The sequence below is a fragment of the Theobroma cacao genome, chromosome 1, assembly GCF_000208745.1.
Source record: "Theobroma cacao cultivar B97-61/B2 chromosome 1, Criollo_cocoa_genome_V2, whole genome shotgun sequence".
Taxonomy (NCBI): domain Eukaryota; kingdom Viridiplantae; phylum Streptophyta; class Magnoliopsida; order Malvales; family Malvaceae; genus Theobroma; species Theobroma cacao.
In genome coordinates this window covers 31,024,387-31,146,386 of record NC_030850.1, presented here as the reverse complement: position 1 = coordinate 31,146,386, position 122,000 = coordinate 31,024,387, and the positions used below count along the sequence as shown (strand labels likewise).

Here is a 122,000-nt window from a genome sequence, read left to right as displayed (position 1 = left end):
ATCACCTCTTTCACTTTCATGTATCCTTAATTTATCAACACTCATAATTCATCTTAGTTGGTAAAATATCTACATTAAATTAACATATCAGGTATGGATGGGATGTTACAAATTATGACATTCTAACACTTAAGAATTGGATTGAAGAAACTTATATCAAAACCTAATTGATGTTGATAAATGGTCGGCAATTATCATTTTCAATCAATGCATTGTCTTGACAGGATGTATTAGAATAATATTTCCGATTCCTTTTTTTTTAATAAATAATATATTAAATAATTAAATTGTAAATTTATATTTGTTGGATTGACATAATATAAATTATACACACTATATATTAATGAATAATAAACTGTCACATATAATTATTATGTAAATACAAAAGTTAAGAAATCTTTATTAATAATATTTATTTATTTTATTTGTTAGCTTAAGCAAAAAGGGGAATCTCTTTCTTTTATTTTTTTTAATAAAAACTTAATAACTGAGCATTTCTTTAAATTTCCAAGACCTTTTTCCTGAACTCTTGAATGCTATGTTTTCATTTTTTATCGAGAATTAGAAAAAGTAAGAATCGGAAGTAATAATAAGGAAAAAGGCTTTCTGTCTATGATTCGAAATCCAAAGCCGGGAAGTTCTCCCAACACTGTGACGCAAGTGAAGTTGTCAACCATAATCCACACTCCAACCACCATGAACGCAGTAAGCAGCAAGACGCCTTGCGCCTGTGTCCCATCCTGCCCTCCCAGCAGCAGGAGCCTTCCATGACTACGAAATTATCCCCATCACTTAACGGGCAACAAACACGAGCAATATCTTCGATTGGTGTTGTAGGCTTCATCTTCACATTTAACCCATCATCTCCTTCCCTCCCACTTCAGCCTTTTCAATTTTTTTTTTCTCTTTTCTCTAAATTTTAAACGGAGAATAAGAAAGAACGATCATTAGTAAAAATTTTAAGCCAATATTTTTAGTCAGTTGTTTTTTTTAATAAAAAATATATATTTATTTTAAATTACTGAATGATGAGGTAATAACTTATTATTCATTGATAGTGTATAAATTATTTATATATCATCGATACGTTAAATATAAACTTTTAATTATAGCATATTTTTTGTCGCATGCTAACATGTGAAATTTAAAAGTTGACCATGATGTCATCCTGTATTGTTCCTTTTATATATGTTAGTAATACTTAAAAGCTAATACAAAATCTGTTACTACTTTATAAACATTAAATTTTTGGCTATGTGATTAAGTTTTTCTATAAGTAGTGTTTAATTTCTAATACAGAAAATATTTGAAGAGTTTAGAACATTGATGAAATGCATTTGACCATTATACAAACTTTACATCCATTCACAAAATTCTAACTTGAGAATTAAAATGTGAAGGAGGAACAGTATTAATCATTACAATGGCTTTTGGAAGCTCTCACTTTCTTAATATTATTAATATAAAAGTTGTTGTTGTACTTTGAGTTTGAGTTTTTATTCCTAGTTCATTTTGTAATAAATCATGTGACCCATGCCTGAAGGAGCTCGACCCTATACGATGAAGACAACTAAATTTAAGTAGAATAAAAGTACTTAGAAGAGGTTATATGAGGCCAATCGTAGAGGCTTTCGTCTTTCTAAAAGCAATTCAAGCAAATGTTTAACAAAGATACTTAAAAATACTACCAGACAAGCAAAAGATTCTGGAACGGTGAGGACATAATTGACTGGCATGTTTGAAAGAAAAAGTGATCCCTACAGCACCAGGACAATTAGGAAATGCTTAATTAAATCTAAACTGTAATCTATTTAATTGTTCCATATGAACAAAGACCAAGGTCGATGTAAGCAAGCGAACCACGCTTCCAAAATTTGTGAAGAAATCTCCTATCCGATTTGGTCACGGAAAATGGTTTCTAACTTGTGGTGATTACTTTTTTTGTTGGTCAATGCTTCGATTTCCCAAATAGTTGAACTATCATCATTAAAAGGCATCATGCCAATTTGATCTGATTAAGCTTTTTAGATTTAGTGTTTAATTATCATTGATTAACCCAATTCAATTTTCATTCCATGCCTCAAACATTATTAAAGCTGTGCCGCAGGTGATTAAGATTAACCATTGTGCTGGCCAAAAAAAGAGAGGAGAGGAGGGTGCCGAACCAGCTACAGATTAGTTAAGGCATATTTTAATTTTGGTAGGTCCTGGGATGCCTAACAAGCTACAGCAATAGTCATAGACTCCGACGTATCATGAATGTCCTACCAAAAGCAATCGTCGACAGCTCTCTTACGGCCTAGGGGCCCCCCTCGCGGCCTTCTGTAAAAAACATCATCTCAGTTTTACATCTGAACTGCCCTTTCCCGGAATAATACCAAGAAATTAGATTAGTACTAGTTGTGCTGCACTGGATTCTGCCATGGGTTGTCTGGGCTTTCCTGGCAGATGGCATTACATCTCTCACCCCACCCAACTTATCGCCAAACGAGTGGCTCATTTGATTTTTGTTATTTTTTTTTTGGGAACTGGTCTATTGGAAATTGGAATAATTTTTCTGTTTTTTTTTTTGGAGAATCAAATAATGTTGCCAGGTTGTGTAGACCGTCGGTAGTCGTACACTCACAATTAATGATATAGCTGGTCAGCTCCTAGGTCCTGGCCGAGCCCTTAGCACAAAACGTAGTTTTAGTGGGCCTCGTCCTTGCGTTTGCAACCCTGGGCTGGGGTAAGGGTTTGTTCCTTTCCCAGACTTGGCACCTGGTGTGGGGATCCGCTGCTGGTTTTTGCAAATAGGACTATCTAGACAGGTCCTTTTTCATCTAGAAACTAGGAGTGAGCATTAGTCGATTTCGATTTCGAGGAGACTAAAATCGACCAAATCGATTTTTCTTAATAACCGACCGAAACTGATTGAGAAAGATTGAAAACTAGTTAAATCGAAACTGACCACGGTTCGGTCAGTTTTGATCAGTTATTAAGTTTAAATTACTTGGGCTTAAATGACCCAAGCTGAAAAAAACCACTCAACCCATATTTTAATTTTTATAAGGGCTTGCACCGTAATTTTTATAAGGGTTTGCATTTAATTGGACCAATCATCACAACATTAATCCCTATCCATTACATATTTGAGCATTAATGGTTAATTATCACATCAACCATTAATACCCATTACAACCGATTGGCATTAATCCTGATTCACAAAGTCATCATAAAGTCACAGACAACAATAGCATTAATACTATAACACCCCCGACTATGATATGAAATATGTGTAATGTTGGCTAAGTTATTTAATGAGTTGAGTTAAACCTTGATGTATATGCTTGAACACTTATGAATATGTATATGTTTATAGAGTATGACTTTAAATCTTGGCATGATTGAGGACATTTGATGAACGTGGTGTGTATGCTAAGTTTATGAAGTAGGAACTATGATACTTAGGGAAAATATTGAAATGTGATTAATAAATTGTATGGTTTGGAGTTTGATTGAAGCTTTGAGTTATGTTCTGAACATATACATTGAAAAGTGTGGAACATATGGTTAAATTTAATGTATGGTTTGAACTTTGATCGAAGCTTTGAGTTATGTTCTAAACATATACATTGAAAAGTGTGGAATATATGGTTAAATTTAAGGTATGATTTAAGCAGGAAATGGTTGGAGAGTTTGGATTTGAATTTAGAAAGCTAGAAGTGTTGAAAGGTTGCATTCTAGAGAAAATGTCTCGATACATTCATAAATGTATCGATACATTCTTAACAAGAAAAATAAGGAGGCATTTTGTAGAATTTTTATCGATACATAAAAGAATGTATTGATAGATTTAAGTTGAAAAACATTTTGTAAAATTTTTATCGATACATTTAACAAATATATTGATAGATTTGTGAAAGGGGACATTTCGTAAAATTTGTATTGATATATTTCCTCAATTTATCAATACATTTGAGGCATAAAACCTTCTATTAAATTTGTATCGATACATTGACATATGTATCGATAAATTTGAGAGAAATTCGTGAAAATATATCAGTACATCACTATAGGTTAGCAAAAATAAAAAGGGTTTTGGGCATTCCTCCCATTTAGAAAACAAAGGAAAGAAACTCTCCTCCGCTGCCATTAAAATCCCATGTCCCCCATGGATTGAAGGAAGCCTATTTGAGGTAGATAGGAGATTAGAAAAACCACACATGAGGTAAAGTTTAGCTCACTAAAGACTTAAACTTTCTTTTAAACGGTTTATAATTTGAAATTTGTGATGCTCCAATCTAGTTGCCATTCTTTCTTGAATTTGTTGGAGATTTGGACTTTAAGTTGAGTTGATTTAGCACTCAAGCTAAGGGCTTGAAGTATTTTAATCCTAGAACTAGAAACTAGGATTGTAACCGATGAATGGTTGAAAGTTGAACTAGTTCAGAAATGCTGGAAATTAGTTGGAAGCTAAGAGTTTAGCTCTTGAATTCTATTTAGGAGAAGTTTAAGGTTTAGGAATTCATGTTGAGTTGGCATCCAACAAGAGTTAAGGACTTTAAGCCATTGGTGGGCTACAAGTTTGGTGAATTTCAGGTGAGTGAGGCAATTTACCTAGATATTGAAGATTGCTATATACATATTACCATAAATGTATGTGTGTGTGTGCTGCCTTGGGGTATTTGTCGTTGATAGAATGCTTAGATAAATTTTTTTGCCTAGGTCGATGGTTTAATATGAGGTATAATATAGCTATGTTTAATAATAATAATAATAAATTATGTTGGCACTGAATGAGCCACATAGTGGTGATTGTGCTTGGCTGAATTTGTTTTGAGGCTAAGGTCTATTGATTGTGCCATTGTGCTTGCTCAAGCTATGCCTTGAAATCTTGTACGGTGATTGCATATGAGCATTGCTAATTTTACGAAATGAATATTACTTGTTAACTATGGAAATGAACTGTGAGAGCTTATCAAACTGCATATAATGGTTATGCATGTATGATGTTAAATGGCCATGAAAATTATTACTGCATGTGTGATGGCAACAAATGTTGGCGTTGATATGGTTCCATCTAATAAATGTATTCCAAATGATGATATGGGCTAGTTAGAAGGTGTCGCGATTCCGGTGGTCTGGTTTACCATCAGTGGCCTCAGTCCTAGATGTGTCTTACTACCCGGGAGGACCCTTCTCTCGTTACCATCTTAAGGATAGCTTATGTTTACTAGAAAGTACTGGTAATACACCACACACTCTTGTGTACTTTAAGGAGTCTTGATGAATGTGGTAAGTATGAGAAATTACTGGATTATGCTTAGCAGAGGGTACGCCGGTTAAATGTGCACTTATGTACTCTAAGAAGTCTTGATTAAATCTTGTACTTATGCATATTTATATTGGTATATCTTGTATTATTGGATTTGAACAATATACCTCTATTGTGCTTGTTTATTTTCCAACCACTCATTAAGTTAGTAAAAGACTAACCCCAATGTTAGTTGCCATGTGTAGATAAATAGTTTGTGGGGATTCTTGTACAAAGAAGCAAGTGGTTTGCGTTTTTTGGATAAATCAACACTTTTTGGCATTTGATAAGAAACTTTTATCTACGAATCCATTTCGCTGGTTTTGGTACAAATGTTGGTTGTTTAGTTGATGGCATTTTTATTGCCTCTGTGATGTATAAAGTATAGTTTATCTTATATGGGCTTAGACCCACCATAATAATCAGTGTATGGCTCTTGTGAATAGTACATGGTTGTACTTTTGTTGGTTGAAATGCTATGGGTAGTATGTTATGGATATATTTGGACTTATATTATAAAATGTACTGTTTAGGCTTCATGAATTATTGGTATTGTCTACTTGGTTGTCCAATCTATATGAGGCTTGCTTGGGAATCATGGATTTTCTCTATGTGACTTGTGCACGGGTCACAGCCCTTGGGTTTGGGCTGTGACAAACACCCCAACAATAATACTCTTTTATAGGAACTCAGTCAAAGTCAAATACCCATTGCATAAATGATGATAAATGCTCATTTTTTGCCTTGCAAAGAAATGGGTTAGGAAGGTTAAAATTGAGGCACGACGATGGCAAAGTAACGATGGGGGCGACAGTGAAGTGAAAGGCTTTTAAGGTTTAGAAGTGTTTTGAAAAATTTGTGAAGTGAAGAGTATACCAATCAGGGGAGGGGATGGAAGAAAAAGGGGAAATTAATGAAGGTTGAAAGGGTAATTCCCTCCCCCATATATTAAAAATAAAAAAATAATTTCCATTTTTTGGTCGATTCAAAAAGGTTGGGGAAAACTCTCCTCCGATGACCGAACCAATCAATTGAGAAAACCGACCGTCGCTACTTATGTTGCAACCGACACGTCTAGGGTCAAAATTGATGGTTTTGGTCAAATGTGTGGTTACAACTGAATGGTGCTGAATCCTTTTAGAAAGTACAACTCTAACAATGGGCCTAAAAGGGGTTAAAGACTTGCTTGTTGCTCAATTTTGTAGAATAGTACCTAAGCATCTGCCAACGAGGTCATAGTAATATGGATTTAAGGCCCAATGTTCTCTTTCACCTATCCGTCCAGCTTAGTTAAAAAAGTCATCCACAATGACAATCTTCCATAAGAACCACGGGCCCAAGTGGTTGAGCTTAGTTTCACTAGTGGGCCAATGAACTGGTCATAGAGTCGAACAAAGAATGCCCATTTTGATGATCATGGTTTTGAACCGTCCGATCACATTCGTTCAAATATCAAGAAACCAAACGGCGCTGATACGAATAATGATAATAGAACTTTCCACACAATAGCATTTAAAAATCTAAAAAAGAAAGTACTAGAAGGAAAAGCCCCTCGATTTACCCACACTATAAAAGCCAGAGGGCAAAGGCTGTCCGTTTGCAGTTTACTTATTGGTACTCGTTGGCTGGCCCTAGGGTTTTACATTTTGTAGTTCCTCTCCTCTATACTTTCTACTAACAATGAGGTAAGCTTAACAACCTTTCCGTTTCTCTTTGTTTATTTAGATTTGAACTTTTCCTGTCGATTTCGAATCTTTGCTTCCCTGTTAATTGATTTGATTGATATTACGCTTTTGCCACTTTTGTCCTTGTTCTTTGTCTGTTTCAACATGTGCTTTTGATCTGTTCTTTGAGTAACTCTGTGTAATAATGATCGTTGTTTAATTTTCTTTGTTTTAGTACTTCTTTGTCTTATAATATGTTTTAAAGGAAGGAAATGGCACTTTATGGGTGTGTGAATAATTTTTTAATAAAAATGTTTTGAAGTCGTTAATCAGTTAATTTACTATTGATAAAAATGTATATACTGTAGTGGGGTTTTGATAAGGATGCCTATCTGGGATTGTTGCATTCGTAGTTGTTTCTTGTTGGGTATATTTTGTTTTGAATTATGTCATGTTAAATATGGTTAAAATTCTTAATTCTTTTTTTCAGTCGTCATCCCGAGGTGAAGTGGGCTCAAAGAAGTGACAAGGTTTTCATTACGGTGCTATTACCCGATTCTAAGAATGCAAAGGTCAATCTTGAACCAGAGGGAGTGTTTACTTTCTCTGCTAATGCTGGAGCTGACAATAACCTATATGAGTTGAAGTTGGAACTTCATGATAAGGTCAATGTGGAGGTAAGATACTTTTCTTGTAATTACTGGAATTCAACAGAACATTTGTCTCATTTTTAAATGGATATCGGGAAGTCTAGGGTATCAATGATAATAATCAGCGGACGGTAGTATTATGCTGCTAATTGGTTGCAGTTGAATGAATTCTGAATATTAGCTAGCTTGCCACTAGCCCTCAATGTCATGTTTCAGGGCTTGCTTCTCTCCAAAACTGCTAATTTTGTAAACTTAATCTTCAGGTGTATACTTTCTATTAGATTATATAGGTTTCAACGATCTTTACATTTTTCATGCGCTTTCATGGTTGTCGCTTCTAACTATATATTCTTCCAGGAGCTTTTCAGAGTGTTGCCTATTCATATTTGGTGTTTACCATGGAATTTATGCTTGAGTTAGGATAAACATACTACGTTCCTAGCACTGGTTAATTTTGACATTGATTTCGCAAATTATCTTCTGAAATTTTTTCTTACAGTGTGTTAACAGTTTCTTTTTTTTTTTTTTTTGGAAAAAAGGAAAGCAAAATTAATATAGGGGTTAGGAGCATATTCTGCATCTTGGAGAAGGCTGAGAAAGTGTGGTGGAATAAATTATTGCGCGGTGATGGCAAGACCCCCCATTATGTCAAAGTGGACTGGGACAAATGGGTGGATGAAGATGAAGAGAATGGTTAGTATTGCGATTACTGATGTTTTTCTGTTCAAATTGAATTGATGTAAAGGCTGATACATTTTAAACTGGAAATTTATTAAATTTTCACTTCTATTTTTGATTAGGTATTGGTGATCTCGACTTGGGAGGAATGGACTTCTCGGTATGGTTATAGTATCTTATCTACAATTTTCATTTTCAGTATTAACCTATAAACATTTCCTTTCTGACCAAACAATTATGGTGTTATGCAGAACTTTGGTAATATGGGAGGAATGGGTGATGGTGGCATGGGTGACTTTGAAGACAGTGATGATGAAGGTAAGAATGCTGTGAGGCTTTCTGAGCAATATTATGCTTGTGATTACCTATTCTTTCCTTTGATTCATTGGTTTGGTAATTTTGGTTTGTGGGTAAACTGATTTTCATCCATTGTAGAGCAAGAAGTGACAAAGCCAGAAGGAGATGCAAAGCCAGAGGAGGTAGTTGCTGGAACTTCGGAGAAAAAAGAAGCTGCACCAAGCACATGATATCATGTTAGCTGAAGATATCAAATTGTGTTAACTTATAGTTGTACGTTATATTTTAGGTCTCTTTGATGGGATCAAAGCGTGCTGGTTTCCTAACTGCGTGAGATTAAAGTTTGGGTAATCCGGGAAGATATATGTGTCTGTCTAATGGACAGGCAATTATCTCTTTGACTCGAATTATGGTGTTGGACTTGTACCTTTAAATCATTTGTTGTTTTATGGAGATAATTAGAAATGAGAATTTGGATTTCATCATTGATTGTGTCTAGTATTTGTTATCTTCTACAATCTTATTGTTCCTGTTATTTACTTCGTGGGGGTAAGGAATACCAATTTTTAGTACCAAGGTGTAGCAGTATAATCCTACGGTAGCTGTTGGCTGGGCCTTGATGGTATTTACCTATTTCATTTTGGTGTTTAAATTATAGTTGGAATTTGGAGCTAGGTTCACTTCCAAATTTAGGCGTTAATAACACAATAAATTGGCGAAAATGTTAAAAATCCTCGCAGGAATATATAAATTCCATGGTGGGAGGATATTTACCAGGTTATATAACAAGTCATAGATCGCCGAAACAAAAGGTCTTAACGAGTAAAACGAAATACTTCACTGCTTCTAGTACGTACAGTGCTACAATTTCCTCAGGGATTTTAAAAAGAGTAAATTACATAAAAGCTCCTTGAGATTTGGAGTAGAACCTATTTAGCTCTTGATGTTTAAAACGTGACAGTTTTTTCCGTTACTCTACCAGTTAACACCGTCAACTAAATTTTGTCTTGTCGGCTAACCAAGGACTTAGTGAACCCAAATAAACAATCACAGAAAATGAAAGTATAGAGAGGAGTGCAGGCGCAGCAATGAGAGGCCAAGTCATGCTAGGACGCGGTCCATAATGGCCATAAGCGTAGGAGGAAGAGGGAGTCGATGATGAAGCGTTTGCATTGCAGCTGGTTTTGAGGTGGAGAAAGAAAGAAAAACGAAAATGAAAAATATGAAAGTCCACGTGGCAAATAAGCTATCTTTGCGCATTTGATAATTGGTAGTGCTTGGTTTTAATTTAGTGGTTCATGCACAAGTTTTTTACTAACAAAAATGGAGGTGGCAAAATATGATTGGTTGATAAAGCCAGTTAAACTGAACCTCACCGTTTGGAATCGACCCTCTAAAACCCTGAATTCGTTGTGCCTATGCGCCCCTCCCCTGCTTTGCCTTGGGTTTTTTCAATTGCAAAGGCTCAAAGCAGCGCAAACATTGAAACGAGAGAGATGGAGGAAGCTTCGGAGATGGAAGTAGAGGAACAGAAACAACCTGTTCAGAATAATCAAAGCTCAACCAAGAGATTCGGTCTCAAAAACTCGATTCAAACCAACTTCGGCGACGACTACGTTTTCCAAATCGTCCCCAAGTACGCTTTCTCTCAGAAAAGCAATTCTAATTATTGAAAAATGGAAAATTTTTAAGTTTTGCTGTCTAAAGTTATAGCTGATAAGTTATTTTTTGTCTGCGTGATAAAAAAAAAATTGAAAGGGATGATTGGGCGTCCATGGCGGTGTCATTGTCAACTAACGCAGTGAAACTGTACTCGCCAATGACGGGTCAGTACTTTGGAGAGTGTAAAGGACACACTTCTACTATCAATCATATCTCTTTCTCTGGTCCTTCCACTCCTCATACTTTGCACTCTTCCTCCTCTGATGGAACCATCCGGGCCTGGGATACCAGAACTTTTCACCAGGTAATTCATAGACCAGCCCGTAATTTTTTGTCTTTTTATTCTTATATACCAATTTTAGAGTGAACCCCTTTTTTGATGTTATTTGTTTGATGATTTATGTTATAGGTTTCGTGTATAACTGCTGGTTCTTCTCAAGAGGTCTTTAGCTTCTCGTTTGGAGGGTCAGATGACAACCTTTTGGCTGCAGGATGTCAATCACAGGTTTGTTGATCTATCTATAGTGCTTTTATCAGATTTTGTGTTATAAAGTTGTTGATTTCCCAGTTTAGATTGGTGTCTGCTAGTTTTGGTCTGGTTTTGACTTAAGACAATAGATGTTCCTGCATTACTATAGTCAATATGCTTTTCCTTTGCGGGAAAAGTCGTTGGGTAGTACTGTTTCTGACAATGTCTCAATTGTTCATGATGGTTTCTTCTTGCTTGTTGGTTATTTCAACAACACAGATATTTTTCTGGGACTGGAGGAACAAGAAGCAAGTTGCATGCTTGGAGGAATCCCATGTGGAGGATGTTACCCAGGTAAGTCTTGGTTCCAGTCCGATGTGTCTGCCCAATTTGAAGTCAACCAATTTCTATGATTTTTATTACATACCAATTTCTATTGCATGCTTGGCTGACTGAAATTTAATGTAGACTAAACAACTATATTTTACTAGCGTCAGTGATAAACTAGTAAGCTTGGGATTTTATTGGTTGAATCATGGCTGTTGTCGTTGTTGGTGTGACAGGTTCATTTCATCCCTGGCCATCAAAACAAACTAGCTTCTGCTTCTGCTGATGGATTGATATGCACATTTGATACCAATGGAGATATCAATGATGATGATCATCTTGAGTCTGTAAGTGCAGGGATATGGTTTTTATTTTATTCTGTTCAATGACTGGTCTACATACTAGTGGATATCCATCCCTCATCCTATAAGAACAGTGAAGGTAGGTTTCTTCTCAGGTCCTTGTTCCAACCATGAAAAACACTTAGCAGCTAAGCTAGATGGCAATTTTATTGATGTATTCTTATCAATAAATAATTGAAGCTTTTTGCTTGGTGGAGTTGTGGAAGAGTAATGTAAAATTGCAAAGTCATCCTGTATTTGAGCACAGAAAGGGTGGACTATTATTGCATACAGCTGATTCGACCATTAAGCAGTCATTGTAGTGTTATAATACTTCTTTTAGACGATTTCCTAGTAACTACCTCTTCTGTTCCTTTTCAAACTAGTCTCTTTTACATCTCTGGTTGCTTTTTTACCAAAAGAAAAATCTAGCCCTGGTTCATATAATCCTAGAATTTTAAAATTTTTAGCTTGACTTATTAGTTTAGAGAATGCATAGTTTCGTTGCACTGGTTTGGCAAACTTCTTATCAGAATCTAATTTAATTTTTATCACATTATTTCAGGTGATCAATGTAGGAACTTCAATTGGGAAAGTTGGGTTTTTTGGTGAGTCTTATGAGAAGCTCTGGTGTTTGACCAACATTGAGACCTTAAGGTATCTTCATACTTGATTCATTAATTTTGAGGATTTGTTTTCTGAAATTTGCAAAATATTGGGAGATGGAATCTGCTCTGTTCTCTTTGGTTACAATGGGTGAATTATGACCCACTTTTACTTCCGTAGAATACATGAAACAAATAATTGAGAATCCACCCTCAAAATGACATTACATGCAGATTGTCCTCACTTACATTCCATCCAAATCTACTGTGCATTTAGTAGTTAAAGCTTTGACAACCCAACTCAAAAATGTATTACATTAACAAATTTTATCCTGGACTAGTGCTTAAACTCTATCCTACTACCCCTTGCAGTGTATGGAATTGGAAGGATGGATCAAATGAAGCTAACTTTGAGGATGCTCGTTCACTAGCATCAGACAGTTGGACATTGGATCATGTAAGTTCAAAACATAATTGAATTCTTTTACCAGCTTCTGTTACAACACATTTTAGAAGTTCAAATTGGAGCTTGTGCTCTTAGCCCCAAGAAACTCATTTCCAAAGGTTAGTAAAGCTAAAAGCTCCCCCCCGATTCAGTCTTTCTAGAGTAAAGCCACTCTGGAAATTGGATAAAACAGGCATTAAGTTCTGTTCTAGATCTTGTACCAAAAGTCCCATTGGAAAGTTTCCTTTCCTGTTTTTGCAGGTTGATTACTTTGTTGATTGTCACTGCTTTGGAGGAGAAAATTTGTGGGTGATTGGTGGCACTAATGCTGGCTCTTTAGGTTATTTCCCAGTAATTTATAAAGGAGCAGCCGCGATAGGACCCCCAGAAGCGGTTCTTGGGGGTGGCCATATGGGTGTTGTTAGGAGTATATTGCCTATGTCAAGCATGAGGAGTGGGCCTGCTCAAAGCCAAGGCATTTTTGGTTGGACAGGTGGTGAGGATGGTCGCTTGTGTTGTTGGATGGCTGATGATTCCTCAGAGATCAATCGATCCTGGATCTCGAGTGCTTTGGTCATGAAGTCACCACGAAATCGCAAAAGAAGTAGGCATAATCCCTACTAAATATCCACTGTTCAGCTCATGCTTTGTCATCTGATAGCTTTCTTGTAACCTTTCCATCAAAATTTTCCCAGTTAGCAACAAGTTTGGAGTTATCGGTACTGTTATATTATAAAGTACTCGAAAATGAAAAGCTTCTACTGTTTAAGGAAATCGTTACATTCGTTTTTGAGCAGATTAGCTTCTGTGACGGGTAACTTACCACCCTTTGCGACCTACTCTTTTACCAATTCCCATCTCTCTCTTCCCCTCATGTGAGGAGGAACATGTAACATGTGTGCTATCACAGATTTGGAGCTCTATAAATAACTTGACTATCTATTAGACAATTAAATAACTTCATTCCACTAGTAGGCAGGTAAGTCTGAAGCAGGTACCCAACACAAAAGGCAGAGAGATAATCATTTAACTTGAACGCATGAACTTAACAGAGAAATTGTCTTACAAACTACAACCTCAATACACGAAAAGGGCAATAAGGTAAAATGATAAACCACAATACAAGATCCTCAACTGAATTCTGCAATGCTACCTATATTTGGCACTTTTGAGACAATCACTGATAGAATCAACCCAACAGAAGAACCCAACTTGAGTCATTTGGATGCAACATGCTTCTAAAAATAGCAAAGTCACCCCACAACAAAGCAGCATCACATCAACCTCGACCTCGGCCACCACCTGTTGCCGGAAGGAAAAGGGCAGTCTGTTAGTATGAATGTGCCAAATATTATGCCAGATATGACAGATAATTCAATAATATGCCGAGCTACAAATCCATTTTGCACAAACACAAACACACACACACACACACACACACACGCACTTGTGCAGCTGTTTTTTCAGCATTTTACCTCTATTTCCACTGGTCTTTCCACCTGCACCACCCCTGCCTCGGCCTCCACCTGCACCCTTAGCACCGTCATCTAGCCCACGGCCAACTCCCTTTGGTTGCCTTCCACCAGGACCATCTTCTCTACCTCTACCTCTGCCACGGCCTACACCAGGAGGCTTCCTATCTGCAAAGTCAGCAAAACCAAACAGTTTAGAGCTCCAGTTTTCAAATGCATAAATCTCAAATGTAATTAACATTATCATCTTCAAGAGAAAAGTTTTGATTTGCACATACAGTCACAGTTGGTACCAAATTCTAAGTGCAGTTTTCTAGATGCACAGGATACACAAAATAAAAGAAGACAAAGGAAAAAGCAGGAAGAAGATTTCTATGAAGCAGACAAAAACAACAAATATGGAAACACAATGGACCATGAATATAGGAAATTACATTACTTTCAGCATACAATTTGCCAAACACAATTCAACTGCAACATACACTATAGAACATGTAGTATATATTGTTGCAATGCAACTCTTCAGAGAAATATACTATTTGTACCCAAATGTTTCTATTTAATTTGAATACTAAGATGATTATCCATCCCTATTAATAGTTAGCAAGAGAATTGAATCATACCTGCACGACTCTTTGTTTCTTCCTGAACTTTATCAATTACCTGACATCCAATGGTAAAGTCACTAAAAACGGTAAGGGCACAGCACATGAAAACTATAATAAAAACCAAGCAACAATATTTGAAAGTGCATTAAGACCTAAAATTTCGGCAAGTGGAACCCAAAGCTGATCAAGTAAGATCTAGAATTTGTCCTTTAGAGATTACAGATATTTTCATAAATAACCAACCCAGTTAACTCCAGATAAAAGGATACTCCTTTAAACACCAAAAAGGCAAAGAAAGCTAAAAATCCAATCTATGCTTTCATGCTGAAGACAACTAAGCATGAAGCATTTATAAAATACAACAGGGTGGATGAAGTTAATAATTTGATGAATACTCCTACATTTGCCAAATAAGAAACATCACAATAGCATATAGGAGTAAAGGGTACCTCATCAGGAACTCGAAGATACTTGATAGTATTTCCACGGATATAGCATTCAGGCATTCGCCAAAACCGGTCTCCATCCTACATTATATTTTCAATTAAACCCCAACCATAATCTTAAAAAAAAAAAAGAAAACAAGACAGCATTCTTACTTTTATTTATTTATTTATTTTGCTAAGCATTTTACTTTTATTCCTAGAAAGAAAAATAAAATAAGAAACATTTAAATGAATTCATATTTGTACCTTAGAAGTACAGATAACTTCACGAAGATGGATGTTCATCCAAGTATCGCAATTGACCAAATGCCCATTATAGGTCTCCCCATTTTTCAGTTCTACCAGCTGTTAGTGAATAGGAAAAACACAAGTTGTTTCAAAATTAATAACTAGAGCAAACTTTCTGCACGGTAATTTGGGAAGAGCATGCAAGGGAAAATAATGCGCTTACCATAGGATGCCCCTGTGCAGTTTTTAGAAGAGAAAGAGGAAGCTGCCCAAGATTCACATATAGAAATTGGGTTAGCCAACGAAAGACGATATAATAGTCAAAAACACCGTAAACGGAAACCAAAATTAACCCCAAAACACTTTGACAGCATTTAAAAAGATGTTCTTTTTTTAATTTTTCGATTTCTCCCAGTTTTCCTGGGGTTTCTAAGCAACCAAACAGACAAATAAGGTAAGTTAAAAAGAGAGTAACATACCATCTTCTGTTTTCTGAATGAAGTAGAAACCTAGCGAATCAAGAAAAAGAAATCTGCAAGAAAAAGGAAATAAAAAAAAGTCAAGAACAATGTTAAAAAGGGTAAGAGAGAGCAAAGGATTTACGTGAGAACAATTTTACGCTTTAGTCTAGAACCCTAGCCTGTGCTAATTTGAAATATACAAATCGGAGATGCAGAATTACAAGTATTTAAAGCTTTTGCTACAATACAAAAAAAGAGGGAAAAAGGTTATCGGCTTACAACCCTAACAAAAAAGGGCAAAAGAAATCGAAAATACCACAAGAGAAGAAGAGGGCTGAGGAGAGAGATGCACAGCTAGGCTTGTATTCGATCTTACTGTTTTTTCTTTCGGTTTTGGGTTAATTCGATGTCGATCTCACTGTTTTAATATAGAGTACGCTTCGAGTGTCCAGGCGGGCTTCGGCCAATGCTTTTTCTTGTATATTTGACTGCCTTCATTTTTTATTTTTTTAACCTATGTGATGTGAGTGAGCCAGCTCCAGAGCTTCTTTTTTCTTTTTTTTTTTTAATTTTTATTAAACTGGTAATGTTATAAAATCAAATTAATTGATATTTTAATTAAAGATTTTCAAATCAAATCACTATAAACAGTAAAATTTTCAAACTTCTACCAGACTCAGTCACAACCTTTAGTAATAATTTTTTTTGAGATCAACCAAAATCAAATCTAACTTTTCCTATCCTGAATTAGAACCTATAAAACCCATCAAGCTAACTTAACCTTGATTAATCCCCTAGAGTGACTTGCATATTTATTAATGGGATTTAATTTCAAAATTGGTCTCTAAAACAATTAGAAGCAAAAGCTAAGAAATGGGCTATTTGAGGCAACATACCTTTAATAGCCCTAAGCAACTGCTCCTTTTCTTGTTCTCTTTGAAATCCAGCCACCAACGGCGAAACAAGTAACCATTCTTCCCTCCCTTTCTCTTTCCTTTTTTCCTGTGTGTAAATAAGGATGAGGCAACTAAAGTTTCATGAGAAGAAGCTGTTGAAGAAAGTAATTTTTTTGGAATGGAAAAAAGAAGGTGGCCACCGAGAGAATCTTGTTATGCACCGTTATCATGTAACTGGTCGTGACGATTACAAGAAGTGAGTTATTTTTCAACTTACTTCTCTTGATTCTTGAATCGAGGTTTGTTTTAACTTTTGCGTATTATTTGGTTTTTCTTTTTTATTAATTATGGTGGGTTAAATTGAAAATAGATATTTGAGTTTGTACCAATGGTGCAGAAGTTGGTCAACATATTGAAGCAGATGGACCCCAAAGACCCTTTTCGTATCGAGATGATTGATTTGCTTTTAGAGAAGTTGTGAGTTTCTTCGCTGATAATATATGATTAAATCATAATAATTTAAGTTTAAGCTAGTAATGGGTAGTTTTTGTTGGGTCGCTCGAGTTTTATTTTTCTTTCTTCAAATAATTTGTTTTAGGTAACAAAGAAAGCTCCCCACTGCTATTGGAGAGGAATTATATTGTAGATGTTCTCAAAGATTATTTTATGTTTTTACTAGAAATACAGAAAAGAACATGCGAAATGGGCTTATTAAAAGGTAGTGTTTGTTAATGTTTTTCATTTGTTGCATGCTTTTCTGATAAGGATACCTAAAGTGTGAGTTGTTGTAATCCTAGTTTTAATTAACAAGATTTTCTAGAATTAGTCTTCAACATATGGAAAAAATCCTATTAATGCCCTAAATCTATGATGCCTCTTCTCTTCTTTGGCCAAAAAATAAAAATAAAATCTTTATTATGGTCACAATTCAGATCTTTGTGCTTTGTTATCATTATTACCTAAAGACTGATGCTATTTATTGATAGATATTACTACTTGAGTTCTATATTCATGTTTGTAATGAAATCATTCGAGGGAAGAGATCAAGAAGTGAGATTTCAAAATATTTGACTTGAGATTTTCTTTAAATGCGTAAGTTTGCTTATCTTAAACAAAAGACTAGAGTCATCTGTTGTTTCCCTATCACTGGCAGATACAATATGGGCGTAATCCCAACCAAGAAAAGCTTGGCTCTATGTGATCGGTTATCAGTATCGTCCTTTCGTAGGTAAATGAATGCTTCAACCATTGAATAATTATTGACTTAAACTGAAATGTTGCTCATAATGAATGCACATAATAGCTGAGAAAAACTATAATGTTTAGTGGCTTTTGTTTGACCAAAAATTTCTTCTATTGAAAAAATTGTAGTTGAGGTTCTTTTTCTTTCATCTAGTAACCTTTTGTGTTATTTTTTTGTTTATAGACGTAGGCTTTCAATTATCTTGGTGCACTTAAAGTTTGCAAGATCAATACCAACCCCAACCCATAAACCCATCGATTTGCACTCTTACCTGGCTTGGCACCATCTCACCTTTCCCATTCCCTTTCCTATTGTTGCCACAAGCCCTCTCCCAACCCTAACTATTTCAAACGTTGCACAATAATAATCCCTCTCACCTTATGCAACAAACACTGCTTCCTATCATATCTAGAGCTGTAAATATGGATTGGCCCAACCCAACCCAAGCTTTTGTGGATTAAAAAAAATGAGTTAAGCAAAACCAACTCATTTTTTATATGAGCTATCAAAACCTTAATCCAACTCATCAGTCTATTTCTTTATTTTGTAAAAAAAAAAAATTTAATAATTTTACTTAATAAATTTTTTATTAATAAAATTATTTTATGATTTAATTCATACATTAAAATTATTAATTTGATAAGTACAGATTAAACATATTGAAATACATAAAATAAATAATATTATTAATAATTAAATTATTAATTTTATATAATTAATTATATAAAATTAATAAATTAATTAAAATTATTAATTTTTTTAACCTATAAAACTGACCCGTCTCAGCCCACTAATTTGGTGAGTTGACACATCTAGACTTGATTTTAATACGAACCTAAATTTTCAAGTCCAATTTACCTCATATTCAATAAAAATTAAGTCAACTCAATGGGCCAAGCCCATTTTAACAAGTATAATCATATTATATGAATAAAGCCAAAGTTCCGAGAAAATTTTTAAATGCATTGAAGAACTCCTTCCCCCAACTACAGAATCAACATATAACACAACAAAACCCTCAATCACCTTCTGAGTCACAACTGAGAATATAGAAAACAAAATGAAAAGTAGAAACCTATATCATATTAGGATCTCAAAAGTCTCTCACTTCACGGCACCATGGAATCCAACTTCATCAAGTATTCCATCACTCACACCTTTTATCAGTGTACATCTTTGCGAAGAATGCCAATGAAATAAGTTATATAAGTTAAACTCAGGTGTATTTTTTCAGTTCATTGCATCATAATCATCTAACTTCTCATTATATTCCAGCACCTTCCTCCGTATCTTAGATGTGTCTACCCACGTAATGAAGTCTTCCATGTTCCTTGTTACAAGGAATGCTGGGTTCGTCATGGTCTCTGGACCCACTCGAATATGGCCCTGCTCAATATATGTGACTGCTTCTTTTAAGTGCTCTGCAAACTTTAGGTGCACCAAGACAGTTGAAAGCCTACGTCTGTAAGCAAAAAAATAACACAAAGGGTTACTAGATGAAAGAAGAAGAACCTCAACTACAATTCTTGCAGCAGAAGAAATTTCTGGTCAAACAAAAGCCACTGAACATCATGGTTTTTCTCAACTGTTATGTGCATTCATTATGAGCAACATTCCAGTCTAGGTCAATAATTATTCAATGGTTGAAGCATTCACTTACCTACAAAAGGACGATACTGATAACCGATCACACAGAGCCAAGCTTTTCCTGGTTGGGATTACGCCCATATTGTATCTGCCAATGATAGGGAAACAACAGATGACTCTAGTCTTTTGTTTAAGATAAGCAAACTCATGCATTTAAAGAAAATCTCAAGTCAAATATTTTGAAATCCCACTTCTTGATCTCTTCCCTCTAATGATTTCATGACAAACATGAAATATAAAACTCAAGTAGTAATATCTATCAATGAATAGTATCAGTCTTCAGATAATAATGACAACATAGCCCAAAGATCTGAATTATGACCATAATAAAGATTTTCTTTTTATTTTTTGACCAAAGAAGAGAAGAGGCATCATAGATTTAGGACATTAATAGGATTTTTTTATATGTCGAGGACTAATTCTAGAAAATCCTGTTAATTAAAACTAGGATTACAACAACTCAAACTTTAGGTATCCCTATCAGAAAAGCATGCAGCAAATGAAAAACATTGACAAACACTACCTTATAATGAGCCCATTCTGCATGTTCTTTTATGTATTTCTAGTAAGAATATAAAATAATCTTTGAGAACATCTACAATATAATTCCTTTTCGAATACTTAATTAATCTGCATAGGTAAACAAACACCATGGACTATAATTTACATTCATTCTTGTCTCCCTTGCAATCATTACAATCCAAGATTTGTATGTTAGAATAAGCTATAATTTACTTCACTTTCATCATCAATTTTTAAATTAATTCCACTTATATTTGATCTTCTTAATCTCATGTTCAATAATCAATGCATATTTCCTTGTATTTCATCCTTCGGAAAAGCATTTCATTGTGGGACTAACAGGAACAGAATGCAGCAAACATCTAGTACACTGTATATGTATCAGAAAACAGCGAGATAAAGAAACCTAGCAAAGTGGCTTTGGGGGGGGGGGGGGCGCGCTCATTGCCCAAGCCAGATATGGATTGAAAGCTTTGTGGGGAGCGTACCACTGACCTCAAAAAGAAATAGAGACTAAAATGGTCCACATCACTCACTTTTGAGTTTTATGGTCCAGATTTGTAAGGAGAAAGATCAGTCTTCAAATGCAAATCCTTGCTTTTGGGGATTTCCATTTTGTTAAAAACCCTGCCCTCTCCATGCTTTCTTACGTGAAAAAGGGAGACATTCCCAGAACTGTGAGGATGCAATGTTCCCTTTCTAACAAAACTAAGAACACTATAGATGTTATGCTTTATTTTTTTTTTTTATAATTGGAAAAAGGGGATTAAAATTCCTCTCCAATAGCAGTGGGGAGCTTTCCTTTGTTACCTAAAACAAATTATTTGAAGAAAGAAAAATAAAACACGAGCGACACAGCAAAAACTACCCACTACTAGCTTAAACCTGAACTACTATGATTTAATCAAATATCATCAGCGAAGAAACTCACAGCTTCTCTAAGAGCAAATCAGTCATCTCGATACGAAAAGGGTCTCTGGGGTCCATCTGCTTCAATATGTTGACCAACTTCTGCACCATCCGGCACAAACTCGAATATCTGTTTTCAATTTAACCCACCATAATTAATAAAAAAGAAAAACCAAATAATACCCAAAAGCTAAAACAAACCCCGATTCAAGAATCAAGAGAAGGAAGTTGAAAAATTACTCACTTCTTGTAATCGTCACGACCAGTGACATGATAACGGTGCATAACGAGATTCTCTCGGTGGCCACCTTCTCTTTTCCATTCCAAAAAATTTACTTTCTTCAACAGCTTCTTCTCATGAAACTTTAGCCGCCTCATCCTTGTTTACACACAGGAAAAAAGGGAAGAGAAAGGGAGGGAAGAACGGTGACCTGTGCCGCCGTTGGTGGCTGGATTTCAAAGAGAACAAGAAAAGGAGCAGTTGCTTAGGGCTATTAAAGGTATGTTGCCTCAAAAAGCCCGTGTCTTAGCTTTTGCTTCTAATTGTTTTAGAGACCAATTTTGAAGCCCATTTAGCCCATTAATAAATGTATATTTACAAGATTAATAAAATAATGTGAATAGTATGTTTGATTGCCTTTCATTTTTTATTTTTAACCAATGTGATGTGAGTATTAGCTCCGAAGGTTTTTGCAAAAAAATTTTATTAAAATGGTAGTGTTTAATAGTTGTACCAGATTTTAAATATCTTTTTTTTGGGCCCAAAATAATATATAAAGGATATTTGTTAATGTCTTTCTTTTGATTACTCAAAATAACTACGCCTTTGTTGAGGGTTAATGTGACAAGATAAAACTGAAGAAAAGAGCAGAAGAAAAGCCAATAAGAGAGAGATTTGGAATCCAATGTTCCCAATCCGGGTGAGATATGATCTGAAGTGTTGTCCGTTAAGAGGCAGGCAAATCTGCATTGCAATTGCAAAATAGCTCACCTCGTTGATGAGTACTTTCCCAGTAGGCAGCAAGTCAAGAAAATCTTTTGTTAACACGCGTCGATTTTTGTCATCTTGATGCTTAGACGCTAGTTTTGAGTAATTTCAACCCTCAAGATCAGACTTTAGTCTTGTGTTCATCTCTGGCTGTGTTGCGTAGTATGTACATTACTTTAACAAAATGAAAACAATCAAAATATACAAGGAACCCAACAAACCGCCATTCCTGCTATGCAGTATGTACGTTCCAGCGCTTCTCACCACTCACTAGCGGACATCTAAAGTTGACACAAAATACCAGAACCAAGAAGAGGAATAAATTGAAACTGTATACAGAATAAGTTAAGAGAAAACCATGCAGGAGAACCACATGGAAGGTCAATCAAGACCTTGTCTCATTTACATCTGCTCCTTTGCTTAAGGCTGTCAGGTCTACCAAATGTCGCATCGTTGGCCGGCCATGCGGACAATTCCAAGGAGACTTCAGGTCTGCCAAACGCTCAATTATCTGAAGAAATCACGTAAAACTTGTAACCTTGTAACTAAACCAAGGAATTTTCAACAAACATACATCATTTGAGAACCTTGACATCAGAAAATTTGTAATAGGCTTCAACAATAGAGAAGTTGCTGACAAATAATCAAGGCCCATCCCTAGTTCTAGAAATTGGCTAAAACACCGAGTGCAAACACACCCAACACGTGTATTTAAAACCCTATATATGCTAGGTAACAGCATATATGCATTTATAAAATACCATGCTTCACCATGAGAAAAGTCCAGGTCAATGCAGGCTAAGATGGTTATTACCTTCTGCATTTCATTTCGTCCAAGTGGATCTCCAATCATAACAGACGATCTGCAAGCACGAGATGCCAACATTGCACGAACTCTAGTTGGGCAAACAGAATCAGATGTGTCCATTTTGTAACTACTGATTATTGAGCATTCTCCTTGACTATCAGCAAGAGTAGAAATCAAATCCTTGACATCTGTTTACATAGATATCAAATAATCAATATGTTGTGCAGACAATCTCTAAACTTCAACATGCCTTTACTTTTGAGAAATACATCATTACATTGCATGGAACAACAATAGTCTGTCAGCAAATATTATTCAGGTGCATATGCTAATGACAAGTCAAATTTCAGAACATGTCTATAAAAGGACAATAATTTTTTTCAGAACTTATCCAAGAAAATTAGTGCCCCTATACTGCATGCCTTTCTTTTTCAGATGCACAGGTTTTTTTCATGTGTCTGTGTGTGGTGAGCTCCAAAAATTGCGATACTTAGTCATATGTTTATTATTCTGTTTCCGACCATCTTGATATCCATTTTCCTTAAATTTGCCAAGTTCACATTTACATCTTATATCATGTCTGTTTCCAAATAAATTAGTGGCAATTCAAATACTGTGAATAATAAATTCTAATCTCATATATGAAGTACTTAAAACTGTATACTGTAAAGTAGTAAATTTGCTTGAATAAAGATCATTGATCACTTAAAGACATAAGAACACTGCAAACAAGGACTACCTTCAACTCCAAAAGTAATGTTTTTACTGAAGGGAACAGCTCTGAGCTTAAAACGATGCCCTGGTGAGGCATGCGGATCCTCTTCCAAAAGAAACCCATTTTTCCTAAAAATATGAGATAAAAAATTAATAAAGCACCATCAGTAGATTTTCATCAAAGCTGCTTTACTTCAGAGATGTCATTTGTAAACTGAAGTTCCAAAGGATTCAGAAAGAATAGAACATACAAATGATAAATGACTAGAGACACCACAAACAATAGAAGATTGAACCTGATTATGTCCATATGCATTGAAGCAACTACTTCTTCTTCAGGAGATAGCTCCAATCTCAGTGGCCTGTATACAATTGGAAGTCAAGTTCAGAATACAACTCCTATTGGAAATAAAAATGATCTTCATAAGCAGAAAAACATCAGGAAAATAAATGGAAACAGATAAGCTGCAAGTCTTGGACTACCAATCCGAAACAACATATGTTATATGGTTGAACACCTTGCTACTTTTGCATTCTGTTACTTCCTAATCACTTAAATCTACTAGTCTAAACGATGCTTCAGAGCAATAAAAAGAATATTATCATAGTCATTCCAGTTCCCAGCCCTTAATGAAAAACTTGAAAGCTGAAAATATTCAAATTTCTAGCAGATGATGAACATTATCACTGTATTATTATACAATTGTTATACCTATAAACACCAAAATAACACCATTATACCATGTGCCAGATGTTTTGCTAAAGATGTAGAAGGAGATGCTCATGACAAGGGCATAGTACACTTTTCTTTTCTTTGACATCACTTTTCCACGACTAAGCAAAAGTATACCAAGCATCTCAAATTTGAGAAAACCATCATTTCAATAAGTAATTAAATAAAGATTATTAATTCCTCACCGAAGCAAAGGCTGCTGGTTCAAGATGGTCGATTGAGCCAGACGCTCAAAATTGTATTTCTCATCAGCAGCATGCTGAAAATACAGAGATCTTAATTTTTTTCTATTTACTTATTAACAAAAAGGAAAAGGAAAGAAATACTTCCATATGAAAGTGGAAATCAGGCAAGCATGAGAAAATACAGTCAGCTCAGATATTACCTGATCCACCATAAATAAATCTTGGTCTAACTTGCCAATAATGAATCCAAGATTAAATTGCCCAATCACCTATGAAGAAGAAACTATTAGTCATTACAAATTAATATGATAGTAGCTCATGCATGCCGAAATTCAGCCACCATGTCCACAGTTTCAGATTTGCACAGCTTCTGATAGGTCAGAAAAAAAAAGCAGCCTAGTAATCAATGTTATTAACAATTCACAAGAGCCATTAAGTTGAGTTCATGTTTTTCATAATTGCAGCCTAAAACCAACTCAGTAGCATCAAGTAAAGCACACTCCCATATATTCAATCCAATCAACTGGACCAAACTTGTATGAATTTAGCTTTCAAGAAATTCATGCATGCCTGCAAAAAGCATAAGCTAGGCAGCTGAGTGTTTTCCACAAGAATCTAGAGCCACCAGAACAAAAGAAAAAAATTGATTAAAAAAATGGTGTGATAAGAAAAGGTTTTTATAGCATAAAAACCTTCATTCTGCCAAAGTCTTCTTTCTTGAAAAGTTTTTCCAACTCTTTAGTAGCTGCAGCTAAAGCTTGTATCTTTAGCTCCTCGTTCTCTGGCTGAGAGAGCTCAAGTGTCGCAGCAGTATAACACCTATTGGCAATAATGAAAAATCAAATCGGTTGAAAAAGATCTGGATAACTACTTTTGCAACATGGATATGAAGCTTTTATTTCATAGACCTTTTCTTCTTCATGTTCTGAAATCTGGAACCACTGTACAGTCTTGACATCCTCTGCTGCCTTTTTGTCAATAGGTCTTGAAAACTAAACTGCAAGGTGGAACATATCTTTTGACCAGATGAAGGTATGGAAACATCTACAACCAAAGCAGAAGATGAAGATTTTGACGTTTTAACTATGGATGCTTTTTCAGGCATATCCTCAGGATCCTTGCGAAATGAATCAATTAATTCTATATCAGCAGAAGGCACTGCTTTTTCTTGATCCTCTAATTCCTGTAAAAGAACTAGCCGAAATCAGAAGATAGAAAGATTGACAACAATTAGACTTTTGGGGACAATCTTCATGATTATGAAGGATTTCACCCTAACAAGGATTTCTACCAAGGTTGCTCGAACAAAGGCAGAGGCGTTGCAGATACCTATGTCTGATACAGATTTTTTGTATCGTTATAATCAAATACTCATCTTTTTTTGAGGCATCTGATATATGTTTGACATGGTTATGATAGGAAAATAGAAGAGTCAGAGAGCATAGATTAAAGAATTTGTTTTAAAAGGAAAAAGCCACCTTCTCTACTATGGTTTTACAAATTTTTCCTAAATTTAGTTGCACTGACTTTCATTCTCAGTAACTAATGTATTGAGCTTTACGTTTTCTCTGTTTGTTTCTTGACTGGTGAAGCAGACAGACCAAGTTAAGAACAGATAATAGATCCATGTACCTTTCCAGGTTTTCCATCATTAGTGTTGCCTCTAGTAGAGCAAGGATTTTCAATTTCATCCAAGATGCTATCTGCTCTGAGAAACTTGCCTGGCTCATTCTCATTCACCTCTGAAGAATCATCAACTTGATCTCTTGGGCCCGAAGCATGCATTTCCGAATGGCTGCTCTTTAATTGGCAATGAAGAACTTGATTTCTTAAGACAGGAACTTCAGATAATACAGTACTAATGCTTTCATGCTTCCTCTTACTTACAGTTACAAATTTGCTCAGTGATGATTGAACACTGCCTGAACAACTACTATAATATTTACTTACGGCAATACCTTTCCCAATTGCAGTTGAAGGGGATGAAGAATCCTTGTCAGGTATATTTTTCATTTGAGTTGTCAATCCTTCATCATTAGACTCTGTAAGACCATCGACCTTATTAGTTCCATGTACCCTTAAAGTGAAGTCCTTCCTCAATGAATTCTCACAATGGCTATGGATTGTTCCTCCTGATAAATCTTTGCTAGCTGCACCATCCATATCAGTTGTCAATTGCCCACCATTAAACTCTACAATACCATCAACCTTCTTTGTTCCCTGTACTCTTAAAGTGAAGTCCTTCCTTAATGAGTTCTCTTCATCACTAGCAATTGATCCTTCCGATAAAGGCAAACTCTGAGTGCTTATTTTAACTGTTCTAAGAGAGGTGTTGTCCTCTGCAGAATGCTCCCTCATGGAAACTTTTGAATTGATTCCAACTGGAGATAACCGTTCTGGAAGGATATTAGATTTTTCCAGTATAGACTCGGGGAAATGAGCTTCCTTAGAGCTCTCCTCAACTTTATTAACAAAGAAATTGGCATTGCTTGAGGAATATACCTGCTGCAAACCCTCTCTCAAAGATTGCAAAATCAAGCTTTCATCAGAAAAAAATACTTTTCTTTTATCAGGAGTCACGTTGACATCACATGCTCCAGTTGGTACGGTAAAATTCATTATGGCTATGGGATACTGCCGAGAGTTTGCGCCTTTATATAACTCATTCACAAGCTTGCTGACTTTAGGCATATCTACTGGTCGACCATTTACAAAGAAGTACTGTCTGTCTCCCAGATTGCGGCCACTACCCTGTCCAGACTTGGAAAGAAACCCTTCAACTTTGCAGCCATCTGATATACATATAGACACAGGCTCTAAGCAGCTAAACATGTTCGTGCCAAACACTTGTATGATGTTATCTTTGAGGGAACCACTTCCTTGTGTTTTAATTACCAGAGATTTTGCATTCTTTCCAGTTGTGTTGCTGCAGACTAACCGAACTCCTTTTGCTGTAAGTGCATAGGCCTGCACATACACAACAGGAGAATAATATCCTTTTATGCACAAAATTTAAAAAGAAATGAAAAGATAAGTGATAAGCAACTTGGTGAAGACATACAAAGTAGCTATGTTTAAGGGGTTCCTAACTCTTAATAAAGACAGGAGATGAATAGTCACCACAGTTAAAGACATTACACTCTTCATAACTCAATATTCTACAGCATCATTATGCATCTAAGTACGGTGAGGATGACACCATAAATCATGTGCAAGAGACTACAAGGAATGCAAACAACATCTGAACAATAAGCAATACAAAGTCTCCAATCATAAGCATTATTTTTTAAACGCTTTGCCAAGAATGAATGAAACTGAATTACAAGTCTTAAGATAAACAGGTTCACAGATGAGCAGTCCATTTAAATCAATGACAAAGCACATGAACATATAAAATCCACAAATTCAACGGACTTTGTCTTAACACAGGTATAGCATTTCAGATTAACACATTATTTAAAACCAAATACACAATCTCCAATAGGCATAACAAAGCGAGCATGATCCAACGTTGTTTAGTCCATGCATAAAAAATGAACCTAGATAACAAGTAATAAACAAATTTTTTAAACCTTTTGACATGCATGGATACACTCACATTCATCAAGGAAATAAGTTTGCCATACTCCTTGCGTATGTTGCGACGAAATTCCTTGCTTCGCACTGGTAGATTCGAGAACAGCTTCTTCACAGTGACAGTAGTACCAATTTGTCGAGCTGTTTTCTTCTCAGCTATCAACAAACCTGAATGATCAAAAGTCAAATGCGTTGCAACGGATTCGTTTGCCGTTCTCGTTTCAACAGTCAGATTGCCCAATGCGCAAAGCGAACTCAACGCCTCCCCTCTAAATCCAAACGTAGTCAAAGACTGAAGATCTGAAAAATCTGCAAGCTTAGATGTATGATGCTTAATCGCCACGACCTAAAAAATACAATAAATAAACAATTTAAAATTATCAAGATGAAGCCAAAGAAATGGTGACAAATTTGTGTTGCTAACGTATATTATTTACCTTAAAATTATTGGGTGAAATACCGCAGCCATTATCGATGACCTGAAACGATTCTTCTCCGTACTCTTTGAGAGCGACTTCGATGCCGGTGGCACCGGCGTCGAGGCTGTTCTCGACGAGTTCCTTGACGGCGGAGGAGAGGTCTAGGATGACTTGACCGGCGCAGATTCTGTGGACGACGCCTTTGTGTATGGGCTTAATTACAGGGGAATTAGACGGTGCCGGTCCTTCCATGGAAGGAGAGTTAATAATTCAATGAATCGAGCATCTAAGAGCAACTCTAACGACAAAACCCTGGAAACGGAATGACGGGAGTGATTAATTACGTAATTCGAGGGGAACGTTAGGGTTTAGGGTTTAGCGCCCAGAGAGAGAAGGAGAAAGACTAAACCCTTTTTGGCTAAAATTTTGCCGCCAAAACGGAAGGGATGCAAAGAGCTAGTTACTAGGCGCCGGTAAAAATTAACAAATTCTCCCACATAAAAAATTTTATGCTTTAATTGTAATAAAATGAATATCCGGTTAGAGTTAAATATATCTTTTTTAGAAAATTCGGTATACGGACCAGCTTTTTTCTTTCTTGTCTATGTGCATTTTTGCTTTTGTTTGCAACGTCAAACTTAGTGGACGTTTTTTGTCCATGATTCCCTAATTAGAGGAGTTTTTTTGGTTTAAGTTTTAAAACAAATCTTCTTACTTTTTCTAGTTGATGTCATTTTCAAGTTACAATCTTCTTCTAATCTAAATGTTCAAACAACAATTTTCTGTCGGCATACAAAAGGGTAATTTGGATCAAAACAAAAAAAAAAAAACCAAGGATCCGTGAAATCAAGGAGAGGATCAAGAAAACTAAGGATGAGAAGAAGGCAAAGAAAGCAGTAACTGATGGCCAGAACACAGAAGACACAGGGCAAGGTTGCTGCTCCAAAGGGCCCCAAATCGGGTAAGGTGAAGGTAGAAAGTTGTATTACTGAAGGCTTTGTTTTGTTCTGATTATTTTGTTCCTAAATTTTTAAGTGAATGGAGCTGTTTCAGTTGTTTCATGGTTTTAAGTTGGTCTTGTTTCATGGATTTAAAGAATTGTTTGCTTCATTTGCAAAAAAGAAAAAAACCATTGCAGCAAGCAATTCATGATCGCTCCACCACCATCAACGACTTCTCAGTTTAACAACCCTTTATTACCTAACTGAATGAGATACCAAATACATCCCATTACAATTTGAACTTATCCGAGCTGAAAATTTAAAAGGATTTTGGAACGGAACAGTAAATTTCCTCTTCCATTACACTAGTAGTAGCAGCATTACAAATAAGTGCAGCATGATATGCCAGACCCTGGATATAAATCTTCAACCATATTTTGAAATTCAAAATTGGACGTGTAAATTTACAATGGTAAGGAAAAACATTGATAAAAAAAAATCAGAATGGACCATAATGATCTTGGTTTCGAGAAAGTGAAATCTGCAACTTGAGCAACTCATCCCAATAGCAATAGCCGCTACAACTTCTTAATGGAAATGGTCCAAAGAAGATCAGAATCAGATCGCACCGTCACTTTCTCTCCTGTAACTATATTTGATGTGCTTATTAAACCACCAAATCTCATTTCTGTTTCATCTGGAATGAGAAAAAAATAATAACAATAAGCCACAGCCATCTCTAAGAGCATAGGGGAGATCCACGGACAACAGGAAATATGAAGTACACACAGAGTTAGGACACTAATGCAATAGTAATTGAAGATTTTCTCTCTACCTCATGTGGGTTCTTATCAGGCTTTTCATTAATATAGGGGACATGCATGTGTGCGTTCTGCTCATATTAGCTGTCAAAAGGTGTCTGAATAGATAGATAGATAGATAGGAGAGAAGAGAAAGACAAAAACAGTAACTGGAAAGGTGAAGCTGTTTTAAGTAAAATTCAATATCCCTCTCCCTTAAAAAAAGACAATCAATTTCTCTTTAGTAGTTTGGATCATACTGACATGACACAAAAAAGATAAGATGATTCTACACTACAATAAGATTTAGCCATGTTTTACTTTTTCATGCAAAGGACAAGTTCATTAAATCATATAGAATCGATTAGTTCCCTTTCTCTACATATACCTCGATTGCTCAAGAGCTACAAAAAGTATGCTAGAGGAACTTTTATCTTATATACTCTTCAGGAGTTCTGACTCTGTATATACCCTTCAGGCTCCTGACAATGTTTGCTATCTAAACAAGTGTAATCTTCAAGTGAAGTGCAAAGCAAAGCAGCATAGCAAGGCATGATAAACAGATGGCATGATATCATTAAATTATGTCCATTGAGTTCAATAGCCTAGTGAACTGAAAGCAAGCACCAGAACAATGTAAATGTAATCATATACTTACTCAGATCCCACTGAAGCCCAGTTGTAGTACTACTACTTGATGGCATCCCAATGGGCATGAGTCCACAGTGCGGGCCCTCAATAGAAGATAGAATATGTATCTCATGATGGTGAGTCCTTGGAAGAAGATGGATGAGACTATCATCAGATAAAAGGACTATTCGAAGGGATGAGAATCGACATAAGACATTTAAATTTCCCATCTCATGGTCAAATCGCCCACCGAGTGCTCCAGCAACAAGAATGCAAAGCTGTCGTTAAATCAGGAAAGAAAAATGATAAAATACCAATCGAAGCACACACTACATGTAAAATTTATACTATCTGGTGCAGATTCTTCTCCCTAACTTGTAAGTAATACCTGCTTCCAAACCAATATTCAAGTACTAATGCCATTCAACATAAAATAAAAGAAAAATGAAAGTTGCACAAAGTGTAACTATTACAACAACATTTAAGTTTAACTTACATTAGACTTATCCAAATCTGGAGCAAAGTCACGAATGTATGTTACACATTTATGTAAATCTGTGGTGTCTTGATCATGAGATTTATCAATAATCTCTGTTCCCTACAACAAAGAAGCAAGTGAAAACAACTCAGCAATAAAAATATATGAACCAGAGAGATGTAACACCTCAAATACAAGGAAGAAGAAACTAATGCTCATAAAAACAGAGCAGCAGAGGCCACAAACATAGGACACGACATTGGCAAGACAAGAATGGATGGGAAACACGCTTTAGAACCTTAAGCATAAAAATCATTGATATTATCGGTTAAATGGTTCTAACCAAAAAAAAAAATCGCAAACTTACTAGGCTCGTATAAAAATCAAGCACTTCTGTTCGTATTGAATCCATATCTCCTTTAATTACATCCGGCTTGTATCTGCTATCAATCAAAGCGCCCTATGTTATGACATAGCTTAAAAAGAACAACAAACAAATCATTTCGTCCGATCACTTAGAACAACGACATCAATTAAAAAAAAAAATCAACAAAACGATTCTCAAAACTACGATGCGGCGGAGAAGCTATGTTCTGTAACGATTCCACAATTTTTGGACCGGATTTTGACCAAATTCGTATAGTTTTAACTAATAAAAATTCAAACCACATGAGGAAGAAAAAGAGGGGGGAAAGGCGAAGAAACCTGCGTCGAACATCGGAGGCATCTTCCTGGGGAAACAACCGAGGCATTTCATCGTACACTCGGTTGGCGCCACCGTCAGCACAGAGGCGAAGCTGAGCTGCTCTAAACAAAAACACGCAACGATTAATCCTCAGAGAGACAAAAATAGTCAGCAATAAAATAAGTGAGGATGCAGGAAAAATACCGTGCTTCCAGAGAAGAGGAGTAAATCTCGGGAGGTTTTGGTTAAGAACGACTAGAGCATACGTTAGAGAAGGGCGGTGGTCTGAGGGAATCGTCGGCAGAAGAAAAGTCGAAGAATGGTGCATCAGGTCCATCGCTAACGGGCGTCTCGGAAAAAAACTAAAGCCGAAGAGAAAGGAAAGAGAAGAGATCGTAATTTTCCTTTTTCTTTGCGATGGTAGCATCGTTCATCAGTGAAAGCCTGACTTAAATAAATGGGTGATTGAAGAAGAAAGAGCGCTCGTCAAGTAATTGACTTTTTTCGCCCTTTTTGTTATTTTTTCATTCTTTCTACTTAATATTAAATATATGCCGGATTCTGCGTAACAACGGTTCATGGCGTTCAAGGAGGGCCCAGAATTTGTTGGCGTCAACGAAGAATCGTGTGTGGGTTCAGATACTAACTACTCCTCCGTGTAACCTGAAACCTATTCGAACCTGATAATAAAATATCCGAGCTCAGATTATCAAATACTCTACCTCATTGGTGAAATTAAAATTTTAAACTTAAAAGGTTAAAAATAAAAAATTAAATATTTAGTAGTCAAATAATAAAATTGGTTAAAAAATAAATATAAAATTTTAAATATTTATTTAACAAGGGAAGGGGAATGAATAGTTCATGGTTGGTTACCGGCTCATGCAACATACTCTTCCATCAAAAAAGGCTTAAGGCAAAAAGTCAACGTTTGTCCCCTTTGATGCACTTGACAGACAGACAGACAGACAGAGTAAATGGGGAATGAAAGCGAAGCACATTTTAAACGTGGCCTGTGATGGTCCGCACAAATTGCATCCAGTTGTCCAATCACACAACGGATACCCCAACTTCGCGCCATCAAATCTTAGGAAAGTCATATCCGCAACCTCCATCGATATTTGATTCCAATATTAGATGATGATGATGATACTGTATTCCTTTACCTTTTTCCGTTACTAGTACTACTACTTCTATTTGTCAACAATGGACCCTTCTTCGTTGTTGTAATTAGTTAATTGCAAATTGATAATAATAAAAAGAAATATACATATACATATACATATATATATATATATATATGTGTTGTAATTATCAACAGAATCACCTCTAAATCCCAACGCATCCACGCGTGCATAGTCAAGATGACAATCTCAAGGATCAAAGGCGAGGAAGAATAATACACGACACAAGAGGATAATGTGATGTCTCATTTTGCAAGCTACTATGACAACAGTTAACGAGCATTCCTTACAAACCTCCTTATCCCCATCCCATTCCATCCCCCAAAGGAAAATAAATTTTATGATGGTGAAGAAAATTACAATGTATGTACAGGCAAAGAGGAAATAGGCAAGGAATGAGGGGGCAAGAAGATGCTTTTAATAAAGTTAACCTGCTTGATAAATATTTGTAAAATTTTGCTAACAGAGGTTGTGAAAATTTTGAAAAACCTATATACTATAATACAAGGAAGCCGGGACCTGTAATGGAATTCCACAAACAGGTCTCTCAACTTGGCCACCTTTTATGGTGACAACCAAGAATGAAATTAAAAAGGAACGCTATACACAAAGATGCCTCCTCTACATGAAGTAGCTTAGAGGTTTTTTCTTTCTTGATCCACCTTCTCCATATAACTCATTCCATTGATGAAGCTCGCTCATATTTGTAGACTCTGATGACACACTTGCACAAACCTGCATTACAACCATCCAAATATAATAAAAATCAAAAATCAATGGATAATCAAAAATCAAAAGCTCTAAATATACAATGACTGGGACCAAGTGTGGTACCTGCTCATGTGCATATTTAAAATCATCCATCTTCAGAGAACGAATGTCTGCACTGCTATACAAGGAAGGTAACGGTCTATTCTCGGTCACAGCTGCAGCTCTCTCCTGAAATTGCATGATATATCAGTGTGTACTCTCGTACAAATAGTAAACTTTCATGTTGAAAAGCATGCAGTAGATCATAGAAGGGGTACTACATTTATCCATCCAAAACCCACCAAAGATTTATTTATTTAAATCCTTCCAAATCATGAGGATATAAATAGGGGTAAGATTCCTCATTTAATATTTCTCGTATCAATATTGTATGATATAACTGAGTTCATTTCATTCCCTTACCATCCCTTAAGCAACAAAGTTGGTTACAAGGTAGTCAAGCACCCATTACACACAATTGCATAGAACAAGACTGGTCAAAATATGTAACCTCTAGTCACAATCAATACTGTGCCCATAGAGCATCTACATGAACTTTCTAAAAAAAAAAAAAGCATCTACATGATGGATTCACTATTTTTTAGCAACATTTGCAAAACCAACATGGTTTATATGCTGCTAACTTGTCATAGAACATTTAAATTTAAAATATCTAACTGACCTTCTTTTCCTTCTCCAAAATTTCTCGAATGGGACAATGTGCAGCACTCACACAAAGGTTCTGCAATCATATAAACTTTATTAGGGAACCCATTAAAAAGATTCAATTTAGCGTTAAATAAAATTTACAAGATAACTCAGTTAAAAAAAATCGAGAAGCCTTGCTAATAAACTTTGATGAGTAAAACTTTTTTATAGAGAAAAAAAAAATTCACTAGTTTATGGAAAAATTAGTGCCACTCTTGTACAGAACTACACATAAAAAATTGTTAAGAATCAGTATTTAGACTACAACAGAAAATGACCAAGTCAATTTAGTATTAGCATGTGATTCGCAGTTAACCTACTTCTATCATCTTTGGTTCACGAACACCCCTTCACATTTTCAAACAAGACAACTAAATCAAGTAAAAAGGTGGAAAAATCAACCTTCAGGTCACTTCCAGAATACCCATCAGTCATATTTGCAATAGCTTCCAAATCAACATCAGGTGACAATTCCTCTTTGGCTAATATAACTCTTAGAATCTTTTCTCTATTTGGAGCATCTGGCAAATTAACCATCAATCTGCACAACATTCAACAGAAAAGTCAATATGCTTATCATAGGTCAGATTACAGCAATTCAAAGACATGACAAACGAAAGTTACCTTCGAGGGAGCCTCCGGATGACTGCCTCATCAAGATCAAATGGCCGGTTTGTAGCAGCAAGAACCAACACCCGTTCTTTATCCTTCGTACGAAGACCATCCCAATTTACCATGAATTCATTCTTCATTTTACGCATAGCCTCATGTTCACCTGGATTCTCCCGTCTTCCTAACATGCTATCAACCTATAATAACAACACAAGTCAAGTCAATACAACTACATATCCTATTTAAGAAACAGGAGGAAGAACATGAATACAATGAGGGAAAGACTGTGAAATACCAGCAATCATCTTCAGCAAGAACAGAAAAAACACAAAAAAAAATGAAAAAAAAGGAGAAATTTACATATAAGTTAAACAAACCTCATCAACAAAAACAACACTAGGTGCAATTTTACTGGCCAGAGAGAAAACAGCTTTAACATACTTTTCTCCTTCACCAAACCACTGCAAGCCATACAAATATGTCATATACATATATCAAAAGGAGAATCTAACAAAAAAGGTACATAGCCACAGTTTCCATGCACTTAAAAAATACCTTTGAAGTAATGCTGGACATTGATATGTTAATAAAGTTTGCACCAGCTTCAGTTGCAACAGCCTTGGCAAGCATTGTTTTTCCAGTACCAGGAGGCCCAAACAGCAATATTCCTTTACAGGGCTGCAAAAGCAATAACAAAGAAAAGAAGAAAACAACAGGATTTACTTTGAAAATTCAACATTCCAAGTAAAATATGATAGAGCAAAACTACATTTTGAGAAATATGTACAATTGAGTCAACCTTTGTCAACTGTCCCTTGCAAAACAATTCAGGCCTTTGAAGGGGAAGCATCACCAATTCCTTCAAGGTGTCCTTGACATTCTCAAGGGCTCCAATATCATCAAAACTAACCCCAATATCACTTGGTGGAATAACATCCGCAAGAAGTTTCTTCTCAAATTCATTCTCAGTGACCACATCCTAAAAATAAGTAAAACTACATTTCAATAGCATAATAAAATTTCTAAGTAGATAGATCATGGACAACTGTAGAGGCGATATGCCTAGACATAAAACCAATAAACAAGACAACTGTACCTTAAGTGATTTCTTCAAGCTTTTGCTTTCACTTTGAATGCCTTGCAAAATGTTCAGCCCATATTTGATGCTGCAACAGAAAAGTCACTGAAAAATTACCACAAGAGTAAAATGGAGAAACATTTCATTCATATGTTACTGCATTCCCCTTTAACATTTCGGAGTTGTAGATTAAAATTTTACAGTAAGTGAAGGGAATATAAAACCTTTCAGTTGAAACTACAAGTTTAGCATCGTTCACCAAAGCTTCTGAAGAATGCATGAAGTGGTGACTAAGTGCCCAGCCTACCACTTTCTCCACACCTATAATAATAGAAAAGGTACAAAATTAGTAATATTAAAGTAAAAAATACTATAATATTTACTATTACCTCCATGTTAAGCATATAATTCTGCTTTTGAATTTTAGAGGGAAGAGTTTTTCATATTTGACAACCTTTGACATAAATATTCAATTAAATTTTCAAAAAAAAAAATAGTCCAGAAAATCTTTTTATATATGAGATGGTAAAAATGTTAAACATTAAGAAAAAGGAATATAGGAATATACACGTGGACGGCATGAGTATATACGAAGGAGCTCAAGAATACTAACTCTCATTTGTAAGGGTTTGATCTTTAATACAAAGAGTTTCCAGATCAGGGCAATCCAAGCCATTTCGATTGAGAACCTGAGAGCATAAAACTGTTATAAATCTCCAAAACAAACTTGTATCTCAAATTTTCAAATAAATTGCCCATTGATTAATTTCTAAATATAACAAGGACACAAAAGGCAACTTCTGTCAGCTTGAGAGAGGAAGGACAGGTTAGGAGGAGAGGTGTAGGTTTATCATAACCTTCTTCAGCTTTCTTGTAGTTTCTCATCATACTAGGTTAGTTTATCCTATACTTAAAGGAGGTTTTACCACGGACAGGAAGGAGGCCACTCTCAGGCAATGTACTTTATCGACAGAAGCTCCTACTGGCATGCAGAAAGAGAAAACTGGAAGACAACAAAGCAAGATTATAGCTGTACTCACTGATCGAATGCTAACAATGTTTGACTGTGCTTTAAGTGTTTCAATGTCTCGTTCCAACTGCTGCTTCCAGTCCAAAAGTAAAGCTTCATCCTGCCATGATTCAGGAATATTAATTTAAATATTTCAGTATTCGTAATTTGTAACAGGACTGACGCAGAATCTAATTGAAACACACCTGAGGTAACTGGATTGTCACTTTGTTAGGGAAAAGCCTAGTAACTTGTTTCATTGTTTTAGGTGTTTCTTTGCTCCTGTCATGAAGTCTGCCAAAATTATCCTGCACAAGGAATGATACTCACATCAGGTGTGTTATCGAAATGAGAAAGTGAGGAAGAGAGAAAAAAAAGGAGAATAATAGATTACTAATCAACCATTCAAAGGCTAATACAATAAGGATGTTATTGCAACATATGCGAGGACACTCTAGGAACATAGTCAATTAAGAGAAGTAATACAACTGGAAATGCTACCCAAAAAAACCGCTAAGAATGCATCCCACACGTTAAATTCAGGTGAGGGGCATATCTAAACATTTTTAGATGGTAATCACGTCTCAATTCCAGAAAAGATCAAAGCATTCCATTTCAAGCAATATACCTTGAAACATTAGCATAAAATCACACATGCTCCCTCAAAAGGTCAACACAAGTAGACTTAGAAAGCACTAAAACGGTCAAGTATATAAATAAATTTAGACAGTGGTCATACAAAAATATGAGAGCAGTTACTCCAAAATATTTCAAGTAAAAGAAAAAGGGCGATGCTTGACATACTGGAAAAGCGAGATCAAGTAAAGCAGTCTGGTTGGCTCCAAACTTTGTGAACAAAAGGCCACCAGGATGAGACTGCAGAAGTGCAAAGTTTCCAACACCAAACAGTTAAACATACATCATACAGCATAAAAGAAAGAAACAAAAATAAACCAAAAAAAAGTAAGTTGCTTACTTTCTCCTTACGATTATCCATCTGGGTATGAGAACCAATTACAACAACATTTGCTGGCAACTTCTCAACCTTACACTTCAAGGCACTATACACATCTGTATTTCCAGCCATAGACTTCTCTATGTCTTTCACAAACAATATCAAGGGACTGCCTTTGCTTTCACTCAATGCAACCTATAAAAGTGAGACAATTCAGAGCTAAATACTTCAAAACAAGAACATGGTAAAGCAATACGTCTAATGTATTAATCAATCAATGTACCTCAAAAAGTTCATTAACAGCAAGCTTGTCAACATCATCACCTCCAGAACTATCCAAGCGAAGTGAGCTTGCTGTAGAGTGAAATAGAAATTGTAAGTGAAGTGAGCTAGACATAGAATGAAAACATAATGGGTAAGATTGGATAACAGTCCACAATAAATCATCAAAGACACATAAGTCAATGCAAGAAATGGGATGAAAATTCACCAGCACAGAAAAAACCATGATCTTCTTCACAAAGCCCCCCAAGATCGTTGCCCTCTGGGATAGATCTGTCAAACCTGACCCCAATTTTTGAGGAACCATTTTCTTCAAAAGCAAGGACTACTTTTCCCCGAAAACCAATTGTGGGCCCCCTGCAGAACACAAAAATTAGTCGACCTATTGCAAAACATAATGAACACAGTAATAAGATTTGTCCCATAATAAATTTACATATTCTAACCACCATGCCAACACTAGCAGCAAACTTTTGAAAGAAAAACACATACAAACATCTCAAATGGGTATGGTATCAAGGACTGCAGTTAAATCAGGACAACAATCCATGGCATGTAATCATAGCATCACATGCTTGCAAGGACAGCGCCAGTAAAAGATAACGTCTAAATTAAAATTTGAAGTAAAGAGAAAACAGACCAATGGTTAATCCAAGAATATAAAACATAATGCAAGAAAGTACCTTAAAGCAGGTTGTAGAGAGGAAAGTCCAGAAGGTGCTGTGGCACCTACAAACTTAACCCTATCACCTGAAAGTTTTAAAATAACTTAATTCAGGTAGAAGTTGATAATGGTTCATCAACAAGTTAACCGTTTAGAAAGCCACAGCACTACTAAACAACAAAGCCAACTCTCTTATGTTATTGCAAAGAACTGATATACCTTTCTTAAATGTATAGTTTTTAGATGTTGCAGTGGATACTTCCTGCTTTGGCAAAGCTTGGGAGCTCAGTGAAGAACCACCTGTTATATCAGCTTCGACACTAGAAGTTGGTCTCTTCTGCTGCAAAGCAGCAGCAGCAGAAGCCTGTGCAGCTCTTTTGGCATATATAGATGCCCTTTCAGCTCTTGAAGTTTCTTTCACACCATCAGCTTCTTTTGATGTTGATCCCTGAACATATTTGAAAGGAAAAAATAGAAGATAAGATGCCACCAAAACATCCAGACAATTAGAAACACAGACGGCAAACAATACAGAACTTTGTGCAACCACAACATCTAGCTTACGAAACAGTTAAAACACAATTTTCATAGGGAACTTCCAACCAGAGTTCCGACACATTTTTGTTTCAAATTAAAAAGAACTCTAGTCATTTACATGCTTGGTAAGCCAGAATTATAACCGACAACAAGAACAATAACCACAGACTACCAACAAATTTCCCCTGATCTTGTAGAAGATCAAACAATAACCGTCTAGAAACGAAGGAGGAAGCACACAAACTGCAATTTCAACCCAATCTTGATTTCATAAAATGCAATTGGCAAAGAATCAAAACAAAATGAGAAGTGAAAGAAGCATACTCCAGGCAAGAGAAGAGAGTCAACAATTAGCAATCTAGCACCAAAATGTTTCGCAAGTGCCTTTGCTAAAGTCTCCTGATATATTTCTGAACCTATACAAATCAAAAGACAATTAAGAATTCTCAGCAGGCATCAAAAAGAGCAAAAAGAAAGAAATAAGCATAGTTCACATGGCAAATTAACAGAAAACATCAGTCATACCTGCAGGACCAGATAATAATATACGAGGACTCATTGTAGGAAGATCTGAGGCATACTTCGCAAATTTATTACACTTCAAATGCACATAGGTTGAGGCTATCAATACATTCTTTGTCGTATCACTGTCATAATGGAAATTTTCACATAAATTAACCCAAATTTCCCAATGCTCCAAATCTGAGAAACAGTAACAAAAACAAAAGACACCAAAAGGAATTTCTATTGTCCATCACATGCCATATTGGGTGGTTGGCAGCCACCGCATAAATACTGTACGGACTTGCAAATATGCAGAAAAGGGGATATGCAAAATACGTAAAAGCATGACCAAATTTGGTTTCCCCGATAATACAGAAGTGCAAGACCCAAACAAGTGCAGTAAGCACACAATTTACCTCAAGTAATATGGGAAAGTTTCAAATGAGACATCTATATTGTCCGGATTGAGAATGCCTTCCTGTAAACTGTCTTTAAATGCTTGCCGCTTAGTTGATATCAAAACCATAGGAGGGTCAAATTCCTTGAGCATCTCTCTAAATTCTCTTTGCTCATCAAGAATTTTGGCAATGCTGCCACTCAAATCAAAGTCAGTAGAAGATGTACCAGCAAGGATACGCAATAATGGCCTTAAAGGGTAACCTGCCCCTGGGACCTTTGAATTGTCAGCATCCATAGTATCATCCAATCCAAGTCTATCAAGATTCGGGTTTTCATTGGCAGCTTCAGGCGGGGGAGCAACAGTTTTCTCCCTTGAAGAAACAGTTGCTGGATCATTATTACTAGCACTGTCCTTCATATCCACTTCTGGAACACGGTCATCTGACACATCACAACCAGAAGGTAGAGTGGACATATCCGAATTTTCTTTTGTTGACAAAGACGCCAATATTGTTGCTGCCCCAGCAACAGCTGACGGGTCCCCTGATCGTGCCTCAATAATACCTTTTATAGGAGCAGCCTGGGCTTCTAAAATGCTTACAGAAGAAGGTATTCCTGGAGCAGCTAAGTTATCATTTGTGAGCTGCTGAAAAATCTAAGTTTCCATTAAGGAATTAAAACAGTAATAAGATGCAACAAATATCATAATAACATCAAAGTTGAAAAACGAAGCATGCAGGCAGACGATACCACACAGATTTTTATTTGGGAGGGGCAGAAATATGAATATTTGTTTAAGAACAGGACATATTAAATAAAAAGGATACATAAGCATGGTTTCCAGTACTAGTGAAAATCAATTCATCGCCTGCATTTAGAATTAAACTATTACTTTTACGATAAATCCTCCCATTAACCTGGACAGAGCCTTTTCCTCCTGAAATTTCTAGTAAGGCAATAGAAGTGCCATCACTCTACATTTAAAAAAAAAAAGATCAGCACTTTCATAGACACACAATAAAAACAAAAATTACAAGAAAAAGCTTTTCGAATAAGTACTGCAAAGATCAATACCTCTATGTGCTTCACTTTGCACAAAACAGTGCTAACATTGGGATCTTTAAGGCATAGGTTACACTGACGGCTTTGGCCAACAGTGAATAGCGTGCCACACATGACCAAGTGAGGATTCTGGGATGAATTGAACATTAATAAGAATCAGAAACAATCAGTAGTTTAGCATGAAAACGACCATAAAGCATCAAAATCCATCTAAAGAGGCCAATCAGTTTGTGACTAGGTGGTACATCCTTCATTAAGGAAGTTTGGAGTTGAGGGTTGGCGTCTAAGCATTGGAGCAAAATGAGTAAAGAGATGAAAAAGGATTACCTCCCTATAACTAAGCCAGCCAATGGATTAAAATAATAGTAATAGCAAGCTGACAAGATTCACCTTTGGAAGATACCAAAAAGCGAAGAAAAATTCTAAACAAAAAAAAAAAACATTTTCCTTAAGTCTTTTGGCTAGAAAAAGGAGAGGAAACAAAACTACCTAGTTCATCCACACCATAGTTGAGAAGGAAATGACCAATCAACGAGATTAAACCTCACTAAGACAAAACAAAACTGACTTAACAAGACAGCCTACAAGTAATTTTCCTGCGAATTTGCTAAGTGCATAAATGGCATTTTTAACATGTGTCTTTCTAGTCATGAAAGAGAGGGATTCCGCCAACAACTCATGCTTAAGTAATATCTTCCAACCAGGTACAAATAATAAAGTTTCCTAACCTAACAATAAAAACCTACTCTACAAATTCCCAATCTTTTCTCTGAAGAAAACTTCCGTGGCATTCAGTAAGACTAAATTAATGGAATTTCCAATGGAATTAGTAGACCTAGAGGAAACGAACTGCGAGGTTAAACTGTTTGTCTTCAGGACCCAAGCATATCATTGCCAAAACGACAGATTGTTTTGTAACATTTTAAGATATCTAGAATTGACATCTACAAATTCTAAACATCAAGAGTGGCTTTTGCCAAATAGACCAACAAGGGAGCACTAATAAACCCCATTCACACTAAATAATTCGAGATCATTTCTCTAATGGAAAACTTCCAGTGCATTCAAGTTCAAGTCTCTAACTTAAAATAGGATTTCCAATTCACATATACGATTATGAATTCCAAGTTTCCAGGCAATGATTGGAACTAAAGCATATCATTGCTCTAATCGCAAATTATGTAGTAAGATTTCATTGACATCCAAAATTCAAAGTCTACAAATTTTCAAAACAAGTCCGCCATTAACAGTTTTAGGATAAAAAAAAAACCTTCTTTTCACGTTTCACCATTTTGCTAAAAGACCAAGAATTCCGATATAAATTTTTAACACTTACCCAATTAACCCTAGAGATCAGAAACCAAAATCCAGCCCAAAACTAAAAAAAGAAGGAAATTTCAGAAAACATACCTGGGAGTGCTGGGAAAGAAGCTTTCCCCACGGGACTTTAGAACCTGATTTCGCTGGTTTCGTTGGTCTCTTCTTAACCCGACCGGTAAACCCTGCTCCAACCGCCTTCGCTTTCTCCACATCCATGGCAGCTTCACCTACTTAACCAAAAAAACCCCCCAAGTCAAAAGCCCATAAACAAACCCAAACCAACCCCATTAAAAGAAAGAAACCAACATTTAGAACCCCAAACCCAAATGACAAATCAATCGAGGATCGCACCTAAGGACCCCGGAGACACCAAAGTACCATTCTCCACATCAGCATCAGCAGACTTATCGGTGACAGACGCATCAACGGCCTTAGCCGAATCAGATACCCGCAGATCAGAAGAACGGAGCTCCGTTACCCGTGAGTCCGACCCGGATTCTTTAGGCGGGCCTAGGGCTTCGTTAAGCGGCCCAGAAACCACAGCTCCATTGGTTGAAGACGACGCCGGCTCAGATGCCTAAAGAAAAAAATATCAGTCTCAGATTCAAATCTAATGAAGAAATAGAAAAGATTTTGCCACGCATGCAAATTAAAAACCCTAAAGGGAAAAAAAAGATTGGATTGTTGGAATGAAAAGCAAAGAAATGGAGTAAAGACAAGACCTTGGATCGTTTACTAGAAGTAGGAGGGGACGTAACTGGAGAGGAAAGGGAGCGTTTGGAAGAGGAAGAGCTCCGTCGCGTTTCGACCATCTTCTTGTTGAAGAGGAAGGGTTTGGAGGGGGAGAGGTTTCGGTCTGGGTTTTCTCTGATCCGAAAAAAGAACGAACTTTGGGTCTTGGGAAGAAAAAGAAGAGAAAGAGAGAATCAGAAAGAGAGCAGGGGAGAGGGAAAGGAAAAGAGAAAAGGGGTGAATGATTGCGGGGAGATCAGTTATCAAGGTTCCTGTGCACCTATTATTTATATAAAATATATAAAATATTAAAAATATGGAATAAATAGGGGGTTTATTTATTTTATTTTACTAGTACGATTATGGTAGGTTTATTTTGTTTTATTTGGATTTAAGTTTTGGAGGTTATGATTCTTAGGAAGCGGTGAAATGGGTTGTTTGGTTTTCAGGGCGTTCTGGCAGTGTTAATAAAAAGGCACATGGGTTAATTTGTTTGGAGGATGTTTCATTACTGGACATTTATTGCGGTTTTGGTTTATGACTTTTGGTTGGGTTTTCTTCACTGTACTGTCCGGAAATGAGTGTGAATCAAGGTTTTCTCAGATTTTGTCAACCCACTTAGGATTTCTAGCCGAAATAAGAAAAAGATTTGTTGAATCTTTTGGCTGACCACAGCTTGATAAGAAAAGGGAATTTTTAGAGGATTATGTCTCGCATGCTTTTGTTTCAATTCAATATACATGAACCAAATGTTGAATGGGTTCTCGTGAAAGTTACATTCCTTTTGTATTCATCAAATGGTCATAATTTCACACCTATCTAAATAATATAAATCACTTTTATTTTTAATTCCCTTCGTCTTCAATAATACAGTAAACTTCAAACAATCAAATAAATTAATTATTGCAGTGTTAATGGTTATTGTTATAAACATGAAATACGAGTTGACATGATCTCTGTTTTAAATCCTTTATTAAAGTATTTAAGTATGGCTCTTATCGGCTCTTTTATTTTTTCAAGGAATACTCATATAATAGAATTAATAAATTACAATCATCATTATAAATGATAACCGCTACGAAATACACTGACGATAATAAATGGAATGTGATCTAAACATACCAATTTAATTTTTTTTATTTTTTAGATATTTTTCTTGAGACAATTTTGACATTTGATTTTATCAATAAAGAGTTGATTATCTTCATTTTATAAATTTCACTTATAATCTATCTTAAGTTTCCACCAAAACCTCAAAAATTTAAATTTAAATTTTAAAATGTGAGGTATCGGTATTCCCTAAATGTTAAAATCAAGTACTAAGCTTTTTGTGATATGATTTATTATTATTATTATTATTATTTTGAGGATTGAGCTTGTCTGGATTTTTTTTACTCGAAATTTGATTAATTATTTAAAAATGTATTATTAGCATTTAAAAAGAGTAACAAAAGTAGAAGAAAAAAAGAAAACAGACAAAAGAGTTGTTTGATTTGATTTAATAATGCTAAAATCGTGGTGATTTACAGTTATTATCATATGCATGACAAATGAAACCACCAATGTAATTAATTTAAGTGATTTGTAATTTATTTGGCAGCCAACCATGGGAGTGCAGAAATATCCAGCTATGTTTCATACGAAGTGGAAATTAGGCTGATAGGATGGGGAGCAGAGCTTCGAATAATGTGGCCCGTCACTGGAAATTAAAGACCCAAACTAGAAACAAGTCAAATTCAAGTTGCGAGCTGCAGTCCTCCACAGTTTGCAACAGCTTTCCAACAATTAATTCTCCCTAACCAATTGCATAAACATGCCAATTGATAACCACGGCCTCGCCCCTTCTCACCCAGCATACGTAGCTATCCCAATCGAATCATCACTTTCACTTCCGTGCAACATTCATCTCAATCTACCACTCATTATTTTATTTTTTATTTTTTTTTCCAAGTTTTCATTAAAAAAACCATACAACATGTGCTTTTGTTCTGATTTCGACCATTCAATTCATGGGCAGAAAAGTACTTTGTTAAGTTTTCTTATAAATTTAAAGTGTGTACTTATATTATTTATTTTTGTATTTTATCAAAATCAGTTTAAGTTAATTTGATTTTAATAAAAATACAATACATATTATACTTCATAATATGATTTAATAAAATAGTTTAAACTCCAATGTTAAATGTAGGCTTAAAACTATAAGTTTGTGCATAAAACCTTAAATCATATGATGAGTGAAATTAGGAATTCATTATATAAAAATACAGTTAGGTCTCTCTTTTGTGTATACGAGATATCAACATCTCATATATTAGAGGGTTATTATAACATGAGGAAAAAGATCTTACTACACTAAATCCTAGTAATTATTAGTTTAATCAATATTATTTCTGCAGTCAAATTATGTATAAGGAATTGGACAAGTTTTTGTGCTCTAAATTTATATTATGATAGATATTAGATTAATATAAATTAATTATTCATAAAGTTAAACATAAACAACTTATCATCTTAGATTTAAGAGTGTATCAAAAAATTAAGTAATAAAAAAGTATATAAACAAAAAGTGCAATGTTAACAAGGATTCAAAAATTTCGAAGCTATCAATGAAATTATTTTTTTAACACAAAATTAGTATCATGCCAAGTGTTATGACGTATATCTGTACATTTACAAGTTGCACGTTTGCAGCCAAGAAAATAAAAGAATAAAAAGAAAGAAAGAAAGCAGGAGAGAGTTTGCTTCTGAACCAAGCGTTGCAGACTGCAACAGTAGTTCAAAAAAAAGAAGGTTGGACTGGAAAAGTCGGACTTTTACTTGTGACCATAGAAAACAGAGACATATTAGTTTTGTTTATTGCAAATAAAAAATAAATATAGGGAGCAACTTGGAAGTCGGAACTCCCAAGTTGTGAAAGTTCTGGGAAGCTCATAATGAGTTGGTGTTGTGTACATTCTCGTTTGGCAGCTTTGATTTGGGAGATGCTTCGCAGTAACGCAAAGGTATTTAACCCAAATCAGCTTATTCCTAGCAGACTATTATTTTAGACTATGGTGAAAACTCTACACTAATAATATAGTATTTGTCATTAGCTTATTATGTGAGTCCAGTAGTAGCCTACCAACCGGGAACGTCGTCGATTAAGGAATGGATAATTTAAGCCTATGTTTTTGTTTTTAGTTTTCTATATAATTTTGGGTTTATTAAGTGTGAAAAGGAGGGGGGTGATCACATGGACCCTGGAAAGTGGAGTGAAGGAATCAGTCACGCGGGCTTAATCATGCATGGATTGATTAGCGTTTAATCATTGGCATGTTTACGTGGATCTAACATTCTGCAAAAAGGAAATAAAAACCAAAACTCAGTAGAAATTAAACTAACACTGATTAAACAGAAGTCAAATCTCTGACCAGATGGGTTTTAACCCTGCAAAAATGACAGATGGAATTTGAAAACCATGCTTGGGCTTAACTTGCTTTCCGTGTCAGGATGTGTTGGCAAAATGATTTCAAGGTTATTTTAAAAAGGAGATTTAAAAGGGGCTCAATTGAAACTTAGGCAAAGATATTTTTGCTACCCAGATTCTAAACCATGGGATGCCACTGAAACAATAGAAATGGTTCAAGTGTTTGAATGCTCCAGACAGGAGTTGGGTTTGTTAACTGTCGATGAGATGAAAGATTACTACTTGCCACATGGGGATAAAACAATACTGTCTGTCAACTTTTAATATATGGACGTGAGGCTCAAAAATCAATAGCTTTGCATTGGTTAGACTTTACTTAGACAGACAGCCGCAAATCAAGTGTACCCTGCATTTGAGATTAAGCAAAATTGAATCCCAGCAACGATTTGGGCTGTGGGCTGTGGTCCCAATATAAGTTGCAATTATCGGGGAATTAACTTGGAAGAAAATTGAATTCACATCTTTTCTCACTTTGTTCATTCAACTTTAAATTTTCTTCATTGCTCCATTAAAGAAGTTTCATGCAAGCACTATTCTCTTGGCAGATTTTCAACCATGAGTCTCCTACATGTTATCGCATTACTCATTTACCTGTTTTTAAATTAAATTTAATTAAAAAATATCTCATTTAAAAAGTTTAAAATACTGAATAAACTCTTAAATTATTTCAAATTTCTCATAAAATTATATCCTTTGATTGTACCCCAAGGAGCTCATATTATGTAATTTTTGCTTTGACTTGAATAAATCAATATGTTGATGAAAATATGTTATCTGACCATTAGTATCCCAATCATCGTTAAATTCAAAGTTATTTGGTAAAATAAAAATTATCAATATATTCTGCACGATTTTTCTAACGTGATAAAAATGACTAATTAAAAAGATTATTTCTTAGGACACAAAATTTTCATTAAAAAAATCACTTTAACATTTACATGATAAAAATTATATATATTTGTAAAAAAAAAAAACTTATTTTGATACAAATTATAAAATTGAAACTTATTTAAATATATAATAAAAATAAAAAAATTATTTAAATTAAAGAATTTAAGAGATTATTTTGTATTTAACCGATTTTTTATAAAAAAAAAGGTACGGAAAATTAAAGTGTCCACAACGGAGTCCATATCTCCATCTAATGTGACCCTTTATATACTAAACCCAAAAATGCAAATCCAAAAAGGAAGAAATGAAACCACTTCAACAAAATATCATCAATCCCAAAAACCCTACCCCCAATTTCACTGCGTCGGAGTTGAGTCCCCATTATTCGAAGCGGCGAGCCGTGTTCCACGCTCCTCGAAAACCTTTGCGATTTTATCAATCGGAATCAACGGCAGATACGACGCCAACGCATACCCTTTCTCCCCAGAGTAATAAACCACCTGATTGTACTTCTCCGACCAGTAAGCAGCCACGGGGACCACGATTTGAGCCACTTGAGGGAAAAGCGGGAGGCAGTTAAGCGTCCGCCAAGCTGAAACAGCATACTGTTCTACTACCGGCTCGTACTTGCAGTACAGCTCCTTAATTGTCGGTCCATACTTGGTGTAAACGGTCCTCGTGATGATCTTAGCCGTGTCTACAACGCCTGCTCGTTGGACCTCCGAAGCCATGGCTTGAGCCTGGCTTGAAGCCTGCTTTACAAAAGACGGCATGCGGCTGTCCATCTCACTGAGGGACTCGTCCACCTGCATACAACATGAACACCAAGAATCTCATCAAATTGCTATGTCTCCTAAGAAATCAAAGAATTTGATTGCTTAACAGAAAGGGCCCAAAAAGTCCAATTCTGATGATTTTTATCTTTAATTAAGTTCAATAAACTTAAAAAAGAGAGGGAAAAATTAAAAAATTTTTAGGGTGCTGACCTTGCGATCAACAAACTTTAGGATTTCGAACAGAACATCGTGAAACTTGTCGTAAACGGGGCCAATAACGGTCTTTACAGTTCCTTCGACCGTTTGGACCCCCGGTTTAAGTGGACCGGAGTTTTCCTTGGCATACTCGTAGATGCTTAATAAGCATACAACTGCATAGATCACCGCCACATGAACAAAATCTAGATACTTAAGTTTCTTCTCATTTTCTTCATTCTTCGTCAAAAAAAAAATCAAATGAAATGTAGAATCAATTCGTTATCCATCAAAAAAAAAAAAGAAAATCAATCTCATCGATCTAATATTAAGAATCATAAAATAACAATTAGCATAGTACTAACTCAGAGATGAACGGCTTACTGTCTCTATGGGCTGATTGGGATCAGATTCGGCCATTAATTTCACCGTTCTGAGACTCCTGCTTGAAAAAAGTTAGAAAGAGAGACGAGATAAATGCAGACGAGCTTCTTCGAATATAACGGAAGGGACGAGAGAGAGCGTTGCAACAACTCCCGTTTTATAGCAAGTCCCCTACCTCACCCGCTGATCCCCACTAACGACTCTACGGCATTGATATATCACTTTGCCACGTGGCGCGTGATAAAAATGGTCATTATAGTCAAAACGGAGAAAACTAAAAGACTTGATAATTTGGAGGCTGTATTTAACTTCAATAATATAGTTCAACTGGGCAAGGCAAAGGGGATTATACACCTGACGGCCCATTAAGAAGGTTGAGAATTTTTACCCGCGGCGTTGTACTCGAGACGTGCGTGTTGTGGCCTAATGGGATAGGATTCTTACGTGTCAAGATAACATTTTCCACATGGGCACGGATGGCTATGCTCTTGATTGGCACAAACATCAAGGAGATGCAACTTTTTGACCCTTTTCATCTTTATTACAAGGGATCATTTGCAACAACGAAGATGGTAGGAAAATTAACTTGTTAGTCTATGTAATTCCAATGTTGTAATTTGAAATGATTTTTTTTAATATTGTGCTTAGTGTTTTAATTAGTAATACGTGTTTTACATGACAAACACGTGTAAATTATGTGTAAAAAAACCCTATTTAAGGTTTTTTTTTTTAATTTCATCTCTCTTTCTCTCTTCCGTTTGCTAAGAGTCGGTCCACAGGCAAGAGAGGGCCGAATTTGGCTCAGTCGACACTGCAACACGGTCAGATCTAGCTTTTTATCGTCTTTGACTGGTCCCTAGTATGTAGGGAAAAGAAAGGGAACAAAAATGAAAAAAAAGAGTTATAAAGAAAAAAATGGACATTTTTTATTTTTTAAATATATCAATAAATAGATCTATATTTTTCTGCTTTATAATAAATACTTTTTATTTTTAAAATTACAAATCTAAGACAATTTCAAAGATATCAGTAATACAATATACATATAAGCTTACACATGTCTATAGTCACTCTTCACACAAACTTACAAGACATTATCCATTTTGGCACTTTGGTTGATTGGGTCTCACAATTTTGTTTTCTAAAAAGCATTTGAAATCACTCTGATTGTAAAGTATTGTCTATTCTAATTTATTGAATTTTATGATTTTATACATCATTTTGACACAGTAGATCTCATGGTTTTGCTTCCCATACAAGACCTCGTACCATTTTGGCTCAATGGACATCAATGTTTTGCTTCATAAAAAAGATCTCATAAGTTGAAAATGATGTAAACACTTGAGTCCTATTTGGTAATGTATATGTTTACTATTTTTTTAATTTTTGTTTGTAGAATTACAAAAATACTAATAAAAAACGTTTTGGTAATCTTGTTTTTGTTTTTTTTTTATTCGAAATCGGTTTTGAAATTGATGGAAAAAACACAAACACAAATTTTTTTTATTTTATTTTTGTTTTCAAAACAAAAAAAAACATGCTGAACCACCTCATCCCCAGTTAGACCAACACCAAATCACCTCTCTCTCATTTTTTTTCCTTGTGTCTCTCTCTTTTCCAACTACCACACCTTAAATCTTTTTTTTTTTCTGTGTAATTCATTTGCTTTTTCATCCAAGTTTCTTCATATCTAATCCACTTCATACTAGTGTCTTTTTTCTTTTCTTTTTGTCTTTTTTTCTTTTTGATTTATTGTTTCTGGACACTTTGAGCATCTAGATAAAATAATGTTTCTTTTTTTTTTTCATGTTATTTTCTCTGTGAGTTATGATAGCTATATTAATGTTTCCATTTTAGGTCTAAGCATTTAAGACAAAGATGAAACTGAAAATTTATTAAATAATTTCATATTTTTATTTTTTAAAGTTTCTTATAACAGAAATATTACCAAACTTGTTTTATTTTTGTTTTTTAAGAAAAAAAATGAAAACAATATTTATGTTTTTACTTGGAAAAAAAAAACAAATTAAGTTACCAAACGTCATCTTAAATATCCAATATCACTTTATTACATAACTAACATAAACTTCATGACTCTCTAGTGGGAGCATGATATTTTACTTCATTTCAACAAGGGTCCATTATCTGAAGTGATACATTGTTAGCAGTTTATAGTTTATGATACCAACTATCACGGTCCATACTAACGTGTAAAGTTGGTCAATTGAGCTAATTTTGTCCCACAAAAAATGCTTTATAAGTTAAAAATAGTGTAAATACTTAATCTCACTCTCTTACATAATCGATATAATTCTTTTTTGGGACCATGACATCTATCACGTGTTTGACACATGTTGCAATTAACACTTAAAATTAAATTTATTGAAATATTGATAGAAAGATTATTTCAATACAAACTTGGAAGTTTAAAATTAAAAAAAAAAACTTTTTAAACTATACAAACCAAATTATATTTGATTCCAAATTTTAGTAATTACAATTATAGTTTACTCAAAAATTTGTTATTATCTTTATTATTATGAAACATTGTCACTCCCATTTTGTTTTATTTCACGATGTAAGACCAAATGAATGTTGATAACAATTCATTGTAGTAGACGTTCTAAATTGATTTCTTGGTTCTTATTGCCCATTTTGATGATTGAAATTTCATGTTTGTTGTTGATAAATAGATAGAGTTGTATCTTTAAGGGAACTGCCAAATGAGTGGGTTTTAGTTATATTTTTACTTTGTATGTCTAATGTCCTAAAATAAAACCTTCTGTATGGTATAAGAGATAATAGAGGGAGGATTGCCACCAAATTTTTTAACCGGGATATACTGGCATGGTTTTTAGATGACATTGCTAAGATCATAAAATTATGGTTATGCTAAGATAATTAAGTCTCAAGAAAAAGAGGATCAAAGGATTGGAATTCTATGTCCATGGAAATTTACCAATTATAAGATTATATAATTGGGTCAGGTTAATGATCACTTATCAATATTTATTAAGGTTTGTCAAATTTATAATTAAAAATTTATTTAATATAGTTTTTCTCATTTTAAGAAGAAATAATACGTTAATTTTAACACTAATTAACATTTTCCAATATAAATATAGAAAACTTTTGCCTTCTTGACTTTGTGAGGGCTTCTCCTTGTAATCTGGGCCTGTTTTGGCTTTTTTGCGATGGCCCAATGTTAATGTTTCCAACGTCAATATGGGTAGCGGACGCAAATCAAGCCCATAAGAGCTATCAAGGGCGGCCACGAAGCTCGGTTATCGACGACGATGTTGAAGATGGAGAATCACGATGAACTTTTGAGGGAAGTCTTCGGTGAATCATCAGACAGCGAAGACGATGATCCACAACATAAGCATATCGGAGACCCAATTCCTTCATGGGAACAGATCAAGGAAATTAACGGATTATGGCTATGCAGAGACTTCCTTTCTCCTCAACACCAATCTTCTCTGATCTCCGCTGTGTTAAACGGTGCGTTTCTTTCTCCCTCCCCCCTGTTTTTTTTTTGTACATTTCTTGACCAATAAACACAAACTTATTGAAGATGTATGACGGGTTTTGTTGCAGAAGGATGGTTCACTGAAGATTCTCACAATCAGGTCCTTGGTCGTTTTCTATATAAAGAAAACCTTTTATTCAGCAGCTAGCATGTATTTTTTCTTGGAATCTAATGTCTGAATTTTTAGCACCTTTCGGCGTTAGAATTTGAAGTTACCGCCGTTGAATATTAAACTAATTCATGACTTTTGGTTTTCGGGGCGGTAATTACATGATCAGTCTGCAGAATTTGGTGGATTCTAGGATGGTCTTTGATTCAGTATTGAAATAGATAATTTGAAAATATTTCTCTTACTAGGAGATTTGTCTTTGTATTAAATGTGTTAAACTATTTTGACTGGTTTATCTTAGTCCAATGCCTGGCGTGCTAAATCTTCAAACATTGTGCTTTTACCTTTGCCTTCCGAATTTATGTTTTAATTATGTTTTCTTCAGGCCATGAGGTTTGGAGATCTCCCAGCATGGGCGACTGAACTTTCTAACTCTATACGTGAAGCAGTGCTTCTTGGTCATCATGTCTCTAAATCTACAGACTTGGCTACCTCTAATGGGGCCACGGGAGACTGCCTATTACCATTAAATTTATTGTGGAGAGAACCTCTATTTGATCAACTAATTGTAAATGTATACCACCCAGGTGAGGTGCGACTTCGCATTTTGGAGTTGCTTATGTTGTTCCAGAATCAAGGAATATCATCTACATGAGATTTTGGACTGTTTGATGTGTAGGGAATCTGTGCACATGTTGACCTCATGCGTTTTGAAGATGGAATTGCCATTGTCTCCTTGGAGTCATCATGTGTCATGCATTTCACCCGAGTTGAAGCAGGTTCAAACATTGTTGAGCAAGGTGAAATGCATCTACGTGTAGGAAAGATTCCTGTTCACTTGACTCCAGGATCTCTAGTTCTGATGTCAGGAGAAGCTCGCTACCTTTGGAAACATGAGATAAACCGCAACCCAGGGTTTCAGATGTGGGGAGGGCAGGAATTAATTCAGGAGAAGAGAATCTCTATAACCTTGAGAAAGCTGCGCCAGGTGGAGTAGCTTGCCGTAACATGTTTTCTTGGATAGTCAATTTGCTTTTCCAATTTGCCAATACATTAGGGGCTGTAGCATTCATTTGTTTCTCATTTTTTTTTTGCACTATTTGCCAACTTTGAATGTGGGACAATGGGAGGTAATATGCCCAGTATTAAATGTTGTCGCCTCGTGGCAATTGCACTTAGTAACCCGGGTTTCAAGAGCTTGACTCCTATCATTAAATTTTCTATTTAGATGTCGTGCAATTATTTTAGATATAGACACCCTCAGGGTTATTGCCTGCTTGGGCTAAGCAAATATGGGAACTTTTAGTTGTCAGCTGGGGCTCTCTGTCTCTGTTATTGTCTAGTGGTGATGTTGATAAACACTTAATCAGTCGGTAAGAGAGGAAGCAAGAAATATTATTTATCAAGGTGTCTCAGTAAATTGCTTTGGTAAGAGTAAATAATGAACAGCATTAGAAGAGTTGCTCCTTAGGCTCTCCAGATCAGTATGAAAGGAATTTCTTATGGTAAACTTCTCTTGCCAAGCACTTTGGCGACTGTACTGGCTCCGGGTGCCAGTATTTTATTCGAACAATACTGGACATACAGGTGTGCACCGAAGGGGAAAAAAAAGCCTCACAAAGTAAAATTAAGAAAGAAGAACCAAGTGTCTACTAAGACAGTTGTCATACTCTCTGAATCACCTCTCAGCCATGTTTCTATGACTCATGAGTTGCAAGGAAAGCCGTCTCCCACATTATGGGTTGTCAAGCCCGAAGCTCCAGATGGCTGCTGCCTGGATGGCTACAAGCCCAACCTTGGAGAATAACCCACTGAGTCAGTCATGTTTGCGTGTTTTTTTGGTGAACAGAAGGGCTCAGAGAGAAAGTCTCTAGGCCGGGGCTCAAATTTTGGTCGGACAGAAAGAAACGGCACCGAATAAATTAGACTCTTTAATTGGGTGAACAATCTAAGACGCATCATTTTTAGCATTTGATTGTAGAAACTTTAACGATTGATTATTGGTGTACAATCATGGCTTGCATCTTTTTAATTATGAATTCTATAGTGTGCAAACAAAGGGGGGTTCACGTGTAAAACACACATTATGCTCAAGTTAGATCATTAGTTATTAATTTAGTATATTCTCCCATAATTATATAAAAAATGTTTAAAGTTTTGGTCCAATGGTTAATTTTGTCTTCAATATTACACTTTTGCACAAGAGGAGGAGTTCGGTAGGATGAATGGGTGAAATTGTTCAGGTTCATGAAAAGATTTTAGTTTTATTAAATACCGAAACATTAATGTTAATAACGTAAAAAAAAGTAAAACAAACCATATTTCAGCTGGTTATTTTTTTGGCCAAAAAAAAAAGCAAGTAAGCGATATGCTATTCACAATGAAAGGATGAGATATTGCTTTTTTTCGGTTTTTTGCCTCTGAAAAATAAAACAATGTTTATTTATTATAAGTATGTGTAACCGTTTATTACATTCTTTTAGCGACGACCATTTTGGATTAGGAAATGTGAAAACTACATTTTGAAAATCACGGGGGTTGTAAAAAAACATAAGAAGACAAGGAACCCTCCCCGACACGTCTCATCCCACAGTTTTTCAATTCATCGCGGCGGGTCCAGCCATCTTCCTTCCAACAGCTGTCTTCAAATTTCGTGTCGGAAAACAAATCACGCCCTTAGCTTAAACTTAAGCTCTGTAATATGCTTTGGATCACAGAAAAACGCGCTTTTCGTCCTTGAAAAAAACCTCTGAACCCCTCTCAAAACCTTCCAAATCCAAATCCCAGAGTTCTCAATTCTCCGATTCGGCATTGTTTTGGGTTGAACCGAGAGCGAATCGGGCTCAGAACCGGAAAATGATAGACAAGTGTTTGGGAGCTCAAAGATCTAGAAAGATCCAGAGAGCTCTCCGTCACTGCAAGGTCACCATCCTCTGCCTCGTCCTCACTCTTGTCGTCCTACGTGGCACTATCGGCGCTGGTAAATTCGGAACTCCAGAGCAAGACTTCATCGAGATCCGCGACCACTTCTATTCACGGAAACGAGCCGAGCCGCATCGCGTCCTTGAAGAAGTCCAAACGACGTCTTCGAATAACCACGCCGCCACCGCCACCGACACCGACACCGACGCCGGCACCAATAATTACAACGAATTCGACATAAATAAGATCTTGGTCGACGAGGAATCCGACGACTCGAAACTCGACCGCAACAGGCCCTATTCTCTGGGTCCCAAAATCTCCGATTGGGACAAACAACGATCTGAATGGCTGAAAGAAAACCCTGATTACCCTAATTTCATCGGTCCAAACAAACCAAGGGTTCTCTTAGTCACTGGTTCATCTCCTAAACCGTGTGAGAACCCGGTCGGTGATCATTACTTATTGAAATCGATCAAGAACAAGATCGATTACTGTAGATTACACGGGATCGAGATATTTTATAACATGGCGCTTTTAGATGCGGAAATGGCAGGGTTTTGGGCCAAATTACCGTTGATTCGAAAGCTTTTGCTTTCGCATCCAGAGGTGGAGTTTCTTTGGTGGATGGATAGTGACGCAATGTTTACCGATATGGCATTTGAGGTTCCTTGGGAAAGGTATAAAGACTCGAACTTGGTTATGCACGGTTGGAATGAGATGGTTTATGATCAAAAGAATTGGATTGGGTTAAATACTGGGAGTTTTTTGTTGAGGAATGGGCAATGGGCACTTGATATTCTTGATGCTTGGGCTCCTATGGGTCCTAAAGGGAAGATTAGGGAAGAAGCCGGGAAGGTTTTGACTCGGGAACTTAAGGATCGGCCGGTTTTCGAAGCGGATGATCAGTCTGCTATGGTTTACTTGTTGGCTACTCAAAGGGTGAAGTGGGGTGATAAGGTTTATTTAGAGAGTGCTTATTATTTGCATGGTTATTGGGGAATTTTGGTTGATAGGTATGAGGAAATGATTGAGAATTATCATCCAGGTTTAGGTGATCATCGTTGGCCATTGGTGACTCACTTTGTGGGATGTAAGCCTTGTGGGAAGTTCGGGGATTACCCAGTTGAGAGGTGCTTGAAGCAGATGGATAGAGCATTCAATTTTGGGGATAATCAGATTCTTCAGATTTATGGGTTTACTCATAAGTCTTTGGCTAGTAGAAGGGTTAAGAGAGTTCGAAACGAGACTGGTCATCCGCTTGAGGTGAAAGATGAACTTGGACTGCTTCATCCAGCATTTAAAGCGGTTAAGGTATCCTCTTCTTGATGATATAGGCTGTCTATGAGATCTTATGCTGCTAAATGATAAGTTACAATGTTCAAATGTTGTGTATGCAGTGGGAATTTTATGGTTTAGGTCTGGAGAAATAGTATTCTTTTGTTCCTTATATGTGTTTAAATTATATGTTCTTAATGCTTTCCAAAGGAAAACAGAGCCCATTATTTTGTCTGCATCTATTCAGTTTTGTAGTATATGAGCAAATCGGTTCTGTCAATATTTTAACCTGGTGATACATTATCGCTTGATTTGTCAGCCATAAAGTTGCTGCATTGTAATTCAATCAATTAGATAAATACTAATACTATTATAATAGTGATGCATCATGGATCAGTGATGTTTATTGTTGTCAGTAGCTGGAATAGTTATTTATTGATAGGGTATTTAAGTGGAAAATGGTGGCTCCTGATATTCTTTAGAACCAGCTGGATGAATAGTTTGGTTTAAATTTAAACTTTTCTGATTAATTGCCTGTTTACCTGGTTCCTAAGAAAGAAACATTCACTGAATTATGTATCGTAACCAATATCATTAGTCTCTCTCTCTCTCTGTAGTCTTTCTCGGTTTTGGACTACTTAGATCCCGGTGGAGGAAAATGAGATTAAGAATGAAGAAGAAAAAAGGATGGAAGATGATGATGAGTCCTGCAAGAATTAAGCTGAGGGGAGCTGCTGGGGTACTGCAATTCCCCACTTTTATCTTTTTGACCGCTGATACTCAAGGACTGCATAATTATAGTAAGAATATAAAGGAGGGTAGTTCATAAGTATTGACAATTAAAAAGATAGAAGTTGGGGAACTGCAGTCGGCAAGCATCTGTACTCATCTTGTTACTCAATGGACTATCACCATTTTTTTGTTCCTCGTTCTCATGTCCTCTTTCTTAAGGATCTTAACCTTAACATGATCATAACAGCACTAGCCCCTCTGGACATGTCCCTTGCAATGTTTTTATCTGCCTCCCTTGTTCTCATTCAATTCATCAATCCATTTATATTGAGCAAGCTCCTTTATTATCAAAAGTTAATATACCATGTCATGTGCTTGCTTTGTAGTAATTTTCTGCTAGATATCATGCATTTGGAACTCAATCAAAACCCAAAAGGTGCCAGACAAGATTATGAATTTCCGATACTCATGAGTCATGATTCAGAGTTGTTTCCAATTGTTATTATTTAAATTTGATCCGCATATCACATATACAGGATTTGTTACATAGGGAAATCAAGACTCAGAGCCTAAGTCCTAGCTACATCATAGCTCATTTTAATGGAGCCTTGCATGAAAATGAAGGGTAATTATCTAATGGAATAAAATTTTTTGATGATATTGCTAGCAGAAATTGCCGTATATTTGCAAAATACGAAGAACTTTGGTTTATCTCTGTTCTGCGGGGTCATAGAGTCGTCTTATATGTTTGCTGTTCAGGATTATATATACAAGTTGTTTGGTGGAAAATTATATGGTTTCTGTCAAAAAAATGAAGAATTTTAATTGCAAATATTCTGCTAGAACACCACGCCAAATTATACTTAGAGCATGTCAGGGAATGATAAGACAGTTCAATTCCAGTCCAAGTTTTCTTCAGATTTGTGGAACCAACGAGATAGAGAAAAATAGTCGCGAAATCCTTTTATTGGTCGAGCCTAGTAGTTGCAACATCCTTCAAAGACATGGTTGATAATGGAGAAAATTGCGGCAGGGAACATTTCCCTGCTCAGGGAAGATTATGTTAAAACATAGTAGGCACTCTCCATGGATGACAAGCCCAACCTTGTTGCATTAATGTTATTGATGATACTTAAGAAAACAGTTAGAACGAAGAAAAAGCTACAGGAGCTGGAAACAATGAAAAAGCAAAAAGTTCAACTACAAAGCGTGTCATTGGAGACCTGGTAAAATTCTCAAAATATATCAAAAGCATTAACTTGGAAGGAGTAACAGAACAATCATCTGGATATGTTTATTATTTTTGGCCAATCTACAAAACAAATGACAAACTTGATAATAATAAAATAAAAAAACCCCAAAATCCTAATTTTCGCAGGGTGTAAAACACTAGTACTAGACAACAGCAAAAATGGTGCTATGCTTCAAAGGAAAACAAGCTTTAGATTTACGATGGCCAAGAACGCAGCCCATGCCAAACAAGGCTTAACCAAGTCACCAGCAATCGGATTCACCTCTCTAAAGTCCCGAGAACACCCAACCAGAGCCCCAAACACCGCCAACCGCACAACCAAACCGACCCAACTAGCTCCCACCCAAAACACAATCGGAAGCCAAGCCAAGCTCAACCCTAGTTGAGCCATGAAAAGAGACAAAGCCCTTGGTCTGGCGTGGAACCCACCTTCAGCCCAAACAAGCCAAGCCGAAAGACCCATCAAGAAGCTCGAAGCCATGCACGTTATATGTATAAGCCACAAGGGGGGGAACCAGAACGGTTTTGGCAGAGCGCCATAACCATGACCTGAACCAAACAAGTAGATGTTTAATAGGGTGAGAGACAGAGGGAGCGAAACTGCTACGGCTAGCGATCTTAGCCCGCGTTTGGCCATACCCATCCTCTTTTCTCGCCTGCTTGTTCTATTTTTTTCGTTTTTGTTGTTGTCCTTGTCATTGGTGGTGGTGGTAATGCGAGGATCATCATCTCTAAAACGTTGTTTGAGGGTTTGGGATTCCATGAGATAGAGGTAAGTTAAAAAAAAAAGAAGCTTAATTTACGACAACGGAGGAATTTCAGGTGAGGCTTTATATAGAGGAGAGCGTGTTTCGGAGCTAAATAAATTTGGGAGGTAGGAAAAGGCGTGACAGGTGGACGGAGGAAGTGGCGAGGTGTGGACATTGGACAGGGAGTGTCACACGTGGATGTGAAAGGTGGCTTTCTGAGGCGGCCTTGTTCTCAATCTGCGCATTCTAGTGCTTTCAAGGAGAGACCAGATTTGATCATTTAACATTTTGTAACTGGATAATATCTGTTTTAACGCAAGTATTAAAAAACCTGGATAACTAACTTCGGCAGTTTTGGACTTTGGTTTGGTCTGGAAAGCTCCTACGTGTGTTATGCAACACTAGTTCAACTGTATAAGTTATTTTATTTTGATAGTGTTATGTGTTACCTTATTGTTGATTTTTGTTTGTTTGCTACATATAGATATTTGATTTTGGATAATATTTATTCTTTAAAGAATTATTTTATAACATAATATTGTACAAAGAATAATAAGAACAACAATTACAAGTGAAACACTATTGTACGTAAAACAACTAAAACAAGTGAAATACTACTTCACATAAAATAACTAAATAAGTGAAGCACTATTTCACTTAGAACTAGAGCAAGTGAAGTACTACTTCACGTGGATAGTAGTAGAAGCAACCTGGAATAAGTGGTAGGATTCACGGATTACTTTCATCTTGGGATATTCTAGAGAGTTTGGTTTGGTCGCTCAAGTATGGAGGTAGTTAGGAGGTATTCCTTTTAACTTTTTCTTGAAGTATAAGTGTTTCACCATTCTACCTTGTTCTTGTCTACCAGTTCACATACCCCTTCTTTTCTTGTACCTATTCACGTACTGCTTCTTCTCTTGTACCTATTCACATGCAACTTTTTCTCTTGTATCTTTCACGTATACCTCTTCTCTATTACCTTATTCTCGAGGACAAGTTTTATTACACCCAATTACTTCAATGGTCACTCACATTATGTCATAAAATCACCACCTTAATATCCATATAATGTGTTATAGTAATAGTTACTCACATTAAAACTCTTCATAATAATCTTATTCATTCAGTGCATTAAAACCTATTCTTAAGTAACCGCTACTTTTAACACTATATACAAAGCCTCACAATTTATTTAGAAGGGATTCTCTCCCTCATAGCTAACACATTTACTTCTAAAGCTTCTCTCTCTAATTCTCTTCTACTCCTTAATTCTTTTCTTATTTTATTCCACTTTCTACGACGCTCAGTACTTTAGGAATTGCTTTGATCTTCCTCTTTGTCGCTTTCGACATATCCTTTTACTTGTTTGCAACACTTCTTCTCCTTATCACAGGAAACCTTTTACATTTTGGTGACTCCACTAGAGAGGAGTGATTGCAGGTAAAAGCTTACTAGAAAGAAAAAAAACCTTTGTCTTACCAGAAGAGATGGACAATTCCACTATCACTTTTTGAATATAGTGGTTTACGTAGAATATTTCATAAGAAGACGCAAGCAGGAGAATTACTAATTAAGAACAATATTGTTCAAAACAACCTACTTCTTGCTCATGTATGATATTTCCATGACTTTGACTCTACATTGTTTTATGAATTGGAATTTGACATTTGAAAAAAAAAAATTATATTCAGCAGCTAGCTTTATCGCTTATATTTTGACTGTAATTATATTATACTATTGGTTGCAAGCTTTATCGCCCATTCTTTGACCATAGTTCATCACTCTTACTTCAGCCGCAAGCTTTACCGCTCATATTTTAGTTGTAAGGATATTTTCTATTGGTCGCAAGCTTTGTTGTTCATTCTTTAACCATAATTTATCATTCATATTTTAGCCGCTAGCTTTATCTCTTATAATTTAGCTATAATGATGTAATGTTATTGGTCACAAACTTTATCGCTCATTTCTTGGCCATAGCCTATAACTCCCAAATTAATCGCAGCTCTTATGCTTACTTATTTTAAGGGTTGAATTAATCTCCTTCATGTCAGGTTAGAGTTAATCTCCTTGATGTAAAGTTGAGAGTTCTTTTTTGGCCACATAAAATAATGTGAAATGTGAATAAGTATGCAATACGTGTATGATATTATTATTATTCTTGCAAAAGAAAAAAAGATACGATGTATCAATAGCAAAGTACTTGCTTAAGCGAGTTTTCAAAAAAGTAAAGAAGAAGCAAAAGCCTAGCCAACTACATACTCCATAGAGAAGAGTTATTATTCTTAATATTGACAATGACATCTAATTGTTCTTGCACTTCAGCTTCACTCTTTCTCAATGAAGCTATCTTTGTTGCAATATCTTTTAACTCTTTTTCCAAGGAAGACTTGTTGAGAAACGCTTTGGCTCTAGATCTATAATCACCGAGGCATTCAAGTTTGAATCCAATGTTACAGGTATCATTGAAATCCTGTAACATCAGTTGTAATGTTTTTGTTAAAGTTTTCATTAATGGAGCATGGGAAATCATTAAAGCTTTACCCAACATCTCCATCATTAAACAAATGACATCTACATTCTTAAAAAATGTGGTACTCCAAAATTCTTTCTTTATATTGAAAATATGCTTTAAGTATTCTATGTACTTTGATGAAATTTGAAAAACATGAAAGTTGACTTTCCTACCACTTTGTTCATTACATGCTACTTGAGTGTTAAAAACACTATTGGCATCTTTGTGTTTTGGCATTAGGGAGGAAGAAGCACGAGAATTAATCGGAGTAACTCTAGCATCATCAGTAACAACTTCAACATCATGAACAACCTCAATATTTGGAGTTGTTCCGACATTATCGATGACAACATTAGGAATTGCTTTAATCTTTCTTTTCGTTGCCTCTGATGCATGCTTTAACTTATTTACAACACTTCTTCTCCTTATTACAAGAATCTCGTTTACATTTTGGAGAGCTATAATTAAATAATCTGTGAGCTCCCAAAATAAAAAAGCTTACAGAATACTACAAGCTTCAATATTAGGAAAAACATCAATTAAAAAAAAAATCATCAAAGCTCTAGTGTTGAGAAACTTTAATGTATGTTTCTCTTCTCTGATGAATTAAAAGGCTCTCATCAAAAGATGCTAAGTTTCCTTTATTTTTCTCTTCTCTTACGTATTAAAAGGCTCCCATCAAAAGATATACATACAAATGCTTTTCTTAATAGCTTTTATTTGATAGATACTACTTTTTGGATTTAGAATATCCTTGAGACAAATATAAACAAAAAATTAAATAGTGCAACACAATTAAGATTTATACAAAATTCTTGATCTAAAGCCATACTATATATCTGAAATCAAACAATTTGTTTGTTTGAAAATCTCTTTCAATCAAAAAGCCTCATCTCATGCGTGGAAAATTTCTTTTCTCACATTTTAATTTTTAAAAAAATATTTCATGCAGGGGGCAAAAAGTAAGAGAAATTCAATTTTTTTAAAAGTAAGAAAAGAAAACAAGAAATTACAAGAAGAAGTAGAACTTACTTGCTCAAAAAAAAGTTTGCAAAAGATACAACCTTACTTTGAAATTTGTTTTGCTTTACTTTGAATCTGAATGAAGAAAATCATTCATAGTAGCTTCATAGTTATAGGCCACATAGAATCGACGTTTTTATGAAAATGATTAGCTTTCCTTTTATAATTTGTATATTGAAAATCTTATTCTATGAAAATATATTGTTATATAATCAATCAAATATTATACTAGACAGTAATATGTTATTACCTAATGCATTACTGCTTAAGATGTTACTATTTAAGGTGGTACTACCCGAGGTGTTACTGTCTGAGGTGTTACAATACAATACGTTATAGTACAAAATAATTTTTTTTTCTAAATTAATGCATAATAATTATTTTTACGTAAGAATTCTTCTGCAAGAGGTAAAATGTAGATATTTGATTTTGGTTAATACCTATTCTCTAAATAATTATTTTACAATATAATATTATACAAAGAACAATGAGAACAACCATTATAAGTGAAACACTATTGCACGTAGAACAACTAAAATAAGTGAAGTACTACTTCACGCAAAACAACTAAAAAAATTGAAGCACTATTTTACTTAGAATAACTAGAGCAAGTGAAGCATTACTTCACATGGATAATAGTGGAAGAAACTTGGAATAAGTGGCAGGATTCACGGATTACTTTAATCTTGGGATGTTCTGGAGAGTTTGGTTTAGTGGCTCAGATATGTAGGTAGTCAAGAAGTCTTCCTTCTAACTTTTTCCTGAAGTACAAGTGTTTCACCATTTTGCCTTGTTCTCGTATACCTATTTACATACACTTTATTCTCTTATACTTATTCACGTACAACTTCTTTTCTTGTACCTATTTATGTATAGTTTTTTTTCTTGTAACTTTTCACGTATACTTTTTCTTTATTACCTTTTACTCAAGAATAAAGCTTATTACACCCAATTACTTCTATGGTCACTCACATTATATGTCATAAATCACCACCTTAATATCCACATAATGTGTCACAGTAACGGTTACTCACATTAAAGTTTTTCATAATAATGTCATTCATTAGGCGCATTAAAGCTTATTCTTGAGTAACTGCCACTTTTGAGACTATATATAGAGTTTCACAATTTGTTTAGAGGGGTTTCTCTCCCTCATAGAGCTAACACATTTTCCTCTAAAGCTTCTATCTCTAATTCTCTTATACTCCCTAATTGTCTTCTTATTCTCTTTCACTTGTTATGACATTCAGTATTTTAGGAATTGCCACGATCTTTCTCTCCGTAGCCTCCAATGCATCCTTTTACTTGTTTGCAATACTTCCTCCTTATTACAAGAACTCCCTTTACACTACACAATTCTCAAATTGTGGGCAAATTGTTACACCATGAAATATAATTTTTTTAAGAAAGGGATTTGAACCCATATTCTTTAAGCAGAGAGATCATGAATTAATCAATTAATGAGCCAAATACTCGAATGCATGAAATATAACATTAATCATTATCTAATTAAGACATAATATTGACAAGATTCAAAACATTTAAATTGACCATGAAGGCCTCATATCACAACTTTAAAGAGTTAAGGAATTTATTAAAGTTCTGAGTTTGAACATGGCTATATAAACATAAAACTTAAGAGTTCTCAACACAATAAAGTTGTAACTGGAATTAAACAAGCTCAAACACTTATCATACTATATGGCCTATATAATTAGATCATATATATATATATATATATATATATATATATATACTTATATNATACTATATGCTATATAATTAGATCATATATATATATATATATATATATATATATACATACTTTATATAAGATTTTTATTAATTTACAACAAAACAAGTTGTTACAGTTGAAGTTATATCTCAGAGCAGCATTATAAATCCAAATTGAGTTCTGTGTCCACACAAAAACACTTCCATCAAAATCTTCTCAGAGAACCCTTATTTCTAGAGTCTTACTTTTGGAAAAAATGAACAATTTAATAAGTCACAAAATTCGATAAGTAATTTAACCATATGTAAGGAAAAAACATCCAAATGAGTTTGGATTAATGGATTGAAAATCAAATTTTGGGTATTCTTGACATTTTAGTACTTGTATGTTCAAAGGGTTCTCAACAAGTCATATTAGATTATTTTGAGAATGTATGTCGAAATAATGGTTCAGATACTCATAATGCATTGAACATATGATGGTTTTAAAATTCACTTTAAAAGCTTATTCAAAATTCAAAACTTATATCATTCATGTTTATATAACATAAATGAGTACTTTCAAAACTTATTCAAATATAATTCATAATTCAAATACTTCATTTGATGAGCTAGTAATTCAAATAAATTAAAAATTCATCATCAATTTCTATTCAAAACAGCTCAGTGAAGTTAAAACTCTCGTTGATGCACTTAAATGGGTCAATCTCCCATAATAAAACACTTTTAACTTTCCAGAGGTCTATATAACATATTCTCCACTTGTGCAATGGATGGGTCTAACCTTCTGCTGATGAATCGAGCATTTCAAACTCCCATTGGTCAAATTCAATGGTAAGAAACCTTAAACATATGATTTACTCTATAGAAACTTCACATGATGTAAGTAGACAAGTTTAAATAGTGAACATAAATTAGAACAGATTCTCATTATTAGATGATCAAAACATGCTAAAATGATAAAATTGATGTACTATACTGTTTTGTATAATTGAAGACAAATATTTAAGGATGGAATGACAAATTTAATGTTCGATCGTTAGCTATTTTATAAGATATATGTGGATCAATTTTTATAAAATGTAAGTAACTCAAACTATTGTCGTGACGTGCGGGTTCGAGAACCCGACCGCTAGACATGGGCAAAAATTAAATATTTTGGGAGTCGCCACCAATCTTTTTTTTCTAGGTGTGATTGGCCACCCTATTTTGTCCTACTCAACGAAATCTTAAATTAATTTTAGGTCTGTCGAAAGAACGATAAACTGGTCTACATATCTTTTAGATTTGGGTTCGGGAGTACAGTTACGCACGGGGAAGGATTAACACCCCCGTGACGCTTGTTCCACGAACGGTACCATTTAATCATATATTATCCTAACCCATTAGTTTTATTCTTATGTTTTCTTAATTGTTATTTATTTGTTTCACCTTTTATTAGAATATTTTATTTCATTTTTTACGGGTTTAACATGCACATGATGCAATTATGAAATGCGTGGCATAAAATCGGGATAATGCCAAACGAAAATCCTTTATTGAGTGTACTTTTCGAATCCGCCCATCGTACTGGTGGGATCCGGAAGTATTCTCTCACCTAGGAAAATACCTTATCAACTCACCTTCGTAAGTTTACTTGGTAAATCCCATCATCAGGATAGTCGTTTGTGAGTAAAAAACAGTGCTTTCATGAATGCAAATCCTAATACGGGTAAAAGCCTTTTATTAAAGATATTTCTTCGGACCCTCCCATCGTACTGGTGGAGTTCGGAGGTATCTTTTCACCTAGGGAGTTTACCGATGAAACTTGCCTTCGCAAGTTTTCTCGAAAAGTCCCATCATCGGGGTTTAGACCCGTATACAGAATATATCTGTATGCCATGACATTTAACAATACGACCATGATATGTGATGCACTCGTAGGTTCTATGTTCGTTTCTTATTTTTCACGAAATTTACTACTTTTTCTTCGTGTGCGTGTTTATTATAAACAAATAATTTTCATTTATTGATTGTTTTTGTATAACCATTTTTATGTCGATATATATTTTACTATGTAAGTACTTATTTATTATACGAAACTCCAAAATCAAATTTTTAGACTAAGTATTTTTTTATTATCCGTAATTATTGTTATTTATGTATATGTGTTTTCTACTTTTGTATTATTGTGATTAACAAATTTATTGTTATCATTAATTTCTTATTTATCTTGTTTTGTATATTTTGATTAATTGGTGATTGAATATATAATTTTTATTTCATTTAAAATTAGGAACATTGGAATTCCAAATTAAGACCCTCCCATCGTACTGGTAGAGTCTTAATCGAAAACCCTAACCTAGGGAAGTTTACTCAGAATTACGACTTCTCGCGCTCTGAATGGACATCCCATCATCAGTATTGATTTCAAATCAAATATTATATTTTCTTACTTAATAATTTTAAACTAAGTCTTATTATTTTTTCTATTTTCTATTTTATTTTATTTTTATTTATTTATTGATTATTTTTTTAGACCAAACCTCGAATCTTTCCCAACTATAAATATTGATCCAAAATATATACTTTATTATTATTTTTGTCATTCCCCTACGCATGTTATTATTATATATATATATATTTTTAAAAAATGAACTAAACTTTCCTTTATAAAAAATATTTTATTATTATTATTTTTATTTATCTAAATTTATGTTCTTTATAACTATGCATTTTTGCTATTTTTTATTATTACAATTACTTTTTGATTGATTTTTTTGTTTGTTTTGATTTTTTTTAACACTAAAATAGACATTCATATTTTATATATATTCCTTTCCTAAAAAAATAAATGCTTTTTAATTAAGTAAGATGGGTTAGATCTAATATCAACTAAAACAAACCCAAGCAAAAGAGAAGAGTTATACCTTATTGGGTTGAGATTGGCCCAATTCGGAGACCCACAAAAAGCCCAAGTCTGCTGCACTGGATCTGACTTCCAAGGTCCACTAAACTGAGCCCAAAATGCACCGTTTGGAGTGTTTGTTTGGCAGCTTGTAATCCTCCAAAACGGCGTCGTGTTGAAGACCTTAAACCTAAGTATTTAAGCTTTCTTTTTTTCTTCTCTTCTCATTTTCTGCCCTCTTTTCTCTCTCTAGCCGCAACCCTCTATACCTTCTCTCTAAAATTTTCCCTCTCTCTCTTTTTCTCTTTTTCTCTTATGATCGACAGAAGCTTTTCTCATTCTCTTCCTGTCGCCCGACGTCTCTCTTTTCCCTCTCTTTTCTTTTTTTTTTCTTCTTGCTTTCTTCCTTTTGGCTTCTCCCCCTTCTCTCTTCGTCGGCCTCTCACCGCCGACCAGATCTGGCCGAGCGGATCTCCCCTTTTTATTTTTTTGCTCTTTTTTTTTTTGTGTTGTGGTTTTGTGGATCAGGTTGCTAGAAAACTTAGAATTTTTTTTTATTTTTGATTTGTAGGTTTTGGTTGTTTGAAGAAAAATGAGATTTTTTTTGTTGTTGTTGGATCTGACTTTTTTTGTTTTTTTGAAAGGTTCAGTCCTTTTTTTTTATCTGGTTTTTTTTGTTCCTACCCCCAAATTGTTTTCCCCCTCTTTCTTTTTAAGAACTGGATTATCCAAAAATTTGGATAATCCAGAAGTGAAATCATGCTCATGTCTCTGGCAACCAGGAAGGGTTGGTAGTCGGAGGTGACCAATCCTCCCCAAATTCGGCTACCTTTCAGGGGCATTAATACCCTGTAATGATGGACTGAAGAAGGGGCTGAGCACACGCTCAGTCCCTTCCTGTTCATCATCATTCATTTTTTTTATTTTTTGGTTTTTTTTAATTATTTATTTTTATTATTATTATTTTTTTTTAAAAACAAGTGTCTATAGTTGCCCTTCTTTGTACATTCTTGAAAATCAAGAAAAGTGCAAAGACGTAGACACCGTATTCAATTCATCTTGGGCAAGTTTGATTCTAGCAATTTGATTTAGGCTTGACCTATCTCAAAACAAGTTTGATTAAAAACATGTCCCTAGGCTTGACCTGGGTTCGTAAAAGAATGAAATTTTTAGGTTTGATTCAAGCACGACCCATCTCAAAATAGGTTCATTTTAAAAACGAAAATTTTTAGACTCGATCTAGGCTCGACTTATCTTAGAACAAGTTCGATTTTGAAAATTAATATTCCTAAACTTGATCTAGGTTCGACCTATCTTAAAACAGGTTTGATTTTAAAAATTGAAATTTTTAGACTTAATCTAGGCCCGACCTATCTCACAACAAGTTCAATTTTAAAAATTAAAATTCCTAAACTTAATTTAGGTTCGACCTATCTCACAATAGGTTTGATTTGATTGAAATTTCTAAACTTGATTTAGGCTCGACCTATCTTCAAAACAAGTTTGATTCTAAAGGTTGAATTTCCTAAACTTGATATAGGCTCGACCTATCTTAAAATAGGTTCAATTTGAAAAATTGAAGTTCCTCAACTTGATATAGGCTAGACCTATCTTAAAATAGGTTCGATTTGAAAAATTAAAGTTCTTAAACTTGATCTAGGCTCGACCTATCTCAAAACAGGTTCAATTTAATTCACCGATGCCAACTTAATTGGATTAACATCACAATGAGAGACTCAAATCCTTCCATCAAAGTTTTACAACCTCACCACTTTAGGTCAGGTGGATTCCTACTTTCGAAGTTTGGGACATGAGTTAATTTTAATTCTTGTTTTGAAAATGATCATGTGTATGGCTTGGCATGTATGCATGATATAATGCTTTCATGTTTATGATTCATTAAGGTTCCAAGACCCTTCTCTTGCTTCATCTAATTTTTCACTGTAACTTTTGATCTTCTTTGCTTGTTTACTTTCCTTCTAGAGACTTTTAGGTAACTCCGGATTTTCCCTAAGCACCTTCTCTTTTGACATTTGACTTTGCCCCAGGCTTAAGGCTCTGCCATTCTTTTTCCTCATCATTAAGTCTTTTGTTGAACAATGAGTGTAATTTCTTGCTTAATTAGTTTATTTCTTTTACTAGTCATCATTCATTTTCATGACAATCATTATGTGAATCATGGGATGGTAAATAACGAAAGGGTTAAAATAAAAAGGCGAAGGAAAATTTCATATATGAGAAGTCAAATAATTCAAGGCAAAGAGAATTTACAGAGCAAACATTAGATCTTTAAGTAACGGACACTCAGACCATTCAGAGAAAATAATTTGATATTCGACTTCAAGAATTGTCCTTGATTGATGTTTTGAGCAAATCTATAGGTTGTAGACTCCCTAACTTCCCATGTTGTGCGAAATTGTGGAGCTTCATTCATAATGTATTTCTACCTCAATCTTGTGTTCCATTTGGGCTGACATCTTTAAATTTCATTCTAACTTCCTGCTTTTCGGCCTCAAGCCGCTCTTTTCGAGTTTTCAGCATGAGCCTCATCCTTTAGGTACGAGCTGCCCTTTTCGGGTTTTCAGCCATGAATCCCCTCTGCGTTTTTTTTTAAGTATAGTATTTCTTCATCGCATCTGCGTTTATCGGGTTAGGCAAATCCTCCCCATCCATGTCAGCCAAAATCAAAGCTCCTCCTCAAAAAGCCTTCTTTACCACATATGGTCCTTTCCAATTTGGCATCCACTTTCCCCAGAAATCGATCTGATTAGGGAGTATTCTCTTGAGAACCAACTCTCCTTCTTGAAACTATCTGGGATGAACTTTTTTCTCATATGCTTGCATCATTCTTCGTTGGTACATCTGGCTGTGACAAAGAGCCTCGAGCCTTTTCTCTTCAATCAAATTCAATTGCTCGTAGCGGGAGCGGACCCACTCAGCATCTTTTAATTCTGTTTCCATCAACACCCTCAATGATGGGATTTCTACTTCAACAGGTAGAACTGCTTCTGTACCATATACTAATGAGTACAGAGTTACCCTGGTGGAGGTACGCACAGAAGTTCGATATGCATGCAAGGCAAAAGGAAGTTTCTCATGCTAGTCTTTATAAACTTCAATCATCTTTTCGACAATCTTTTTGATATTTTTGTTGGCTGCCTCTACCGCTCCGTTCATCTTCAGACGGTAAGTTGTTGAATTATGATGCTTGATCTTGAATTTAGCGCAAACCTCATTCACCATCGCACTATTCAAATTGCTTACATTATTAGTAATGATCCTTTTCGGCAGCCCATACCGACATATGATCTCCCTTTGGATGAACCTGCACACCGCATTTTGTGTCACATTGAAATAAGAAGCTGCTTCTACCCATTTCGTGAAATAATCAATGGCCACCAATATGAATCCATGTCCATTAGAGGCTTTTGGCGTAATAAGCCTAATCACATCCATTCCCTACATTGAAAATGGCCAAGGTGCTTTGAAAACGTGCAATGGGACTGGTGGAGCATGGATTCTATCTGCATAAACTTGACACTTGTGGTATTTTTGAGCAAAGTTTATGCAGTCTGATTCTAACGTCAACCAATAATAACCAGCTCTCATAATTTGTCTAGCCAACATATGTCCATTAGCATGAGCTTCACAAGTTCCTTCGTGGGCTTCTTTCATTATTTTGTTGGCTTTTGTAACATCCACACATCTCAAAAGTACTTGATCTCGACTTCTTTTGTAGAGCACTTCTCCGCTAAGGAAGAAACCCATTGCTAATCTTCTAAGAGTTCGCTTGTCATTGTCCGTGGCATTCTCAAGATATGCCTGGTGCTTGATGTATTGCATGATATCATGATATCATGATACCATGGCTTACCATCAACCTCTTCCTCTACATTCAAGCAGTGTGCGGAGACTTCACGGACTTTTAAATCAAAAGGGCGTACATCAGCTGCTTCTTTTATTTTGAACATTGCTGCGAGAGTGGCCAAAGCATCAGCAATCTGATTTTCTTCTCGAGGCAAATGGTTGAAGCTGATTTCCTTGAACTGTTTGCTTAATTCTGTAATCAGCTTTTTATATGGAACTAGTTTAGAATCTATAGTTTTCCATTCACCTCTCATTTGACATATCACCAAAGTCGAATCTCCTTAAACCTCTATCGCGTTGACCTTCATCTCAATTGCTGCTTGTAATCCTATTACCAACGCCTCATACTCTGTTATGTTATTAGTACAATTGAAATTCAATCTCGCAGTGGCTGGATAGTACTTTTCATTTGGAGAAATCAACACTGCCTCAATTCCGTGCCCCAAAGCATTGGATGCTCCATCAAAATACATCTTCCATGGATTAAGTTCATTTGAGATTGTCCTTTTCTATATGCAAGATGGCCATCAAATCTTCATCTGAAAAATCGAAACTTACAGATTCATAATCCTCATTAGCTCGATCTGCGAGAAAATTAACGATGATGCTCCCTTTGATTGATTTTTCAGACACATACACAATATCATACTCAGACAATAGCACTTGCCATCGAGCTATTCTCCCAGACAAGAAGGGTTTTTCAAAAATATACTTGATGAGATCTAATTTCGCCATCAACCATGTTGTATGATACAACATATATGGTCGGAGCTTTTGAGAGGTTCATGTTAGCGCACAACACATCTTTTCGAAGGTAGAGTATTTGGACTCATACTCCATGAATTTCTTGCTCAAGTAATATATAGCCTGTTCTTTCTTCCCAATTTCATCATGTTGTCCAAGTACACATCCCATAGAATTCTTGTTCACAGTTAAATACAAAATAAGAGGTTTTTCAGCCGTCGGTGGCACCAACACCAGTGGATTTGTGAGATATTCTTTGATTTTATCAAAGACTATTTGACATTCTTCATTCCACTCTCCTGGGTCTCGTTTTCGAAGCAGCTTGAAGATTGGATCACATTTGCAGGTGAGCTGGGATATAAATCGAGCAACGTAATTTAACCTCCCTAAAAATCCTCTCACCTATTTTTGCATTTTGGGAGGTGGCAGTTCTTGAATAGCTCGTATCTTAACTGAGTCTACTTTAATTCCCTTTTCACTTGCTATGAACCCCAACAATTTCTCAGAAGTTACACTAAAAGTACATTTTGCAGGATTCAACTTGAGCTGAAACTTTCGCAATCTCTTAAACAGCTTCTTGAGATTGACAGTATGATCCCCTTTCTGTATGATATTTTGCAATCATGTCATCCACATATACCTCTATCTCTTTATGCATCATATCATGAAACAAAACTACCATTGCCCTTTGGTAGGTGCAACCTGCATTCTTCAATCCAAATGGCATTACTTTGTAACAAAAAGTTCCCCACATGGTTACGAATGTTATTTTTTCCATATCTTCGGGTGCCATCTTAATCTAATTGTAACCAGAAAAACCATCCATAAATGAGAATAAAACATGCTTTGCTGTGTTGTCCACAAGAGTATCAATATGTGGCAAAAGGAAGCTATCCTTTGGACTCGCTCTGTTTAAATCCCTGTAATCGACGCACATTCGAACTTTTCCATCCTTCTTAGAAACTGAAACTATATTAGCCACCCATTCAGGATACTTAGCCACCTCTAAGAATCCAGCATCAAATTGTTTCTTTACTTCTTTTTTAATCTTCAGCAACATTTTCGGCTTCATCATTCTCAACTTCTGTTTAATAGGCTTGCAATCCGGTCTTAAAGGTAACTTGTGGACAACAATGTTAGTATTAAGACCTGGCATGTCTTGATATGACCAAGCAAACACATCCACATATTCATGGAGTAGTTTTTCTAGCTTCTGCCGTTCATTAGATGACAGCGAGGTGTCATTCTTAACCTCATTCTTTTCTTCCTCGTTTCCAAGGTTAATCATTTCTGTGAGTTCCTGATGAGGTAAGATCTCCCTTTCCTTTTGTTCCAACATTCTCGACAAATCAGGGGGTAAGCCATAGTCATCCACCTCCTATTCATTTTTCAATTCATCAATGTTTGGAATTATCTCAAAATCGAAATTCAAATTGTTCTCCAGATTGTCTTCGTGTTCATTATTTAAAGACCTACAAATAGGTAAAATTGAACATGTGTATGGGCAAGTATTTATTGGCTAAAAGAATAGATGAAAGGAAATATGCAAAAAGGTTGATGAATTATGAAACACATTATGCATTGTCATTTATTTAAATGATGAAGGTAACAGAAAGCCTTACTTAAACAAGAAATTACTCTTAACACCCTTCGGCATAGGCATTTAGATAAAATTGTTCATTACATTTCCAAAGACTTAAAGATGATGGGCAATTCTGTAGTTGTCCAATTGATTAGCTCCTCTCTTGGCAGTACTGGATACACCACAAGGATCTTCTCATTAGGTTCTTCATCTTTGATAATATGGATTGATAGCTCACCAAACATACGTAGAACTTGATTGACCTCCTCCGATACCTTGGTTGAATGCACCCCGCGGTTCGAAAGGTTTCATACAAGAAGGGAATTGTCTTTTTCCCAAATTTTCCTCCTTCCCCTCAAGCTGAACCATCCTCTTAACCTTCTTTTGGGCTGCCAATTTCCTTCTCTCATCTTTGGTAGGTTTGTACCCCAAACCAAACCTTTTTTCATTCTTGATTGGAGTCAAAGGACGACTAATTCCTTGTAAATTCTTTCCTAACCCAAAACCGGCACGACATCCTTTACCCACTGTCTGTTTAACCCCCATTTTAGTTGCTACTGACAAATGGAGAGTCGGTATTACTTCTTTTTCCCCCACATAAGTAGCATTAACAAATTCAAAAGATCTGAAAGAACATTCTGGGACTTCTTCTGCCGCCTCTACATAGGGAGTAGATGATGGTTGAATAGCCAGTATGTCTTCCTCTGTAGATACACTTATCAGTTGACCCTCAGCTATGAATTTAACTTTTTGATGAAGGAAAGATGGTATAGCTCCCGCCATATGAATCCATGGACGCCTTAATAAGTAATTATAAGATGGGGCAATGTCCATGACTTGAAATTGGATCTAAAAAATCCAAGGGCCAATTTTTATCGGTAGTTCAATGTCCCCTACCACCTCCCTTGTGGTCCCGTCAAAGGCCCTTACAACCATGTGGCTGGTTCTCATATAAGATACATCTATTGGCAATTTAGTTAAGGTAGAGCGAGGCATGACATTTAAAGCTGAGCCATTGTCTACCAAGACCCTAGGTACGGTGTGGTCCTTGCATTTGATGGTAATGTGCAAAGCTTTGTTACTTCCCTGACCACCTGATGGAATTTCTTCATCATTAAAGGCAATAAAGTTCCCCATTGTAATGTTCCCCACGATATGGTCTAACTTTTCCACTGATATATCTTGTGCCACATAAGCTTGATTCAAGACTTTAAGTAACGCATTCCTGTGTGCTTTCAAATTCAAAAGCAAGGACAATAGTGAGATACGAGCAGGCATTATGGTTAATTGTTCTACCACACTATACTCACTGTGTTTGATAAACTTGAGAAATTCACCCACTTCTTTCTCGGTAACAGGTCTTTTGTCCTCATTGTTCGGAGCAATTACAGATTCGACAACTTGGTCCTTGAAAAAGGTATCTGCTTCCTTCAGGCCTATCTCTCCTTGTGCGGGTTTCCCTTTTTCAACTCTTTCTGCTATCTCAGGGGAATAACATCGCCCACTTCGTGTTATACCCCCCACACCAGTTAGATCTTCAAAAGACGCTTGGGGGACGGATGAAGTTGTGCCCAAAATATTACACTCATAATTCCATGGGACAGTCTTATCACTTTTGTAAGGGAACAAGCTGGAGACTTCGATGGTGATACCACTTCCGACAACAGTAAGGGGGATGTATCATTCGTCGGACTCCTGTTTTCTTCATAAAAAATGGTGAGAGGTTTAGGTTTATTCACCCCAGATGAACTTGATGCTACTTTAGTTAGGGTATCTTCATTTATGGTTCTAACCAAATCCTCGTCGCCTTCTTCATAAAATTCAATTACCAATGAATCCATCAATTCTTGCAACTTACAACGAAAACTATCACAGTTTTTAATGGAATGCCCAATTGCCCCCATATGAAATTTGCAAGAATGAGTGAGATCATGCCCCAATTCCTTTGTGTCTATAGGTTCTGGAGTGATGGCATTTATTTTAGACAACGCTTCAAATACTCTATCCATTGGCGTTTGAATCTCGTCGATATTCTTTTTCACCATTCGAATCATCTCTTCATGTATTGCATTCACTGTCGAACCTCCATGGTTAGGCAAGGGATTCCCATCAACATTTGAATTGTCCTTTTTAGCAAAATTTAAAAGTTCTACCTTAATGAGCGCTTGGACCTTATGTTTTAATGCAGTACAATTCTCCGTGGAGTGTCCTTGAATTTCAAAATGGTAATCACAATGCGCATTCGGGTCATACCATTTTGGAAAAGGAGGTCGGAGTGGTTTTAAAGGGGTTCGAGCAAGGAGTTGATTTTCTATGAGTTGTGGCAACAATGTAGTGTAAGGGACCGGGATAGGGTCAAACTTGGGTTTTTTTAAGGTGGTTTTAGGTCCTCTTTGACCATTACCAGAATTATTGGTTGAAGTTACCGATCTTGGTGGTGGAGCTTGTGGGAGAACATTAGTTTGAAACGTTAGTTGTGGGGCAAGTTGGTACACATATGGGTTTTGTGCGATATTGCCTATGTTCGGATAGAAGGGTTGGTATGGGGGGTATAGGTGATATGGGTTAAAGTTGTGGGCTTGTTGGCTATCGTGAGCGACTGCTTGCACATCCCTTTTTTTTTTCTTGGACGTACTCTCTTTCTTTGAGCTGGTAACTTCTTGCCCTTCAATTTTCTCACTTTTGATAGCTCATTCTATTATTTCTCCAAATAAGACCAAATCCGTAAAGTTTTTTGTGACATTGCAGATCAAGCTCTCATAGAATGGAGCTCGGAGTGTGTTTATGAACAACATAGTCATTTCCTTATCAGTGAGAGGTGGCTGAACTTGCGTTGCTGTATCCCTCCACCTTTGGGCATATTCCTTGAAGCTCTCACTTTGCTTCTTTTTTATAGTCTGCAATGACAACCGATCAGGGGCTAATTCAGCCACGTGCTTGTATTGAGCTATGAAGGCTCTTGCTAGGTCTTTCCAAGTGTTAGTAAGATTTTGATCTAGCTGTACGTACCAACGAGCAGTTGACCCAGTCAAGCTGTCTTGGAAAACATGGATCAGTATCTTGTCATCATGAGACTGTGCAGCCATCTTCTGACAATACATGGTAATATGTGCCATGGGACACTTTGTTCCGTCATATTTTTTAAATTCCGAAACCTTGAACTTGGCAGAGATCAATACATCCGACACTAAGCAAAGTTCGACTGCGTCCATGGTACCGAACCTATCAACTCTTTCGATAGCACGAAGGCGCTCTTCCAACATATCGTACTTTTTCTGGTTTTTGTCATTTTTTCCTGTTTGTGATGAGCTCTTCCTTAATTTTTCTTGCTTTTTTGGATTGTCTAAATCCGAAACGTGTATTGGTTCAGCAGGATTTGTTCCAGAATTTGACCCAAATTGTCCATGAGTCGATTGATGGCCTATTGGGGGTGATACATTGTAATAAGCAGGTGGTATCACTTGAGGATGGACCCTTTGAAAAGTTTGAGCATGGGGTGGAGTGAACCCTAGGGGATAAGGTGGATCATCCCTTGGGTTTCCAGTGTCTTGTGCTGATGGATTTTCTGATGGAGCTGTCTCTTCGACCACTCTTTTTCCTTTACTCAAACTCATCATCAATTCCATCATTTTTGATAACTGCTCTCTCATATCTTCTTAGATTTTTTCCATTTTATCCATCCGTTCCCTTTGTTCTTCTTCCATGATTCTTGCTCGTTAACGAGTATTATAAACACGCTAATCACCGATCTTAGTTTGTTGAGCTATCTTGGAACCTTTATTTTTTTAAACCATAAACATGAATTAGATGTGTTTTTATTTTATGAATGTGATGATGAGAAGAAAATACTTATTTATTATTATTATTTTTTTAATTTTTTTGAAAGAATTGATTATGATAAGAGTTAAGTTGTTGTGCTCTTTATGGAATGAATCATGCATATGTGATGCAAAAGAAAAATATTGGCCATCCAACAATAATTACCGTGGAAAATCTTGATTTATAAAAGTTAAGCATTCGATTACATCATTGCTTAGATCATTTACATCATTGGCTTCAAAATAAATGGACAACACGATCATACTGATCTCGTACTAGCTTGAGGTGGCTTATGAGGCGCTCATTAAGCTCATCTTTTAGAAGAATCTCTCTCCTGAGTTATTCGGTCTTGTTTTCCATCTCCTTTGCTTTGTAGGCTACCCCCTCATTTGTATCAATATCCATTCCATCTCAAACTGTTTCCTTTGGAGGTCTCGCTCGTACGAGTTTCCCACTTCTCGCATTCGGAAGTATTCTTGCCTGCTGGCTTCATATTGCTCTCTATAGCCTTCCATGGCTACTTCCATTAAATTGCAATCACTCCTAAGTTCTTGTATGACCCATTCTTGCAGTTGTATCTTGTTTTGCAAAGTATTAGTAGTGCTTTGCATTCCTTGAATTCTAGCGACCAAAGCTGAACATGTTGCATTTAAACTTTCGAACTTGTTTTTCCATTCGCCTCGTTCATCAAAAGCCTTTTGAACTTTCCTCGAGTCGTTTTTCTTTACTTCTTCAAGTCCTGCTTCATGTCTACGCTTCATATTCATCATTTCTGTCTCCAGCTTCTTTCTAGCTAGTTCATTCTCTAAGAGAATATCTTGAGGTTCTGGACCAACAGGAAATTTGGATGCACTTTTTGAAGGACATACAACATATTTTATTCGCTGGTCATGCCAAGCTGAGTATCTAGTGGTGACCTCATCAGTGAACCGTCCTTGATCCACCTAACTTGTTTTCTTCCATGCCTGAACAATATCTTGGATTTTTTTAAGGGTTCCCGGCTCTTTGTATGTGAACTCTAGTTGGTTAAGCTTGTGTGTCATTGGTACAAACTGTTCTGACCGAATTACCTCCACACCATTATCAGGGCATAACTAATTGCTCCCCACTGTCCCATTAGTGGCACCCACGGTTCATCCCCACATTTGTACAATACTTACACCCTAGGCATCCAATGAGCCCTCCAAGTCACCTCCACACTTATAAGCCTTCGAAGTCTGGCGATCCATTCTTCTTTTCTCTTGCAAATTGGCCATTCGCTTTCGTAGAATTCGCGAATGGGACAACTTGATGAGAGGAATGACTTTCAAAATTTATCAACCTTGCACTCAAAGTGGCTCTTTATCGATATGGTGAGAAGTTGAGCACATCCGATGAAACGCTTTTCACCCTTCCGACGACAATGATTTAGTGATCTTAACGTCTCGGCTATGATGGTTAGCGCTAGGTTGATGTCCCTTGTTACTTGGTCGAAAAAATTGATGATTGAGACTTCAATGTGCCCTAGGATTTTTGGGAAAATTACCAACCCGTATATTGCTAGGGCAAAGGCAAAAAGACCATGTTCACATTCTTTGTGTTTCTTAATGTAATTATTCAGGAAACTCCATGATAGGCATTCAGTGTCTCCCTTTTTCTTCAAGTTTTGATCGACTTTTTCAGTGGTGATATTTAACATTTTGGCCAGTTTTCGTCGATGCCCGGTCTTTTGAGCTCTTCAATATACCTTGTCGGGTTGTATTTGATCTATGTGGAGCAATGATGAATATTCCTCTATTTTCGGTGTCATATCTACCTTATTGAACACGAAACACCTATAAAAAGGATCCAAAAATTGAGTGATTGCCCTAAGTAGTTGATCGTCTACATGCACATAAAGGAGCCATGCGATGTGCCCATATTTGGTGCAGAAATTGTCTCGACTGTTACGCCTCCATTGCTCCCAAATACCTGTCATCTCTGAAAGGTCGTTCTGTTTGAGATCAAGATGAACTTTCTCGGGGAGAGTCGGGATATGCCCTTTAGCCAAACAATCCCCCTCGGTTTGCTAAGCTTGTCTCATTTGTAGTTTGATCTCATAGTCATTCTTGTATTTATTGAGTGGGCTAGCTGACGACGATGCCATAAGCGTAATCAAGATTCCTTCAGTCAATCAGTTGTTGTATAGCCAATATTTCCTTATATGCAATGATGCAGATGGATGCATGACAAATGAAAGAATACTCAAGTTAGTACGGTAGGTTACATTAACTTGCATAAAAAGTAAATAAATAAAGAAATAGTAACCAGTGTCGTGGATATTTGTCACGACGTTGGACGTAGCCTACTCCACGACTTTTATTATTTTTTAGGAGAAATTTAAAGCAAAAGATGTAAGAGGAGTTCCTTCACGTGTGCCTAATTCAAGGTCATACTCTTTAACTCATGGGTAAAGCTCTAGCTAGGGAAAGGGTACTTACGGCACTCTATATGCTGGGTTTGGTTTTGAATTCGGCTAAAGGTTCCTAAATTGTTCCTCACTATCGTCCACTCAGACTAGCAAGGCACCCTGGTCCTCACTCATTACAAGCTTCAAACGGACTAGGTTCAATTTGAGTGGGGGTGTTCACTAGCCCATGCGGAGGTTATCACCTCACGAGAGCGTAGCTACTAAACTCCCTCCTAATAAGGACAAAGCCCGGGTGGAAGGCTTATGCATGAATGCAACGTGTATCGTGTGTGTGAAGGAACATACCGACCTTTGACGGATAATCTCACATCCTTCTACCCTAAATCCCTCATAATTTAATAAAATAATGATTATAAAATAATTAATGCACAAAACCGAATGCATAAAGCAAATGTTCAAATTTGAAGGAAACAATAAATCATTTAGGGCTTAAGATAACCTCAGCGGAGTTGCCATCTGTCGTGATGTGCGAGTCTGGGAACCCGACCGCTAGACGTGGGCAAAAATTAAATATTTTGAGAGTAGCCACCAATCTTTTTTTTCTAGGTGTGATTGGCCACCCTATTTTGTCCTACTCAATGAAATCTTAAATTAATTTTAGGTCTGTCGAAAGAACGATAAAGTGGTCTACGTATCTTTTAGATTTGGTTCGGGAGTACAGTTACGCACGGGGAAGGATTAACACCCCCGTGACGCCCGTTCCACGAATGGTACCATTTAATCATATATTATCCTAACCCATTAGTTTTATTCTTATGTTTCCTTAATTGTTATTTATTTGTTTAATCTTTTATTAGAATATTTTATTTCATTTTTTACGGGTTTAACATGCACATGATGCAATTATGAAATGCGTGGCATAAAATCGGGATAATGCCAAACGAAAATCCTTTATTGAGTGTACTTTTCGAATCCGTCCATCGTATTGGTGGGATCCGGAAGTATTCTCTCACCTAGGGAAATACCTTAGCAACTCGCCTTCGTAAGTTTACTTGGTAAATCCCATCATCAAGATAGTCGTTTGTAAGTAAAAAACAGTGCTTTCATGAATGCAAATCCTAATACGGGTAAAAGCCTTTTATTAAAGACATTTCTCCGGACCCTCCCATCGTACTGGTGGAGTTAAGAGGTATCTTTTCACCTAGGGAGTTTACCGATGAAACTCGCCTTTGCAAGTTTTCTCGAAAAGTCCCATCATCGGGGTTTAGACCCGTATACATAATATATCTGTATGCAATGACATTTAACAATGAGACCATGATACGTGATGCACTCGTAGGTTCTATGTTCGTTTCTTATTTTTCACGAAATTTACTACTTTTTCTTCGTGTGCGTGTTTATTATAAACAAATAATTTTCATTTATTGATTGTTTTGTATAACCATTTCTATGTCGATATATATTTTACTATGTAAGTACTTATTTATTATATGAAACTCCAAAATCAAATTTTTAGACTAAGTATTTTTTTATCATCCGTAATTATTGTTATTTATGCATATGTGTTTTCTACTTTTGTATTATTGTGATTAACAAATTTATTGTTATTATTAATTTCTTATTTATCTTGTTTTGTATATTTTGATTAATTGGTGATTGAATATATAATTTTTATTTCATTTAAAATTAGGAACATTGGAATTCCAAATTAAGACCCTCCCATCGTACTGGTGGAGTCTTAATCAAAAACCCTAACCTAGGGAAGTTTACTTGGAATTACGACTTCTCGGGCTCCGAATGGACATCCCATCATCAGTATTGATTCCAAATCAAACATTATATTTTCCTACTTAATAATTTCAAAGTAAGTCTTATTATTTTTTCTATTTTATATTATATTATATTTTTATTTATTTATTGATTTTTTTTAGACCAAACCTTGAATCTTTCCCAACTATAAATATTGATCAAAAATATATACTTTATTATTATTTTTGTCATTCCCCTACATATGTTATTATTATATATATATTTTTAAAAAAATGAACTAATCTTTCCTATATAAAAAATATTTTTTTTATTATTATTTTTATTTATCTAAATTTATGTTCTTTATAACTATGCATTTTTGCTTATTTTTTATTATTACAATTACTTTTTGATTGATTTTTTTTAACACTAAAATAGACATTCATATTTTATATATATTCCTTTCCTAAAAAAATAAATGCATTTTAATTAAGTAAAATGGGTTAGACCCAATATCAACTAAAACAAACCCAAGCAAAAGAGAAGAGTTATACCTTATTGGGTTGAGATTGGCCCAATTCGGAGACCCACAAAAAGCCCAAGTCTGCTGCACTGGATTTGACTTCCAAGGTCCATTAAACTGAGCCCAAAACGCACCGTTTGGAGTGTTTGTTTGGCAGCTTGTAATCCTCCAAAATGGCGTCGTTTTGAAGACCTTAAACTTAAGTATTTAAGCTTTCTTTTTTTCTTCTCTTCTCATTTTCTGCCCTCTTTTTCTCTCTCTAGCCGCAACCCTCTCTGCCTTCTCTATAAAATTTTCCCTCTCTCTTTCTCTCTTTCTCTTGCGACCGACAGAAGCTTTTCTCCTTCTCTTCCTGCCGCCGGCGTCTCTCCTTCCCCTCTCTTTTCTTTTCTTTTTTTTTTTCTTCTTGCTCTCTTCCTTTTGGCTTCTCGCCCTTCTCTCTTCGTCGGCCTCTCATTGCCGACTAGATCTCACACAACCAGCTCTGGCCTAGCGGATCTCCCCTTTTTATTTTTTTGCTCTTTTTTTTTTTGTGTTGTGGTTTTGTGGATCAGGCTGCTAGAAAACTTAGAATTTTTTTTTTATTTTTGATTCGTAGGTTTCGGTTGTTTGAAGAAAAATGAGATTTTTTTGTTGTTGTTGTTGGATTTGACTTTTTTTGTTTTTTTGAAAGGTTCAGTCATTTTTTTTGATCTGGTTTTTTTTGTTCCTGCCCCCAAATTGTTTTCCCCATCCTCTTTTTTATGAACTAGATTGTCCAAAAATTTGGACAATCTAGAAGTGAAATCATGCTCTTATGAGCATGATTTCACATGTCTCTAGCAAACAGGAAGGGTTGGTAGTCGGAGGTGACCAATCCTCCCCAAATCCGGCTACCTTTCAAGGGCATTAATACCCTATAATGATGGACTGAAGAAGGGGCTGAGCACATGCTCAGACCCTTCCTATTCATCATCATTCATTTTTTTTATTTCATTTTTTTATTTTTTGGTTTTTTTTAATTAATTATTTTTATTATTATTATTTTTAAAAAAAAACACGTGTCTACAACTAAAAAAGATAAGCAGCTCAATTTTTATAAGATGAAAGCAACTCAATTTCTTTAAGAGATAAGGAACTCACTTCAATAAGATGCAAACAGCTTAATTTTTATAAGATGTACGTCTAGTGTAAAATTTAGGTTATCACCTCTTCTCCACTTCAGAAAACTTGGTTCTTCAAATTTGATCATTGTAGTATAAAAAAAATGTCTCATTTCACTTTCAAGTTCCTAAGTGACCTTTTCAATTGAATGACTAATAAGCTAACAAGTTTATAGATAAAGGTAAAAAACTAGTGATACAAGGGAGCGAATTTGCTTAAGATAAAGAAGATGTCTTAGTTTCCAGTTCTATTATCAAGGTACACTTTCCATTGCTAACCATGATGCCTTAGTTCTTTTTTATTCTGGTTCCTGTCATTCATTTGTGTTAGTACATTTTGCATACCATTCGAAAATTGAGCATGAATCCCTTGGATATCTTTTTGTTGTGAGTACTCTTATGAAAGTTTACTTTTCTTTTATTTTTTGCTTAGTCAAAATAAAATTTCATTAGAAACACTGAAACTATAGTGTGTGTTGGCCTAAAACCTTTCTAGTACAAGCATTTGCAAGTAACAATTATCCACAACCTATTGCACAAAATATAAACATAAAGGATGGCCGTAAACAATATGAACTAAGGACAGGCCTACTTGAGAGAAAAATGCAAAAGCAGTAACTTGATAACATGGAGAATACACAAACAAAGAACATTTAAAAAATAGCTGTAGCATTGGAGCAAAAGTCGTAATAGCAACTAAGGGAAAAAGATACATAAATTAGAAGGAGCATTCAACATACCGTGATTTCACGAGAAAAGAGATGCTACCTTAACACCATACCTGGTCAAGGAGTTTGCAAATGAGTTGGCTTCTGTAAATATGTGAGTGAGGGATACATTGCTTAACAATGACAACAGTGAGTCAATCTCGTTAAAGATATGCCATTTATCACAAGGTCTTCGATCAACACAATTAATCCATAAGAGAGTAATCCGTGAATCAAATTCAATAGACAAAGGGGATGAAACATAAGTGGAGGCAGAAAAGAGGCACAAGGTGTGCAAAATGGCCATCAATTCTATGTAGTTGGAGTCACGTATGCCAAGTGGAATTAAAAACAAGCCTACATCAAAACCATCCGAGTTGTGTAAGACACCACTGCATCTTGTTGATCCTGATTTCCTTTGATTGAACCATCAATGTTAAATTTGAAACTCACCAAAAGAAGGAGGAACCCATGACACACTAAGCTGATGGTGAAGAGGCGCTTATTTAATCAGACAGTTGCGCGGCTTTGGCAACCAGCCTATGTCATCAATCACTTCATTGCCTTCAGAGGCTTGGATCCAGAACATAGAGCATAGCTTAATGTTTCTTAATTGCTGATGTAGTGTACAAGTCTTGTTTGATGAAAATTAGAGAAGGAGAATTGATGGCAAATTTGATTCCATTTTGATTTTGATGTGATTCTGAGCATGGATTGATTATCTATGTATCATGCTAATGTTGATTGTTATTAGAAAAGTTGTTACTTTCTCTATTCTAGATCAATTGGTATTTTATTTTGAAGGTGACAAGAAAATTCCTTTTCCAACATGAATATATGCTATTCATGCTAGTGAGCTTTTTCCTAAAAAGCACAAAGTTTATCTTGCTTATGTTCTCGAGAATGAGAAGGAACAATCATGCTTGAATAATATTCTTATTGTTAGAAAATTTATGGATGTGTTTGCCATTGACTTAATATTGAGAACTAGACCAATTTCTAAGCCTGTCTACTGTATGAATCTTATGAATTGGAAGAACTTAAAAATAGTTGCAAGACTTATTAGACAAAGGATTTATTCGAACTAATGTATCCTTATGAGGTAATTCAATATTATTTGTGAAAAAAAAATGAGACTGTGCATCGATTATAAACAACTAAATCAAGTGATTATGTAAAACAAATATCCATTTATAAGAATTAATGATTTGTTTGGTCAATTTCAACGAGCATATATATTTTTAAAGATTGACCTTCATTTTGAATATCATCAATTAAAAATTAAAAGTGTGATAAATGAATTAGAGATTCACAGCTTTCAGTTTGCTATTGCTTAGGAAAAAATTGGACTTTCTTTTCTTCGTGTGACAATATTTGTGACTTTCAACCTAAATTAAGATTGAGATTGTGCATCAAGGATTTGGGTGGATAGTATTTAAAAAATTGATTTTGAATTTTTTTTCTAAATAAAAAATCATGAAATTGTTTTTTTTTTATTTATGAAAGGAGAAATTTGAAGCAGGAGAATTGCATGCACTTGAACAAAATATGGAAGTACCTAATCACAATAAAATATTATGTAAAAATTTACACTTATACATGTGAGCTTCATATAATATTTTCATAAATTTTATACAATCCATACTTATAATTTGTTAATTATAATACAATAATTAAGAGCTATGCTTTCATCAAATACTTGGGCGCTTAAATTTGAATTAGGTTAAATACCTAAATAAATCCCTGAACTCTATCATAAAAATCAATTAAATTCTTATCTTTTTGTTGCGTTTAAAAAAATCCTTGAACTTTTATTTTGAACTAAATAAGCCTCTGTTACTAATTGTTGATTAACTTTTGTTAATCAATGGTACAATTGGTAATTTTATGTCATATCATCTGTCACGTAGTATGTTGATGTGTTATTTTATTTTATCTATGCAAATTTATATTAATTTCTATATTAAAGAGAAACAATAATCCTTCTCAAAGTTGAATTGTTCCTTGTATTCCTTTTAAATTCCCAACACCCCTTTTCATTATCTCCTGTAGCTAATCTGTCAAAACTCTTCTTCTAAAACTCTTCATTATCTCTTGCCTCAATAAATAATCGCCAGGGATTAAGGGCAAGAATATCAACGCTTAAAGAAAGCCCTTCTCTTTCCGATCAATCCATTCCCTTCCCTTTTTATAGTTGATCATAGTATTGCTTAACAATTGAAAACTCGTTCATGTAATGGTAAGAATAAGAATTCGAAGCCTGGTATTGATGATCGGCTTATCCTATATATTGAAGAAAAATATTCTTCCAAAATCAAAGTTGAACCTCTCGATCTTGAACGAAGCACTCTTTGTAATCCCCATCATAAGGCAATAAAGATAAAATTTAACCTTCCTTTTGAAACTCGTTATGTTGAGAAATAGATACAAGTTGAAAATGAGTCTCCTAGGCCTAAAGCAGATATTCATCATGAATGTGTTATGATCATGAAAAAGGGTTTACAACAAAAGATCTTCAAAACCTATTCCATGTTAAGAACGATAATAACTAGCATTTAGTTTGAAGCAATTAGTTTTAAATTTCTTTTCAAATCTTAAATCTAATTATTTTTGGACATGTGGACGGGTAAAAAGAGAACACCCAATTCCTAGTCAATAAGTTTTAATACACGTCATCTGCTATGTGGTAGAAAATATTCCAATTGTACAGTTGACTAACAAAGTTAATTAATAGTTCAAGAATTTATTTCACTTAAAATAAAAATTTAAGAACTTATTTAAATATAATAAAAAAAAGCTTAATTAATTTTTTTATATAGTTCAGGAGCTTATTTGGTTATTTAGCTTTTGAACTAATCTATGTATAAATAGAATATTTCCAATTAAAAACATTTGTTAATCGAAGAAAAAAGGAAAAAAAGAAAGAAGCAGATAGGATTTGGGCCTGTTCTTTGGGTCTTTTTATTGAGCCTAGGCAACCCGACCATGAAACAAGGAAGCTTCCCCTCGATCGATCAAAAGGGACCAATCCGTAGCCCACTCCTAACTCATTACACACCACATCCACACCAATCAAACGGCCACAATCAAACCAACTTTGTTCGAAAACAGTTTCTTGACCGTTCATTTCCTGCGCTTGTTTCCTGAAACTCCAATAGTCCAATATCTTTCTCCTCGATCAACAACGAAGAATAAAAAAGGCAAACACAAATTCAACCCAAAATTAAGAAAAAAAAATCCATGGCAGTGAAAAACTCAGCTTCTGCTCATGCCAAACGCTCTCGAAGAAAAGATGCTGGTGCTTTTTCTTTGATCCCAAAACTTCTCAAAAACCCAAAAACAGCAATGGCTTTGGCTTTGCTTTTCATTGACGCCCTCCTCGTCTCCTTCATCATCGCCTACGTCCCTTGTAAGGTCCCAAAAATCCCGCTCTTCCACTCTTTTCTCTTACCTGAAACTCTTTGGTGACTTTTCACACTTTTAATTTTCAGATACGAAGATAGATTGGGACGCTTACATGTCTCAGGTGTGGTAATTTTGTACTAATCAAGCAAATTCCTTTCTCTCGGTTGGTTCAGTTTTTTTTTTTTTTAAATAACGGGATAATGTGGAATTAGTGTTTAATGACAGGTAAGTGGGTTTCTCGGTGGAGAAAGGGATTACAAGAACTTGAAAGGAGACACTGGGCCGCTTGTCTACCCAGCTGGCTTCCTTTATGTTTATTCCGCTATTCAGTATGTTACAGGAGGACAGGTTTTTCCAGCTCAGGTGATCATAGTACTATGCAAGCTGAATTTTCTTGTCTCTGATTTGTGGTTATGTAAAACAGTACCTTATGCTTTTTTTTTTTGTTTTGTTGATTGCAGATTTTGTTTGGGATTTTATACATCATAAACCTGGGAATCGTCTTATTAATCTATGTAAAGACTGATGTGGTATGAAATTTACTTGTGTTTTATTAGTTCAGGCGCTAATATGTACCCTATAATTTATAATATCACCATCATTTTTTGTTTCTGGTGTAGTTAGATGTCTTTTTATGTAAAATTACGTAGAGTTTTTCACAATCTACTTTACATGCGGATAAAGGAGAGAATACTGTTAAAAGTTCTAAAATACATGTCTTTACTTTAAATGCTGGAAACTTGTGTATTTGAGATGTCTGCGTCTCAATTATCACTTGCACCATTCCTCAAGCACTGGTAAAATCTGTATATTCATTCTGCAGAAGCCATCCAATCTGTGGAAAACAAAATTGTTCTTCGCTGTTAATGTTTCTGACCTCTCTGTTACAATGCTTGTTTATTTGTCTTGGCTTTTGATATTAGCATTTGTTGTTCTTATAATGTCTTGCAGCTTCCATGGTGGGCTCTGAGCTTGGTTTCTCTTTCAAAGAGAGTTCACTCAATATTTGTGCTTCGTCTGTTTAATGACTGTTTTGCAATGACACTTCTCCATGCTGCGATGGCATCCATTCTTTACCAACGGTGGCATTTGGGATTGATTATTTTTAGGTAGCTTGCTCACTTAATTAGTACTTTGTTTTTTCTTTTAAAATGAAAAGAAAAGAAAAGTTGATTCAACTTTCCCTCTTTCTATGTGTAGTGCTGCAGTTTCAATAAAGATGAATGTCCTCCTTTATGCTCCACCTCTTTTAATACTCATGCTACAGGTGCGTTAACTTCTGCTGCATTATATTTTTCTAGTAAATAGCAATTGGGTCAGTTATTATGCTCAAACAGTTGCATCTTTTTTTGGAATCACTGCTTCTACAGGCTATGAATATCAGTGGGATAATATCAGCTTTAGCTGGTGCGGCGCTGGTGCAGGTGTGTGAGCTATTCCTTGTTGGTCTTTGAGGACTCATTATCAGCATTGAAAATTGCCTGATAATTGAGATTTCTATTTCTGATTCTTTTCCTTGCTTTACAGATTATATTCTTTTTCTTTCTTAACATGGGAAGTTAATATTAATCTCCATGCATCTTAACTTACTTTCAATGTGGTTAGGTGAGTTGGACTACTGCATTTAATGTTGTGGCAGGAGGCATTCTCTGCCAATACGTCGATTCATTTCTACATACTCTGTAAATGGTTCTGCAGATTGTGCTGGGGCTGCCCTTTCTAGTATCATATCCAATTGAATATATATCGCAAGCCTTTAATCTTGGACGTGTCTTCATCCACTTCTGGTAATTCTATAGTATTGAAAATGCTCTCCCTTCCCTTAGTTGCCAGTTAGTAACAAATGGACATGGTTAATTAGTAGCATCTTTACTGGATGGTGGTAAATGAAAATATTGTTTAGGTAATTTTTCTTGGATTATTGATATTTCATGGAGTATTAGCTTGGTATGGTGCAGCAACTAGATTACAGATTGGATTGCTAGATCAAAATCTGATTTGAAAGAATTCTCAATTTGAGAAAAGTTTCTTTTTTTGCCTTTTGTAAAGCCTTTTGATATGAAATTATTTCTTTGATCTCCTTTGGGGAGTTGTGTGTCCTTCTGCTAAGTCAATGAGCTTAAATTTAAGATCGCTCGTGTAAAAGTTCTTATGTTATAATATTCATGTTGTTACCTGCCTTTGAGGGTATTAAGTATTTATTTTGAGTAGTTTAAAATTTTGATGGTTCATAAACTTGTCTCTAAAAAATATTGCGTGCCATAAGATATACTTGAGCTCGTATTGAGTTTCTGTTTGGTAAATCAGTGTAGATTTTAGGGTTACTGGAAACTATTCTTCAATAATTCTTTGAACTTCTTTTGAAGGGATAAAGGTCCACACTGATATTTTTTAAGAGGTTGTACCCATTTGCTTGCTTATCATTTTGTATGCTGGGGTGGTTTTTTGGGAATAGCGCTATACTTCATTGTTTTTCAGACTATAATTTTCTGTAATTTACTTGCATGATAATGGGTTTTGTTGAGGTGTAACTTTGATTTTTATTCTTTTGCCAGGTCTGTCAACTTCAAGTTCATTCCTGAACCAATTTTTGTATCAAAGGAATTTGCTGTCTCTTTGCTGATTGCTCACCTTGTATTACTCGCATTTTTTGCTCATTATAAATGGTGCAAGTAAGTGAAATGGCTTGTGTCTCTTGGTGTTAAGTAATAGCATGCAGTCTCAGGAATTTTTTTGGGAAAAATATAATTTGTCTCACTAATATAAGCCTTGACAGATATAGTTGCCTGCCTTGTGTTAGATAAAACCTGATATTATTACACAAACCCCGATGCATAATCCATTTAGAGAATGTTCATTGATGGATGGTTTGTGTTGCTCTTGATGTTTGTGCTACTTATGCAAAAATGTCTAGTTTTAGCCTTTTAGGCAATATTCTTGCCATGTAACTGATGATGATCATGTTAATTGCACATTTATCTGCTATTTTGCAGGCATGAAGGTGGGCTTCTTAATTTTTTGTGTTTGAGGATTAGATCTTATTTCTCAACATCTAGCAGTTCATTGCCAAAAACCCTCAAGAAAGAATGTAAGTTGTGATCATTCCATGAATTTCATGAGAGAATCCCTTATTCCCTCTTTCATTGGAATACTAAATTTAGTGGAAATGAATTCAGATATCACGACAACCATGTTTGTTGGAAACTTCATTGGCATTGTATGTGCCCGCTCATTGCATTATCAATTCTATTCATGGTGAGTGTCATGCTATTACAAATGCCCTGTTATTCATATTAGGTTGTCTAACCTCCTAAATTGTATATGTAAAAATCTTGACTATGATGCCTGCTATGATACTATAAATTATGGATTATCTAGATGCTTTTCTGGTTTGAGAATATCTTATTCCTGCTGTACAAAACTTTTAGATGGAATCAGATCATTTCAGATCTCTCTCTTGTTTATAATTTATCTTTAGTGAGAAAAATGTTAAGAGTTTCATCTGAGCCTGACTATCGTCTCTGGGTGCAGGTATTTCTATAGCTTGCCTTACCTGTTGTGGAGAACACCTTTCCCTACATTGCTTCGGTAACTTCTTTACTCCTGCTCTTGAATAAACTTGGAGCAGTCACCTCCTTGAAATATTCACGATATTTCCACTTCTGTTTTCTTTGTACAGTGTTTTTTTGTTCCTAGGAGTGGAGCTGTGCTGGAATGTGTATCCATCAAACTCTTGTTCATCTGTTCTACTCCTTTGTCTTCACCTAGTTATATTGTGGGGTTTATGGTCTTCCTCACCCGAAAATCCCTGTGTGAGTGATAAATCGCTTAGTAGAAAGGACAAATGAAGTGCCAAGTATTTTCTTTGGCTGGTGAAATTTTTGTACTCATCTTATAAATATAAACCCATTACACCTCATATCAAGTTCTGTAGTTATTTACGCACAGGGAGACTCCCGCCAACTCTTTTTTTATATATATATATATATATATATATATATATATATATATTATATATATAATTGTTTATTTTGACTTGCTCTTGAGATATAGATCAATGAGCTTAGTTGCATGTTGCTATTATTCTTGTTCTTTTATCTTGGCAATTCTATTAGCCCATTGCAATGCTAACTATGAGCTTAATTTCTGGATTTTACCAATTGGTTTGTGACTGCAATTCTGAAAACCTACTTGTCAATCTAAGAAAATCCTGAAATAACTTGGTCCATGTACTCGTATATACAGCCTTTTCAAAAAGATAGAAATGGGTAGGTTATTATAAATTGTGTGCAATCTACATTAGTGGGATTTCCCCTTAAGAAGAGGGTCTAAGCTTCCTATCTTGCAAAAAGAGCGGTCACCGAATTAAAGAACCTCCAACACATTAAGGAATTTATCATGTATGCAATAATTTGATGTACATTCTTTAGGATTTTATTATGTATGTATGTATGTATGCGTGTGTATGTTTGGATACAAAGAATTGGATATCAATCCCTTTCCACCTAAAATCGAAGGAGAGGTTCTCTTGTTATCTTCCTTTCATTTTAAGTTATTTCATGAAAGGATTATGTTACGAGACAAGTCAGAATGCACAATGCAAAAAACCGACACTTGTCTTGCATCCGCCCCGTTAATCCTTGATCAGAATTACAAAAGCAGATTAGATTTACGCGGATCATGAACTACTTGGTAAAGCCGTAGAGACCCACAGTTGTAAAATGAGGCCCAAACTATTTGAATTTTGAATGCGGTGGCGCTCCCTCGCTCTTGCCTCTTCGTCTTGTCCCAATTCGTATTGGGCTTGGAACTTGGGTATAAATGCTCAATGACAAAAATGCCATCACCGTAACTTTCAATAAATAGTCACTTTAGATTTTTCCATATTCTTTTGACATGATGAAACGTAACGTCGAAACACTAGTATTTACGTTTTAAATTCATTTTCTAGAGATATATAATAAAGTATGAAAAAGAAAACAAAGGCTAAAAAATGTTGAAGACGAGTGGCATATGGGTAAATTAGAGGCTTAAGCCGGGATGAAAATGGAATGCGATTATACGCCTTTAAAGTAAGTAGCGATCATTTCTGATTTCCCTCAAGCTTCCAAGTTTCGAATTTTAGGCAACTGAGGTGAGGAGTGAGGAGCAGCGCGAACAACCAGAGATCCACTGCTAAAGAATGGTATACTTTACTTCATTTCTTCTTTCTGTAAATTTTAAAGCTGATAATCTTCCTCGCTATCATTTTCTCCTTTTCTTTTAATTGCCCAGAAACGTACGATCTATAGTCGTACCATGGATGTTAAAGGTCTTGATCTAAATAGTTTCATTTTCGACATGTTTTAGATCTGTATTCTCTAAACAATCTTGAATCTTTATGGGTTTTAACAATTATGCTTTTCTGGTTTGTATCTCGTTTGATTTTTATTATTTTTTAAATTTTAGTAGTGCTTTTTGGATTAAAATTGGTTGTGCTTGCAATGCTGGTATTAAAGTTTTACTTTCTAGGCTTTATTATGAATGTTAGTGTAGGTTTTATGACGTTATTTAGGGTTTTACTTCTCTTAAGACCCAAACCTTTTAGTCAATGGCATACAATTCCTTTGTCTTCTTCAGATTTTTAGCAAGTCAGAAGCAATTTCCGCTCTGAGTTCTTTTTCTTGTTAAAAGTTTGGTTAGAGGATTATAGTTTTCTAGGTATTTGAGGATGTGATCAATTGCATTCTTAGTGTTAAACAATCTGAAGTAGGGGTTAATTGTGTATTACTCATTTGCTAATGCTGTGTGGTATGGGCTGACTAATGTACATTTTTTGCAGGACGGACATAATTCGGAAGACTCAAAGCAAAGCACTGCTGATATGACTGTTTTTGTGAGTTCTTCACCCTTTTTCATACCATGAATGATAACTGCTTTTAATTTATCACGAGGGCATAACTACTGCTAATTTTGATTTAGTCTCAACTCTTAGGTTGCAAAGTTGTGCAAGGACCATAGTTTCTGATGGATATATTTCGGCAATTATTTGCTGTGGTTGTTGACGTGCTTTTCTACTAAGTCCTTAGTAATGATCTTTTTGACTGATTTTTACAGGTGCAAAATCTTCTTCAACAAATGGTGAGTTATAATTAGACCCTCTGTTGTTGGAATAATATGTTTCTGTTATTGACAACAATTTTGTTTGCAGCAATCTAGGTTTCAAACAATGTCTGATTCCATTATTACAAAGAATATCCTTTTCATATGTTCTTAAATTTTACTGAAACATGGTTTTCCGTAGGATAGCAATGTTGTCAAAAAGAACAAGATATGGAATGTAGCTGAGTTGCTTCATTGGTGAAGTAAATGGCTTGTCCTAAACGATATGTTTGGCAGAGAAGTTTGTCTATATTTCTTTGTTGAGCTTTTTAATTTTATTGTTACATAAATAGGTTGAATGTTTTAGAGTAACCTATACTTAAGTTTTACTTTTGTCAACTTATAAGGTATTCTTGAAATAAGGCTAAGAAGCTTGGTGGGACAGTGATTTTGGACCAGTATCTGATAACTGTTTGCTGGACGGATTTGAACAAGTTTGAAACTTTGTTATGTTTTTGCGGTGTCATAGCATTACTTTAAATGGAAATAGTTAGTTAGTTACTTTAGTATTATTATGAAGTGTGGGACTTCTACTGTTTGCTTAACTCCAAAGCACTTGATGAAATGGGAAGCCGTATAAACGAGCTGGAGCAGAGCATCAATGACCTAAAAGCAGAGATGGGAGTGGAAGGCTCTCCATCTCCTTTAGCTCCATCAAAGCAGAAGTCTGATGAAGCAAAGCAAGAGGAAGGTTCAGCATGAAAATTAGCCAAAGAGCGTTTTTAGCAGTGGTTGATGATTGTAATTTGGTGGTATCTTATTTTATATGCAAACATAATTGGCGAGAGATCAGGGACATTACTGTGTGTCCACCTTTTCCTTTTCTTTTTTCTGTTTTTATTGTACTCATTATATCTTCTGTGAACTGGGAGTAACAATTATCTGCTTTTAATGCCAGTCTGGCAAATTATAGAGCGAGTTAATGAATATGAGGTGATTTGTTGTTAACATTCGTGCTCTTTCTCTGTGCAATAGCAAATACATAATTATTTAGGTTTGGTCACTAAACTTGTCATGTTGAGCATTGCTTCATTGGCCAGCCTTCTGGATGAGCAGCCGTTAACGCTAATCCTTAAATCTGTGTAGGCAATCCCAAGTGTATCAGCTTTAGCGCTTGGAAGTGCTATAGGAACTTAAAGCTGATAATTGAAGTTGTCCTTCTGAATATAATTTGTCTTAGCTCACATTTTATCTCTAATGACCTTCAGTTGAGGTATGCAAAGTAGTTGACAATATGTTGTCAGAATACATTTTGAATGCAATAGATGGTACTTCCAAATTATTTTGCATTATTGGAAGAGTGAATGACATTTCAAAACAAGTGGTATCAAAGATGGCTATGATTGTACTTGTTAGAAGAGTACGAGTTCAATTAATGTTCCCCTTTCCATTAATTGGCATATAATCATTCTGATTGGCCTACCATCATAGTACTTGCTATGGATTTTAGTTCTAGCTGACGTATTTTCATGCCTGGTTCATAATTTGCCATTGCGTGTTGGAGTTAACAAACAGGGTTGACCAGGATCTTCTCCCAGATGGTAAACCAAAAATGTCCGATCAATCTATCTCCTAGTATAAATGAAGCGAAACTGATTGAAACTTCAAGGTAATTAAGATTCGAAAGCAGCAAATTAAAAGGGCAAAGAAACACACAAGATTACATGATAACGTATCAGGGAATTTCTTCAACAACATAGATTCTCCATCTCACCAGAGAGGAGCCTGATATTCTGACTAAATCAACCTTATTGGTATATTTTTATCTTACAAATGACAAACAAAATGAGACAGGAAAAAAAACAGCGGGGGTGGGGGAGTTGCGGAATAACCTTAACTACGGCAACGGGTAATGGCACTGCAACCTCGGCTGTAGGGGTTAGCTTGTGCGCCTGGCTGACAGTTATAGTAGGATGCACCCCTGAGAGAGCATGGCACGGTGTTCCTCTGCAGAGCTCCGTAGCTTATGTACTGCGTGGTTGCCAATATGCGCCTGTTTATCTCGGAGTCCATATCAAACTCATCGTTAGTTATGCACTCAGCCATGGAGCCCTGGCAGCCAGCCTTGGTCGGAACCCAGTTGATCAAGTGGTGGTCACCACCTGCTTCGACGGTCGACAAGGAGATGATCAGAGTTGTGAGGACTAAGGAAACGGCCAGGAGAAAACCAGAGGGATTAGACATGCTGTTTGTTTGTTTGTTTTGGCTGTTGTATATTTTTCTATGCTGCAGTTGCTTAAGTCGGGACAAGAAGAGGAGGGGTGTGGCGACTTGTTTTTAAAGCTACTAATAAAAGAGTTGGAAGAATGACATTGACTAACTCCTTATTTATCCAAAATGCCACTTGACTTGGCACCAGCATTAGGTTTTTTTCCCTTGTCAAATTTCTATTTCTCGTTCCAAAATTTATTGTTCTCGAAGAAGTGGAACTCAAATGTGTATGATGAAACCATATTCAACATTTAAATGACACAGCAATAATTCTGCATAGGACAACGGTACGTAAACCTGTTCTTCAAAATATTGTAACTTGGTAAATTTCTAATTCTGAAGATGACAATGAACAAGCTCAAATTGAGGATTATATTTTTGTTATTGGCCCACACTATTATGAATATATCATTTCGTTCATAGAATATTAATAAAAAATAAATATAAAAGCATTGGACAAAGTACATGAATCCTTGGTAGTTTTGTAAATATGGAGATAATGATGGTTCAACGTCTAAGCACACCAAGAAGGCAATTGGTTGACTGATGGGGGAGGCATATATTACAGGATTGGTTTAAATCCTAGTTCGTCCAACAACCTTCCAATAGTTTGCCTGTCCTAATCCCATGACTATTAACAATAATAATGACAAAGAATAATCAGAATAATAATAAAAGCACAACCTAACCCGACAATGGAAGAACAAAGAAATGTTTTTAGTGACATGGGGGTACTTGGTCGATTCTTTGATAAGGTCCATTAGTTCAATGACTCTTGTACAAGTTCAAACAACGCCTGGATAGCTATTTAGAAAGTTTGGGGAGTCCTTGAAAATGTATGACTTGTTCAAAACCTAATACAAGAAAATGACAGAACTGGCGATGTGAACACCGCAAAACCAGAGTTTTAAAACAATAGATAATCCGTTGAAATTGCTGGCGTGTGACCTTTATTCATGGGGGTAGATCGATTTTCTATGTTATTCTAACCTTTCTTTGTCGATTTCAGTTGTGGATTCCAGATAGTAGGTGAGATTTATGTATAGTTCAGAGCCACTCAAGTGGCCTGTAAAAATATGCAAAAATGGGTTGTCAAAGTAAAATTCTAGAATTTGAGCACCGCATTATGGAACCACAAATTTTCTTCTGCAGAGTGTTGTTTTCCAAATGAGCTGACAGGTGGCTTATTCAGGTGTTTGGTCTGAGGTTTTCAGAGGCTAACAGGGTTCAAAGTTTGGGTGAGGATACTTCCTCTTGCATAGGAAAAATACATGAAGAAAGATCATGTAATCAAGATAGGCATAAAAAGGTACATTGACTCGGGTTAAAGGCGTAAGCAAATCTGAAATAATTAGTTTAATCTTATCAGATTCTTAGAAGCAAGCACAACACATGTGGCTCAAGATCCCAACCTTACCCACCCCATGGACCGACCTTGGCTCTTTCAATTCTCTATATCTCGCTCCTTTCTATGTCGATGCAACTTCCATACCATATTCGATACTTTTATATTTTGTCTAACTAACGTTTAAAAGTTGGCCATACTCAAATTTAAACTTTGATTATAATAGGTGTGTTGAAGAAGGTGAGGTTTTCTGGGAAAATAACCAGCTGTGGCACAGGGAAGAAAGGACAGTCGAGAGCCAAGAGAGAAAAAACAGAAGAAAAATGGTAACACGCCACGATGACAACACGTTTTATTTAATCAACCAACGGATATATATACACTGCTGGATGAGAGAAAAAAAAGGCAGAAATAATAAACAAACAACCAGCACCAACATCTGGCGTTACCAATACCAAGGAAATAAAGCACATGGATCTGGGCAAACCATTTGCAGCTCATACACCCAACAATCTAAACAGTGTAGTATAAAGGAGAGAAAAAAAGTAACTCGGTAAAGTCAAACCGGAAGGTAACGTTTGGTAGACGGTAAGTGAAGGACATTCTTGTAATTAACTTGTGGAGAAGCATATGACAGTGTTTGATTGACGCTTTGGGGATGAAAAAGTAATTTTATGACAATGTGATTGCAATGAGAGAGAGAGAAAGTTATTTTTCCTCTGCAAATGAAAAGTAAACAAATTTTTATTCTCCAACTTCGCTTTCGGATTTTTTTTTTTCTCTTCCTTGCCTTCTTCTCCTTCATCTTTCTTTGACTTCTTTCTCACTTTGCTCTCTTCTCCTTTTTTTTTAATACTCCGCAGGAAAGGTAGCACGTCATTAGCACATTTGGATTAAGTTTCATCATCAAGTCTAAAAATTAAAGAGATTGAGATATTGAGTTTTATGAAATTTTAATTTAAATTGTTAAAAAATTTAAAAGTGTTTTACAAAAATATATTTTTTATGTCAAAAATTAAAAAAATAAACATTTAAACGGTTTAGAATACAAAAAATTTATTAAAAAATTCAGAAAATTTGAGAGAGAAAAGAGTTTGGGTGCCACGCTTATAAAAAAAAGAAAACTTTAGACAAATTTAAAATAATATATCTATATAAATGTTTTAAATGTAATATTCTTAGTAATATATCAAACGCAATCTAAATGTAAACAACAACGTAACTAACTACGTAAAGAAAAGTACTAAACGGCAGCCTAAATACTCAGGTGACTGAGCTTCCTTTCTTCTTCAATCTTTAAACTATCTTTGCTTCCCGCGCATTCTCCATCGATTCTCTGCTGTAAATACTAAGTAGCAAGGCAAATACCACAATCACTCAATAAGTCATTTGGCTATCCGAAGCCAAGAAGATGGTAATCATGAATCTCTAGGGGAAGTTGCTACATTTTATGTTACCATAAATTTGAGCTCAAAAAGGTCGAAAACAAAACATATGCTGAAACTGTTGAAAGTATTCCTGGCGCCCTGAAAACCTTGGAACAACATTTGACTGCGAATTGGGGTATGAAGGATAGGTTCAATGTTTCAACTGTCTAACACAAATGGAAGTTAATTAATTGAAAACTATAATATGATCATTCATCCAATAACGTGAAGGGAGCGCTCGCTTACCCCAATAAGACTGATAATCCCCCATTAAAACGCTAGTATTAAGGGTGGAAAAAAGAAGCAGTGTGCTGGCTTGTGCAATTATTGCACACAACAAAAAAAAAAAAAAAAAAAAACAAAGCCAATAAAGTCCACCATAAAGGCTGCCTCCCCCCTCCGAAAAGGAAAGAAAAAGAAATGAGAGATAAAAGGATACAGGTCAACCATTGTTAAAACTTAGAAATAGTGAAATAACAGATGACCAGAATTAATTTCTTTATTTTGTCCCAAAGTTTGCATGTTCAATTTTACAAAGCAATAACACAATGCTTAAAGTATGGATGTAGAATCTCCTGCTGTGTAAAAGGACCATGGAAGAAAAACATGTATTTCTAATGCGTCACTAATCAGCAACAGGAAAGATCCCCATCAGCCACACAATCTGTTCTGTCTTCGTTCAAAGCATACTCAAGTAAGAGTTGCTGACAGAGATCCTATCTTTCTAGTTTGCTTAGCAATGCTTCCATTGGTGGTAGCTCCTGCACTATTTGTGGCCAATCAGGCATTCCCTGCGAACATGAAAATTTACCATGATAAAGAGGAGAAAAGTTCCAATTTTTCGTCATTGGTTATTGTAAACCTAAGATGGAGAATATAGAGCTTAGTGCGCAACTGACCCACATCACCACATGGTAGTTAAGTATAAGGAAATATTAAGATGTCCTCAAGTGCAGAACTTTTACTACTTTGGGGTCTATAGTCATTAATTCAGGTCATCCCAGTCAGTGACAACTGATAACTAAGGAGGTTTATAAGATTTATTTAATAGCCTTACAGGAAATGAAAACAGCAGCTGATATAAAACCAAGCAATGCTTTGAGTGTGTTCATAAATTTCAAAATTTTAAGCAACTAAAATCAGCCATCAGTTATAACTCTTCCTAAGTTACCGCCATGACACAATCTGATAATCAACGTATATGTTATTATCTCAGCCCAAGAAGAGGAACTGGCACAATTTTCCGAGAAATGTTCTTACTTTTCCTGATCTTCGAACTCGACCATCTAGGCGCAAAATTATGTACACATCCTCACCAGGAGTAACTCCTTCAGACTTTTGTTGGTCCCTGATCCACCTGAAATGAGTAAAAATCTTTAGTTAAAAGATTAGAAGAGGAAAAAAAAGCTAACCAAAGAAAAGATGTCCATTCACAATTTGAGCCTATCACTGATAATTGAGTAGTAATCAATGGTTTGAAACAGTTTGTCAAGACACAGTCCTTTTCTGACCTCAAGAGATGCTTTACAGCACAACTTTTTTTATCTAATTTCTAAAACAGGGATAAAACAATAACGTAAAAGTATGGAGTAGCAGGTTACCTTTCCCATTCTTCAGGTGATACAACCTCCGCCCTAAATCGAATTTCAGCTTTCAACTTTGATTTTGCAGTTATAGATTGAGCTCGTTTCTCAAAGTCTTCCTGCCATGACACCAAGACATAAAGTGTCAAGAAAGCAACAAATGTTTCAATCAAAAACCATATTTGGTGCATGCATTTAATTTTTCACAACTTAAAATTCCATGTAAAATTGATTGCTATAAGCAGCAAGCCTATGCATCTATGACATTCCAGCACAAATACACCTAAGCATAAAGATGCAGTCACATGTACAGCACAAAGTACACTTCTAAGAAGTCTTAGTAACTATACAAATGACGATAAAGTAATAAGTGAAGAAGAACTATATCCTCGTATGGCCACTAATCTACTATAGGTTAGCAACTTGTATTTTACCCCAATAGAAGGAAGAGCAACTGCTGCCTTTGGAGAAGCCCCAAAACCCTTCTTCTCCACTTGTGGTGTTCCACCTTCACCCCAAATGACAGGAACTACAAGAACACCTCGCCTGAGGAGCTCAGTTCGAAATCTCTCAGCCTTTTGTATGGCCAACGAAACTGTTTCCTTTTTCCCCGCTAAAATAACCTGAATCCAACCTTCAATCAGAATGTAATGACAAAAACCGTATAGATAAAGGGCGAGCGTATAAAATGCGTCAGCATGTAAGTTAGAAAAAAACACAACTTAAAGTTAAACTTGACATATATTTAGATCACCAAGTAGGAAATGACAGTGCATTAAGATGTATCTACACTCAATCAGGGTAGTAGATATCAATGTAATCTTCTATAGTAAGTCTAGAAGACTTTTGATCTAATGGTAAGTCTCATTTTTTTCCTTATATCCTCCCTTTTTTGTCTCCATCCCCACTCCAAGCAGTGGCATTCACTACAAAAAATGTAGAAACAGAAAACAAAACAGATAATTTTTATGGTCACAGCGTTCTGGTTGCTCTCGTCACAGGGGTGTCCACAAGGCATATAACAACAATTAAAGAAACACATAGAGCTATTACAGGTAGCTGTCCTGCTTCATTTATTAATTATTAGCCTAAATTTTAATACTTTGATTACTTTGGAAATGTGTCAAGTATATTGGCTAAAATCAGTACAAGAAATGTATTATCCGGTGATGAAATGAGATGAAGGTTTCAGTTCTTCATTGCTTATGGTTGGCAACATTATCTTTGAAGACTATACTTTTACAGTGACCATGCAGGCATAAAATTTGTAATGATCTATCTAAAGTTTGCAGTCATGAAGCAGCAAGAACTTGCAAGCAAAATTCAAACAATAAATAAAATGAAAATTTTAATACTAACTGGCCTAACAGTGTCTCGTAACTGCATGAGTTCAACAACCCGATTGGTGGAAAGGCGCAAAGGCAACCTAGAGAGAGTTTCATCTCGGGATATTTGTGCAAGTTGCTCTTCCTCCTTCTTGTTGTCCCAGAAGAATAATGCCACAAGAACAATGATACCTGCAGATAGCTGATTCAAAAACTTAGTCATTTTACAAAAGCCAGTTACAAATTATTAGCTTGAGGGTCACGCCAACACATCCAAACAAAAAACCAGAGATTAACTCATCAATTGACACACATAACACGTGCACACACTTAGCATAACTGATCTCCTTGTTTACCTCCAATATTTATGGCAGCATTGCCTGCAGTTTCCCATAGATCAGGAGCACCATCATCACCTTTAATAGCACTAAATAGCCTAGGTAGAGTGAAGAACAGTGAAATTCCAGCAGCTGCAGAGAATGCCACATAAAAAAATCTCCTAACCCCACGAAATGGGGCCTGGACTTCACTGATAAGTTTGAGATCTCTTCGAAAACTGTAGCCTATATCTTCTCCGCCCAGCCTGGCCTGGAAAGATAACAAATAATTATGAAGAAAACAAACTTTCAGTAATTTGATCCTCATGGGGATGAATTACTTTCATTTGATTCCATCACTTTTGCATTTAGGATACTTGGTGGGTATTGGGAAAGGGGAGTGGCAGGAAGAAAACTTATGCAACAAACCTCTTCTTGCAATTCCTTGAACTCAGGCGATGCTCTGAAGGAGGCCAAATCAGGATCATTTAAAATTGTACCAAATTTGAGGTTGTAGTCTCTCAAAGCTGTCCGCAGACAATCAGCAGCTTTCTTTCCTTCCCCTCTTCCTACAAAAAAAAAAAAAAATGAAAGATTGTTAGTTAGTGCAGCCCTTTTTAGTAATAAATTATTAGTTGAGATTAATGCACAGGAGTTTCATAACACGAACAAATATGTTACTTCAAACCAGATTCCCAGAACCTTCTATTGGATACTCATGTATGGGGGAATTTCAAAAAAGAAGAGTCCAGCGAAGTTGGCAGACAGATAGAGTATCCATTCATGTAATAAGAGTATGTATTTTTGAATACTATAGATAAGCTACTTTCCAGGTGCAGCTGGGAGAGTATAATGGTAGCATTATGTTTGGCAAATTACCTCTTTCCTAAAGTACATGTCAATTTCTAGAATCCTTCATGATAATTTGAAGTTCTAACTATTAACAAAAGAAGGAAAAAACATTAGAAATCCTTACCTGTAGGCATGACAGCATGCTTTGTTATAGAGAGCAGCTTGAGCTTCCTCAGGGTTTGGATCTAAAGTAAGGGCTGTTTCAAACTGGATTAAAGCATCTTTAACCTGAAATATCCATTTAACTTAAAGGCACTGTTTTACAAAAAAATGATTTGAATTTACAAATAGAAAATATGGGTTCCATAGGTAAGTTTTTGCCAGTGATGCAGAACAATGTGCTATCTGAGACTATCTACTTCTGAAAAATGTGATCAATAACTTCATAAGAGTAATTTGGAGCAGCATTATCATTGAAATCATTAATCCAGAAATCAGTCTCAGTTGTCATAGATAGGAGTTTGCTCTTTGCTGAGCAAGGGTTGATTTGCATCAGAATAATAAAACAAGCACGATTTCGCTCCTTGGATTACAAAATAATGTTAGAATGGCACGATACTCTACGATTTAACATACGGTAAAGTTAAGGTCTTTAATATACCGGACCACAAGAGCAATATGCTGCAACCTTAAACAGGATATTATAGAATACTTGTTCAATGTGGAAACCTGTCCAATATATCAATAGCATAGAGAAAAGCAAAAATTTAAAAAAAAGAGTATATTTTCAAGTTAGCATCATAGCGTAGCCAATTTCATACTGACATTGACTAAATGAGTATATACTATCTAAAGTAGCATCCAATCATTAAGAACAGAAAAACAAAAGAACTAAAAGCTTTGGCTCTAATTGCAAAAGAATCTCTCAAATTGAAAACACCCACATTGCAAAACTAAAGCATGAAAGGAATAATACGTACGCGTCCTTTGGAGAAGAGGGAGAGGCCCAGATTGACACAAGACTCTGCAGACTGAGTGTTGGCCTCTGGGGACTGGGAAGTCGAAGAGGAAGAGCAAGAAACTATAAAGATATGAGCCTTGTGAGAATTCACAAGCGTTTCTTTTTTGGGAAACCATGGCCTTGATATTGCTCTTGTCCTTGAATTCGAGAAGCAGAGGAGTTGCTGGTTCAGTGCCAGAGCAGACACAGCCATTCAGATATAGCGTGTCCCGACTTCGGACCAAACTAGACTGTTTATCTAACTGGATTTTAGTAGAATTTCTTTTTAAAGTTTCAATTTTCTCGTGGCAAATTAAGTACCACACGTTGTCGCTGGCGCTGCTGACTTATGCTTGCGACGTTGTCGTTTTATGTACACTTATATCATAAGAGTAAGCAGTTCAAGTCAACTCGGGAGGGAGTCGTTACTCGTTACAATTTACAGTAGCCCTCAATGGATAAAAGCGACTGTAAAGCAGTTTTTTGTCCGAAATTAGTAAATTAAAGAAATTTCTTAAAGATGAATCATGTTGACGTGGGAACTTGAAGACATCAAGTTAATTATAAAATAATTTATTTTTTTATTAATTATCTTAAAGACGTATAGTTATACTAATTCAAATTCACTATTTTTATCTCTTAAATTAATTCTCCCAACCTACAAGTCCAAAAGTTCAAATTAAGTCTTCCAAACTACAACACAAATTCAAAAGAAGATGAAGATTTCGAAGACTCACAGCTCCTCGCTCCTCCAAGTGTCTCATTCAACCTTTGAAGAAGTGAAGAAATTTCGAAGAATGCTGATATTAGGCTTCAAGAGTTTTCAAGAATTTCCTTTTTGATCTTCTTTTAGTCTAAGGAAAGGGACTAATTTGTTTGTGTTAGAATATTGAACTAGAAGATACTAAAAAGGCTTCAACGCATGTATAAATATCATTGTCCTTAAGTTAAGGTTTTATTCGTCTTTATTTATAGTGTGCAAAAGAGTTATCAGCCTATACACCTTAAAGACACAATGAAACCCAGTGATTGAAAATGTTTTGCACTGACAAAATCAATCTATTGAGCACTCACTGGAGTATGACAATATTATCAAACTTTTATAAGATTTTTCTGCAAAAAAATGATGTAGAAGAAAACTTGGAGAATGTTGAGAAAGGAATGAGAGTTGTTGTTATTGCTTTCTATTGTACGTTCTGTTATTTAAAGGAGGGTCCTTTTTATAGGCGTAAGTGCTTATTCATAATCGACACAGTTCTATCTGTTTCAAACAGTCACAACTATTGATCTTTTTCAACAGATGTGATTTTTTTTATTTTTTTATTTTCAATAGACATGACTTTTTTTTTATTTTCTAATTTTCAATAGACATAACTTTTTCTTTTATTGCAACATGGGATTGTGTCCCATATTTATTTGAAAAAGGTTCAACAATCCCTCACAATTTTCAAATTAATCCACATTTTTTATAATTTTGGAAATCGATTGCATAAATGAAAGTGTCTTCTGATTTAACTTTCATTCAATGAAAAACATGTTAAAGTTAATCAAAATTGCATGGTAGACTATACTTTGAACCATATATTCCATTTGATTAACCAAACACATCTCACATGATGATTTCAATACCAATGATTGCACAGTATCCGATGACGCTTTTAACCATGTGTCTGCATCTTCTTTTCGTGAGTGCCGTTAGAGCCAAGCTCTTGAGCTCTTAGAAGTAGCCACATTTCATCCTCACATAGGTAGATTCCATCAAGAATGCCCCTGCAATTAAAGCGTTCTAACAAGTTTATGTTATGGTGTATTAAGAGTATACAACCTATCATTTCCTTACCACTATGGGTACTTAGCACTTTACTTGGGATGGAATATAATATATCATATTATAGTGCTAGCAACCACATATAGATGATGTACTTTGTTTCATTGAACTCAAGAGTTGACGTTAAACCAAGCGTTGAGTTGAGTTTCCACCATGGGTGACTTTCAATTTATGAACTTGAGCCCTATCCCCTTTTAAGTCTCATTTACACTATCTTTAGCAATACTTTTTATTAAAAGATCTGTCAAGTTTTCACTAGACCTTAAAAAAGTTATAGTGATCACTCCATTGAAAATTAATTGTTGGACATAGCTATATCTTAATCCAATATGTCTAGACTTTTTATTATACACTTGATTATTTGTTTTTGTTAGAGTTGCTTCATTATCACAATAGACAAAAGTTGGAGAAATTGGTTTAGACCATAAAGGCACACCACAAAGTAAATTTCTTAGCCATTTGACTTCTTTGGCTAATGTAATAAATTCAGCTGCTATGTAGAATTTATTATACATGTTTGTTTCTTGGACTCCTAAGAAATAGCACCCTTACCAAGCATAAAGATCCATGTGCTTGTGGAAGCATGATCTTCTAAACTTATAATCCAGCTAACATCTGAATACCCTTCTAGTATTGATGGATATTCATTATAGCAAAGTCCATAATTGATTCTTTTCTTTATGTACCTTAGTAATCTATTTATGGCTTGTCAATGCGAAATACTTGGATTACTTGTGTACATGTCATTGCATACATTAAGCAACTAATCATTCTTGTATATTGTAATTGATTAGCAATCCTACCAGCATTAGGTAATAATTTAATTTGAGGATCCATGGGTATAGATGCTAGAATTCAATTACTAAGATCAAACTTTTTAAACACTATTTCAATGTAGTGCGATTGTGATAAAATTATGTTATTTTCATCTCGAAATATATTAATACCTAGTATGACATTCGCTACATCCATATTTTTCATTACAAAGTTATTTAACAGAAACTTCTTTGTCTCTTTGACTTGTTCCAAATCCATACAAAAAATAAGTATATCATCTGCATATAAACAAATTATAACACCTTTTTTCATTTTGAAATTTGCTATATATGCACTTGTCATATTCATTTATGTTGTAACCATTGGGTAAAATGACTTCATCAAATTTTTGATGCTATTATTTTGGTTCTTGTTTAGGTCTATACAACGATTTGAAAAGCTTATAAACTCTATGCTCTTGTCTTGAAACAATAAACTTTTCTGGTTATTCCATTTAGACTTCTTTTTCTAATTCACCATTTAAAACTGCTGTTTTGACATCCATTTAGTGAAATACCAACTTATAAATTGATGTAAGGGAGATTAGAATTCTAATTGTAGCAATTCTTGCTATTAGAGCATAAGTATCAAAGTAGTCAATCGTTTACCGTTGCGTAAAGCTTTTGGCTACTAATCTTGCTTTATACTTGTCTATGGTTCCATTCACTTTCAGTATCTTTTTCTTCAAATAACTAAGGCTTAATCTCTTTTTCTTCCATTGCTCATATGGGGTTTTCTTAGTTTCCTTTTTAGAAACTTTATTTAATATGTGACAAGTTGTTAATAAAGCTTCTCCCTAAAAACCTTTTCCGAGACTTGCGTATGATAACATAACATTTACCATTTCAGTCAAAACACTATTTTTCCTTTCTACCACACCATTATGTTATGATGTGTAAGGTGTTGAAATATGATGGATTATCCCAATAGAGGCAAAATAACTTGGTCTATAATATTCTCCATCTCTATCTAATCTTAAACTCTTGATGAAAGATTCACATTGTAATTCAACTTTTGTTTTATGACCTTAAATTTATGAAGCACTTCATCTTTAGAACGCAACAAATATACGTAACAATAACTCATCAATGAATTTGACAAAATATTTCTTTCCAACTAATGTAGGTGTACTATGCATATCACCCACATTACTATGTATTAGTTCAAGTAATTTAGTATTTCTTTTAACTTTTGGAAAAAGGACTTCTAGTTATTTTTGTTAGCATGCATGTATTGCATTTATCAATATTTTGATTAAATTCTAGAATTAAGTCCATTTTATACATAGCATTTTATCTTTTATAATTTAAATGTCCTAATCCATAATGCCATAAATAAAAAGATTCAACCATATAAGCAAAAATAATTATTTTATTCCTATTATTATTAATAATATTTAATTTGAACATTCCGTTATACATGTAACCTTTCCCACCAAACATTCCCCTTTTGGATAGAGTGAATTTATATGCCTCAAGTACAAGCTTGAAACCAAACTTGTTTAATAGACTTCTAGACATTAAATATTTCCTAACTTCTGGGACATAGTATACATATTTCAAAATTAAAGTTTTTCCAGAAGTGAACTCAAATTCAATAGTCATTTTGCCTTTAATTACTGATGTAGAAGAATTTTTCATGTATAAGAAATTTCCACACTCACTTGTTGCGAAATTCTTGAAAAGGCTATTGTCATTGCATACTTGCTTTGTTGCTCCTGAATCAGACATCATTTTCTTTAAGCACATTGATTTCAAAAATCATGGCTACAAAATTTTTAGAAGCATTTCTTCTTGAATAATAATTTTTCTTTTTCAATAATCGATATTCTTTATCAAAATGTCTTGATTTTTCACAATAGAAGCATGCGTTTTTTTTTGTCTTTAGAAATCAGGCCATTGACAATTTGTTTGAACTTCTTTTTGATAGATTTAATGGTCTATCCTTCCTTCACAATGTGCACTTTGGCTTCACTAGAAACAACAACTTGTTCTTGTTTCCTGTATTCCTTTTCAATTTGAAGATGATTTACCAAAGCCTCAAGAGTTATTCTTCTTTCTTGTGTTTCAGATTTCTTTTAAAGTCTTTCCATGATGGAGGAAGTTTGTCTATAATAAAAGATACAAGTATAGTTTCATCAATGTTCATGTTATATAGTTTAAATTGATTAAGTATTCTTTCAATTTCTCGCAGTTATTCTATAATAAAATGTCCATTAGCCATTTGATAATTAATAAAGCGACTGACAAGAAATTTCTTACTTATTGCATCTTCTGTCATGTACTTAACTTTCAGTTTGTCTCATAATTCTTTAATAGTAGCCTCATTCTAGTATGTGTCAAATAATTCATTAGCCAGACCATTCAAGATGTGACCCTTGCACAAATAATTGACATTGTCCCATTTTTGCCTTTCTCTGGTTGCAACAACACTCATTTTCACCCTTTTTGGTCTAGGTGTAGTCAAGACATAGACAACCTTCAATGTTGACAATAGCAAATGCATCTTTTTCTGTCATCTTAAAAAGTTACCACCATCAAACCTACCCAATTTCATAAAAGTCAGTATCATAATGTGTGGGTCAGGGAACTCGACCACTCGATGTGAAATTTTGGGAATCACCATCAATATTTTTTATGAGATGTGATTGGACTCATATTAAATTCGTTCTATTTGATGAGGTCCTAAATTGATTTTAAGTTTGTTTAAAGAACAAAAACTTGATTTACAAATTTTAGAGTTAAGTTTGGGAGCACGATTACGTACGAGGAAGGTATTAGCATTCCCACGACATTCGTTCAAAGAACGATATCAATTAATCATGTGTTATCCTTGTTCAACCTTAATTCTTGATTTTTATCCTATTTCCCTTAATTATAATTTATTATTCTATTTTTATATTTATTTGTGACCTAAAGTTTATTATTTGGTTTTACGGGTGTGACGTGTACATGATGCAAATTATGGAATGTATGGCATAAATCTTGATAAATGTCAAATGAAAACCTTTTATTGAGAATATTTCTTGAATTCGCTTATCATATTAGTGAGATTCAAGGATACTCTCTCACCTAGGGGATTACTCAAGAAAATTTACCTTTGCAAGCTTATCAAGTAAATCCCATCATTGGAATAATCATTTGTGAACAAAGACAATATTTTCATGTAATTTAAACCTTAATATAAGTAAAAGGTTTTCATTAAGAACATTTTTTTAGCCCTTCCATCATACTGATAAGACCCAAAGATATCATTTCATTTAGGAAAATTTTCAAGTGAACTCACCTTCGCAAGCTTTCTCAAAAAGTCCCATTATTGGAGACTTGACTTGTATACAAAATATACCAAGATGCTATGACATTTACATAATGCAATGATGGTGTGTGGCACGCTATAATTTTTAATATTAATTGTTATTCATACCCTATGTTCATCTTTATTATTATTTTTCCTTTTTATTTCATTTTTGTTTTATGCCTTTTCTATTTTATTAAAGTCCCTTTTTTTTATCATATTTTAAAAATAATATTTATTTGGATTAGAATATTGGGACTTAACATTAAAACTCTTCCATCATACTAGAGGAGTTTAAATCAAATCCCTCACCTAAAAAAGTTAACTCAAGAGTGCTATTTCTCATATCTCGAGTACATATTATAACATCGACATAATCCAAGCAACCATCTTATATTATATTTTATTTTCCTAATCATTCATTCTATATGGTCACCTTTTAAACTACTAGAATTCTATTTTATATTTTTATTTTTGTCATGCATATACATATACATATATATTTGTCATCCTCCTACCTATTTATATTTTTTAAAAAAATCAATTAAACTAAAAAGGCTAATGCATATTATGTGAATATGAAGACTTAATATCAATTAAACTATAAAGTATATGGCCCAACAGCATAGAGTAAATAGCATAGCCCAAATAAAGTCTAAACCACAAAAACATAATATAGCCCAAACTACAAAGTCCAAGGTCCATACCTGGCTTAGGGTTAGAATAGCTCAAGATTGTTGGATAATGATATGTGGGCCCATTTGAAACTCCTTCAAGCCACTTTTTTTCTCCTTTCTTATAGTTTAGAATGCACCATTTGGTGCTCAATAGTAATCAACATCAGCTTCAAACAACTTTTTCCCTATTTCTTCTTTTTCTTGAAACACAACCTCTTTTCTCTTTTTTTTCTAACAAAGAAACTCTTATCTTTTTTTTAGCCTAGGTTTTTTTTCTTTTTCCTCAACAACAAGAAAACACTCTTTTCTTTCTCTCTCTCTTTTTTTTTTTTCAATAGCCAGGAAAAAAACCTCCTCTATTGTTGCATTTTTTAGGGTATTTATAGGCATTTTCTTAGAATTTTCCATTTAATTGCAAATCCCTTCAAATTAGTTTGATTTGATTTGATTTTATTTTGTTGGGATCAATTTCAAGGATTTTATGGAGAAATTTTAGAAATTTGGTACAAGGAGGAAAGGTTGACTGCCATGACAGCCAACTTTTCCTTTTTTTTAATTAATTAATTTATTTTATATTTTTTTTTGTGAAAATTAGGCTTGTAGCCCAGTTAATAAATTGAGTCATAGACCCATTAAATCTTGAAGCCTCACTAAAAATGAATAAGCATATACATAAAGAAACAAAAATAAAATGAAAGTAAAAGAATAAAAATAATAAAATAAGATAAAATAAAAGAAATCATGCCCGGACAAAATGAAGTGTTTACAGTTGCCCATCTTTGCGCGTTTTCTAAGTATTAGGAATTATGCAAACACATAGACAATGATTTTGTTTGGATAGACGATCAAAATCTTGTTGTGATCAAGACTCATCTCAAAATGAGTTTGTTCTAACACTTTCTGATGTAATCAAGATTTGAATTATCTCATAATAGGTTTGATTAATGCGAATCCAACTTATCTCAAAACAAGTTTAATTTGACAATTTTTGAAACTCCTAAATTTAATCTAGGCTTGACATATCTCACAATAGATTCAACTTTAATAATTCTTATATTTAATTTAGGCTCAACTTATCTCAAAATAGGTTTGATTTATGATTCTTAAGTTTCTAAACTTGATCTAGGTTTGGCCTATCTCAAAACAGGTTTGATTTATAAATTCTTGAAATTCTTAGACTTAACCTAAGCTTAACCTATCTCAAAATAGGTTTGATTAAAAAAATTGGAATTCTTAGACTTAATATAAGCTCAACATATCTCAAAATAGGTTTAACTTAAAAAAATTAAAATTCTTAGACGTAATCTAGACTTGACCTACCTCAAAATAGGTTCAATTTAAAAATTTGAAATTCTTAGATTTAATCTAGGCTCAACCTATCTTAAACCAGGTTTGATTTAAAAATTTGAAATTTCTAAACTTAATCTAGGCTCAACCCATCTCAAAATGAATTCGATTTTAAAATTTCATGAGTGTTTGTATGATGCTCTCTAAATGTCCAGCATGGTAATGTAATGAATATGAAATGCTTTCATGTTCATGGTTCACTAAGGTTTCTTGACCTTTCCTTTGTTTATTCCTCATTCAATCCTTTGGTAGCTCCTCTTCCACCTCATTACCCATTTTTAAACTCGTTTAGCTAAATCTGGGAGTCTTTCATTTTGCATTTGATTATTTTCTCATCTTGGGGATCTCCTTTTATTTCACCTTTAAGTATTTTGTTGAACAATGAACATAGTCTCTTATTTAATTAACCCATTTTGTACCAATCATTATTTATATTGATGACAATCACGATACGAAATTGTATAAAGTGAGAAACAAGAATTTGAAAAAGAAAGGAATGAGAATTTCATGTTAAAAAATGCATATAACTCGAGAAAAGGTGGTTTACAGACTAATCACTATATTAGTAATATTAGCTCAATAATGATGAGAAAAAATTTCCAAGATGGGGGATGAATTGGGTTTTCTTTTAAAAAATTTTCTACCAAGTTGAATTTTGAAGCTTGATGACAAGTTTTTCAAATTTTGTTTTCTTTTTGAAACTAACCAAAAGAAATGAATAAACAAGTTAAAAATAGATTCTTAAAACTCTTCAAAGTGAAGTGTGTAAATAAAAAATATAAAGTAACTTGAAGAGTAAATCAAAGAATAAAACAAGGTAAGCGCAGATTTTCAAAACTCTTCAAACCAAAGTAAAAAGCATAAGTATTTCAAAGTGAGTCAAAAGTGATTTGAAGATTGAGTTGAAGAAAAAGCAAGTTCAAAAACAAATGTTCAAATTTTTTCACAATCAAGCAAAATGCACAAATAAGAAGTAGTGAAGAGTAAAGGGAAAATGCATAAGTTCAAGAGTAAAAAGAAAAACACAAATCATTTATAGAGGTTCGACCCTCTCTATAGGTGCCTACATCCTCTCTCTTGGCTCATTAAAGAGTTTGCAATCTACTATAAAAATTGCCTTTTAAAAGTTCAAGCATAACCTTTATACATTGCCTTTTCGAGATGATCAAGCGTAATCTCACATAATGCCTTTTTATTGGAGCAAGCATAACCCATTACTTTTTGAAGGGTCAAGGATAACGTCACTACATTTTAAAGGCTTGACTATAACCTCTCTACCTTTCAAGGGTTAAGCATAACTTTTTATTTTTTAAAGGATCAAGCATAACCTTACTACTTTTTAAAGGCTTAAGCATAACCTTTTTGCCTTTTAAAGATTAAGCATAACTTCAGCCTTTTCAAGGATTAGGTAGAACCTTTATAACACTGCTTTTCAAAGGTTAAGGCATAACCTTTCTTTATTACAAGCTTAAAGCAAATGATACCTTTAAAAGGTGGATTTTGCTTAGCAAGTACATGGAGGAAGAGTTTGGTAGAGCTAAAGAATGATTACAAAAGATGTGAGTGAAAGCACAAAGAATTTGAAGCACAAAGTAGCTCACAAGCTTTTTGAAAAAATATGAATGGCTTGCCCTAGCTTGGTTTTTCTCTCTTTTTCCTTTACTTCTTCATCTCATTTGATTCTTGATCAAATGATCTTTTTCTCAACTCCTTTCTCACCTAAAATGTGTTGGAGAAGTCTCTTTTATACTTGGAAAAAGTTTATAGCTATTGGGAATGACTTGGTGGAGAAATTAGTCATTTTTCTTATCTTTTTTGTGTCTAACAGTTACTTTTTGGAGTCTGAGAATCGATTTTTCATTTCTAAGGTGTTGATTCTTCTTACCTAACTTAGAGTTTAGAGCTTTCCATTTTCTAAGAATTGACATCTTTTTCACTAAGTGTCGATTCTTTTTGTTATCCTTCAAGTTTGTAACTTTCTGTCTTTTCTCAGAATCCACATGTTAATTTTTTGGTGTTGATTTTTTGTGAATATTTGGGTGCTAAATTGAAAATTCAAATTTGATCTTGAACGTTCCATTATTATCCATTTTCCTCCAACTTTTCTTCTTTTCCAAGTTTCTGACTTTTTTCTTTGAAGCTTTCAGAATTGACATGTTGTCTTCCAAGTGTCGATTATTGATCTGTCCAGTAAGCTTCCAAAATCGACATGTTGTCTTCCAAGTGTTGATTATTGATTTGTCTAGTAGCTTATCTAAGTATTCCATATTGCAAGAATCGGTGTTTCCTTTTTCAATAGTTGATTCCTTTTGCTTGAACTTGAGATTCAAAGTGTATAAAAGATTTTTTTCTTTCACAAAACAACCTCAAACACAAGTTCAAATGTCAATCAAGTAAGAAAACATAAAAGCACATCAAAAGCATTCAAGAATTATTTTGATAAGAAATTTTGATAATTTTTGTCATGTTAAAAGTCTAATCAATTTCAAGCTCATAGAGCAAACAATTGTTTCTGAGATCAAAAGCTTACCATTTTAACTAAAAGCTATGGATGATGGTAGAGGTGCAACTTAATTCTTTTAACTAGTAGTGCAGAGCCCAACGTTAAGTGGCTGGCAAGCGTGAGAAGTTGTGCCATTAAGGCATTATGGGTTGACTTGTCATAGCTATTTTTGGTCACCCATACAATCGATCGAATCAAAGGGAGATTACTGGTCCCATACCTAACAATCTCCCCCTTGCAACAACCTTGGGATTCGAACCTGTGACCTTGCTCCGATACCAGTTTCTAGCATTAAACGTTTACCATTTTAATCAAAAGCTATAGTTAATGGTAGAGGCACAACTTAATTCTTTTAACTAGTAGTGCAGAGTCGAATGTTAATTGGCCAGCGAGCATAAAGAGTTACGCCATTATAGTGCCGTAGGTCAGCTTGTCATAGCTACTTTCGTTCGCACATACAACCTATCAAATCAAAGGGTGATTGCTAGTTTCATACCCAACACACTAAATCTTCTAAATAATGAACACTCGGACCATTTAGAGTAGTCAGTCTTTTTTTTTTAAAATTCAAAGATCATCTTTTATTGAAGCCTTGAGCAAATCCAAAGGTTAGGGATTCCATGATCTCTCCTCATTTTGTGAGATTAATGGACTCCATTTTTAGTGCATTCTTTCCACTTTTTCTATATCCTATTTTGACTAATTATTCCAAACCTTCATCTTAGATTTCCCTTTCTTGTTCTCAAGTTGCCCTTAGTGGGTTTTCAAAATGAGCCACCTTCTATGGGTTCGAGTTTCCCTTTCGAGTTTTCAACACGATTCTTTTCCCTTTTTTAAGCATAGTATTTTTTTACTGCATCCACATTTATCCGATTAAGTAAATCTCCTCCATTCATGTTAACTAAAATTAAAGCTTTTCCTGAAAAAGCCTTCTTCACCACATACGGACCTTCATAATTTGGCGTCCATTTTTCAAAAAAATCATTTTGGTTAAGAAGTATCTTTTGAAGAGTGCCTAGGATGAACTTTTTTCTCATATGCTCACATCATTTTTGCTAGTACATTTGGCCATGTTTGAATGCCACGGGTCCTTTTTCCTTAATCAAATTTAACTATTCATGATGAGAGCAAATCCATTCAACTTCTTCCACTTTCATCTCCATTAACACCTTTAATGATGGGATTTCCACTTTAAGGGGTAATACTGCTTCCACACCATATACTAGTGAATATGGTGTTGCCTCCATGGAGGTACGCACAGAAGTTCAATATGCATGCAAAGCAAAAGGAAGTTTTCATGCTAGTCCTTATAAACTTTAGTCATCTTTTTGACAATCTTTTTGATATTCTTGTTGGCTGCCTCTACCGCTCTGTTCATTTCGGGTGATAAGATGTTGAGTTATGATGCTTAATCTTGAATTTAACACAAACTTCCTTTACCATTGTACAATTCAAATTGCTTGCATTATCAATAATGATTCTTTCTAGAAGTCTATATCGACATATTATCTCTTTCTTGATAAACTTGCATACTACATTTTGCCTCACATTGGCATAAAAAGTTGCTTCGACCTATTTTATGAAGTAATCAACAGCGTCACATTTGGACCTCATCGACGCTCTTTTTCACTCTCTACATCATTCCCTCATGTATAACATTTACTGTTGGCCTTGCATGATCAGGTAAGGGGTTTCTAGTGACATTCAAATTTTCCTTTTTAGTGAAATTTATGAGTTTTACCTTGATGAGTGCTTGGACCTTATGTTTCAAAGTGATATAATGCTTCATGGTATCGAACCTATCAACTGTTTCAATAGCGCGAATGTGCTATTTCAACAAATTGTACTTCTTATCAACTTTCTCATTTTCTCGTATTTTTGATGAAATCTTTTTTTCATTTTTCTTACTATGTTGAATTGGCTAAATCTAGGACGTGCATTAGCTCAGGGGGATTTATTCCCAAGTTCGATTTGAATTACCCATGAATCAACTGAGGACCCATTGAAAGTGGTACATAAACATAAGGGAAATTGTCGACAGGTGATGTCACGTGAGGGTGAACCCTTCAAAAAGTTTAGGCATAAGGTGGAATGAGCCCTAAGGGTTGAGCTGGATCATTCCTCAAGTTATCGATGACTTGTGAGTTTTCTAGTAGAGCTGACTCTTCAACCACTGATAACTCTTTAATATAGAGTTATTTGGGCTTAATTTTGATAATAATTTAGCTTAGTTCTTATAGTAATGTATAGAAATTAATAGGTTTTATTCAATTATTTTAAATTAGTTAATTTAGGTAAGTCAATATAATCTTAGTTAGTTTTTTACCTAATTTGGTGTTAATGTGGTTAAGATAGGTTGTTATTGATTTATTTGTGCTTTTGTAGGTGTTTGACTTGCACTGCACATGTTTTGGTTTTTCAACCATAACTCTCTCTACAGAGCTCCAAATAAGATGATTCTTGAACCATTGGAAAGATAAGAGAAAAAGCTACAACTTTTATGTTTGCCACTTCACCTAGTTCAACTTCGTGGTCAAAAATCTTGTTGAAGATGAAGCACTGCATTAGTCTTAGAGCAATTACAATTTTTGTTAATTAAATGGGCAAGGTTACGGTCTACATAATCTGATGAGGAAATCTCAACTGAAATTGACTTCTTTCTTCACCCAACTTGGCCTAACTTTAAAGCCTTATAAAAAAACCTTTCGGAGGAGAACAAAACACCAGATTGACAGCTAAGATTCAAGTCGTAAAATCATTGAAACTGAGAAGAATTTAAAGGATTCAAGGAGATTTAAAGATCAATAATATAATCCTTTATTTTTTTTCTATCTTTTTGTTATTCTCTTATTTTCTTGTTTTTGTTTTTACTGTTTAAACTTTATTCAATGATGACGTGTGACTTGATGGGGAACTAAATTATTTATCTAAGATTATGATTAAACTCAATACGTAATCTGCTTATCTCTCTTTTGCTTATGTTTTATGGATTTAAATTGTTTATTTTATTCTATTCTTAATGTTTCTAGTTGCTTGGCCACCAATTAGATTGAATTGGAAATCTAAGTTAAACCTTGATGAAAAAAATTTAGGTAGACCTTTAATAGAATAGTGTATGATCGAATGTATTTAGTTGATTAAGTAGTTTGATTTGCATTTAGGGTAAACATACACCTATAAGCCATACGTAGCCTAAATTAAAGCACGAACCTAATGAATATTTCTTCAATTTAATTTGCATAGACATATAGTAAATTAATTGAGAGAGGTATTTTATGAGAAACTCGATAAAGGTTTGTAAATAATTTAGGACTCTAGGTTAACAACTTGATCCACTAAACTGAGTTAAGAGAGAGAGACAGTAATCAGATGAAGTATTGAGGGATATCATAATCTTAGGTCTGGTAATCACTAGAAGTTAATAAAATAATTTTGTTGATACATTTTAGATTAGTTTTAGTTATTAGTTTATTAATTTTAATTATTTAGATAAAATTAAGGTGTGTTAATTTTAATAGTTAATAGTAAAAATTAATTCAATTTTCTGTGGGATCGACACTCTACTCATCATTATAGTATTTTGCGATACGTATACTTGTGTGGATAGAAAATTGAACAACAATCACTCCGTTTCCTTTACTTAAACCCATCAACATTTCCATCATTTTTGCTACTTTTTCTTTCATTTTTTCTGAAGCTTTTTCCATTGTATCCATTTGGTCCTTTTGCTCTTTTTCCATGATCTTTACTTGTCGACGAGTATTATGAACATGCTGGTCACAAGGTTTAAATGGTCGAGCTATTTTGAAAACCTTTGTAACTATAAACATGACTTAGATACATTGCTATTGCATGAATGTTATGAAAAGTATAAAATTCCTATTATTATCTAAAAATTAGGAGCTGATAAGGTTAATTTATACAAATGTGATGCTAGTGCAAGTGAAAAAATGTTGGCCATCTAGTAATAATTTCCGTAAGAAATCCTAATCCATAAAGGTTAAACATCCAATTACATTTATTCTTACATAAAGAAATGACCAACTCAATCGTATTGGTTCCGTACTATTTTGTGGTGATCCATTAGATGCTCACTAAGCTCATTTTTTGGAAGAATTTCTTATTTGAGCGCTTCAGTCTTGTCAACCATCTCGCTTGCTTTGAAAGCCATTTCCTTTGTTTGCATTAGTATCCATTTTATTTGACTTGCTTCCTTTGGAGGTTTTGCTTATGCAATTCTCCCATTTCTTACATTCAAAGATATTCTTGTTTGAAGATCTCATATTGTTCTTTATAACCTTCTATGGTTGCCTCAATTTGTCTATAATTGCCTTTGAGCACTTGTATGACTTGTTCCAACAATTGTTCTTTGTTTTGCAAGGTATCATTAGAGATTTGGAACGTTTGTAACTCACAACGCATATTTTCTCTTTCTTCTTGCATTTCTTGAATTTTACCAACCAAGGATGAACATGTAGCATTTGAATTTTCAAACTTGTTTTTTCATTCATTTCATTTATTAAAAGTTTTTTGAACCTTCCTTGTCTCCTCCTTCTTAATCTCTTTCATTTTTTTCTAAATATCGTCATATTGACATCTCATTTTTATCATTTTTGTCTTAAGCTTCTTTCTGACCAACTCACTCTCTAAGAGGACATCTTGAGGCTTTAGACTAAAGGAGAATTTGGAAACAGTTTTTGAAGGACATACAATGTCTTTCACTCTTTGGGTATGCCATGCCACATATCCAACAGTGACCTCATCTGTGAATCTTCCTTGATCCACCCTACTTGTTTTTTTTCAAGCCTAGATTATCTCTTAGATCTTTATGAGGGTTTTAGGCTCTTCTTATGCAAACTCTAGTTGATTAAGTCTATGGGTCATTACTATAAATTGCTCTGATCTAAATTGTCTCTGTACCATTATTAGAGCGTAGTTGATCACTCCTCAAGGTCCCATCAGTGGTATTCTGTCCACACTTATACATTACTTGCATCCTAGGCATCTAGAGAGCTTTCCAAAATACCTTTACACTTATAAGCTTTCTCAGTCTTGCAATCCATTCATCTTTTTTCTTTCAAACTGGCCACCCATTTTCGAAGAATTCACGAATAGGAATACTTGATGGTAAAAGAGGCTTTAAAAATCTTTTAACTTTGCATTCAAAGTGACTATTGATCCATATAATGAGGAGTTGGGCACACTTAATGAAACATCTTTCATTCTTTGGACGACAATAATTTAAAAATCTAAATGTTTCGGCTAAAATGGCGGGAACTGGATTAATGTTCATTGCACTTGGTCGAAGAAATCTATGATTGAGACTTCCATGTACCTTAAGATCTTGGGGAAGACTACCAATCCATATATGGCTAAAGCTAAGGCAAGTTGACTCTCTGTTTATCCTTCTTGTGCTTCCTAATGTAATCATGTAGAAAACTCCACGGGAGGCATTCGGTATCTCCTTTCTTCTTTAAGATCTGATCAACTTTTTTAGTGGTGATATCCAACATCTTAGCTAGTTTTCTTCGATGCCTTATTTTTTAAGCTCTCCAATATATTTTGTCAGGCTGCATTTAATCTATATGAAGTAATGACGAATACTCCTCAATTGTTAATGTCATATCTACTTCATTGAACATAAAACATCAGTAAGAAGGATCCTAGAACTAAGTGATAGCCCTATATAATTGATCATCCTCGTTTACATGAAGAAGCCACGCAATATGTCCATACTTTTTATAAAAATTGTCTCGTCAATTATGCCTCTATTGGTCTCAAATACATATCATCTTTGAAAAGTCATTTTGTCTAAGATCGAGGTGAACCTTCTCTGAAAGGGTCGAGACATGCCCGTTGGCCAAATAATCCCCTTCATTTTGTTGAGCTTGTTTCATTTGTAATTCTATCTCATAGTCATTCATATCCATGTTTAGTGAACTTGTCGATGACGATGCCATGGATGTAATCAGGATTCCTTCAGTCAATAACTATTGCACAGTTAATATTTCCTTTGTATGCAACATGATTGATGTAAATGCATAACGATGAAAATAAATTCAAGTTAGCAAAACTAAAGAAAATTAACTTGTATTCTAAGACAAAAATAGTAATTAATATCATGGGTATCTTTCACATCGTGGGACGTTATCTACTCCACAATTTTATTATTATTTTTTTGGTGAGAAATTTAAAGTAAAGGGTGTAAGAAAAGTTCCTTCACGTGCACCTAATTCAAAGTTATACTCTTTAAACGTGTGGGTGAAGTTTTACTTAGGTGAAGGCTGCTCACGACATTTTATATGCTGAGTTTGATTTTAAATGAAGCTAAAGGTTCTTAAATTGTTCCTCACTATCATCCATTCAAACTAGTAAGGCACCTTGATCCTCACCTATTAGATGTTTCAAATAGACTAGGTTCAATTTGAGTGGGAGCGTTTAGCTAGCTCATGTAGATCACTTCACGAGAGTGTAGCTACTTAACCCCCTGTTAATAAGAACAGAGCTCAGGTAGAAGGCTCATGCATGAATGCAACGTGTTGCGTGTGTGTGAAGGAATGTACCAACCTGTGACCATTAATCTCATGTCCTTCTTGCCTAGATTCCTAACAGTTATTAAAAGAACTAAATAACAATAACAAAACAATAAATACACAAAACAATAATGCTCAAAAGTAAAGGAAACATTAAATTGTTTAAAGCTTCAAATAACCTATAATTAATTATTGACTCGACTCTTGAAGTCCCTGATGGAGTCGTCAAACTATCATAATGTGTGGGTCTGAGAACCAAATTGCTCAACTTGAAAATTATGGGAGTCGTCACCAATCTTTTAATAAAGTGCAATTGGCCACTTATTAAACTCGTTTTATTCAACGAGATTCTAAATTGAATGGGGTTTGTCTAAAGAAGAAAAACCTGATTTATGAATTTTAGAGTTTGGTTCAGGAGTATGGTTACACACGGGGAAGGTATTAGCACTCTCACAGTGCTCGTTGAAAGAACGATACCAATTAATCATGTGGTATCCTTACTTAGCCTTAAATCTTGATTTTTATCCTATTTCCCTTAATTATGATTTATTATTCTATTTTTTTATTTTATTTGTGACCTAAAGTTTATCATTCGGTTGTACGGGTGTGACGTGCACATGATGCAATTATGAAATGCATAGTATAAATCTCGATAAATGTCAAATGAAAATCTTTTATTGAAAATATTTCTCGAATCTGTCCATAATATTGGTGGGATCTAGTGATCCTCTCTCACCTAGGGAATTACTTAGGAAAACTCACCTTTGCAAGCTTATGAAGCAAATCCCATCATCGAGATAATCCTTCGTGAATAAAGACAATAATTCATGTAATGCAAACCCTAATACAAGTAAAGGCTTTTTATCAAGAACATTTTTT

At 35.0% G+C, this 122,000-nt stretch overlaps 16 protein-coding genes across 25 annotated transcripts; 6 read left to right on the top strand and 10 right to left on the bottom strand.

Moving 5' to 3' along the window:
* On the top strand, window positions 6,858-9,072 carry LOC18613546 (uncharacterized protein OsI_027940). Its single transcript, XM_007050831.2, has 6 exons — window positions 6,858-6,981; window positions 7,451-7,637; window positions 8,150-8,303; window positions 8,411-8,448; window positions 8,540-8,606; window positions 8,724-9,072. The coding sequence occupies exons 1-6, from the start codon at window positions 6,977-6,979 to the stop codon at window positions 8,813-8,815; spliced, it is 543 nt and encodes a 180-aa protein (XP_007050893.1). The 5' UTR covers window positions 6,858-6,976; the 3' UTR covers window positions 8,816-9,072.
* LOC18613545 (WD repeat-containing protein 89 homolog) lies at window positions 9,970-13,232 on the top strand. The gene is made up of 8 exons (XM_007050830.2): window positions 9,970-10,221; window positions 10,344-10,551; window positions 10,657-10,752; window positions 10,996-11,070; window positions 11,280-11,390; window positions 11,950-12,041; window positions 12,362-12,446; window positions 12,696-13,232. Exons 1-8 carry the CDS (start codon window positions 10,004-10,006, stop codon window positions 13,056-13,058), a joined length of 1,248 nt encoding a protein of 415 aa, XP_007050892.2. The 5' UTR covers window positions 9,970-10,003; the 3' UTR covers window positions 13,059-13,232.
* LOC18613544 (probable U6 snRNA-associated Sm-like protein LSm4) lies at window positions 13,428-16,137 on the bottom strand. Of its 2 annotated transcripts, none has more exons than XM_007050827.2 (8): window positions 15,966-16,137; window positions 15,668-15,720; window positions 15,412-15,453; window positions 15,207-15,305; window positions 14,964-15,041; window positions 14,530-14,569; window positions 13,910-14,074; window positions 13,428-13,736 (listed from the first exon to the last, which is right to left on the bottom strand). In XM_007050827.2, the coding sequence occupies exons 2-8, from the start codon at window positions 15,668-15,670 to the stop codon at window positions 13,714-13,716; spliced, it is 450 nt and encodes a 149-aa protein (XP_007050889.2). In that variant the 5' UTR covers window positions 15,671-15,720; window positions 15,966-16,137; the 3' UTR covers window positions 13,428-13,713. The 2 variants fall into 2 exon arrangements, with proteins under 2 accessions (XP_007050889.2, XP_017969426.1); XM_018113937.1 differs by having other exon boundaries at window positions 16,026-16,127.
* LOC18613542 (U3 small nucleolar ribonucleoprotein protein IMP3) lies at window positions 18,731-21,408 on the bottom strand. Its single transcript, XM_007050825.2, has 4 exons — window positions 21,111-21,408; window positions 20,889-20,996; window positions 19,449-19,523; window positions 18,731-19,250 (listed from the first exon to the last, which is right to left on the bottom strand). The coding sequence occupies exons 1-4, from the start codon at window positions 21,242-21,244 to the stop codon at window positions 19,019-19,021; spliced, it is 549 nt and encodes a 182-aa protein (XP_007050887.1). The 5' UTR covers window positions 21,245-21,408; the 3' UTR covers window positions 18,731-19,018.
* LOC18613541 (DNA mismatch repair protein PMS1) lies at window positions 21,970-28,797 on the bottom strand. Its single transcript, XM_018114204.1, has 11 exons — window positions 28,308-28,797; window positions 27,893-28,216; window positions 25,927-27,261; window positions 25,203-25,477; window positions 24,987-25,113; window positions 24,495-24,563; window positions 24,295-24,368; window positions 23,673-23,738; window positions 23,402-23,505; window positions 22,669-22,850; window positions 21,970-22,365 (listed from the first exon to the last, which is right to left on the bottom strand). Exons 1-11 carry the CDS (start codon window positions 28,539-28,541, stop codon window positions 22,240-22,242), a joined length of 2,916 nt encoding a protein of 971 aa, XP_017969693.1. The 5' UTR covers window positions 28,542-28,797; the 3' UTR covers window positions 21,970-22,239.
* On the bottom strand, window positions 29,464-32,456 carry LOC18613540 (thiamine pyrophosphokinase 1). Of its 6 annotated transcripts, none has more exons than XM_018125610.1 (6): window positions 32,090-32,456; window positions 31,844-31,945; window positions 31,506-31,581; window positions 31,157-31,258; window positions 30,689-30,938; window positions 29,464-29,927 (listed from the first exon to the last, which is right to left on the bottom strand). In XM_018125610.1, exons 1-6 carry the CDS (start codon window positions 32,248-32,250, stop codon window positions 29,809-29,811), a joined length of 810 nt encoding a protein of 269 aa, XP_017981099.1. In that variant the 5' UTR covers window positions 32,251-32,456; the 3' UTR covers window positions 29,464-29,808. The 6 variants fall into 6 exon arrangements, with proteins under 6 accessions (XP_017981099.1, XP_017981096.1, XP_017981103.1 ...); XM_018125607.1 differs by having other exon boundaries at window positions 31,844-31,940; window positions 32,028-32,455; XM_018125614.1 differs by having other exon boundaries at window positions 31,506-31,578; window positions 32,090-32,452.
* Window positions 33,241-43,891, bottom strand: LOC18613539. 3 transcript variants are annotated; one of them, XM_007050818.2, is made up of 27 exons: window positions 43,610-43,891; window positions 43,239-43,464; window positions 42,978-43,117; window positions 41,580-41,696; window positions 41,333-41,479; window positions 40,523-41,160; window positions 40,128-40,249; window positions 39,927-40,018; window positions 39,285-39,513; window positions 39,085-39,151; window positions 38,610-38,758; window positions 38,403-38,473; window positions 38,141-38,314; window positions 37,969-38,040; window positions 37,371-37,472; window positions 37,196-37,285; window positions 36,769-36,844; window positions 36,380-36,476; window positions 36,174-36,243; window positions 35,877-36,056; window positions 35,633-35,755; window positions 35,455-35,538; window positions 35,090-35,274; window positions 34,868-35,006; window positions 34,440-34,499; window positions 33,842-33,946; window positions 33,241-33,742 (listed from the first exon to the last, which is right to left on the bottom strand). In XM_007050818.2, exons 1-27 carry the CDS (start codon window positions 43,697-43,699, stop codon window positions 33,629-33,631), a joined length of 3,759 nt encoding a protein of 1,252 aa, XP_007050880.2. In that variant the 5' UTR covers window positions 43,700-43,891; the 3' UTR covers window positions 33,241-33,628. The 3 variants fall into 3 exon arrangements, with proteins under 3 accessions (XP_007050880.2, XP_017981090.1, XP_017981094.1); XM_018125601.1 differs by having other exon boundaries at window positions 42,978-43,114; XM_018125605.1 differs by having other exon boundaries at window positions 43,646-43,887.
* Window positions 48,155-49,667, bottom strand: LOC18613538 (stress-related protein). The gene is made up of 3 exons (XM_007050814.2): window positions 49,332-49,667; window positions 48,963-49,187; window positions 48,155-48,782 (listed from the first exon to the last, which is right to left on the bottom strand). Exons 1-3 carry the CDS (start codon window positions 49,365-49,367, stop codon window positions 48,333-48,335), a joined length of 711 nt encoding a protein of 236 aa, XP_007050876.2. The 5' UTR covers window positions 49,368-49,667; the 3' UTR covers window positions 48,155-48,332.
* On the top strand, window positions 52,530-54,196 carry LOC18613537 (alkylated DNA repair protein alkB homolog 8). Its single transcript, XM_007050813.2, has 4 exons — window positions 52,530-52,832; window positions 52,929-52,960; window positions 53,355-53,561; window positions 53,649-54,196. The coding sequence occupies exons 1-4, from the start codon at window positions 52,628-52,630 to the stop codon at window positions 53,964-53,966; spliced, it is 762 nt and encodes a 253-aa protein (XP_007050875.2). The 5' UTR covers window positions 52,530-52,627; the 3' UTR covers window positions 53,967-54,196.
* On the top strand, window positions 55,547-57,555 carry LOC18613536 (xyloglucan 6-xylosyltransferase 2). Its single transcript, XM_018113908.1, has one exon. It carries the CDS (start codon window positions 55,826-55,828, stop codon window positions 57,215-57,217), a length of 1,392 nt encoding a protein of 463 aa, XP_017969397.1. The 5' UTR covers window positions 55,547-55,825; the 3' UTR covers window positions 57,218-57,555.
* Window positions 59,131-59,975, bottom strand: LOC18613535 (translocator protein homolog). The gene has a single exon (XM_007050810.2). It carries the CDS (start codon window positions 59,911-59,913, stop codon window positions 59,323-59,325), a length of 591 nt encoding a protein of 196 aa, XP_007050872.1. The 5' UTR covers window positions 59,914-59,975; the 3' UTR covers window positions 59,131-59,322.
* Window positions 70,864-72,657, bottom strand: LOC108661419. Its single transcript, XM_018118135.1, has 4 exons — window positions 72,481-72,657; window positions 72,210-72,431; window positions 71,930-72,101; window positions 70,864-71,063 (listed from the first exon to the last, which is right to left on the bottom strand). Exons 1-4 carry the CDS (start codon window positions 72,655-72,657, stop codon window positions 70,864-70,866), a joined length of 771 nt encoding a protein of 256 aa, XP_017973624.1.
* Window positions 87,702-91,927, top strand: LOC18613533 (dol-P-Man:Man(5)GlcNAc(2)-PP-Dol alpha-1,3-mannosyltransferase). 2 transcript variants are annotated; one of them, XM_007050808.2, is made up of 13 exons: window positions 87,702-87,986; window positions 88,069-88,103; window positions 88,208-88,345; window positions 88,444-88,512; window positions 88,934-89,091; window positions 89,183-89,249; window positions 89,353-89,406; window positions 89,681-89,769; window positions 90,538-90,654; window positions 90,976-91,070; window positions 91,159-91,237; window positions 91,514-91,570; window positions 91,662-91,927. In XM_007050808.2, exons 1-13 carry the CDS (start codon window positions 87,818-87,820, stop codon window positions 91,828-91,830), a joined length of 1,296 nt encoding a protein of 431 aa, XP_007050870.2. In that variant the 5' UTR covers window positions 87,702-87,817; the 3' UTR covers window positions 91,831-91,927. The 2 variants fall into 2 exon arrangements, with proteins under 2 accessions (XP_007050870.2, XP_017983178.1); XM_018127689.1 differs by having other exon boundaries at window positions 87,900-87,991.
* Window positions 92,953-95,073, top strand: LOC18613532 (heat shock factor-binding protein 1). The gene is made up of 5 exons (XM_007050807.2): window positions 92,953-93,167; window positions 93,804-93,857; window positions 94,079-94,102; window positions 94,173-94,215; window positions 94,680-95,073. Exons 1-5 carry the CDS (start codon window positions 93,165-93,167, stop codon window positions 94,823-94,825), a joined length of 270 nt encoding a protein of 89 aa, XP_007050869.1. The 5' UTR covers window positions 92,953-93,164; the 3' UTR covers window positions 94,826-95,073.
* Window positions 95,720-96,490, bottom strand: LOC18613531 (rapid alkalinization factor). Its single transcript, XM_007050806.2, has one exon. The coding sequence runs from the start codon at window positions 96,305-96,307 to the stop codon at window positions 95,957-95,959; it is 351 nt and encodes a 116-aa protein (XP_007050868.2). The 5' UTR covers window positions 96,308-96,490; the 3' UTR covers window positions 95,720-95,956.
* On the bottom strand, window positions 99,573-104,384 carry LOC18613530 (protein LOW PSII ACCUMULATION 1, chloroplastic). The gene is made up of 9 exons (XM_018114188.1): window positions 104,104-104,384; window positions 103,308-103,411; window positions 102,761-102,896; window positions 102,371-102,602; window positions 102,049-102,206; window positions 101,124-101,312; window positions 100,708-100,808; window positions 100,367-100,463; window positions 99,573-99,897 (listed from the first exon to the last, which is right to left on the bottom strand). Exons 1-9 carry the CDS (start codon window positions 104,335-104,337, stop codon window positions 99,823-99,825), a joined length of 1,326 nt encoding a protein of 441 aa, XP_017969677.1. The 5' UTR covers window positions 104,338-104,384; the 3' UTR covers window positions 99,573-99,822.

Excerpts from the sequence above, each read along its gene's own strand:
- LOC18613546 (XM_007050831.2), top strand. Across the intron at positions 7,638-8,149 it reads ATGATAAGGTCAATGTGGAG|GAAAGCAAAATTAATATAGG; the intron begins GTAAGATACTTT and ends TTTGGAAAAAAG. Across the intron at positions 8,607-8,723 it reads TGAAGACAGTGATGATGAAG|AGCAAGAAGTGACAAAGCCA; the intron begins GTAAGAATGCTG and ends CATCCATTGTAG.
- LOC18613545 (XM_007050830.2), top strand. The coding sequence starts at position 10,004 with ATGCGCCCCTCCCCTGCTTTGCCTTGGGTTTTTTCAATTGCAAAGGCT. Across the intron at positions 10,753-10,995 it reads CTGCAGGATGTCAATCACAG|ATATTTTTCTGGGACTGGAG; the intron begins GTTTGTTGATCT and ends TCAACAACACAG. Across the intron at positions 11,071-11,279 it reads ATGTGGAGGATGTTACCCAG|GTTCATTTCATCCCTGGCCA; the intron begins GTAAGTCTTGGT and ends TTGGTGTGACAG.
- LOC18613544 (XM_007050827.2), bottom strand. Across the intron at positions 15,306-15,411 it reads CTGCACAGGGGCATCCTATG|CTGGTAGAACTGAAAAATGG; the intron begins GTAAGCGCATTA and ends ATTCACTAACAG. Across the intron at positions 14,075-14,529 it reads AGAAACAAAGAGTCGTGCAG|ATAGGAAGCCTCCTGGTGTA; the intron begins GTATGATTCAAT and ends CTGACTTTGCAG.
- LOC18613542 (XM_007050825.2), bottom strand. The coding sequence starts at position 21,244 with ATGAGGCGGCTAAAGTTTCATGAGAAGAAGCTGTTGAAGAAAGTAAAT. Across the intron at positions 20,997-21,110 it reads GGTCGTGACGATTACAAGAA|ATATTCGAGTTTGTGCCGGA; the intron begins GTGAGTAATTTT and ends AATTGAAAACAG. Across the intron at positions 19,251-19,448 it reads TCAGTATCGTCCTTTTGTAG|ACGTAGGCTTTCAACTGTCT; the intron begins GTAAGTGAATGC and ends TTTTGCTTACAG.
- LOC18613541 (XM_018114204.1), bottom strand. The coding sequence starts at position 28,541 with ATGGAAGGACCGGCACCGTCTAATTCCCCTGTAATTAAGCCCATACAC. Across the intron at positions 25,114-25,202 it reads CAGAACATGAAGAAGAAAAG|GTGTTATACTGCTGCGACAC; the intron begins GTCTATGAAATA and ends TATTGCCAATAG. Across the intron at positions 24,564-24,986 it reads AAGACTTTGGCAGAATGAAG|GTGATTGGGCAATTTAATCT; the intron begins GTTTTTATGCTA and ends TCTTCTTCATAG.
- LOC18613540 (XM_018125607.1), bottom strand. The coding sequence starts at position 32,250 with ATGCTACCATCGCAAAGAAAAAGGAAAATTACGATCTCTTCTCTTTCC. Across the intron at positions 31,259-31,505 it reads TTGATTTTTATACGAGCCTA|GGAACAGAGATTATTGATAA; the intron begins GTAAGTTTGCGA and ends TCTTTGTTGTAG. Across the intron at positions 29,928-30,688 it reads TGGGCTTCAGTGGGATCTGA|ATGAAACAGAAATGAGATTT; the intron begins GTAAGTATATGA and ends TTCTCATTCCAG.
- LOC18613539 (XM_007050818.2), bottom strand. The coding sequence starts at position 43,699 with ATGGTCGAAACGCGACGGAGCTCTTCCTCTTCCAAACGCTCCCTTTCC. Across the intron at positions 40,250-40,522 it reads ACTTTCCCATATTACTTGAG|TGATACGACAAAGAATGTAT; the intron begins GTAAATTGTGTG and ends CCATTATGACAG. Across the intron at positions 33,947-34,439 it reads TTTTGGAGAAGGAAAAGAAG|GAGAGAGCTGCAGCTGTGAC; the intron begins GTCAGTTAGATA and ends ATGCAATTTCAG.
- LOC18613538 (XM_007050814.2), bottom strand. The coding sequence starts at position 49,367 with ATGGCCGAATCTGATCCCAATCAGCCCATAGAGACA. Across the intron at positions 49,188-49,331 it reads CCAATCAGCCCATAGAGACA|AATGAAGAAAATGAGAAGAA; the intron begins GTAAGCCGTTCA and ends TTTTTGACGAAG. Across the intron at positions 48,783-48,962 it reads TAAAGTTTGTTGATCGCAAG|GTGGACGAGTCCCTCAGTGA; the intron begins GTCAGCACCCTA and ends TGTTGTATGCAG.
- LOC18613537 (XM_007050813.2), top strand. The coding sequence starts at position 52,628 with ATGTTGAAGATGGAGAATCACGATGAACTTTTGAGGGAAGTCTTCGGT. Across the intron at positions 52,833-52,928 it reads GATCTCCGCTGTGTTAAACG|AAGGATGGTTCACTGAAGAT; the intron begins GTGCGTTTCTTT and ends GTTTTGTTGCAG. Across the intron at positions 53,562-53,648 it reads ATGTATACCACCCAGGTGAG|GGAATCTGTGCACATGTTGA; the intron begins GTGCGACTTCGC and ends TTTGATGTGTAG.
- LOC18613536 (XM_018113908.1), top strand. The coding sequence starts at position 55,826 with ATGATAGACAAGTGTTTGGGAGCTCAAAGATCTAGAAAGATCCAGAGA.
- LOC18613535 (XM_007050810.2), bottom strand. The coding sequence starts at position 59,913 with ATGGAATCCCAAACCCTCAAACAACGTTTTAGAGATGATGATCCTCGC.
- LOC108661419 (XM_018118135.1), bottom strand. The coding sequence starts at position 72,657 with ATGGCGAAATTAGATCTCATCAAGTATATTTTTGAAAAACCCTTCTTG. Across the intron at positions 72,102-72,209 it reads TGAAGGTCAACGCGATAGAG|TTCAAGGAAATCAGCTTCAA; the intron begins GTTTAAGGAGAT and ends TTAAGCAAACAG. Across the intron at positions 71,064-71,929 it reads TGTAGAGGAAGAGGTTGATG|AAGCAGTTCTACCTGTTGAA; the intron begins GTAAGCCATGGT and ends TATATGGTACAG.
- LOC18613533 (XM_007050808.2), top strand. The coding sequence starts at position 87,818 with ATGGCAGTGAAAAACTCAGCTTCTGCTCATGCCAAACGCTCTCGAAGA. Across the intron at positions 89,407-89,680 it reads CTGGTGCGGCGCTGGTGCAG|ATTGTGCTGGGGCTGCCCTT; the intron begins GTGTGTGAGCTA and ends ATGGTTCTGCAG. Across the intron at positions 91,071-91,158 it reads AAAAACCCTCAAGAAAGAAT|ATATCACGACAACCATGTTT; the intron begins GTAAGTTGTGAT and ends AAATGAATTCAG.
- LOC18613532 (XM_007050807.2), top strand. Across the intron at positions 93,858-94,078 it reads CTGCTGATATGACTGTTTTT|GTGCAAAATCTTCTTCAACA; the intron begins GTGAGTTCTTCA and ends TGATTTTTACAG. Across the intron at positions 94,103-94,172 it reads AAAATCTTCTTCAACAAATG|CAATCTAGGTTTCAAACAAT; the intron begins GTGAGTTATAAT and ends TTTTGTTTGCAG.
- LOC18613531 (XM_007050806.2), bottom strand. The coding sequence starts at position 96,307 with ATGTCTAATCCCTCTGGTTTTCTCCTGGCCGTTTCCTTAGTCCTCACA.
- LOC18613530 (XM_018114188.1), bottom strand. The coding sequence starts at position 104,337 with ATGGCTGTGTCTGCTCTGGCACTGAACCAGCAACTCCTCTGCTTCTCG. Across the intron at positions 102,207-102,370 it reads TGCTGCCATAAATATTGGAG|GTATCATTGTTCTTGTGGCA; the intron begins GTAAACAAGGAG and ends AGCTATCTGCAG. Across the intron at positions 101,313-102,048 it reads TACGAGACACTGTTAGGCCA|GTTATTTTAGCGGGGAAAAA; the intron begins GTTAGTATTAAA and ends GGTTGGATTCAG.